Source organism: Magnolia sinica, chromosome 17 (assembly GCF_029962835.1).
Source record: "Magnolia sinica isolate HGM2019 chromosome 17, MsV1, whole genome shotgun sequence".
Classification (NCBI taxonomy): Eukaryota; Viridiplantae; Streptophyta; class Magnoliopsida; order Magnoliales; family Magnoliaceae; genus Magnolia; species Magnolia sinica.
In genome coordinates this window covers 47,927,823-48,072,001 of record NC_080589.1, presented here as the reverse complement: position 1 = coordinate 48,072,001, position 144,179 = coordinate 47,927,823, and the positions used below count along the sequence as shown (strand labels likewise).

The window sequence follows — 144,179 nt, the reverse complement described above, 5'->3', positions numbered from 1 at the left end:
TCTTAATTAGACCAATTCTTACGGCAGGTTTGGGAAGCTAAGGTAACTCCTTTTTATATCATTTATCCAAACAATGATCCATCTAGGGTCGTCAATCCTAGTTAATCACATACGATAGGTAAGTTCAAGAGTTTATACTCTAGGTTGCTACGAGAGGCTCGTCACAGTCAGCGTAGGCCAATTTTGTACTCGAGGTCACACCACCAATGCCCTACCAACTAGCAGTCTATTTTCGAAGGCTCGTTACCAACCCGACTGGGGACCACAGCCAGGCTGCACCGGGGTGGGCCTATTTTATACTCGAGGTAACTACGGAAAAGGCTCGTCATCTTAGCATAGGCTGACAGCTCGAATACAGTGTTCCATACCACCGTATTCAGCACACGAGTTTGGGTTGCTCACTGGCCTGGCTCATGAGTCTTAGCGGATCGTGGTACAATTGTTGAAAAAGGATTTATATTGGTAAGTGGTACCTTAGATACAAACAGAAGCGTCCATACATGGTTAACATATATTACGCCAATCAGGTTGTTTAAAAAGTTCAATTGGTACAAGCGCATGCTAAGGACATCAACATGGAGTGTATAAGCCCTCCACATGGCCCAACCACTATTGACAATCACCGTACGGCTCGGATTCATCGAATGTATCCAATGTGGCGAAACTAGTTTGGCCACTCAATCGGGAACCATTACCGATTGCCTGGACTACATAGTAGTCTCAATCATACTCAATTGCAATGGGTAGTCATATATGTTAAGTATAATAACATTTAACAAACAATTCAAAATAAATCTCATTTGAGCATTTTATCAAACACTTAAACTACATATTACTACATATATGACATAAATTAGTTATAGCATATATTATGGCAAATCCTTTCATAAAGGAGTTGTCATGCATACAACGAACATGTATTATAGGTTATTTAGTCATGGCAAGCACAAATCATAAATTCAATTTTTCAATCATTTCAACAAACACATGGAATGCATTTTGTATTATACATAGACTAAGGTAGGTATGGCATATATTATGGCAAGTCCTGTCGCAAGGGGATTGTCATACATCCAACAAACATGAATTCTAGATTAATAGTCATGGCAAGCTCACATCATGATTTCATATCCATTCAAACATTTCAACAAACATGTGGAATACATAATATATTCAACATAGTTTACACATGTAAAATTCATCGAAAAAGTTGTAACTAAGATCATATCGCACCAATCAAGTCAGACATAAATCATTAGTTGACATTGAAAGCCTTGAAAACCATAACATAAGCATTTACAGTCCACACCTTTCATCAATCAACTAGTATCGAACTCAGTTTGAACACTACGTCCTTGTCTACGGAACAAATGCTACCTAGATCACGAAATAGGTTAGCTATTTCGTCGATTATTCTATTTGGATTCCTAAATCAATAGTAGGGTTAGGATTTCTTACCCAAATCGAAGTCAAAATCGACAGTGTAGCGATGGTGAGGTGGAAATTCGACGTGTGGAGTCATGGGAGTGAATCCCAGCAACGATCTCCCTATCTCTCTCTCTCTCTTCTCCTCACTCTTTTCTCCTCTTTTCTCTCTTCTCTCTCCTAGGGTTAGAGAATTTGTATGGAATGAGAGAGGGGTGGGTTAAGGCCCTTATTTAGGCTCAGAACTGATGTCAATGGCCCCAAGGCCATGGTATACTTAGGTTACAGCCAAAAGGCATCTGTTTTGGGCCAATCAAGCTCACTTGGAGGTCCATTACCTGCATACGGTCCGAAAAAATTTTCCTGACAATGGATCTATGTCAGGTTAAGATTTCGGTCCGATCGGATTTGCGGATCGACCGTGGAGGACTAGTTTCAGTTCAATGGCTATCATCACTCGATCAGGGCCACAAGTACATTGACATGTGTAGGAAAATTTTCCTGATCCAAGGGTATAGTTGGGTTAGAATCTAATGGTCTGAAACCTTAAATTTGGCCTACAAGTGAATGGCCTAATTCACTTAAGTTTGAGTTCATTTTCTAAAGATATTCGCGTTTCTCACACACTTTGCTCCCGGCTCAAGTTGTACGGTTCTGGATACTATTTGGACTCAATTCCCACGATGGTTGTCAAGCCTAGTAAGGTGGTCATAACCATATAGTTTCGCGGTTATCGAACTTTCGACTCACGGTCTAGGTCTGATACGAAGTTTCAACGTGCTCCCGAGAGCAACTGGGTTTTAAGACTGATTCTAGGTTTTTAGGAAATGTTGGGTTAACAATTCTAATGATTTTGAGTTTTGCAGTTCGTATAGAAAGTGATTCGAGCTAACTCGCCGATTAATTTAATTTAGTACTTAATTAATTTTTGCCTAATTTCTAAAGGATTTGGTCCTTAGTGATTTCTACCTGAGGTGGTACTCAAGTCTTTATATGGATTTTTCCGAGACACTACAATTTACCCCCCTTAAAGAAAATTTTCGCCCTCGAAATTGTCTAAGGGTAATAAGTAAAGGTTTTATTATTTCATTTGCTTAGTTCTGTTAGTTTCAAGTTTATATACGTGCTAGGGTAAATAATACTACTTCAGCCTAACTCATATTAGTCTACCCCCATTAAAAGTTTCTACCTTTGAGGTTTGAAAACAAATGTTTAAATCATTATTATCGTGCTAAGTGTTTAATGATAAAGTTTACCTAAGGATGGCATAATCTACTCTTTATGATTGGGCTAATATGGAAAGACATTTGTGGTAGGTTCAAATCCGATACATCGATTGCCCGCCTGACCAGGACAGACAACACATTGTATCACTTCCTAATCCTGATGGATCCTGGTCTTCTGCTCGGTTAAAGCAGTGAGTCCTTTGGTAATCACCCAGGATTGAGAATTGAGTTAAGCCGCGAATGCCTCATAGGGATATGTTTCTAAAATTTTGAAATCTGATCATCCTAAGTATTTAAGGAGTATTAGAATTCATTAGGAGGTTCAAGCCTCATGTTTATAAGGTTGTCCTTCGAGTCTTATTCAACAAGAGTTCTTGTTTAACCTATGTTTAACTTGGTGGATAATAAGTTCTTCTATAGTACTCATAGTCAAAGGCTATACTAGAAGGGTTTTCAATCTCCTAAAATTATATTTGTACGTCACCATTTCGATCATACGGCTAGGGGTTATGGGCAGATTGCACTTCGGTTTCATTAACTTCGAAAGGGGAGAAAGAGTCAAGAGTTCTAAAATATTTCAGAAGTTTGGAATGTTAACAACATAAAGCCGTGGGAAAGGATAGAAGAGGGACATCTCCTCGATGCGATATGAACCTTGAATTTGCAAGGGGATAAGAAACTTATAATATTTTACCGTAGTCCGCCTCTAACATGAGCTGATGGAGTATTAAACTATGAAACTCATTCCTACTCAAGGGTCCTAATTTAATTGTACAAAAACAACTAAAATATATCTATATAATTAAATTTAATCACAGAAGGATTCCTAGTATGATTATAAGTAATTCCCAAAAAGACACCAAATACTAAACTTTAATATGAAAAGATATGACCAATCTATTGGCGACTCAAAGTTGTAGAAATTTTTTCTTTTCTTTTTTTTGTTCAACCCTTCTATTATTTATAACATATTTGTTCACCTCTAGTTACCATATCATTTTTATAATTCTTATAGTAATCCATTGTTAGGCCTATTCTTTCATATGAATTAGTTTAATACTTGAACCCTAATTACTTTCCTATGACGACTTCATTATTAACCTTCTAAGGAAGATCCAGCTCATATTTAGTGACCTAACCTCACGTATAACCTGGATCAATTTCCCTCGATCCTGGGCCAGTGGGCTATTAGTCCACCAAGCTTCCATTGTGCCTATGAGCGGGTAGACGTGTACACCTACTAACCCAACTGAGTTCATAACTTTTCTACCCCCCTTAAAATTATTTCTACTCTTAAGGTTTAAGAATTTGTGTATCGATTTGGATGTCAAAACAAGTTGAAATTCGAGACCTATCCTTGATATGAAATGGGGAGCTATCTCTCAATACATTAGTCTTCTTTTCCATCGATGATGTGTATTATGGCATTGGTACCTTGAATGTGGGTAGTGACTTCAGAGGCTAAAGGTGTCACAGCTACTTTTCCAGATGCTCCAGCCACTAGTACATGTACACGTGCTTGTTGAGGGCGATTTGGTTGCACTGTCATAGGTCGTTGAGGTGGAGTCGCTATAACACGTGGCAGCTAACGGTTGATCTTTTGAGGTGGCGTGAGATCGTTGTCTTTCATCTTAGTAAAACAAAAGGGGTCAATGTATCCCCCTTTGTTGCAATATGTACACCAATGGCCTGTTCGCCTCTGCTGGGTCGGTGGAGCCATGGGCCTGGAAGGCGAGTTTACATGTGGCCTCTTACCTAGGACTAGGCGGTGTTGTAATTTAGGCTGAGGCCTCGGGCCCATTGATATACGTGCCTGAGAAACTCTGTCTCCATCTTGTTCAGTTCATAGAGACATGCTAACTAGCTCAGCATAATTGGGAATGCCAGAGCAACACATCTTATCTTAGTGTGGATATCAGGCCGCAGCCCATCTGAAGAATGGCGCATTTTCATCAATTCATCTGCTAGTATCGAAAGAGCATATCTGGCTAGCTTCATAAATTTGTTCTCGTACTCTAACATGGTCATTCCTCCCTATCGAAGGCAAAGAAACTAACCCTACTTTTCATCACGGTAAGTGAGGGAGAAATACTTCCTGTGAAAGCGAGCCTCAAAAGCTGCCCATGTCCATACATGCCCTACGGGAACTATCCGCAGGATGCTATCCCACCACAAACTGACCTTCATCTTAAACATGTAGCTGACTAGCTCAACCTACTCAGACTCAGTGCAGTGCAGCGGCTTCAGCATCTTAGAGATACAGTCAAGCCAATATTCAGCCTCCTCGGGTCTGTGAGTACCCACAAAAGTGGGAGGTCAGAAGTGCTGAAATCGCTCAAATAAGCCGCTGGCACTCGTGTTTCAAGCAGGGTGCACAGGTGGTGCAGATGGGGCCACGCACATGTTCTGGGCAAGGGTCCCTGCTATGATGGTCCAAATCTGCTACTGCTACTATATAAGGAGCATCATTTGCTCCAACCTATCAGTAGGAAAACTGGCCTAAGGCATGTGAGGCGTCGATGTAGATGCACGGTTCTGCTCTGGAACTGGTGGTGCAAAAGGTGTTGGCCCATTGGTGGGGCCAGTGGCCGGCTGTAAATTCGGCATCGTCTCAAAGTTCGGGCCTAAATTAGGGTCCATATGGCTATCGTTTAGGGGAGATGCCCGGTCAATCGATCCGCCAAGTGCAAGACGTATCACATTCGGAGTGTTTTTTGGAGGCATTCCCTATATACAACATAGGGTGCAACACGTGTAAGAGTTAGCATGACAACACTTAATTTGTCAAGCATTCTATGCATTCCATAACAAAAAAGATTCATGCATTTCATTTAACCAAAATCGTCACCATACATGAAATGTAGTCTTACATGGATCATGACAGAAGAAGCATGTGAGCTAATCTAAACCAAGCTTTAAACATTAAAACACGCCAACAACTCTACCATACTACTAAGCCTATCAAGGCTATAACATAGAAAGCAAGAAAACATAGAAAACCTAAAGACGACTACAACATATGACTAGTCGTCCGACTCTGGTGATGGGGGAGGAGCACCCTTGTCCTGCATACAGCATAGGGGAGCCTTCAAGGTGTAAGACATCTTTTTAAATTTCTTTCTCAAATAAAACTGATTCTCTTCAAGCTTTTGCTTCAACTCGACCCGATTTTCTTCTATCTTAGCCATACGGGCTTCTAAGGCAGCCCGATCACGACGGTGCTCATGTGTAGCAGTAGGAGGTCCCCCATCAGAATCTTAGGCTTCCTCCTCTTCTTCCTTACTTCCTTCTTCCTCACTTCCTTCTTCTATTTCATTTTCTTCCTCTTCTTCATTACTTTCTTCCTCTGCACTTCCTGTCTCATCCTCACTCTCATCGAGTCGGGCCTGACGTTGTCGTGGCCTAATATTCATGTTGTTAAGAGTAGTGTCGTTGATGAAATGGATTGACACAAGCCTTTCTGAGCCAAGTCTATAGCCGAATTCACAAGCAAGCTTGCATATAAGTCGGTCGAATGGGAGTTAAATGTCAGTCCTAGGAGAGCGTGCGGTCTAAACTATCTGTAGTAGTACATACATAGGCAGGCACAGTTTGTCTCCTTGCCCAGCTCGGTATAGGAAGTCTACCATCAGACGTATGCATTCGCTAAGATTGCTCCACCTAGGATACACGTTATGTGTGAAGATGAGGTGGAGCGAGCGGTAGTCAGGAGTCATCCTGGACAGCAGGAGGTAAGCCTGGATTCCAGTGGACCAGTCGGCCACAAAGAAATCATGTGCAGCGATCTTTTTCACATGCACTCCTGAGGTTCTTCTCGCTAGCATGAACCTCTACACGCGGCATCCCCATGATCTGGCTATCCGGTCCACATTAACAATGGCTTCCCACCTTCCCATGGGGATAGAGAACTGTAGAGGCTCCAGCAGTGGCTTCGTATATGGGCGTAGAAGGCTCAGACAGTACTCTCATCCGCACGAGAATTGCCCTCAAATATGAGACCCCAACCGGCGTCCAATAGGAGATCCATCACTAGATAAAGCCCAAATAGTTTCTCGTCCACATGTGCTTCAAAGAGAACCCTACGGCCTTGAAACCTTCCATGTGCCATATCCACCAGTAGAGCCCTTTCGAGAGGAAGCTAGGGATCCAGATCCCGTTTTATCCTTAGCTCCCAATCAGTGCTTGTGCTAGCATCAGCGCCTTTCTGCCTCATTGAGCGGGTAGGGCAGCTAGGCCCGGCTTCATCTGTGGAAGCCCTCTTCTTTCCCATGAGAGAAAGAAGTGTGAAAAGTGAAAAGATGGCCGCCACAAGCTCAAAGAGAGCCATGAGAGTGAAATAAAATGCAAGGATAGGATGGATTGTTGGACCTTGAGATTTTTGAGACACAAAGTAGGGTTTGTGTACTCAAATGGAAGGAAATGAGGGAGATAGGAGATGGGTTTGAGGGATATGATGGAGAATGGGTATGTAGTGAAGAAGAAGAAGATAGTATGAGAATGGAGGGAGGATTTGAGAGGGGAAATCAAAGTTTTGGGGGGGTTTGGAAAGGCTTATACTCGAGGTGGGGTGAAATAAAGCAAAAAGGGAAGAAATAGGGGTCCTCATGTGAAAAACATGGCCCCACATGTGTGTACAAGTGTGTCGGGCCACCTGGCCCGTCGGCCAGCTATGGCTGGACCGCGACGCCTCGTCGTTGGGGTGATGCCATCGCAGTCCGTTGGACCTAGGGCGATGGAATCACCCTAGGGGTGATGGCATCCCTCCCAGGGTGCCGGAAATGTGCGGGCCTCCCCCGGATTCCACTATTTCATGTGGTTTGGGCCCCGATGTTCGTTCGATGTGGTTTCGGGTCCTATCTCGCGTATATTCGCATGTTTTGGGTTATTTAAGTGTGGAATATGTTGAATCGTCACCTAAATTTGTCGATGGATGGTCTGAAAAAGAATTGGGATCATCTCGCATGATCACAGATGCCTACGTGTCCGATTTCAACGGTCAGTTTCACCTGTCGGCGAAACTGGAAATCCTACGACCGTTTCTACATTTTAACGCTCCCTCCTAAGTCAAAGTATATCAATTTACATCATGTGACCATAACCCAGGTCCAGTTTAATCCAAATCATGCTTTGATACCAACTTGTAACGCCCTGAAAATTGAGGGTCGAGCAGAAGCTTAACTTCCGAGTTCCAACGCATCACTTAAACAACAGAGATAATGATGTTTAAATGTTGTCCATATAGAGCATTAAACATGAGTGAGATTATACTAAAATAGCATATCATACTCCAGAGATAATTAAGTTAAGCAAACGAAAGACTGAGATAGGTATATAATGTATAGAGGTGTTTCTCAATCCCCAGAATATGAGTATGATTCCAGGTTGAATATATACATGTATTGTCCTAAAATTTACAAAATACTAAAATGTAAATGTCCAACTAATCCTTATAGTCCCTGTAATCCTGTCGATCAGTACATGGTCTACATAGACCCACCTGATAGTTGAACATAGGAGAACTCCTCGTCTATGAAATCCAAATCAGCAGCGTAGACATCGTCACCACCTGCATCTACAACAAAATCTGGTTGGTGTTTTAAAACATCATCCCAAGTGGGAATGAGTAGCTAATTCAGTGGAACTATAAAGTAAAGGTTAACATGTTATCAATTCAGTCAAGCAGTAATGATAAAGCAGTACAACAATCATGTCCTAAGTACTCTTGTTAATCTAGGGATGATATGCTATAATGATGCATGCCCTCGCCTACACTCCTTCAATGACATCATCTCATGGTCGCGCATACAACACTCCCACAGTGCTCAACTCCATCGCCAAAGGCACATACAATGCGGTGCATGTGCATGTTAGCCAAGTTCTTAATTAGACCTATTCATACAGCAGGTTTGGGAAGCTAAGGTACCTCCCTTTATATCATTTACCCAAACAATGATCCATCTAGGGTCGTCAATCCTAGTTAATCACATACGATAGGCAAGTTCGAGAGTTTACACTCTAGGTCGCTACGAGAGGGTCATCACCGTCAGTGTAGGCATATTTTGTACTCGAGGTCACACCACCAATGCCCTACCAACTGGCAATCTATTTTTGAAGGCTCGTTAGACCACATGCAGGCTGCGCCGAGGTAAGTCGATAGCTTAAATACAGTGTCTCATACCACCGTATTCGGCTCACTAGTTTGGATTGCTCACTGATCACTACGGGGAGGCTTGTCACCCCAGCGTAGGCCGACAGCTCGACCACGGTGTCCCATACCACCATGCCTGGCTCATGAGTCTTAGCGGATTGTGGTACCATGGTTGAAACGGGTTTTACATTGGTAAGTTGTACCTTAGGTTCAACCAGTAGCGTCCATACATGGTAATCACACAAAAGGCCAATTGGGTTATTTGACAAGTTCGATTGGTACGAGCATGATTGCTTGCCTCCAAGTGCAAAGGTTCATAAGTAGTATCCCGTGAATACAGGGTTGATCCCACAGGGAGATGAATTGTGAGAAGAAAAAAAAACCAAATGCAAAACAAACTACGTAATAAAAATTAATTTGATGATTTGATTTTGAGATTTTTGAATGGATGTAATTCAACTGAATAAAATAACACCCAAGCTTTAAAGTTTCATACATAGGTTAATGTTCCAAAATCATGATGACTTGGATAACACAACTAGGATCTGAGCACTATGGTCAGCCTAATCGGAAAATAAAACAGTTTAAATATTTTAATAAATGATATAAAAGATTAGAAAATGATGGATTTGCACCATTGACATATATTCTCAAGCGCCAGTGATTTTAAGTATTCAATATCTATAGGATAATGAATATCAAAGAAATATAACAGGTTGAGAACATCTCCTATCTAGGAAATCTGATTGATCTAGGGTAAGCCTATCCATCAATGTGGATCTCATATGATGGAAACATATGGATCTCACAAGAGGATAAAAAAATAAAACCTAAATAATAGATAACATGCATACACCATTCTTCTCATCATTAAAACAATCAATCATCATAATCTTAAAGAAATATTAAACCCATGTGCTTCCCTTCTAGCTTGGGCTAGAGGGAACTTAGAAAAACATAATTAAATTGCAGAAATAAAAAGCAACAAGAAATAAAGAAAAATTACAAATAGAAAAGATCTAAAAAAATAACTTACAAAGCTTTAATAAAACTAAAAACTCTTTAAAAATCCTAAATTTTGCTTTGGGATGCCTTGAATAATGTTTAGGAATGCCCTAGGAAGCCCTATTTATAAGTAGGGAACTCCAATTTTCGTATAAAGTTGAAAAACCCTAGAAACCGTCTAAAATATACGTATTTTTTCAAAATAGACTTCTCGCTGCATAGTTCGTTTAAAATAGACTTCCTGCTGCGTAGTTTCCCAAAATAAACTTCACAGCTTCAGAATACACTTTTTCAGGACGATTTCAAGATTTTTCACTTCAAATCTTCGATTCTTTTCATTCTTCACTTGGTTTTCTTGGATCTTTAACATGTGAATTCTTCAATCTTGGTCTCCTAAGATCCATCTCTTGCCTTAGTGATTTTTAAGCAATAAATTCTTATTTTTTAGCACCATTTTTCAATCCAAGCTCTTAAATTCACCTTGTAACACATACATGACTAAAATAAAATATTAAGATGATTTATGTTCATAAAATCAAGATATAAATAGGGAAAATTATGCAATATTTGAGTCTCAACACAACCCCAACCAGCATTTTGCTAGTCCCGAGCAAAATAAGTGAAGAAAAATAAAAATTAAAATTAATTTTAATTTTAAAAATAAAATTAAAATGAAAAAAAAATTCTAACTATACCACTTTCGCAGGTAATTTCAATTTCATTTAGCATATGCAACAAGCCTTTAAACCCCTAGGTTTCCCCTAGTGGAGGAGTTATAGTCTCGTGAGGGTTTACAGAAATATTACCCACAAACATTGAAAACATGAAAAACTGTTCAACACTCGAAAATTTATACAATTATGCCTCCATTTATCATATGAATTCCAAAGCAAAACAATACTTACCCTAAGTCTGAAGTTAGCTAGAATCTTAATTTCCTAATCCATTACATCCTTGAGTTCAGAAACCTAATCAAAATTTAAAATAGTTATGATCTAATATACTTAGGTTCTCTGTGACACTAGTCTAACTTTGAGAAATATGCATGTTCCCTATCCTAACTCCTTTCAATCATTCCAAGAATATGAAATCTCTAGTTATCTCATTTTTTTCATGACATTTCTTCTTTTATCATCATATCCTCATTATTATAGACCACCCTTAGATGAAGATTCCTATCAGGTTTGCTTCATAACATAAGATATCGTACTTGTAATGGTAACAGTAATGAATACTTAGGTATCTTTACTCCGGATTACTGACATGATTGTTATGGTCATTGCATTCATGCTGTATAATAAAAGTTTATTTTTTCTTCAATATTCTCTCTTTTAAGCATATATCAATGGTACTAGTTCATTCAACCTTGTTTGAATCAAAATTTGTTATTCTAGTTCACATATCATATTCCTCACTTAGTTAGCTAGGGTGTATTGTGAATTCAGTACATCAAATTACAACTCACTTTAAACTAGTGATTAGATAATTGAACTCAAGTCTATAATTTTCAGTTATCAGAATTCTGACTACTATCAACCTAGACTAAGTATTAACTTTGCCTTTGGAATTCGCATAATATCATGTTCACATTTTTGTATATATTATTTTTAAAATGTTGAAAAAAATTTCCTATAAACCTAAAAAATTAAACTTAAACCTAACTAAAACCTAAAAATAATAAAAATAATAATAAAATAAACTGAAATTTAAAAAAAAAACTTCACATGGATGACTATCCACACCCCCCAACCTAAAATCTACATTGTCCCCAATGTAATGATAATGTAATGCAGAGAACAATAAAAATAAAAGAAATGGTGGATAGTACCTACCATGAAAAACTCACCTGCTATGTGACACTAAAAAAATTGAATATGATACAAATCCTACACAAATGCTCCGTCAGACTAGGAGCATCAATCTGAATATTCTGGCTCATGAAGAGGGAATGACTCCTCTCCCAAATGAAAGTTTTCCACATAAGGCTTCAATCTCTGACCATTAACCTTGTACACATTGCCATTACGTGGATTCTCAATTTCAATAGCCCCATGAGTATAAACATTCTTCACAATGATGGGGCCTGTCCATCTTGATCTTAACTTTTTCAGAAAGAACTGAAGACGGGAATTGTATAATAGGACCTTTTGCTGAGGTTCAAAATTCTTCCTTGGGATATTTTTGTCATGAAAAGCTTTGGTCCTCTCTTTGTAAATTTTAGAATTTTCGTAGGAGTCTCTCTTCAGCTCCTCTAATTCATTCAACTCTAATTTTATTTGTCCACTTGCTTGATCCATATCAAAGTTTAATTTCTTTATTGCCCAGTAGGCTCTATGTTCCAATTCCACGGCAAGTGGCAAGCCTTCCCATACACTAATCTATATGGAGACATTCCAATCGGGGTCTTATAGGAAGTCCAGACTATTCGACGCTTTATGGGCTTATAAGACTACTTGCTTTTTTTAAAGCATATATCAATGGTACTAGTTCATTCAACCTTGTATGAATTGCATGACATTCGCGGCATATGACATTTTGGGTTATTGTGTCCCTGCATTTATATGATTTATGTACGATTGATACTATTTGTGTTACTCATCAGAAATGTATATTGTATTGTAACCTCTACATCTGATATTTGGCTATATATGATTCCTCACTTGCATAGTTGTTCTACATTGCATATTCTGACATTGATTGACTCATGGACTTGTCCGTATTTTCGCTTACTCTATTATCGTATGTTTGTGATCATGTCAATATTCTGTTTACTATGACAATTCATACTCTTGTCAATATTTCTGCTTATTTCTTCATTATACAATTTATGGATTACAAGTACTTTCGATATTGTGTGATTATGACATTGCATCCTCGGCATCTAATATTTAGCTCGCTTTAATTCCTTATTTGCACAGTTGATCTATGTTGTGTACCCTGATATTGTATGATCCATGAATTTATCAGTACTTCCGCTTAATTTGATTACTCTGATATGGAATACTTGGCACTTACCTTGTACACATACTTACACCACCCTCTAAGCTTTCTATAAGCTTATGCACGATAGATGCGTGCAGGTGATGTTAGGTTACAACAGTGTTGAGCTTGGAGCGTGCAGCGGTCTTCTGGAGCTTGATTTTTGATTGATGTATTTTCCTTTCAGCATTGTACTCAAATGATTATATTAGTGGATATGTGATGATGATGTTGCTTTTGTGATTTGGGTAATCTTGTGGTTATGCTCATTACGAGATAAATGTACGTTAAAAAATCCTCCTTGTAGGATCCCAGGATCGGAATCTGGCATATACACGCTAGGAGCCGAGAATGGGGTACTACGGAGGCTGTCAACGTCGGATTCGACGATCGGGAATTTTGTGAGCCCGGTTTCCGAGTTTGGGGCGTGACAGAAGTTAGTATCAGAGCATAATTTGGGAATACCTGAAGATGACATCACGTGTCTGCTGATAATTACCCTACACTCTATAATTGTTGAGAACTGAGAATGATTAGATCCCCAAGTTCGAATAACTTAGAGATTCTCTGATATAGCCCCCTACTGTTAAGATTGTGAGGCTACATAGTATTCTAGTTTCGATCATCCCTGATCCGTTCAAAGATTAGTAGGGTCACCATAGTGTTGATGATCCATCTTGGGAGGGTGAGGTTGAGATTAGGGAGCCCCACCTTCATCCTTTTGTAAATTGATTGAGCCTTGACATATATACTTGATGATGTTTCCTCTTCCCTTGTTTATTCTGTAAATTTTGAGGACGAAATTTTTATTAGGTGTGGAGAGCTGTAAGACCCGTATCCTAGCACGTACCGTTCTGTAGGCTTTCGCGGTCCTCCCGATTGAATTTCAGTGACCCGCAGGTAGCATTTGCGCACGCTCTTGGGTCATATCCTGTAAATCCGAGCCGACTCAAGCCGAGACCTATATCATTGCGACCGCACCATCGTCGCGGTTCCAACGATGCGTCTCGTGCGTCAATGCGACGCTCAGATTATGAGATCCGGCCTATGCATTATCGCGGCCATTGATTGCTTGATCGTGGGACCCACCTATCCCTATTGTTGTACTTTCCTACAAACATAATTACTATGATGTCACCCCTAGGGTGACATCACCCTACCCTACCACCTTATCTTCCCTTTTCCCTATAAGTCAAACTCATTAATTCCCATCACCTTACCATCCCTCTCTCCCATCACTCCCTTACATCATTTCTCTCTTTCACTTCTCTCCATTCCAAGCAACCATGAGAGCCAACGTCCACCTCCATGAGAGAATGCCATGTGTGGCCCACCTTCTTACTTTCCATCTCCACCATCCAAAGTCCATCTCAATCGTCGGAATCGTTTTCTTGGAGCTTTAGATCGTGTTGGCGGAAGAAGTCTAAGAGGATCATGAGGTGGGTGTTCTAGAGTAGATCTTGACCTTTGATGTTTAGGACAAGTGGGACCCATTTCATGTATATGTTGTGATCATATGAGGGGCCCATAGTGGCGGGGTCCCTCCATCATCCGATCTCTCTCTCTCTCTATTTTTTGATGGCCCACCTAGATGATGTAGCTGTTGGGGCATATGTATGTAGACCTCACCTAGATGGACGCATGGAATCTACCGTCCAGTAGTTGATCGTCTAGTAGCTGAGGCTGGTGGACTATGTGAATGGAAAACATAAATATTAGCTTGATCCCAAAACGAGTGGGCCCTTAACGTGGCACCACCCTGACATACGTGTTTCATACCTATGTCGTGGGGCCCACATGATTTATATGTTTAATCCAACCATCCATCCACTAGCCTAATGATTGCTGGATTGATGTCAGCAGATTCTGTGGGACCCACCTGATGTGTGGATTCCATCCACTCCGTCCGTCCATTTGGTTGGAGCCCACCGTGATATATGTATATTATCCTGCTGCAACAGCAGGATGGGACCCACGTCTGAGTGGATTCCATGCGGGGCATGCATCATTGCCTCTTACACGGTTTCACACACACATACACGTATATATATATATATATATATATATATATATATATATATATAATGCTATATATATTATAATATATTTTTTTTTATTAATAAGTTTTCATGGTGAGCCACTCCTACGTGGGACCCACCCAGATGTATTTATCCTATATCCACACCGTCCATATGCATGACGGTGGGACCCTCTGATATATGGGTCTTACCCACACCGTCCAAACGTGGACCCCACTAGATGATGTATATGTGACATCCAAACCATCTATCCTTTTGACAAAAATGAAGCAGATTCAACCCTCTAGTGGGCCACGTACGTGGACCCCACCCGATGTATGGACCATTCATCCAGGCTGTCCGTCAGCGCAATGGACGCTGGGTTTATTCAATATTTTATTTTATTTTAATATAATGTTACAGTGGGCCCTGATGTGCGTGGGACCCACTGATATGGAAGCTGATTGGCTGCTGTAACTCACACCAGCTATATGGCTGACTTTATGACGTCAGCAGGCCCATGTGACCCCACCTGAATGCGTGTGATCTATAGCCACGCTGTCTGTTCATTTGATGGACGTGGGACCCACCCACACGTGCTGCTCGTGTGGGGTGGGGCCCACCTTGATGAACTGTATTTCATCTATACCGTCCAAACATGGTGGACGTGGGAGCCTTCCATGATGTCTGCGTTTCATCCATGCTGCCACCGTGATGTATGTCATTATCCACACCGTTAATCCAGTAGATCTGGACGCTGCACCTGCACCCCCCTGCATATGTATAAAATGTATATATTAATAATATAATATTATATATATATATATATATATGTGTGTGTGTGTGTGTGTGTCTATATGTGGCGGGCCCCATGTGGGACCCACCTGCTGGACGGAATGGCTGGATATCTCACTAGCTACTGTCTTGGTGTCCCAAGTCCCGTGGGACCCACTAACTTACGGATTTAATCCACACCGTCTAGTCATCTGTGAGGACCCCACTGTGATATATGTTTTGATCCCACATCGTCCATCTGGACGTGGGATGGTGGGATACCACCATGATGTATTTATTTCATTCACACCATCCAGATAGTGCTGGATGATGCTGGACATGTTTGGATGGAGCTGATTTACCTAGACAATGTTTGGACAGTGTTGATTATCATTAGAGTGCCATGTGCCCATAGAATGATAGTGTACAGCGACACGCATGCAACCATTGAAATGATTTTGATATGGTCCAAGTCCACTTGAGGTCCCTTGGTGCGGCCCATCTATGAGGCCCATCATGAGGTATATTTTGAGGCCCATTATGATATGTATTAGGCCCATGTGCATGGCCCACCTGTTGTATATTTGAGGCCCTTGTGATGGGGCCCACCTGCTGCGTACTGAAGCCCATGGGCATGGCCCGTTCGATGTATTCGAGGCCCATGAAATGTGGCCAGCTTTGATGAACATGAGGCCCAAGTATGAGGCCCACTTGATATGTATATAGGTCCACGTGAGGAGGCCCACTGTAATGTGTTCGCGACCTGTGGCGAGGCCCGACGTGATGTATATGCAGCCCGTATTTGAGGCCCAGGCGCAGGGCCCACCTGTTGTGTATTCAAGGCCCGATGTGATGTAGGTAATGATGTTTATATGGGACACTCCTTGGGAGCAACGTTGGTTAAATGTCCACATTAATGGGCGATGATGGTTAAATGTCCATATTGTGACCTTCCCTTAGGCCCTTTGGTAAAGCGATTATCGATCGATCTGATTGTCGTGACCGATTTACCGATTCTGATTATCGATCGATCTGATTGTCGTGACTGATTTGCCGATTCTGATTATCGATCGATCTGATTGTCGTGACCGATTTGCCGATTCTGATTATCGATCGATCTGATTGTCGTGACCGATTTACCGATTCTGATTATCGATTGATCCGATTGTCGTGACTGATTTACCGATTCTGATTATCGATCGATCTGATTGTCGTGACCGATTTGCCGATTCTGATTATCGATCGATCCGATTGTCGTGACCGATTTACCGATTCTGATTATCGATCGACCCCGATTGTCGTGACTGATTTGCCGATTCTGATTATCGATCGATCCGATTGTCGTGACCGATTTGCCGATTGATTATCGATCGATCCGATTGTCGTGACCGATTTACCGATTCTGATTATCGATTGATCTGATTGTCGTGACCGATTTGCCAATTCTGATTATCGATCGATCTGATTGTCGTGACCGATTTGCCGATTCTGATTATCGATCGATCTGATTGTCGTGACCGATTTGCCGATTCTGATTATCGATTGATCCGATTGTCGTGACCGATTTACCGATTCTGATTATCGATCGACCCCGATTGTCGTGACCGATTTGCCGATTCTGATTATCGATCGATCCGATTGTCGTGACCGATTTACCGATTCTGATTATCGATCGACCCCGATTGACGTGGCCGATTTACCGATTCCGATCACTAAGGCCAATTATCGACCGATTATGATTTGTTGTGGCCAATTATCGATCGAGGTCGATTATCGATTCTGATTTATCGGGGCTGATTGCTGATTATCGACCGATTCCGATTATTGTGGCCGATTACCGATTATTGATCGAGGCCGATTACCGATTATGATGTGTCGTGACGGATTGCCGACTCCGATTGTCGGGGCCCAATGTGATGTATATGCGACCCAACGTGATGTGTATTCAACCCATGTCTAGGGCCTAATGTGATGTATATGAGGTCTATATGATGAGCCCATTGCGATGCATTTGAGGGTCAGGCGATGGAGCCCATTACGATGTATGTTAGGCCCATGAGTAGGGCCCGCCTGTCGTGTATATGTGGCCCTTGAGTAAGGCCCACTGTGTGGTATATCAGGCCTTTGTGTGAGGCCGTGGGCCCATTATATGTTTGGCTCTATGTGGCCCATTCCTTGGGAACAATGTTGGTTAAATGTCCACATTGTCGAGCTCGATTGTCGATGCCGGTTGTTGATACCGATTATGAGTATGTGACAATTTAGCATCATGATACATGCCCATACGCATCATCTGCATGTTTGTTATGAGATGTGGTTGATCATTGCATATGTCATTGAGCATGTTATTATGAGACTCCCTGATAGGCGGAGGTTATCTCGCATGCGCATGCGGTATGCGCAGGATTGATGCATGACTGGATTGTATGACTCATGCATCTCGCATTATGATTACTGTACGCCCTAGCGACATCAGGGCCGTAGCCTCCACAGGCGTATCGTGGATGGCCAAATGGGACACCGAAAATGTTTGGTTCTAGCATACGGGCGCCATAGATGTCCCTGGGTGAAAATCCCTAAACCTCCGTGGCCAGGAGACGCCCCAACGTCGAGACCGAGTGGATACATGAGCGCCTGAGTGCCGAATACCAGGAGGCCGCGTCTCCCACTGTGTCGTGGTCGGTTGGGAAGGGGTGTGGCCTTACCCGCCCGAGGGTAGGGGGCAATATTAGGCTGAGTTTGACCAGCTCGTGAATGGGTCCGCTATCGACGTGCCGGATAGGTATTGGCAGACTATTGGCCAGGCGGATAGTGAGGTTTCTTACGCTCACTTGGACTGTGCGGCTAGGAGAGCGGCAGTGCCATTTGGAGTGTACTAAACCCCGGTGATGATCCCAGAGATGAACTATACTGATATGTGGATTTAGGGAGCAGGAGTTGCATACTCATTCATGCATTCATTCATTCACTATCCACTCGGGTTGGTGGTGCGCAACTATTTGTTACATGTACCTTCGCAATGGCCAGGATTTCGGTTGGGGCGCGCGACTAACCTGAGATCAGGAGTTTACCACATTGAGTCTGACTATCCAAATTAGGTATGGGACTAGTTTGGATAGAAGTTCCTTGTGATGGATCCCATAGCCTGCGATACTACGCACTATCATCCCGACTTCACACTCCAGCATGGTCATTCCATTCGCACCGCATATTGCATGACATTCGCGGCATATGACATTTTGGGTTATTGTGTCCCTGCATTTATATGGTTTATGTACGATTGATGCTATTTGTGTTACTCATCAGAAATGTATATTGTATTGTAACCTCTACATCTGATATTTGGCTATCTATGATTCCTCACTTGCATAGTTGTTCTACATTGCATATTCTGACATTGATTGACTCATGGACTTGTCCGTATTTTCGCTTACTCTGTTATCGTATGTTTGTGATCATGTCAATATTCTGTTTACTATGACAATTCATACTCTTGTCAATATTTCTGCTTATTTCTTCATTATACAATTTATGGATTACAAGTACTTTCGATATTGTGTGATTATGACATTGCATCCTCGGCATCTAATATTTAGCTCGCTTTAATTCCTTATTTGCACAGTTGATCTGTGTTGTGTACCCTGATATTGTATGATCCATGGATTTATCAGTATTTCCGCTTAATTTGATTACTCTGATATGGAATACTTGGCACTTACCTTGTACACATACTTACACCACCCTCTAAGCTTTCTATAAGCTTATGCACGATAGATGCGTGCAGGTGATGTTAGGTTACAACAGTGTTGAGCTTGGAGCGTGCAGCGGTCTTCTGGAGCTTGATTTTTGATTGATGTATTTTCCTTTCAGCATTGTACTCAAATGATTATATTAGTGGATATGTGATGATGATGTTGCTTTTGTGATTTGGGTAATCTTATGGTTATGCTCATTACGAGATAAATGTACGTTGAAAAATCCTCCTTGTAGGATCCCAGGATCGGAATCTGGCGTATATACGCTGGGAGCCGAGAATGGGGCACTACGGAGGCTGTCAGCATCAGATTCGGCGATCGAGAATTTTTGTGAGCCCAGTTTCTGAGTTTGGGGCGTGGTTTATCCCAAGGCTCCGTTGTGATCCCTTAGAACATTCAACAATTTAATCTCTTAATTCTTTTCTAAAAATAAAGAGATTACCACAAGATAAGATTTATTTTCACCTAAGTATACATACTTAAGATCATTTGGTAGTGGTTTTAAATCAAGCTTTAGAACATTGGTTGGTAATGGCAAAGGTCGCAAGTCCTCGATAGATAGGATTTTCGTGTGCGGTCTCCATTGGTACATACCAATGTCCTGGGTGGTAGTGCTCTCATTATCATCAGAAATTTTAACAAGCACTTTTTCTAAATCATAATTTTTCAAGTCCCCAATTACTTGAATCAATTCCTCAGTCAGACTAGGTTCCAATTCCTCTTCTTCTATCAAGCAATCCATGAAATTCAGCTCATGGATCTCATTATTATCAATGGGCTACTTACATAGATTGAAAATATTTAGCTCTAGAGTTATGTTACCAAAAGAGAAGTTCATCATTCCATTCCTGTAATTTATGATTGCATTTGAAGTTGCTAGGAATGGGCGACTTAAAATGATGGGAACTTGAGCGCTAGCATTTATACATGGTTCAGTGTCTAGTACAATAAAATCCACGGGGAAGTAGAATTTCTCCACTTGGACTAGCACGTCCTCTAAAATTTTCTTTGGTACCTTAATAGAGCAGTCAGCGAGTTAGAGTGTAATTGTAGTTGGTTTAAGCTCGCCTAACCCAATTTGTTTGTAAATCGAATAAGGTACTAACTTGACACTTGTACCCAAATCTAACAAAGCATACTCAATTTGAAAATTTCCAATAATATAAGGAATAGTGGGACTTCCTGGGTCTTTGTATTTGGGTATAACCCTTTGTTGAATGATAGCGCTCACTTTCTCAGTAAGGAAGGCCTTTTTGTGCACATTTAATTTCTTCTTTACAGTGCACAAGTCCTTGAAATATTTGGCATATGATGGAATTTGTCTAATGGCATCAAGCAAAGGAATATTAACAATAACCTTTTAGAGCACATCCAACACCTCTTGATATTTCATGGGGATAGTAAGGAAGGCCTTTTTGTGCACATTTAATTTCCTCTTTACAGTGCACAAGTCCTTGAGATATTTAGCATATGATGGAAATTGTCTAATGGCATCAAGCAGATGAATATTGACAGTAACCTTTTGGAGCACATCCAACACCTCTTGATATTTCATGGGGACAGCTAGATTCCGAAGTCTAGATGGAAATGGAACTGGAGGCTCATATGACTTAGTCTTTTTATCCTTTTGCTGTTGCAGCTCTTGAACCATAGTCGGTTTCATCATTTTCTTGAGATAGCGACTCATCCTCCAGTATCTCTACCGGTTGCATTATCTTGTTATCGACTTCTTTTCCACTTTTCAAGGTAATGATGGCCTTAGCTTGTTCATGATGTGTATATCTCACTTGGATTTGAGTCTCCAATGAAATGTGTGTTTCGAGGGTTTGACACAAGTTGAGAAGGAATGGTGTTTTTTTCCCTAGCATTTAGTTGAGTCTCAATCCTAACCACAACTGTCTTTAATTCCTAATTTAATTGGATTAGAGACTGATTCATTTAAGCTTGAGAGTTCATGAATGTGGTCAATGCATCCTCCACAGATGATCGCTTTGGCGGGAGCACATATGGTGCATTGTTGATGCCCCAAAGAAGTTGTTTTATGGAGGCATTTGAGGTGCATTGAGCGCATTAATTTGTGGTCCATTCCTCCAACGAAGATTAGGATGGTTATGCTAATTTGGATTATACGTGTTTCCCATTGGTTGCATAACTGACCTTTGGTAATTATTTATAGCATTTGCTTGATCATGCTCATGCGTAATATTTTGTACAACTGAGATTATTGGATAATCATTTATGTCATGGTTTGTACCACCACAAATGCTACAAAAATTACCTAAGGAAGTGTTTACTTTAACCATATCAACCTTCTTAATTTCCAAGGCTTCGACTTTTCTAGCCAATGCAGCGAATTTTGCATTAAGGTCGTCTTCCTCTCTTAAGACATACATTCCTGCTTTCTCTCTAGGAATAGATCTAGTTTGGTCTAATTTAGCAAAGACATTCCATGTCTGTGTATTCTCTGCTAACAAATCTAGAAAATCCCAAGCCTCATTATGATCTTTATCAAGAAAGGTTCCACCACACATCATCTCTATAAACTGACGGGTATCCATGGTGAGCCCCTTTCGGAAAGCATCAATCACGTGCCATGGTTCATAACCATGATGTTGACAAGTAATTAGAATGTCTTTGAAGCGCTCCCAAGCTTGAAAAAATAGTTCATTCCCCTTTTGGGAGAATGACATGATTTCTTGTTTTAGTGCATTTGTTTTGTGCTCGGGAAAGAACTTTTTCAAAAACTCTCTACTTAAGGCTTGCCATGAAGTGATGGTATTAGGTCTTAGAGAGTTGAGCCATGCTTTGGCCCGATCCTTTAGAGAAAATGAGAATAACCTAAGCTTAATTACATCCCTATTGCCATTGTTTACTTGTAACGTTGCAATTACTTCCTCAAAGTCCTTGAGGTGCAAGTAGGGGCTTTCAGAGTCTAAGCCATGAAATTTAGGAATTAATTGAATCACACCTGGTTTAAAATTAATGTTCCCTATGTGAGCAGGGAATACTATGCAAGATAGTAAAGTTGATCTTTCAGGGTGTAGATGTTCACGTAAAGTCCGTGGTTGGTTTAACACATTCTTATGAACTTCATTTTCATCCTCAAGAAGAGGATTATGTTGATTTTCTCTATTTTGATTTATAGTTGGATCTAACAGATTTGGATTTGGATTATCAACTGGGTCTATCATGGAATCCAAGTGATGTTGAGTGCCTCTTCTAAGTGAATGATCAAGGCCTGAAACTAGTCCCCCTTCAAAGGAGAGTCGATTATTTTGATCCCTACTCTAACGGGATATAAACCATCCACACCACACAACAAATACCACTAATAGCAAGTATGATACTTAAAATATAAATAAAAACTTAACCAACCTAGGTGGTAGGGCCGACTATAAGGGTTCAATCCACAAAGCAAAATAAATCAACAACCCAGGTGGCAGGGCCAACCATGCGGGTTCAGTCCACAAAGCAAGATAAATCAACAACCCAGGTGGCAGGGCCGACCATGAGGGTTTAGTCCACAAAGCAAATAAATCAACAACCCAGGCAGCAGAGCCAACCATGAGGGTTCAATCCACAAAGCAAAATAAATTAACAACCTAGACGGCAGGGCCAACCATGAGGGGTTCAGTCCATAAAAAAATAAAATAAATAAACAAATAAAAGTAAAACTAATGCAAAAATTAAACTATGTTAATCTGGAAAATAGATTCAGCAGATGATCTTTGTGATCAAACATAAATCAACAACCCAGGTGGCAGAGCCGACTATGAGGGTTCAATCAACAAAAAATAATAATAATAAATAAATAAATAAAAGTAAAACTAATGCAGAAATTAAACTATGCTAATCTGGAAAATAGATTCAGCGGATGATCTTTGTGATCAAACAACAACTGTAGGACAACCATAGCACTTGGGTGATAAAATCCCAAGCAGGGCAACCTTATGTCATAGTTAGTGCTTGAAAGACCCAACTGAATTTATTTTCAAAGAAAAAGAAAAGATAAAAAAAAATCTACAGAAAATCTGGAGGGTTTAGAAGAGAACTTACCTTAGAAGAAAACTTATCTTAGCTATCTTATACAGATCTGATCTATCTCAGTCTCTCCTCGGCAATGGCGCCAAAAACTTGATTGCTTGCCTCCAAGTGCAGTGGTTCGTAAGTAGTATCTTGTGAATACAGGGTCGATCCTACAGTGTAATGACCCGAAAAATTTCGTGCTAAGACCCGAGTACTACCTCACATTCTTAAGAAGTTATTTGTGGGTTAATTAGTGCTAAACTCGATTGCTTGTGAAATTAGCATCAATCACTTTAAATTTGATCTGCAGGACTCAAAACCTGTAGAATCGTTAGCGCTATGTTGCTCTGAAATCTGGGATTCAACGCTAAATCCAGTTGCTCTCGGGAATGTTGGAAGCTTTAGATCGGACCTGGACCACGCATCGAAAGTCCGATAGCGATGATCTTAGACAGTTATGGTCACCTTGTTGGGCTTGACCATCACCTCAGAAATCAAGTCCAGATGATGTCCTGAGTCGATTTGCTTGAGTCTGGAGTGAAGAGGGTGAGAACGGTGAGAAATTAAATATGATTTTATGAAACCTAAGTTGTGTCGCTTGCGCGACGATTTTAAGCAATCTGACCGTTGGATTCTGACCCAATTTCGCCCTTGGATCAGGGAAGGTGGCCCGGCATGTCATAGTGCTTGTGGAGCTGATTGAGTTTCGGTGACCGTTGAATTGAGATTGGTCCGCCACGGCTGATCTGTAGATCCGATCGGTACGAAAACTCAGTCTGACCTAGATCCATGGTCAGTGAGCTTAAGTCCGACCGCACGTGGAAAAAGGACCACCGGAAGTGCTCCGTTGGATCGAGAGAGGCCTGATTTGGTTATAACCTAAGTATACCTTGGCCCTGGGGCTATTTTCATCAATATTAGGCCTATATAAAGACCTTAAAACCCTCACTCTCTATTCCATACGAATTTCCTAAACCCTAGCTAAAAGAGAGAGAGGAATAAAGAGAGAAAGTAAGAGAGAAGTTGGTGAATCATTGGAGATTCTTTCTTGTTTCCCTGCATCCTTAAACTATCACTTCTGAATCATTATTCCGACGATTCTAAGTTCATCCTTGGGTAAGTTAATCTCACCCTAGTCTGTTTTGGAGCTTAAAATAGTCTATGTGTTGTTGTAGCTCATTTTTATTCTTGCCTTAAGTTATCTAGTCATCGTTGACGAAGACATCGTCTGAATTAATTCGGTACGCTTTTTCTGGTTTAAGGTGCGGACTATATTCGTATAGGTTATGGTTTTCAAGGCTTTCAATGTCAGATAATAATTTATTATTGTTGTGGGTGTAATTTCACATGCCAAATGCGATGTTTATATTGCATTCCTGATATATATGAGTTATGTTGAGATTTGTGTATTCTATGTATATTTAGAAAGTATCGTATACGTATATAATACGAACATGTGTTTGCCATGATTAATTATCGTATACTTGTGCTAGTTGTATATGTGTCAACTCCTTAGCAAAAGGAATTGTCCAAATGTGTGTTATCACCAACATATGTTATGTATGTTGGAATATGTAGTCTAAGTGTTTGTAGAAATGTCTGCATGATCTAATGTGTAATATATTATCCTATTTACGGGTGTTGAGAAGAGATTCTCAACTCTCCTATCGGTGTGTATGATTTTCTATATTCAATTTACATTCTTTGTTCTTTAAGTTCAAGCACTACTTATGTTGAAATCCATGTTAAGTTGATATTCTTCAAATGCTCACATACTGTATGATTTGGGTTGTTGTTCCATTACTGTTCTAAAGTGTTAATATGAATATCTGTTGTAATGGAATATGTTTGTGACTATGGAATAGTCCAGGAAATCGGTAATTGGCCTTGAGTTCATGGCTGAGGTTGCTTTCGCCACGAAGGACGTGTTTGATGAACCCGAGTCATATTAAAGTTGTCGGCAGTGGTTTAGCCACACGGAGTGTTTGCGCACTCTATGTCGTTCAACCCAACTTACACTCGTGCTAGTCGAGTTCGTCAAGTAACCCGATTGTCTGATGTATGTTCACCATGTATGGACGTTATTGTTTGAATCTAGGGTACCAAACTTACCGATGAAATCCCGTTAACCATTGTACCTTGATCCGCTAAGACTCATGAGCCGGACATGGTGGTATGGGACACTGTGGTCGAGCTGTCGGCCTACGCTGGGGTGACGAGCCTCCCCATAATGACCAGTGAGCACACCAGACTCGTGAGCGGATTATGGTGGTATGGGACACTATATTCGCTCTGTCGGCCTACATTGATTGGTGACGAGCCCTTTGTAGTAACCTCGAGCATACCGCGATACTGCATTAAGGCAACAAGCCTTAGCGTAGTAACTAAGGTAGATAGGCGGGCATTGATTGGTGACGAGCCCTTTGCAGCGACCTAGAACCATATGATCGTATGAGATTGCCTAGGACTGACGACCCTAGAATGGATCATTGTGTGGAAATTGATATGAGGAAGGTACCTTAGTTTCTCAATCCTGCTATATGAAAAGGACTAATAACAACTTGGTAATCATGTTCATGCACCACATTGCATATGCGTAGAAGTCGTTGGCACTGCGGGAGGTTGTCATGCGTAACGTAAGATGAAGACGCTGAGGGAGTGTAGGCGAGGGCATGCGTCATTTATACATACATCCTTACATTAATAAGAGTACTTTAGACTTGTTTAATTGTATTGCCTTATCATTACTGCTTGATTGATTTGATATCATGTTAACTTTTACTGTATAGTTTCACTGAGTTGATCACTCACTCCCACATTCTGGGACAGTGTTTCAATACCAACCAGACTCTGTCTTAGATACAGATGATGGCGTGACCCCTGAGACAGAGCAGGAGTTCGAGGATGATGAGGACGCATTTTTCATTATGCAGTTCTCAGGCGGGTACATGTGAGTCATGTCCTGATCGACGGGGATTCTGAGTTTTCTTTTGGGAATAGATGAATTTCATTTTAATACTTGTATTTTGAAGATAAACACTTGTAATATGACCCGGCAGAGCATACATACCAAAGGGACTTACACATGTACACATGTATTTCTTTAAGTCTTCCGCTTGCGTTTTTCACTTATCCCTGGATTATGTTTGCAATTTGGCTTAATCTATTTCATATTTTATGCACTCATATAGACAACATACATTCATCATTAATTATGTTGCATAAGTGATGTTTTGAAAATCGGGAGTAGTATCCCATGAATACAGGGTCGATCCCACAGGGAGATGAATTGTGAGAAGAAAAAAATCAAATGCAAAACAAACTAAGTAATAAAAATTAATCTGATGATTTGATTTTGGGATTTTTGAATGGATGTAATTCAACTGAATAAAATAACACCCAAGCTTCAAAGTTCCACACATAGGTTAATGTTCCAAAATCATGATGACTTGGATAACACAACTAGGATCTGAGCACTATGGTCAGCCTAATTGGAAAATAAAACACTTTAAATATTTTAATAAATGATATAAAAGATTAGAAAATAATGGATTTGCACCATTGACATATATTCTCAAGCGCCAGTGATTTTAAGTATTCAATATCTATAGGATAATGAATATCAAAGAAATATAACAGGTTGAGAACATCTCCTATCTAGGAAATCTGATTGATCTAGGGTAAGCCTATCCATCAATGTGGATCTCATATGATGGAAACATATGGATCTCACAAGAGGATAAAAAAATAAAACCTAAATAATAGATAACATGCATACACCATTCTTCTCATCATTAAAACAATTAATCATCATAATCTTAAAGAAATATTAAACCCATGTGCTTCCCTTCTAGCTTGGGCTAGAGGGAACTTAGAAAAACATAATTAAATTGCAGAAATAAAAAGCAACAAGAAATAAAGAAAAAATTGCAAATAGAAAAGATCTAAAAAAAACAACTTACAAAGCTTTAATAAAACTAAAAACTCTTTAAAAACCCTAAATTTTGCTTTGAGATGCCTTAAATAATGTTTAGGAATGCCCTAGGAAGCCCTATTTATAAGTAGGGAACTCCAATTTTCGTATAAAGTTGAAAAACCCTAGAAACCGTCTAAAATATATGTATTTTTCTAAAATAGACTTCTCGCTGCATAGTTCGTTTAAAACAGACTTCCTGCTGCGTAGTTTCCCAAAATAAACTTCACAGCTTCAGAATACACTTTTTCAGGACGATTTCAGGATTCTTCACTTCAAATCTTCGATTCTCTTCATTCCTCACTTGGTTTTCTTGGATCTTTAACATGTGAATTCTTCAATCTTGGTCTCCTAAGATCCATCCCTTGCCTTGGTGATTTTTGAGCATCAAATTCTTACTTTTTAGTACCATTTTTCAATCCAAGCTCTTAAATTCACCTTGCAACACATACATGAGTAAAATAAAATATTAAGATGATTTATGTTCATAAAACCAAGATATAAATGGGAAAAATTATGCAATATTTGAGTCTCAACACACCCCCCAACCAGCATTTTGCTAGTCCCGAGCAAAATAAGCGAAGAAAAATAAAAATACGGCTCGGATTCATCGAACGTATCTAATGTGCCAAAACTAGTTCGACCACTCAATCGAGAACCATTACCGATTGCCTGGACTACATAGTAGTCACAATCATACTCACTTGCAATGGGTAGTCATATATGTTAAGCATAATAACATTTAACAAACAATTCAAAAATAAATCTCATTTTATCATTTTATCAAACACTTAAACTACACATTATTACATACATGACATAAATTAGTTATAGCATATATTATAGCAAATCCTTTCATAAAGGAGTTGTCATGCATACAACGAACATGTATTATAAGTTATTTAGTCATGGAAAGCACAAATCATAAATTCAATTTCATTCAATCATTTTAACAAATACATGGAATGCATTTCGTATTATACATAGACTAAGGTAATTACAGCATATATTATGGCAAGTCCTGTCACAAGGGGATTGTCATACATCCAACAAACATAAATCCTAGATTAATAGTCATGGCAAGCTCACATCATGATTTCATATCCATTCAAACATTTCAACAAACACGTGGAATACATAATATATTCAACATAGTTTACACATGTATAATTCATTAAAAACGTTGTAACTAAGATCATATAGAAGCAATCAAGTCAGACATAAATCATTAGTTGACTTTGAAAGCCTTGAAAACCATAACCTAAGCATTTATAGTCCACACTTTTCGTTGGTAAACTCGTATCGAACTCAGTTTGAACACTACGTCCTTGTCTACGACACAACTGCTACCTGGATCACGAAATAGGTTAGCTATTTCATCGATTACTCTATTTGGATTCCTAAATCAATATTAGGGTTAGGATTTCTTACCCAAATCGAAGTCAGAATCGATGGTGTAGCGATGGTGGGGTGGCGATTCAGCGTGTGGAGTCGTGGGAGTGAATCCCAGCAACGATCTCCCTATCTCTCTCTCTCTTCTCCTCACTCTTTTCTCCTCTTTTCTCTCTTCTCTCTCCTAGGGTTAGAGAATTCGTATGGAATGAGAGAGGGGTGGGTTAAGGCCCTTATATAGGCCCAGAACTGACGTCAATGGCCCCAAGGCCATGGTATACTTGGGTTACAGCCAAAAGGCGTCTGTTTCGGGCCAACGGAGCTCACTTAGAGGTCCATTGCTCGCATACGGTCTGAAGAAAGTTTCCTAATAATGGATCTATGCCAGGTTAAGGTTTCGGTCAGATTGAATTAGTGGATCGATCGTGGAGGACCCGTTTCAGTTCAATGGTCATCATCACTCGATCAGGGCCATAGGTATACTGACATGTGCAGGAAAATTTTCCTGATCTAAAGGTATAGTTGGGTCAGAATCTTACAGTCTGAAACCTTAAATTTGGCCTGCAAGCGAACGGCCTAATTCACTTAAGTTTGAGTTCATTTTCTAAAGATATTCGCGTTTCTCACACACTTCGCTCCCAGCTCAAGTTATGTGGTTCTGGATACTATTTGGACTCAATTCCCACGATGGTTGTCAAGCCCAATAAGGTGGTCATAAGAGTTTAGTTTCGCGGTTATCAGACTTTCGACACGCGATACAGGTCTGATACGAAGTTTCAACGTGCTCTCGAGAGCAACTGGGTTTTGAGACTGATCCTAGGTTTCTAGAAAATGTTGGGTCAACCATTCTAATGGTTTTGGGTCTTGCAGTTCGTATAGAAAGTGATTCGAGCTAACTCACCGATTAATTCAGTTTAGTACTTAATTAATTTTCGCCTAATTTCTAAAGGATTCGGTCCTTAGTGATTTCTGCCTAAGGTGGTACTTGGGCTTTGTACGAATTTTTTCGAGACGCTACAATTATATTCTACATTATGATGATCATTATGTATGATGAACCGCGCACACTTTGTTAAGCATGCATTCATATATATATATATATATATATATATATATATATATATTGGTTACGCATACTGATAGCACTCGTAGTGGTGGAGTACGAGATGTATCAGAACCCTCACATTATTCCTATAAATCTCTTGAATTATTATTAATCTTAAAGGATAAGCATTAGTAGAAGTAAGGCATTGACCATCTCCAACCATATAGATATTACAGGTGAATTACAGGTTGATGATATAACAGATAATCATTTTATGGAAGATTCTTTCGAAAAGAAAAGAAAAAGGATAACACCACAAATTATTTTATTTATTTTCTACTACAAACTTTAATAATGTAATAAGCTTCCATTGAGAGGGCATTAAAGAATTATTTGTACACTTTTTATTCTAATGGAATAATAAATACAGTCTATTTTATTCTCATGAATGGTTACCTTCGTGAATGTAACTGGACGTCCTCAACTGGAGGTGGTGCGGTTGGTGTAGAAGGATCAACCCCGACAACCCGGGCACTTCTTATTTTCAATTGGCAATGTCACACTGATAAATTAAAGATAAGGTCCTACTGGGTGTGCCAAAAACCTTGTTGTTATTGTTTCCTATGTGTGCATGCGTGTCAGAATTGAAATAGCCAAGTAGTTTTTTTTTCATTTTAGTGTCCCACTAGGCATGTCAAACACCTTATTTGTGCTCAATTTTCGCTTCTAGTCACGTGAGAAGTGCGGGCGTGCCATAATTGAATTTGTGGCTCAATTCAAACCAAACAACTATGACCTCAAGCGCCAAGATAGACATATACGTAGTATATGACCGATATTGAATGAGATCGGTCGCTTATTCATCTACTCGCTCAGTATGTAAATAGGATCAAACGATATTCAGAGATTAAGGTCAATCCTCTGATGATGGGTTACACCTTTGCATTCCGTATGAAAAGACTCTTCAATACAGATAAAATAAAAACAAGAAAGGAAACCTTATAGTCGGACACCAATAGAAACTGCACAACACCTTCGTAGATGGAGAACTGAATCTAGCGTATAAGCATAAGCCCAAATTATAGTTAAGATTATCAACTACTTGATTAACACTATGGATTACACTATGGAATGTAAAAAATAGGTAAAAAGTAAAGGATCATACTAAGAAATGTAATCGACTTATAAAAAGGTAGAGCAATTACACTAAGGAATGTAAATGATGGATAATTGAAAGGTATATATTGGGTTTGATTGAGTTGGTATGACACCAAATTTTTTTGTTGAATTCATCTGCTATTTATAGCCTTAACTCAACCATTTGGATGCTTCCTACATTATGATGGTTGTTGTAACCATTTCAGCACTACATGGCCTTTTGAATGCTTCCTATATTCTAACAGTTATTATAACCATTTCAACAGTATATGGCCTTTTAGATGCTTCCCATGTTCTAACAGTTGTTGTAACCACTTCAGCACTAAATGGCCTTCTGGAGACTTCCTTCTAAATTTGATACATGTCCTAGTAACCGCTCCAGGCTTCCTTACTGACTCCACCACATTTCACTTAGTCACTTGATCGACCTCCTGGATGACTATCGGTTGTTTGGTCAACCTCCTGAATAACTATCAACTACTTAGTTTGCCTCCTGGATGACTATCGGCCACTTGATCAAACTCGTGGATGACTATCGGCCGCTTGATTTGCCTCATTGATGATTATCAGCTGCTTTGTCTGCTTTTAAATTCCTCACAACTACTCCCCATCTTATCAACTTCTCCTCTCTCCTTATGCCTCTCTTTAGCAATTTATGAAAAGTAGAAAAGCTTTTTAAAAAAATTAATTGAAATAATTAAGTACTTTTAAGTAAAAAAGCTACTTATAACTAATCATAAACCAAACTTACTTATCTAAAATAAGTTACTTATCTACTGCTATAAGTAGAAAAAGTAACTTATTTGGTGGGATCCAAACTCGCCCTAAGTAACTTTAAATAAATTTTTTTTTTTTTAAGTTACTTAAAATTGATCATAACCAAACTTACTTATCTCAAACAAGTTACTTATCAACTATTGTAGGCTTTTTGTTTTTAAGTAACATATTTCGTGGTATCTAAATGGGCCTATAGTGTATCAAACAATCATAAGTAAAATAAAAGAGATTTTTACCACAAAATTCCTCAAAAAATAAATTTTATCAAATAGTGCCTCTAATTAGAGGTGTACAAGAACGGAGCTAGCGCGGTTACCTCACTCAACTCAACTCGAAAAAGCTCGATTTGACTCGGTTCAACACTGAATTTGAGCCGAGCCGAGCTGATTTTTTGAGCTTGAAAATGAGTTCGAGCTGGAAAATTACGTTACCACCCTTTGTGTTTTTTCCTTTAGGGTAAAGTTGAAAACTAAAAGTTATACGACTACACAGCATGTGTCTCACGTCCAACGCGTCCAACAGAAACACACCAATATTATTAATATATGAATTAAAAATATGACAGATCCAATTGTTAGGTAGGCCAATCCATCAACAAATAGTGCACAATACCATGTGTGGCCCACAAGTCTTGCGTTTCATTATTTTTTAAAGAAAAAAATTAAATATGACAACTTTTGTAATTTCATACTTCAAAAAGAACCACCCTGTCATTTCTAATCTTAGTGGCATTATTCGGTAAAATATAAATTCCTCAAGAAATTTGCCGTAAAAAAGCTCTAATTTGAATAATGAGTGTGAACCCATTCTAAAAACGGTGGTAATTATTCGGCGACATGCATGGCATAGTTGCACGGAAATAGAGTCGGTTCCACCCGCTGACTCAATTGAGTATGGACGCTCACTGTTTTACTTTCATCCATTCATTTGATAGACATCCATTGAATGGTCAGGAATGCTTGATCAGCTAGCAAGAGTTTTTTTATATTAATATATTCTACCCGCAACATGCCACAATTTGGATGGTCTGGATATCTGCATGTGACTGCGACTCGGGTGAACGACAAGTCACTGCCGTTTACAAAACAGTGGTGAACAATCATAGGCCTCTACCCATTTAAATATTTAAATGGATAAAAACTTTAATACACTGCCTCAGTGCGATGAATGATAGGCAGGCACTTGGAAATCACTTATAAATTGCATGCTTTGCATATGAATCGTTCAAATTAAACTGTCCAGATTATGGAGCCAATTTAGTTTTGATGCACTGTGAACAAAAGATTAAGATTATCAGATTATCTAACCATGGAATGGGATCCATTTATTGGACGGTTTAAAACGAAAAATGGTGAATGGCTTTATTTCCACAAATCAGAGGATTGGATTGTCCAAACCAATCTGATATTTACTGCCTTAAAGACAGAGGTTCCACAATATAGTCGTTTAAATTTGAGTTCATATGTGATACGTTTACAAGCCCTGAATGCCTGAATTCATACTCTCACAGATGGACGTGCTCTGTGGCGCAACGTCATTCATGTATGAGTTTTATCCACGCTTTTTCTATCGATTTTAGATCATTATTTTATGGCATGAGCCTAAAAATGAGGCAGATCCAAATATTAAGTAGACTAAACTATACGAAAAAAGGGGTGATTAAACACCCACCGTTAAAAGCTTCCTAGGGACCACTGGAATGTTTATTCGCCATCAACCTATTGATTAGGTCACACTGACTGAAGAGAAAACAAATGTCAAGATCCAAAACTTTTATTAATGGTGGGTGTTTAATTATAATTATTTATTGTGGTGTAGTCTACTTAAGAGTTAAACCTGCTTTATTTTTGGGATTATGCCTAAGATAAGCTCGGAAAAGGATGAAGGGTAAGGATAAAACACATAAAATATGGTGGGACCCGCAGCACCATCTACTAATATGCCCATGCTAGGACCGACTAGGGTGTGGCCATCAAGATGTAGGTGTTTTATCCACTTCGTTCATCCATTTTCAGGGCATGAGATAAAAGCTCCCATTGGGAGGGTAGTAAAGAATTATTTGTACATTTTTTATTTTAATGGAATAATAAATACAGTATATTTTATTCTCATGTATGGTTACCTTCGTAAATGTAACGAGATGTGATTTATTTTTTAAAATAAAAAATAAAAAATAATATGTGATTTATTAAGCTTCCATTGAGAGGGCATTAAAGAATTATTTGTATGCTTTTTATTCTAATGGAATAATAAATACAGTCTATTTTATTCTCATGAATAGTTACCTTCGTGAATGTGAATGGATGGGTTTAAAGAATCCGAGATCCTGATCATAGCTCGGCCCTCAAAAGAAAAGAAGAGAAAAAGATACTGCATCTCGTTCACCAATGAAAACGCTCGAGACATTTTCTACACTCATCGCGATGCATTGGTCATCACTCTCACCATCGCAAACCGCAGGGTGTTCCGCATAATCGTCGACACAGGATCATTTGCAGATGTGCTGTTTACTCAAGCATTCAACAAAATGGGAGTTGAACGATCGGCATTACGTCCGGTTCGTACCCTATTGATTGGATTCTCAGGTGGACAGACGCTCCCCGAAGGAATCATCTTTTTGCCTCTTATTGCCGGCAACCCTCCGCATTAGATGACAGTAATGGTCGACTTTCTGATAGTTGATTAGTCATCAGTTTACAATGCTATACTCGGCCGACCCTCTCTGAATCTCCTCTAAGCCGTTGTATCTACTTACCACCTCTCCATGAAATTTCCGACTAAGTCGGGAGTAGGAGTCGTCAAAGGAGATCAGCAAGACGCAAGACGTTGCTACGGGACAGCCATAAAAGCTCCAGCCGAGGTATCCATGATCGAGTCACTAGATCCTCGGGTCGAAACTCACAAACGAGGACAACCAGTGGAAAACCTTATCTCGGTACCTTTGGTCGAGACAGAATCCAAAATGGTACAAATTGGGTCATCTCTGCAATCACCTTGAAAGACAATCTGATAGCCCTGCTCCGATGATACGCTAATATATTTGCATAGAGTCATGAGGATATGTCAGGGATCGATCCTTCGGTGATAACTCACCGACTCAACATCGATCCGACCTACCGGCCAATCCGACAGAAGTGATGCCCGATCGGCCCTGAAAGGTACGCTATCATTGAAAAAGAGGTCAGCAAGCTCTTCAAGGCCAAATTCATAGAAGAGATATACTACCCAGAATGGGTAGCTAATGTCGTACTTGTGAAGAAAGCCAATGGGAAGTAGCGAGTCTATATTGATTATACCGACCTAAACAAAACTGCTCGAAGGATAGTTTCCCTCTTCCGAGGATTGATTAGCTGGTGGATAGCACGGCAGGACATGAACTCCTTAGCTTTAAGGATGCTTATTTAGGATACAATCAAATTGTAATGCATCAATCTGATAAATTTAAGACCACCTTTGTCACTGACAAAGGTCTTTATTGTTACCGTGTGATGCTGTTTGGTTTGAAAAATGCTGAGGCAACTTATCAAAGATTAGTGAACAAAATATTTACTCAACAAATTGGCCGAACCATGAAAATATACATTGACGACATGCTCGTCAAAAGCATATATGCGGCCGACCATATAGTCGACCTAGAAGAAATGTTTTTGATCTTATGCAAGTTCCAAATGAAGTTGAACCCAAGCAAGTGTGCCTTTGGCGTGAGCTCGAGAAAGTTCCTCGGATTCGTGGTCAGTCAACGAGGGATCGAGGCACATCCTGAGAAGATCAAGCCTTTGCTTGACATGGAGTCTCCGAAAATAATCAAAGACATACAAACGCTGACCGAACGAGTAACAGCACTTAACCGTTTCCTCTCCCGAGCTACCAACAAATGTCTCTCATTCTTTAAACAACTGAAGGGATGGCAAACGGTGGATTGGACGGAAGACTGTGAAACAGCGTTCCAGCAATTGAAGTCTTATCTCGGATCTCCACCTCTCTTATCGAAACCCGAGTCAGGGGAAGCTCTGTTATTATATCTCGCTGTGTCTGACGCAGCGGTTAGCTCAGCTCTAATACGAGAGCACGAAGGAAAGCAAGTGCCGGTCTATTACATCAGCAAAGCACTGTTACCAGCAGAGACAAGATACCCACTCCTGAAAAAAGTGGCCTTAGTCCTGGCAGTCTCCTCGCGATGACTTCAGCCATACTTTCAAGCTCATACCATTGTCGTGATGACCAACCTCCCACTACGGCAGATCCTTCAGAAACCAGAGGCATCCAGTAGGCTTACAAAATGGGCAATCGAACTCAGCAAATTCGACATTCAATACAAGCCGAGAGTAGCAATCAAAGGGTAAGTCATGGCCGACTTCATTGCTGAAGTGACACCACAAGCCGATCCAATGACTGAGCATGCTACCGAGCTTATTGAGGAATTGACGACCGCTTCTCCCGAGTCAGCACCCAACCCAATTACTTGGAAACTGTATGTCGACGGCTCCTCCAACTCTAAGGCAAGTGGGACAGGAGTCGTCCTAAAAACTCCCGATCAAACCTACATGCAGTATGCCTTAAGACTTAGATTTCAAGCCTCGAACAATACAGTAGAATATGAAGCTTTATTGCTCAGCCTTCGACTCGCAGCCAATTTGGGTGTTACTCATCTCAGCGTCTTCAGCGATTCACAATTGGTCGTCAAGCAAGTCACTGGTGTGTATCAAAAACATAAAGAGCAATTGAAAGCATACATGGAGAAAGTCAGAGAGTTAATCAATGGATTTCAATAGTGTGTGGTCACTCAGATCCCTCGGATAAAAAACGCCAAAGCCAATCTACTCGCAAAACTTGCCTCTGCCGAAGAAGACGACATACCCAGGTCCATTCCAATCGAGTACATCTCTAAGTCAAGTATCACTGACCCAGTTAGCTTGACCGTACACATAATTGATTCGAAACCTACTTGGCTTGATTCGATCGTCCAATATCTCGACAATGAAGAGTTGCCCGAAGATCATCCAGAGGCTCGACGATTAAAGATCCAAGCATCCTGCTACACCATTCTTAACGGGATGCTATATAAAAAAGGTTTATATGCTCCGTTATTATGATGCCTAAATACCGATGAAGCTAACTACGTACTACGAGAGATCCACGAAAGGTTCTGTGGAAACCACTCAGGAGGGCGATCACTCGCACACAAGGTCTTACGTCAAGGATACTACTGGCCGACCATCCAGCACGATGCTCGTAAACTCGTCCACAGATGCGACAAAGGCCAATGGTTCGCGGCCATTTCGAGGTAACCCCTGAATGAGCTGACTCCTATGACCGATCATTAGCGCTTTGCACAATGAGGAATTGACATCATTAGACCACTCCCTATGGGAAAAGGCCAAACCAAGTTTGTTGTTGTAGCAGTGGACTACTTCAAAAAGTGGGCCGAGGCAGAGCCATTGGCGAGGATAACTGAACAGAAAATCATGGACTTTATATGGAAAAACATTATTTGTCAATTCGAAATACCCCGGACTATTATCACTGATAATGAGAAGCAGTTTGACAATAGGGGCTATCGAGAGATGTGCAATAATCTCAGGATCAGAAATGTGTACTCATCGCCCCATCATCCTCAAATGAACAGAAAGGTTAAGGTGGTCAATAAGGTCATCAAATATCATCTTCAAACCAAGCATGACTAAGCCAAAGGAGCATGGGCTGAAGAACTCCCGAAGATACTGTGGGCATAACGAACCACGGTTCAAATCGCTATGGGGGAAATTCCTTTCTCCCTTGCTTATGGCTCGGAAGCCGTCACCCTAGTCGAGATCGGGTTGCCTTCAGCCCGAGTCAGTTTATTTAATGAAGAGAATAATGAAGAACTCTTAGCCCTCGGACTCGATCTTGCAGACGAACAAAGGGAAAGAGCTTGGCTGTGAATGGTGGCTCGGCAGCAACAAGTAGCTCGGCTCTACAATGCCCGAGTCAAGGTTAGGCGTTTTTGAGTCAGAGACATGGTCCTCTGAAAAATGTTCCTCAATACCAAGGAAGTTGGCGGGGGCACACTGGGACCCAATTGGGAAAGACCCTACATCGTCTCAAGCACCATCCGACCTGGAACGTATCATTTGGAAGATCTAACCGGGCAATTACTACCTAACCCTTGGAATACCGAGCATCTAAAGATATACTACCCTTAGGTCAATCAATTTAATACATAAGAAGACTTAAAATGACAAGCATATAAACTGAGTCAAAATGAATAAAAGGAAACCAAAGTATATTCATTCATCAGTACGTTTGTTTTATCGAGTTACATCTTGCTTTAACGCTACATTGATAGAGTAAAAGGGTTAAAAGCAAAAGCAAGACTGGCCGAGATGTGCTAGCCTCTTCCTCAGCTGTAGATACTCTCGAGCATGCCCTGGAGCTTGGTCTGCATAAAGTGCTGGTGTGAGTGCCAAAAATTAAGCTCCAAGGTTCATCAGGTGCTAACTCAGGAGGTGGCTCAGACTCATCTACTACCACCACTTGGAGAAACCTCTGGAGCTGCCTCAGACTCGACCTCGATACCAGTTGCAGCACTAGCAAACCCGGCAGCTTCGGCCTCTAAGCCCTCAGAACCAGCGGCATCATCATCGAATCCCGAGAGATTAAGGTCGGAAAAAGATTACTTCTTCAGTTGGATAGAAGCCGTGTACCCACCCTGATACAAGAGATTCCTCTCATCTGAAAACTCTTGGGAATTAAGAAAGGCCTTTATGGCTTGGTCCTTGGCCTCATCTTTGGCTCGCTCAATGGCTACCCCAGCCTCAACCTTGACCCAGGCTAGCTTATCCCGGCAAGAGGCATGAGCTTGCAGGGCTCACCGACTCTCCTCTTGAGCCTCTTTCAGTAGCAAGGGCGCACTCTACTTTGGCATCCTAGGCAGCCTTTTTGGCGAGACCCAAATCGCCCGACAGGAAGCCAACCCGAGTCATAGGACCTTCAAGCTGTGCCTCCAGCTCAGTGACTCGCTTCTCAGCATCAGCAAGATCTAAGCTACCCCTAAGCACGCAAGGGGCAAACTACAAAAAGAAAACTTAAGGTCAGAACTAAGTCGCTGAGACGAGTGCGAAGCTACGTAAGATGGTAAAAATCAAAGACGTTACCTCAACTAGCACCTTCGTCACGTGAGCGAAAACCCGCCTCGAGGGGGAGCTACGGAAGCCAGCATAATCCTTCTCTCCCCCGTGAGAGATGGCCCAAGGAACCATGGCCGACACGTCATGTTGAAGGGACGAAGGCTCCTGTTGAGTCATCTCCCCCCTGAGGTCTCCCCTCTCTGCTCCTCTCTCAGTTCCGAGACCCGCTCTGCAACGGGTCCTAGCTCGGGAGCCACCTGGGGCTCGGCAAGAGTCGTGTCCACCTCTTCCGCCCTCTCTTCTGGGTCAGAGAGTACGACCACGGTCGGGATGACCGGGGCGGGGGCGACCGGGGCGGATGGCCCTTAGCCTTTGGAGTCGTTTACAACTTCTTTGAAGACCGAGCCTCCGACAGAAGTGTCGACCTCGGGGAGCCTTCATCTTGGAAGTTGGTTTTAAAAGAGGCCGAGCTTCAGCCATCTCTATACCAGACAAAGCACAGAGTTAAATAAAATTCAGGAAGAATGCGTCAGAACAATCAGAGGATACCTGTCAGGGTCGAGTCTAAGCTCGAGAGAAGAAGACGCTCTAGCTGAAGAAGTGTCTTTCAAGATCGATCCTCCAGACTTAGCGCCTTCAGATCATTGATCCGAGCTAGAGCACCGGCTTCTAACTTTGGCCTTTTCTTGGGAGTATCTGCAGAACACATTCAGTCAGACTCAGAAATATCATAGCAAGAAAATACAGAGAAAGGACACACCAAGTCACCTGCTTCAGATAACGCTCGAGGAATAGGAGGTTCAAAGAGTCCAGACTCTGCAATCTCCCAGCGACCGCAAGCCCAGAACCATCTCTCTCTCTCTAGTGTTTGTTGGAGGTAGGGGGCCGGTTATCAAAGAACCGCCCTTGATCCGCCAAGCGCATAAGAAGTACCAGCCAGCTGTTGAGGGTTTGGCCATACTTAGTACAGATAGAGGAACTCGTCGATAGTCAGTGGGGGCTGCTCTATCTCAGCCCACAACACCGAACACCCAAACAAGTTCCTCCACCCGTTCGGAACTATCTGCCCGAGAGCGATTCGGAGTCGGGAAAAAAAATCTCAAGCAATGGATTGAAGGGGCAAACACAAGCCACATTGCATAACAACTTGGCGGCCATCCCAGCAGAAGGATAGTCGGGTAACTCACTCGGGAGGGGTAGATAAAGAATAACTGAGTCGAGGACATGATACCCGACTCGAATTTTGTCTAAGTCTGCCTTAGTTAGGATCGAAGGGACCGGACACCTTTGCTCATCTCCAACCTCTCCTCCCTTGGCAGCCTCCCCTTCCTCGTCTGCCGATTCAGCGGCCTGTGCCGATCCTCTAAGAGGAACCGACTCAGTGGTTTCCTCAAACTCCTCATCCTCTTCCTCTAAGTCTTCCCCAGGAGGATTAAGTCTCCTAGGGGCAGTCGTCAGTGACACGCCACCGCCAGAAGGACCTGCCGAAGCAGGACGCTCTCTTGAAGTCCCAAACACTCTTTCAAAGAACTGAAAAGCTTCATTGGCACCAATCGTCATCTCCGTCAACAATGAGGACGATTCCGAGACATTCTAGAGATGTCTTGTTTTGTCCTCATCACTGAAAATTCCCTCCCGAGGACTTGAAGAATGCATTGCCATTAAGATTGAAAAGGAAAGGGAGGGAGAGAAAACTCACCGGAGAGGTGAAAAACACAGAGACGAGGAAGTAAAAAGGAAAAGAAAGATGAAAACAGTGGGAAAAATGGCGACAGCGAAGAAGAGAAATCGGGAGAAGAAGGAGCTAACGCGCGAGAATGGGGAAGAGGCGTCCCGCTTCTCCTTTTATAACCCTGCCACGTGGCAGAGGTATTTAAGGAGGAGTCGAGTCGACGCTTGTTTCGACTCCCCCACCTGACACGTGTCACATGCCGACTGACGCCATTATCGCCCTCGCCATACGTCCAGCGCTGATAAGCAGAAAAAACGCTCTGACAGTTGTTCGCTCGTGCAGCCTCGAGTCACGAATCGACGCTCGTTAAGGACGACCTAAAGAGTATTAAATGCTCCATCATAACCCCTCATATCGTATGTCCCATTGAAAATATGAAAAAGCTATAAAATATAAATTCTATGAATTGTGTTAGGGAAAAATACGACAAGTCCAAAGACCCAGTTATGGAATGGACCAACTCTACTGACACTGCTCGGGGGTCTGGGCCAACAGGTCAGACTGAGACAAGACGAAGCCTAAAGGAGAGACTTAGTTCTGATTGCAGGAAATGAATCCTGACCGAGATTTAAAGAGTCAAGAGCCATAGACAAAATATATAAGACACATAAAGTTTACTCGGATTACGAGCCAGCCACGTCTAAAGGAGACCAATTAAAGTCCGAAGGGTAGAACTCACCTAACCGACCATAAAACCAACTGGTATTAGGTCAATTATAGTATCGGTTATCGGAGTAAGAAGGGGAATCGGTTACAGACCGACTCTGTTTCATCCGACAGAAGGCGAAAAGCCCTATCTTTGCAGCCAGCCGAGACTCATCTTTTACTAAAGTTGGTTAAAGTCGAGCCAAGCTATAGAAAGACAGTGTAAACATAAATACCATCCTGGAAATCTTGTAAAAGGATTCTCGATCCTGAAAACCTTGGGATCGGGAAGTATCCATAAAACAAATTGCAATCAAATCAAATCTCCGAGATTATCAGTAGAGAATCCCTGCACGACAGAACCTCTCATCCCTATAAAAGAAAGACATCTCCAAGATAAAAGGTATGCTGAAAACATCTCAAAAGGTCCTTTTCTCTCGTCCAGTCACTGGCTTAAGCATCAGAGATTCCCCGGCTTGAACCAGGGTCTCCCTTATCTTCTTTACATCTCCCTTGTGCAGGTGCTAGGACATGGGAAGAGGGCGCACTAGGTTTTTTGCATCAACAATTTTAATGTAAAATAACATCACGGTGGGCATGAGATAAAAGATTAGACCCACCCAAAACTAAAGTGGGCCTCACAAGAAAAGGTAGGAATAATAACGCACACCGTTGAATCCTTCCTAGGGCCCCCCGTTATGTTATTTTACATCAAGCCCATTAATAGGGTCAGTCTAAACGGGATGATGGGAAAACGCAAATATCAGTTTGATCCAGAACTTCCATGTCGCCTGATAAAATTTTAAAGGCAGGCGTTCAGTCTCCACCATGTGGTCCGCCCGAGTTTTGGATCTGCCTCATTTTTAACATGATGCTCTAGAATTATCCGGAAAAATGGATTGAAAGAGGATAAAACGCATACATCTCGGCGGGCCCCACGCAGGCCCTGCCTGGACAAGTCCGTTTTGACAGGGGCAGGACACCATCCGCCTCTCTGACACTTTCCCGAAAACAAAATCCCTTCCATCGTCCTTTGCATCTCTCTCTCTCTCTCTCTCTCTCTCTCTCTCTCACAATGGCGTCCGAGTCAGAGTCTCCCTCCAATAACCCGGGCCTCGACATCAGCCCCGACGATGACACCAAAGGATACTACATGCAGCAGACGGTAAGTATGGTATTCCTGCAAGCTATGGTGAAAAATACTCTCGCACACATCCACAGCACATTTGGAACGCCTCTTCAATACAGGCCGTCCAGTTCGTGAACCCCGTTGTGGATGGGCATGCTTTTCAAAGTTGGAGTGATATGATCATCCTATCTATTTCATCTGGTAACTATTGTACTGTAGAGTTCAGTACAACTAGTTGCATTTGGACATGCCAACATTGTATAACATTTGTATGGACTTTCCATCTTGTCCAGCCCACTGTTCAGCGTCCATCTGGCAAACCATCAGATGGGCTCAGCAATTGGATGGGTCAGATTGATGTTTGGACTTGTTTCTTCATAAAAGATCTTGACCGTCCATTTTTGGCTTTATTGATCTGATGGGTATATGATAATTTGATGATTATGTTTTTTTGCACTGTCTTTTGAGGTGCGGGTTGGAACAAATAGATGGTCTAGATTGAGGATGATCTTAACCGTCCAAATGTCAGGTTGTTTATTTATAAGTGTAATCTTTCTAAGGGGGACGGTCAACTTCATCTGATGGAAGTGATTCTAGAAAATTATAAGCAATTCAAGGTTCGCCTGCTGAATGGATACTTCAGATGATAATTGGACCTTTCTTGACATGAATGATCGTGTCCATCCACTTTTCTTTTAAGTAGGGATCGATTATACGGTTGTAGTTTTTCTTTTTTCTTTTCCATCATGTCCTTTCACAGTAGAATGGACCAAATACATGGCTGCAACCTGTTGCTGCTCTGTTTTCGGCAGCAGGAATGCGTGCTTGCCAGAATTGGATTTGCGTTTAATTCAAACTGAAGAGTTATGGCCGAAGCACCGAGATAGTCAAATACATGGTACTGAAAAGTTATGGCCGAAGCACCGAGATAGTCAAATACATAGTTAATGACTGGGATATGATGAGATCAATCACCTATTCAGCCACTAACTCAATGTGTAAATATGATGGGTAACACAACTTTAGGAATCGGTAGTTAATTGTGAGTTCTATAAGCCCGCAATGCTTTTAATAACTTCATATGCCATTCCCGAAAACTTTCCTCTATCATCTTCTTTAAAATGTTTTTGATTACTTTGTTATTGGCTTCGGCCTAGCCATTGACATATGCATAATATGACGTTGAATGCAAGATTTTTATTCTGTATTTGTCCACCATCGCTCACATTTCTTTTGCCGAAAATGTTGCATCTCGATCTATCATTATGGATTCTGGAATTCCAAACCGATGGATGATACTATTTTCAATGAATTCTATGATTTTCCGGTGATCGACTTCTTTCATAGGTTTTGCTTCCACCCATTTAGTGAAATAATCGGTCTCTGCAATGATAAATGAATCCATCAGTGATGAAGGCGGATGAATCTAGCCTATCAAATGATCGCCCAAACTTAGAAACACTAAGGTTTTATGATCGAATGTATTTCATTGGTGAGCACATGTTGAATTGGCCCATTCTTCTGGCAAGCCTCACAACCTTTAACATACCGTATGCAGTCAACCATCATTGTTGACCAAAAATATCTGTAACACCTAAGCGTGAGTCTCATTTTCTTCCCTGCTTGGTGAGCCCCTCAAATCCCTTTATAGAGCTCACCCATTGCCAACAAATCTTCTTTTTTCATACAAGCATCGAAGTAAAACTCCATCGGAACCTTTTTGGTAAAGTTCACTGTCAATCATGACGTAATTTGTTGCAAATCTCCTCACATTCATGTTGGCGTTAGTACGCGGGCTCTGAAGGTAACCCAAGAGAGGAGCCCTCCAATCTTCTTCTAACTATACTTGGCCTATTTCCATAGTACTTCATCTTTCGAAAATAGATGGTAAGAATCTTTTATGGATAGCAATCATCCTTTTGCCCTATCCTCTCGGCACATCAAGCACTGCAGCTAATTGTGTCATTTCATTTTTTTTTTTAATTGTGTCATTTCGTTGGCATCACTATTGTAATCCCTAGTGATATGCATTAACTCCACTTCTCTAAAAGTATCCATCATCTAAGTTGCTAAGACATAGTATGACAACAAGGTTGTACTAGTACACTTGAAGAGTCATGTCGTTTGATTGATCATTAACTGTGAGTCCCCTATTACCATCACAGTTCTTGCACTTAACTCCATCAATAATTCTAGAACGATTATCATAACTTTATACTCAGCCTAATTATTGGTACAGCCAAATTCCAATTGGAACGCAAACTCCTATCTGTTTCCCTTTGATGCAATTAAAATTATGCCAGCTTTTGACGCTTTATACGTCTTTGACCCATCAAAGATCAACTTCCATGGTGTCAATTGTACGCAGTACAAATTCTTAATCTTCGGATAAATCTGTCCCCCTAGATCAGATAGATGGTCGGCCAAGAAATTTGGTATGGCCTGACCTTTTACTGTCTTTTGTGGAGTGTACAAAGATCAAATTCAAATAAAGCCAGTAGTACCATTTGCCAATTCATCCATTCAGAATCAACTAATTCAACATCTTCACTAAGTCGGTTACCACTGTTATATTTACTATTTCGGACAACAAATCATGTCTTAATTTAGTGACTGCAAAGTACTGTGATAGGCATAACTTTTCTATAATTGAGTAATGTTTCTCCACGTCGAGTAATGTTTGGCTTAAATAATAAACTGCATGCTCTTTCCGAGTCTCATCGTCCTAGGCTAAGAGAGCTCTGAGCGACTCAGTTGATGCTGCAATGTAAAGCTTAAGCGATCGACCTTTGACTAGTGGCATCACCGGCGGCTTCATCAAATGTTCCTTGATTTTATCGAAAGCTAGCTGATGTTCTGCCTCCCATTTGAACTTTGACCCTTCTCTTAGATTTATCAATGGCAAAAATATGTTGCTTTTCCCTACACAATTAGATATAAATCTCCGCATGAAATTAACTTGACCTAGGAATCGTTGTAGTTCAGCTTTATTCTTTATCGGGTGAGTGTTAATAATTGCTCGAGCCTTATTCTGATCGATCTGTATTTCTCATTGATGCACCAAGAATTCCATAAAATTTCTGGCTGAAACCCTAAAAGCACATTTTAGGGGGTTTATTTTAAGCTTATGGAGATTCATTTGTTCAAACGATTTACACAATCGAACGACATGGTCTTCTATATTAGCCGATTTGACCTCTACATCATCCACATAGACCTCCATAAACAGGCCGATCATATCATGGATTATGGCATTCATTGCTCTCTGATATGTAACTCCTACATTTTAAAGTAAAAATGGCATCACTACAGTTCCTAATGGACCTGGACGTCTAAATGTTGTCTTTTGCACGTCGTCCGTTGCAAAGTAAATTTGGTTATACTCGAAATGTCCATCCATTAAGGACACAATACCATTCCCGGCAACCTTATCCATTAGCTGATTGACCACCAGCATCGGGTATTAATCTTTTGGCATTGCCAAATTCAAATTTCTGAAATCAATGCAAACTCATAGTTTACTATAACTGGGATAACAATTGAAATCCACTCGGCGTATTTGATAGGTCTAATGAAACCAGCCTTTAAAAGCCGTTCGATTTCTTTCTTTATTTTGTGGGTTACTTTTGTTGTCATTTGCCTGGACGGTTTCTTATGTAGCCGATATCCTTCTTTTATATGCAACATGTGCTCGACTAAACTACGATCAAGCACTGACATATCATGGTAATCCCATGCGAAACAATCAGCAAACTCATTGAGTAGGTTCGTCAACTGCATCTTCTCTTGTGGCTTCAATAGATCTCTAATGAATGTGGGCTTTAAGTCTTGATCGTTCCCTAAGTTGATTTTGGCCAAATGATCTTGAACTTGGGGCTGAGAATCCTCCATCTTATCAGGTGCCTTTTTAAGCTCGACGCTCCCTTCTTCGGCCGAAATATCCATATCGGCCAAGTTCACGAGGCAGCCATCGTCCATCTCTTTCAAGCTTTCTTCGAGCCTCCTTATTTTGGCCATGAGATCAGCTTGGTATTGCTCATTTCTTGGCATACCAATCATGGAATTTATTTGATGGTACAACGTGGGACTGGCTGATAAGGAATGATGTCCCTCGATAGGGTATCACTCGGTCTGATTACTTTTGTAATAGCCTGCACAACACTATCTGGATTCTTTTTTACGAATATTCCAGTTGGTCGGCCAAACTTGTTCCTCTCGGTGAACTAAATTGGTCCTATTTCTTCCCTGTAATAATAAACTTCATTGGCGTTAGAAGTGGCTAGGAAGGGTTTTTTATCGGCCAAGACTAGTTCAACCTTATCTCAATTCCAGAAGATCATGAACTGATGTAGGGAGGATGGGATATTCGCAACGAATAAATCCAGTCTTTGCCCAACAAAGCATTATAACTTGACGAAGTATTGACCATGAAAAATGGTGCCAATATTATTTTGGTCCCAACAGTCAGATCGACCGGCAGGATGCCATGCGATTCGTAACATGACCAATAAAGTTATTGACAGTCACCTCTGATGGAATCAAATCGGCCACTGTCTTCCCCAACTTTGACATCATCCTCAATTGCAGAAGGTTGACGGCAACCCTTTGTCAACTAAGATTCTGATGACTGGGCATCTTTCGAGATGCACAGATATGTGCAATGGCTTGAGATGTTGCATCATGCTGTGAGTGGGTCCCCCTGGAATGTTCCGTTTGGCCCTCGACTCCATTGTGAATCATTTCGGGTCAATTTGTGTAATTTTTGGTGTAACTACGTATTTTTCGATTGTTGAAGGTTGGGATTGGGTAAATCATGGTCTAAACTCATCGATTGACGGTCTAGGGATGATCCGAGGTCACCTCAAGTGATCACGGATGTGTACGAACCCGACGGGTGACAATGTCCGAAATTGGACATTGCCCCTAGTGTTTCTAAGCTATCTTTTCTCAAGGTGTGTTCACACCCCAAGTGCAGGTTGTGATGTAGTAATAAACTCGCAAGACCGAGGTCGAATCCACAGGATCTAAACCTGTACGTTATCTGAAAATAACCAGATCTAGAACTAGGCTAAGATGAAATCTAAACCAATTGTGATTTGAGGAATAATGGTGAAATATTAATCTAAACTTAAAGAATTCAGAGAAAGGGAACTAGGGATTCAGAGGATCCACTTGTAGAGATCAGGGAGATCTTATGCCTGCTTCATGGATATTATACTGAACTTACTCGATATAGTTTTCAAGAGATGAAAGGTATAAGAATTAGGTATGATTCCATCACAAATCCATGCCTAAGAGACAAGGTAAACAATAGAACTTAGACCAATCCATAACCAACTAAAAGATGTATGAGTGTTAGGAAGGATTCCATCATCCAACCATGTCTATGAGACGATGGCGAACAACAGGGTTTCCGAACATCAAAATAAAAGGAAAGGAATTATTCAAGCCATCACAGATCTACTGTAATTTAAATCACAACAAACCATTAATGACTAAAAGAATTTCTTAAATCAAAACAAAGTCAATCAGTTCAGTTCAATCAAACCTGTAGAAGCTCCCATCACGCCACAAGCTTCACCTCTTAGCCCTAGCTAAGGGATTTAGCCTAACATAATCATAGGAAAAAGAAGAAAAATAAAGAAAAAATACATAAAAATTTCAAACACTTCTCTCACCGCCTCTCTCTCTCTATCTGACGTCCCCTATTCAAGCACACCCTCTTCTCTACATTTGGAACTCTTTTTATAGCTTTTAGAGTGGTGGAAATCGGATTTGGGAAGCTATCGCACGCGCAGCGAAAGCCTTTTCGCAGCCAAGTTCGGGGCTTCATAACTCTCGCATTCCTTGCATTATTTCTGTAAAATCAGCGTCTCTTGGAAGTATTTTGGCTGGTCTACACGATGGACGGTTCAGATCTGCCATATGATCAAAGATGGTGGGCCACAACTGCCTGGAAGATCAGATTTCGCGGACGTGCGTAGCCTTTCGCATGTCCAGCGCTGACATGATCGGTGGGCCCCACAGAGGTGTTTTCGAAGAAATCCACCCCGTCCATTAGATTGCCCTCGAAATTTTGGTAAGAAACAGATGGTTTTTCATGTCCATTGACTCAGAATCAGAGAAGAAATCATCCAAACATCAATTTGAACGTTGCAGGGCAGTCCACTTATGGCCTCTGTATCGCGCACGTGTGATTGCATGGGTCCAAAAGTTCAGCATGGGTTTGAAGATTTCATGGTCCTCTACAAGATGGACGGTTCAGATTGGTCGTACGTACACTATGTGAGGCCCACTAGCGTTCGCAAAAACGGACAGCGTTTGTCTATTATACAATGCTAAAACGGCAACTGCCGTGTTGGGAAGAAGACGCGGGTCAGCAGCGCTGACCCGCTTTAGTTGATTCGGTGCGGCTCGCGGCAGTTGTGTACCTTATGTACACACGCTGTATAAATGGAGCCCATTGTGATGTTCTATCAAAATCCAAACCATTCATTCGATTAATCTCCCTATTTAAGGCGTTGAGGCCAGATTTTAGGCAGCTTCAGATATCAGGCGGGCCCAGAATCAACGGTTTATGGGCTGATCTGTCAGTTGGGGTACTTCCATAGTGATCCGAGGGCTGAAATTTGATATGTACGGTTAATTTATGGCCCTCAGGCCATGTATGAAGTTTTGAGCCAATCAGATGGCGAGAACTATGTGATCTTGCATTTTTCACCAATTTCGGGCCTCTTTAACGTGAATGACCTGATTTTCTCGGATCCCTGGTGTGTAATTCCATCGATCTTGGTCCCTTGGAGTCCGTCCCTTGCCTTGGGTGTCATCAGAGCATTAAATCCATGGTTTAAGCACCCTTTTTCAGTTCATGCTTGTAAATACACTCTACATCACAAATACGATTAAATCAGACTATTAAACGGTATCATGCTTGTAAATCCATGCAATAACTGGGTCTGATATGTAATATTTGACCCTCAACACAACCCCCAACCAGCATTTTGCTAGTCCCGAGCAAAATATGCGAAAAGTAAGTTGAGAATTACAGAACAATTTCTATAAACTCGAGTGATTTTTGTAGAATAATCCAGATATGAGAATTTCCAGATTCATGAATGTTGGATATTACTTTCTCCTAGACTCAAGTGCACGGTAAACTTCATAATCAAGTTCAAAGTATTATTCCATTAATTAGAAAAATTCTAATCATTGAGATCTATGAGCATGCAGTGTAATCTCAGCTTATCATCATTAAAATTCACTTCTCTATTTCGGGATATCATTGGTAACCAATAAGAAGATTCATGATAATCAAAACTTGCCTCACAAATCATCTTTTCATTCCTTCAGCTTTTGATTTTTCCATTAAAAGTGACGCCAAGAAGGGGAATCATATCCTCACCTACAGGGAGCAAACCTATGATGAAGACTGTACACCTAAATTTTTCACATATTATTCATAGGGAATTAAATCTACACCTATAGGGAGCAAACCTATGGTGTAGACCATTCGCCCAATCCTTTCAATTTCTCAGGTTGGTTCCTTTCAAGCTTAGTGAGTACCAAGTAAATCCTTCAATATCAAACTGAAACCTTAATGTGAAAGCGAGATGTGACATGTGAGATCATAACTCAATCAATGTTTACAACTTCTAATTTTGGATTAACAATTCAAACTTAACTATGAAATCCAACAGATACTGAATCCAAGCGTCTTAAATTACCAACATCACGTATCTTGAAATTCCAAGTGCCCTAGATGGCTGTCAAAATCCCTTCGAATTTACACAAAAATCGAGAAAAATTAAAAAAATTTCACAATTTTTGCTCAAGACCAAGAAAATTCTGATTAGGAAACCTAATCTCCCACCCCCAACCTAAAATCTACATTATCCTCAATGTAAAAGAAATAAGCATACAATGCACATGGGACAATAAAAATATAAGAGGAGTGATGGAAAGATAGTACCTGGACGAAAGAATCAAAAGGCTTTCCAAAGATATCTACGTAAGATCGGGTCAGCACAAGAGAGAAACCAACAGAAGTAAAATAAAAATAACAAAAATGAAATCCTACCTACACCACTTTCGCAGGTACTCTCGATTGCATTTAGCGTATGCAACAAGCCTTTAAACCCCTAGGTTGCCCCTAGTGGACGAGTTGTAGTCTCGTGAGGGTTTGCAGCAATGTTACCCACAAACATTGAACTAACTAACTAGGAAAATGAAACAGAAAGAAAAGCTGAGTTGGCTCCCAGGAGCGCGAAGTTCACCGTCTATCCTAAAACAGAATAAAGGAAACTATCCTATTCCTATGAAAACAGGAAACCTACCTATACCTCCATCAGACTAGGAGATCAATCCTGGTAAATCAATCGGAGGTATGGACATGTCCTCTCGAATCAAATTTTTCGACAAATGGCTTTAAGCGATGTCCATTTACTTTAAATTCCTTGTTGTGGGGTCTCTTATCTCGACGGCCCCATGAGAGTAAGCGGTGATAACAGTAAAGGTCGGCCCAACGAGATCGAAGCTTACCTGGAAAGAGATGTAACCGAGAATTATATAAAAGGACTTTCTGACCAGGTGTGAATGATTTCCGTAGAATACGTTGGTCATGAAACGCCTTCATTCTATCCTTATAAATTCTCGAGTTCTCGTATGCATCGTTCCGGATTTCTTCGAGTTCATTCAATTGAAGTTTACGTAGTGAGCCAGCGTTGTCCAGATTGAAATTCAAATTTTTGATCGCCCAGTAGGCTCTATGTTCCAACTCCACAAGCAAGTGGCAAGCTTTCCCATAGACAAGTCTAAAGGGAGACATTCCAATAAGGGTTTTAAAAGCAGTACGGTATGCCCATAAGGCATCGGTCAATCGAATTGACCAATCCTTACGGTCAAGGTTAATCGTTTTTTCCAAAATGTGTTTGATCTCCCTATTGAAAATCTCAACTTGCCCGCTTGTCTGTGGGAGGTATGGGGTGCTCACCTTTGAGAGATACCATATTTCTTTATTAAACTCTCAAATGGTCTATTACAAAAGTGTGAGCCCCCATCACTAATGATAGCTCGAGGCGTTCCGAATCGGGAAAGAATGTTCTCTTTTAGGAATTTAATGACCGTGCGATGGTCATTATTCTGACACGGAATCACTTCAACCCACTTAGTGACATAGTCTACAGCGAGCAAAATATATAGGTTTCCAAAAGATTGGGGAAATGGTCCCATGAAATCGATGCCCCAGCAATCAAATGCCTCAATGATAAGAATGGGATTCAAAGGCATCATATTTCGACGGGACAACGCTCCTAATTTTTGACAACGCTCACAAGCTTTGTAAAACTCGTGAGTGTCCCTGAACATAGTGGGCCAATAGAAGCCACACTGCAGAATTTTTACCGTGGTCTTTTTTGCAGAAAAGTGACCACCATAGGCCTGTGAGTGACAGAAGGAGATGACACTCTGATGCTCATCGTCTGGCACACATCTCCTTAAGATTTGGTCTAGACAATATTTAAACAAGTATGGATCATCCCAGAAGAAGTTGCGCACCTTGGTGAAAAATTTCTTCTTATCTTGCGCAGTCCAATGTGTCGGTATGGAACCTGTGGCAAGATAATTAGCGATATCAGCGAACCAAGGCGAATGGGAGACTCTGAACAACTATTCGTCAGGGAACATGTCATTAATCTGTGTTGTCTCAAAGGAATCAGAGGGATTAAGGCGAGAAAGATGGTCAGCCACTACGTTCTCTACTCCCCTTTTATCTTTTATCTCTACGTCAAATTCCTGGAGTAGGAGGATCCATCGTATCAGGCGGGGCTTAGCATCATTCTTAGACAGAAGATACTTAAGCGCTGCATGATCAGTGTAAATAATGATCTTGGATCCAATCAAGTAGGACCTAAATTTGTCCAAGGCAAACACTACGGCTAAGAGTTCCTTTTCTGTAGTCGAGTAGTTCACTTGGGCAGGATTTAGAGTCTTACTTGCGTAATGAATAACATAGGGTTTCTTATTTTTTCTCTGGCTCAGAACTGCCCCAAGAGCATAATCGGGACGCGTCGCACATAAGTTCAAAAGGAATGCTCCGGTCGTGGTTGTATGATGGGTGAACTAGTCAATATGCCCTTAAGTTTAGTGAAAGCTTCTTGGCAGCTCCATCCACTCGTATGGTGCATCCTTTTGAAGTAGATTACATAAAGGACGAGAGATGAGACTAAAGTCCTTTATGAATCTTCTGTAAAACCCGGCGTGTCCTAGGAAGGATCGCACGTCCCTTATGTTCTTGGGTGGAGGTAGGTTAGAGATAAGATCGATCTTTGCCTTATCCACCTCAATTCCTTTGGATGAAATAATGTGTCCAAGGACAATTTCCTTCTGAACCATGAAATGGCACTTCTCCCAATTAAGTACCAAGTTCTTTTCTTGACATCTTTTCAGCACACATTTAAGACTTTCCAAGCACTCGCTGAAAGATGGACCGAAGACAGAGAAATCGTCCATGAAGACCTCTAAATATTGCCCCACCATGTCAGAAAATATGCTCATCATACATCGCTGGAAGGTGGCAGGAGCATTACATAGTCCAAACGGCATCCTTCGGTAAGCAAAGGTGTCGTAGGGACATGTAAACGTAGTCTTTTCTTGATCTTCAGGGGCGATCTCTATCTGGTTGTAGCCCGAATACCCGTCAAGGAAACTGTAATAAGAGTGACTAGTTAGCCTTTTCAATATTTGATCGATGAAGGCTAAAGGGAAGTGGTCTTTCCTAGTGATGACATTCAGTTTCCTGTAGTCAATGCACATTTTCCAACCAGTGGTAACTCTATTTGGCACGAGTTCATTATTGGCATTGGCTACGATGGTGATCCCGGACTTCTTAGGAACCATCTGAGTTGGAGTCACCCATTGACTATCAGATATAGGGTATATGATACCCATATCCAATAGTTTAAGAACCTCGGCCTTAACCACTTCCTTCATGTTTGGATTTAATCTACGTTGTAGTTGCCGAGCGGTCTTCGCATTATCCTCAAGATATATGCGTGAGTACAAATCGAGGGGTCGATTCCCTTGAGGTCTGCGATTGTCCATCCAAGGGCTCTCTTGTGCTCCAGGAGAGTAGATATGAGCATACTCTCTTGTTCTTTCTCAAGGTGGGCAGAAATCACCACCGGATATGTCTCATCTTGACCTAAGTATGCATATTTTAAATCAGAGGGCAAAGGTTTTAGGTCAAGCTTCGGTGGCTTGAGGTTAGACGGTAGAGGCATTTCATCAGTTTGGGATAACTCTTCAAATTGTGGCCTCCACCGGTTAACTTCAAGTACCGGTACCGCATCAAGCATGGCACACGTCTCCCTAATTATGTCATCATCAAACTCGTGGGAGTGGGCCAGGCATGTCTCTAGAGGATCAGAGGATAAGGTAAGGGGTGTCCTGTCATCCACGAAAGTATCGATCATGTTAATATCGTGGATATCGTCATCTTCCTCTATCCGTCTGGCCGTGTTGAAAAAGATATTCATTTCTAATGTCATATTCCCGAGAGACATACTCATGACACCATTCCTGCAATTGATAATTGCGTTTGAAGTGGCAAGGAATGAGCGACCAAGAATGACGGGAATCTGAGTGCTTGTGTTACCAATGGGTTCGGTATCCAAGATGATGAAATCAACTGGGTAGTAAAATCGATCAACATGGACCAACACATCCTCAATTATCCCTCTTGGTATACGAACAGAGCGATCAGCAAGTTGTAGTGTGGTTAAGGTGGGTTTTAATTCACCTAAGCCCAACTGTTTATATACCGAGTAGGGGATAAGATTAACGCTCGCTCCTAAGTCAAGAAGTGCGTGATCAATTCGATGGTCCCCAATTACACATGATATGGTTGGGCTACCGGGGTCTTTGAATTTTTGCGGCACATCTTGCTTTAGGATGGCACTCACTTTCTCAGTCAGGAAGATTTTCTTTTGAATATTTTACCGTCTTTTGGTCGTACATAAGTCTTTCAGGAATTTGGCATATGAAGGTATTTGTTTCACGGCATCAAGTAGTGGAATATTGACCTTCACTTGTTTCAACACCTCTAGAATATCCTGAGAGTTAGAGAGCGATTTTGGTGCAACCAACCGTTGGGGAAATGGAGCAATCGGCTTTCCTTGAGGTTCCGGTTCTAACTCTGGTGGGGCATGGCTAGATCCATCTTCTTTATCCACTTCCGGGTCCTTAGGCTTTTCAGCCCTAACCGGAATGGTTTTGTCAATGATCTTTCCACTCCTAAGAGTGGTGATGGATTTAGCTTGCTCCATCTGATTTGAAGAGCTTGGGTCGCTAACTTCATATTGCGGTTTAGGATTGGGAAGAGGTTGAGCTGGGAAGCTCCCCTTGTTCCCAATCGTATTTTCAGCCTTAAGTCCTTGTATTGCTTTTGTTAGGTCTTGGAAGGCCTGTAGCATACCCTGATTGAAAAGCTCTTGCTTTTGAAAATGTTTCAGAACCGAATCCTCTTGAGGTTTCTCTTGAGTTGGATTTTGATTTAGGTAACCTTGAGGTGTAGCGGTTTGTCCATTCCTCCAACTGAAGTTTGGATGATTTCTCCAGCCAGGATTGTATGTGTTAGAGGTGGGCCCACTGAAAGGTCTTTGGTAATTGCTTACAGCATTGGATTGCTCATTTAATACCTCTTGAAAGGCAGAGATAGTTGGACAGTTTTCAGTAGTATGAATGTTGCAACCACAGATGCTACAAACAATTTCCTTAGCCTTATCCTTCTTAAATTCCATGGCCTCGAGTTTCCTAGTGAGATTAGCTACCTTAGCATTAATATTATCGTCTTCTCTCAGGAGATACATTCCACCCCTTTCCTTGGAATGAGTCGGCCTAGACGTAGTACTAGGTCTAGGGGAGATGTCCCATGTTTGTGTATTCTCAGCAAGTTTATCAAAGTAATCCCACACTTCATCGACTCCTTTATTCATAAACTCCCCATTACACATCGTCTCGACTAATTGGCGCATGGGAGATGTCAGTCCATCATAGAAAAAGTTCGTGATGCGCCACGTTTCAAAACCATGTTGTGGGCATGAACTGACAAGATCCTTGAACCGCTCCCAACATTGGAAGAATGTTTCATCTTCCCTTTGGGCGAAGTTCATGATCGACTTTCTTAGGGTGTTCGTCTTATGGTATGGGAAAAACTTCTTAATAAACTCCTTTATCATGTCATTCCATCTGCCAATTGATCGAGGACGTAGTGAATGTAATCACGTCTTGGCTTTCTCTTTCAAAGAAAAGGGAAAGAGTTTCAACCTGACCATGTCATTAGATACGTTAAGAAAGTATAAGGTAGCTATGATCTCGTCAAATTTTTTTAAATGTAAGTAAGGATTCTCTAACTCAAGCCCATGAAATTTAGGGAGGAGTTGGATCACCCCTGGCTTGATATCCATGTGTCCTGCATTCTCAGGAAAAATCATGCATGAGGGCGTACTCACCCCCGCCGGTTGTAAGTAATCTCGTAAGGTACGAGGCGGGGGTGCTTGATGCACCTCATTCTCATCCTGGAGATCTTCTATCCTAGGTTGGGGTAGAAGAGGTTGATTTCCAGCCATATCCTCAATTAACTCAGGGGATTTCGAGCAGTGTCTAGTCCTACGATGGACAGTTAACCCCTCAACTAATCCTCCTTCAGTCAAGAGACGTCGAGTGTTGTTACAAGCCCACTTGGGCATGAAACACTCGCAGCTCTCAATCAAATTCTAAACCTAATCCTAAGAAGGGAAATAAAAATCTAAACAGAGAAAGAGGGCTGGAAGGAAGTTACCAAATTGGAGTCCCTAAATTGAAACCTACAAAATAGAACAAAACAAGTTAGTTTCTAAGAATAGCAAGCCTATAAAATTCCTAAGAAGAGAAATATAGAAATAAAAAGAAACAAGGAAGAATTCCTAAATTAGAAAGTAGAAATTTAGAAAGAGCATACCGAATTAGAAATTTCTAATAAGCCTACAAAACAGAAAAGTTAGTTTCTAAACAGAAAGTCTTAAAATAGAAAATTTCTAAAAATAAAATAGGAAACAAAATTAGATTCTAAAAGAGTTAGAATTAGAAACTTACTAAAAAAGGAATCCTAATCTAGAAATAGTAAGGAAGAGAGAAATTACCAATTTAGAAACCTATCTCAGAATCCTACAAAATAAGAAAGTTGGGTTAGTTTCTAAAAAAAAGAAAACTATCTAAAAATAGAAAGTTATTTAAATAGAAAATTTCTAAAAATTAAAGAAAACCGGAATTAGAAAATTCTAAAATAAATCCTAAAAAGCAAGAAAAGTCCTAATCTTAAACTAATCCTAAAACCGGTTAACTTCAGGAAACGTAGCCGATCCCGGCAACGGCGCCAAAACTTGTTCACACCTCAAGTGCGGGGTTGTGATGTAGTAATAAACTCGGTAAGACCAAGGTCGAATCCACAGGAACTAACCTGTACGTTATCTGAAAATAACCAGATCTAGAACTAGGCTAAGATGAAATCTAAACCAATTGTGATTTGAGGAATAATGGTGAAATATTAATCTAAACTTAAAGAATTCAGAGAAAGGGAACTAGGGATTCAGAGGATCCACTTGTAGAGATCAGGGAGATCTTATGCCTGCTTCATGGATATTATACTGAACTTACTTGATATAGTTTTCAAGAGATGAAAGGTATAAGAATTAGGTATGATTCCATCACAAATCCATGCCTAAGAGACAAGGTAAACAACAGAACTTAGACCAATCCATAACTAACTAAAAGATGTATGAGTGTTAGGAAGGATTTCATCATCCAACCATGTCTATGAGACGATGGCGAACAACAGGGTTTCCAAACATCAAAATAAAAGGAAAGAAATTATTCAAGCGATCACAGATCTACTGTAATTTAAATCACAACAAACCATTAATGACTAAAAGAATTTCTTAAATCAAAACAAAGTCAATCAGTTCAGTTCAATCAAACCTGTAGAAGCTCCCATCACGCCACAAGCTTCACCTCTTAGCCCTAGCTAAGGGATTTAGCATAACATAATCATAGGAAAAAGAAGAAAAATAAAGAAAAAATACATAAAAATTCTAAACACTTCTCTCGCCGCCTCTCTCTCTCTCTATCTGACGTCCCCTATTCAAGCACACCCTCTTCTCCACATTTGGAACTCCTTTTATAGCTTTTGGAGTGGTGAAAATTGGATTTGGGAAGCTATCGCACGTGCAGCGAAAGCCTTTTCGCAGCCAAGTTTGGGGCTTCATAACTCTTGCATTCCTTTCATTATTTTTGTGAAATCAGCATCTCTTGAAAGTATTTTGGCTGGTCTACATGATGGACGGTTCAGATCTGCCATATGCTCAAAGATGGTTGGCCACAACTGCCTGGAAAATCAGATCTCGCGGAAGTGCGTAGCCTTTCGCACGTCCAGCGCTGATGTGATCGGTGGGCCCCATAAAGGTGTTTTCAAGGAAATCCACCCCGTCCATTAGATTGCCCTCGAAATTTCGATAAGAAACGGATGGTTTTTCATGTTCATTGACTCAGAATCAGAAAAGAAATCATCCAAACATCAATTTGAACATTGCAGGGCAGTCCACTTATGGCCTCTGTATCACGCACGTGTGATTGCATGGGTCCAAAAGTTCAGCATGGGTTTGAAGATTTCATGGTCCTCTACAAGATGGACGGTTTAGATTGGTCGTACGTACACTATGTGGGGCCCACTAGCGTTCGCAAAAATGGACAGCGTTCATCTGTTATACAACGCTAAAACGGCAACTGCCGTGTTGGGAAGAAGACGCGGGTCAGCAGCGCTGACCCGCTTTAGTTGATTCGGTGCGGCTCGCGGCAGTTGTGTACCTAATGTACACACGCTGTATAAACGGAGCCCATTGTGATGTTCTATCAAAATCCAAACCATTCATTCGATTAATCTCCCTATTTAAGGCGTTGAGGCCAGATTTTAGGCAGCTCCAAATATCAGGCGGGCCCAGAATCAACGGTTTATGGGCTGATCTGTCAGTTGGGGTACTTCCATAGTGATCCGAGGGCTGAAATTTGATATGTACGGTTAATTTATGGCCCTCAGGCTATGTATGAAGTTTTGAACCAATTAGATGGCGAGAACTATGTGATCTTGCAATTTTTACCAATTTCGGTCCTCTTTAATGTGAATGGCCTGATTTCCTCGGATCCCTGGTGTGTAATTCCATCGATCTTGGTCCCCTGGAGTCCGTCCCTTGCCTTGGGTGTCATCAGAGCGTTAAATCCATGGTTTAAGCACCCTTTTTCAGTTCATGCTTGTAAATACACTCTGCATCACAAACACAATTAAATCAAAGGCTATTAAACGGTATAGTGTTCCTACATTCATTTCCATACTAAGGTCTTTGATTTACTTAACACTTTTGTCGGTCACAAGGCGGGTTAATGCATTCGCCGGTGAGGCAACTCGCAATACTTTTAGCAGTCGTTACTATTTCATTTACTAGCCATTCATCCACAGGGAAGCATTCGCCACTAAGATAATCTAATAAATTGTTGCAACCATGTTCCTCCTTTGGACTGGCTGATAACATTGGAATCCTGTTCACATAACATAGGAGACCGAACTGCCCACACTATGTTTTCAGCCACTGGTTCTTCAGACACAAGAATTTTCAGAATGGTTGTGATTGGTTTACTTTCGGCCGAGGCAGATCTATGACTTCTTCTGATTCTCTTCTCATCGCATCTCGACATCTCTGCCATCAACGTTTTTGAGTTTGAGTCAATGCCTCTGGTGTTGCCAGAAATTTTGGGTGCATAACCCTCTTCCATACTCCTTCCTAAGTTGTCAGGGGCTTAACCATTATTTGGTTAGGTACTCCAACTTGCTGGCGACGGCTAAGGGTTGTTCATTGTGGCCGATACTAATAAACCCTCTCCATTTGTTTAGGAATCATGCAACTTTCATGCAACCTTGATTTGAGAGTATCTATCCATCCGAGAATAGTCCTTCTAGCACATTGGTCACATAATTATGAACCCCGCTTGTCTTATCAAATGGTGTTCAGCCAAATAGTGCTCAACTGAGGAGACCAACGTTGCCCTTACACTGGCCATTGTGGCATGTCTTCTTGGTTAGTTGGACCTCGATAACCTTCGGACGTGGCTGATTAGGCTTTCTTAGATTCGCTGTGACCATATTAACCTCAACATTAGGTGAGAATGGATTTGTGTCAATCAATATATCTTCTTCGCCTTTTTCTGAAAATTTCAGCAATCCGTAATTGATATTATCTTGGATGGTGTTCCTATATACAACACATTTATTAGTTGAATGAAATCGAGCTCCATGTCACTTACAATATTCGATCTTTTGTAACTCATCGCCCGAAGGTACCTTATGATTCATAGGAACCTTGATAAACTTTTCGGTCAACATAATTTCAAAGATTTCATCGGCTCTTGTGATGTCAAAAGTGTAAATATTTTGAGTTTTTAGTGCAGTGGATGTGGCCGATTCCACTTTGACCAACGCTAAACATACAAGTGGTTTATTAGCTACCACTTTGACAATCGCGACCTCATAATTTGGGTCATGATAATATGTCCCCAATGACGAGTTCTTTTACCTGATCCCCTCATGCTAAAGTTCATCATACCTAGAGACTTTCTTGGTCAAGTCATATAGGTCTATGAACTTTGTCCCGATGAACTTCTTACGAAGTTTATATTCGAGCCCATCTTATGCTAGCTGCACAAATTCGGCTTCGATCATGAAAATCTTACATCGGCTCTTTGTCCTCTTAAACTAAGTGATAAAACTCTCACAAGTTTGTCCTAATAATTGCGAAAAACGTGTGAGATCGAACATAATTATTTCCCTATTCTTACAGAAAAGCTTAGCATGGAATTTATCTTCCATTTCTTGCCAAGTATGCACCAAATCCGGCAATAGGTTTGAATACCATGTAAAGGTTGTCCCCCTTAGCGAATGACCGAATAATTGTAACTTATGATAATTATCATTCGCCAATTCTCCACACTGCATAGTGAATCGGCCGACGTGTTCGATAGTCAACTGACCAGGATCACTTGAAAACAAGGCAAAATTCGGTCAATAATTTCTTGACAATGGATTTTGCTGATCTATCCATTCGGGATATGGTTTGTGATAAACTAGGATGAAATTATGGCTAAATACTTGGCCTACAACCTTCTGGACGATTCGTACGATTTGGTCACGATCCACTCGCTTAGGTTCAACGATTGGTGGTGGTTCGAAACTGAAACGGTTCATTCTCTCTTAGAATAGAGGATTCCTAGGGAACTGATGAGGATTATATCATCTTAGTAATGATTTATTATGATTTTAAATGCAAATTTCTAGCCTCTCACTCTGGTCGTCTAAGTTCTATGGGGGGCGGAATATTTCATATCTTCGGAACTATGAATGGTGGCAGATTCCTCTGTGGAGGTGGTATAGATGGCAGCTGAGTTGCATTACCGATAAAACTTCCCTCGGCATTATACTACATCACTGATGGCTTTTGCTCGGCCATCATAACCATTAATCGATGTATGGCCTCAGCCCCGTTGGCCATGTATCTATTAGTGTTTTCAGTTTGAATACAGAATTGTTCGACTTAGGCTCTTCCATATTCTTATACATGCTGAATACTTAGCTGTACATCTTGAAGAACAATCACTATCTTGTCTGGAGGAACAATCTGAAAGGTTTAAGGCTCCTTCCTGGTCCCTGGTACCAAGCGTTGGGCTATTGTTTAGATTCAACGCTTTAGGAGCTGCTTGAATTGGCACGTCCTTGACCAGAGGTCATGTGGTCAATGCATAGGGATCAATCCCAATAATCCGAGTACTTCTTATATTCATAAGTAGCAATATTATGCTAGTAAATTAGAGAGTGATTCCCATTGGGCATGTCAAAAACTATTGTTACTCTGTTTTCGACTACAGGTATGCGGGCATGCCAGAATTGAATTGCGACTCAATTCAAACTTAACAACTATGACCCTAAGCGCCAAGATAAGCAAACACGTAGTGTATGACCGAAATTTGATAAGATCGGTCGCCTATTCAGTCACTTGTTCTGTGTGTAAACATGATTAGGAAATATTTAGAGGGTATGGTTCATCCTCTGATGATGGGTTACACATTTGCCTTCCGTACGAAAGAACTTTTCAGTACAGATAAAGTGAAATGAGAAAAATGGATTCGTACAATCAGTCATGAAGAACAGCTGCGAAACACATCTTCGAGTGAAGAACTAAATCCAGCGTGTGAACGTAGACTCAAATTACAGCTAAATTATCAACTGCTTGATTAATGCTACAGATTACACTACATAATGTAAATGACAAGCCGAAAGTAAATGAATACACTAAGAAAGGTAATTTACTTTGCAAAAAGTAAAGGATTACACTAGAAAATGTAATTAACTTAGCAATTGGAAGGATAATTGAAAGATAATGTTTGGGTTTGATTGAGTTTGTATGAGACGAGCTTTTCATGTTGAATTCCTTTGCTATTTATAACCTTCATTTGACCATCTAGATGCTTCCCACGTGTCGACGGTTGCCATATCCAGTCAGCTCCACAACCTTTTGCTTCTCTTTCTACCATATGCTCTATAACCGTTCCTTCATGATCCAACCATCTTTACAATGACATGGCATTATTCAATGCATTCCAAATATTTTATCAAGAAATATTCTCCGTACATCTTTGCATATCTTCAAAAACACCATGCGGATCTGTACAAATCACACGTAACCTACTCAGACCAGTTCTCACATGAGGAATGGCGACCATGGGGATGATCTTAACCATTCAACTGTCATGTTTGTTTGTTGTTTTGCAAGCCAGCTACTGAATAGTTAGCATCATCCGTTCAAAATGACTCTTGATGCTATGAGCATCTATAAGCAATCCAAATTGGGGCCAACTGGATGAACGGTTTAGATTGACGATCAAACTAGGTTGGTATAGATGATGACCATTTGTATTGAGATCTATTCATTGGATGGTTAGGATTATTAGATTGTTATGCTTTTGGATGGTGATGAATGCAAGGGTTCTGCGAAACTAGTTCTCTAAAAGGGGTCTTTTTGCAACCTGAATTTGGGACTGGATTTGGATCCCAAATCCAAAAGGCCTCGGTTATGTCTGGCAGCCTCTATTTTGCCTGGATTTGAATCCTTGAAATCCATATGTGAGGCTAGTTTTGCTGCGTTTCTAAAAGCTTGGTTGCAAAGTCCGATGATTTTAAATCCAACCCAATAATTAAAATTTTCATACTAAAGTATGGCCACTTGACTTTTGGAATGGCCTTATTTTTTGGCTCTTCATGCATCCAGTCAAACGCATCTTCTGAATGGAATGGATGGTGAAGATAAAAGGTGGGTCCAACTGGTAATCTGGAAGGTTTTTAATGGTTTGTGTACCAACTGTTCTCTCTGGTGTGGTGTGGCCCACCTGAGTTTTCAATCGGCCCTCTTTTGGCATCCAACGAAAACATGAGAGAGTGCACGTAATAAACGCATTAGACACTGTGGGCTCCAGAAAAGCTTCTGATTCCACGAATCTAAGTTGCTAAACACAGTCTCTAAATTTCATTGGATTGAAACTCCAGGATGCAGAACACTACTGGCCAAATCCAAATATAAGGGATTTGAAATCTTGGATTTGAATCCTTTTATTTAAGAATCAAAATCCAAGCTACCAGCACTGTGCAGTGCCTCAGTGATAGACTATTTACGAGTCATCTGGCAACAGGGTTGAAGGGATTTCAAATTCCTTAGTATATTTGCCATCATTAAGTAGCTGGGGTTTCAAATACAGGTGAGTTGCAAATCTCCTTAAATGGAGTTTCAAATCCAAGATGAAAGCTTGGATTACATCTATGTGCCTTCCAAGAATTGCATGTATACATGTGTGTCAGTTGCATCACTATAATCACTTTAATACGGTGATCTGTGATGTCCAAACACAATCCTCGTAAATCAGTGGTTAAAAATCATTGGTTAGTCACTCAGATGTGATCTTGTGCTTGTATCCCATCTGAGACTTAGAATTTCATCATTTTCGGGCAAAGTATATATTTCAACTCACTTATTACAAGCATTATTTATATCAAACATTACATTTGTTTACTAATTAAAGATATTAAAGTTGATTTAATAATTAAATTTGGACCTGTAAATATACTACGCATATCTACTTTTAAATCAGAAGAGATTCTTGAATACAGGGTGCCAAAGATAAGAGGAGAATTTTAAATCAAGGGGTCTTTAAATCTAGAGGGTTCTAAACCCAGAGGATTCCAAATACGCTCCCAAATAGGCTTGTGGTGCGAGTGCCACACACGTGTGAGTGCATCCCTTTTAAAAGTCCTTTTACGGCCGAAGCTTAAGAGAACATTGGGGATTGAATGCCTACCGTTGAAAACTACTTGGTGGCCACGGAAGTTTTAGATGAACATGGTTTGGCCAGTGATGCTGCCCATAGCCATGTGGCTAGTGGTCTCTATAGACCCACTATGATGTATATGTTTTATCCACACCCTCCATTTATTCTGGCTTGATCTTAAAAATGAGATAGATTTAAATAACAGGTTGACCACACCACAGGAAAACAGTAATGATTGATTGTCTACGGTTAAAAACCTTCTCACCCTCATTATAATGTTTATTTGACATTCATCGCGATGGTAAGAGTTTCAACAAAGAGGTCATGGGTTCGAGTGCCCATTGGGGTGCTTGTGGGAGTACGGATGTATCTTGTAATTGAAAAAAGAAGAAAGAAAAAAAAAGAAAGTTTAACGGTGGAAGTACAATCAATATAGTTTATTGTGATGTGGTCACTTGAGATTTAGATCTACCTTATTTTTGGGTTCATACCGTATAATGACGGGAAATAAACATCATGGGGAGCCCTGGGAAGGTTTCAATGATGGATTGTCATTGTCCCGCTGATTTCTGTGGCGTGGTTCACTTGAGATTTCAATCTGCCTCATTTTTGGGCTCGTGCTCTAAAATGATCTGAAAAAATGGATGGATGGTGTGGATATAACACAGTTTATGATAGGGCTCACGTAACTTTGCAACGTCAACACTCTACCTATCTCAATGCAGTGTTTACACTACCCAATCTAGTCCCCGTGGGGCCGAAAATGAGACTGATCTACAACTCGAGTGCCTCACACCAGCTGAAACAATGGAGTTGGGATATCAACTATACGTTTGTGTGCGGAGTCACCGCAATTTTCCCCACTTGAGATTTCCATTAGGATGCCTTTTTTTCTTCTTCTTTTTTTTCTATTAGGATGCCTTGTGGTATTGGAAGCCGATTGTGTCCTGCCGTAGACAGTCTGGGTCCAGGCAGGGGCTTTATCCACACCGTCCATTCAGTTTATCAGATCATTTTACATGTGAATTTCAAAAAGAGGCAGATCCAAAGCTGAATTGAACCACAAAGTGGGAATTGGACAGCCACCATTAAAACTTCTTGGGAGCCGTAGAAGCTTTGATTAAGCTGATACTTGTGTAATTGTGTTTTCCCTACGTGACCTTATAAACAGGTTGGATGGCAAATAAAAATCACTGAAAACCCTAGGATGGTTTCAATGGTGAGCGTTATTATCACCACTGCTTCCTATGGTGTCGCCCACTTGAGCCTTAGATCTTCCTCATTTTTTAGCTCACACACCAAAATGATCTGAAAAAAATGAATGGACGGCATGGATAAAACTCATACATCATGATGGGCCCCATAGAGCCCCTGCCCTAGACCGAGTCCATCCATGTAAGGGCAGGACGCAATCGCTTCTTATCATATGTATGGTCTTTGGTCAGCACAATGGCAATTACTATGATAGACGGAATATATTTCCCATACACAGCCCCAAAAAGCCTGCGCATTTTATGCATTCCCGAGTGTTGAATAGTAGTAATGGTGGCCATTGCCGTTACAAGGCTGCAATGGCCATTTAAAAAAACAGAAAAAATAAATAAAATAAAATGTATTGCACCGTTATGAGTCATGGTTCTCACCGTTGCTGTTGTGCACCGTTTGAGGCCACTACATAACCGTTTGAAGCCACAAACGAGCTGCATGCTTAAAAAATTCCCTAAAAATATAAGTACCTTTGGACAAGGTATCTAGCACTCTCGTGCCCTCCACATTGGATTTGCCGTACAAAGTGTCGCTTTGTTCTTTGTAATATTTCCTAAATAGTTTTAAGAAACCAATAGGGGGAAGCTTTTGTGAACGTGGTGAGTGTGTGATAAAGTGAAATAGATAATCAGCCACTTCGAGGGGGCTAAATCCTCCAACACATAAGTTCTGGAAAAATACTCTGATCCTTTGCATTAAAAATGAGAATATAAATAAACTCTGACGACCAAACAACATCCGTAATACTTGCTAACTTTAAGCAACTAACAACCCACTACCTCAGCACGTCTCCTACTCATCCCAACAGACTCTGACTACTAACAATATTGCCCAAGACTCGGACTGCTAACAATACTACGCAGACTTATTCAAACATAAAATAAATAGACTAAGCCCACACAAGGCCTTACATAACATAAACCCAATAACCAAATCAGAAGGCCCAGAGGCCCATAACAATCCCTCCCCCATTAGAAGACCTTACCCTCAAGGTCTGGAAATTCTTTGGACAGCTTCTTGTACTCCACAAGCATCTTCAACTCCAAGCCCCTTCCACTGGACCAGCAACTCGCTCACTGCCGTACTGCCCTTCTTGTGCATTCGGCGCTGTAAAATTGCTTCAGGTTCTGCTTTGAAGGCGCCACTGGTGTCGCATAGAGGAAGTGTAGGGCTCAGCACATTTTTATGCCCTAGTTTCTTCTTCAAACAAGACACATGGAACATGGGATGCACGAGAGAATCAGGAGGAAGATCCAAACGATAAGCTACACTGCCAATCTGCTCCAAAATCTTGAAGGGTCCGAAAAATCTGGCCGAAAGTTTCAAATATCGGCGTTGAACAACTGATTGCTGTTTATATGGCTGAAGGCGCAGGTAAACCATATCACCCACTTCAAAACTTCGCTCAGTTCACTTAAGGTCTGCAAATTTTTTCATCCTCTCCTGGGCAATGTGCAGATTTTCCCACAAGCGTCGCAATACTAAATCCCGAGATCGAAGGGCTTCTTCAACTGACTGTACTGAAGCTGTTCCTAGGGTATGTGCCAACAAGGCCGGCGGTGAGTACCCGTAAACCACTTCAAACGGAGTAAGCTTTGTTGAGGCATGCATATTCGTATTATACCACCATTCCGCCATAGGCAACCACGTAGACCACTCCCGCGGTTTGTCACCTGAAAAACACCTCAAATAATGTTCCACACTTTTATTCACTACCTCCGTTTGACCATCCGTCTGAGGATGGTAGGCAGAGCTAAATTTAAGCGTCGTTCCCTGTAACTTAAATAATTCTCGCCAAAACTGACTGGTAAAGATAGGGTCTCTGTCACTTACAATCGAATTAGGCATCCCATGCAGTTTGAAAATATTCGCAGTAAATAACTGAGCTATTTTGAGAGCTGTATAAGGGCGAGATACCGGAATAAAATGGGCATATTTACTCAAACGATCCACAACCACGAAAATCACACTAAACCCATGGGAAAGGGGCAACCCTTCAATGAAATCTAGGGAGATATCAGACCATACCTTCTCAGGAATAGGCAAAGGCTGAAGTAAACCTGCTGGATGTAGAGTATCAACTTTATTCCTTTGACAAACTTCACACTCCTTAATAAAATTGCGGACATCACGCTTCATACCCGTCCAGTAGAAATTTGCTCGAGCACAATGTAAAGTTTTGTGCAGACTGGAGTGCCCAGCTTGAGAGCTGCCATGAACCAAATGTAGTAATTGATTCTTAAGATTTTCTGATGTGCCAATAAATAACCTGTCCTTGTAAAACAGTAGCCCATCTTTCTTTTTATATTTTGTCTCGTCTAACAACTGGTTGTCATAGTCAGCCAACAACTTTTGCAACATAGCATCATCTAAGTAGGATGCCCGTAGATCAGTGAGCCAACCTCCCGCTGGAAAAGATAGTGCAGCCAACTGTGGTTCCTCCTCCCACTTCCTGGATAAGGCATCTGCCACCAAATTGTCTTTCCCCTTCCTGTGTTCAACTAAAAAAATCAAATCTCAGCAATTTAGTGAGCCATTTTTGCTGCATAGGTGTACCGAGTTTTTGCTCCAGTAAATACTTAAGACTTTGATGATCAGTTTGTATGCGAAAAGTCTGGCCCAGCAAATAGGAACGCCACTTCTTAACAGCCATAACCAAAGCCATCAGCTCCTTCTCGTAAGTAGATAGGTGGAGAGCCTTGCCATGGAGAGCTTGACTCATAAAAGCAATGGGTCTGTCATTCTGCATTAACACAGCACCTACACCACAACCAGAAGCATCACATTGAATAGTGAAAGAGTTAGTAAAATCAGGAAGAATCAAAACGGGGGGTTTGGCCACAGTTTCTTTAAGGGCAATGAAGGCTTCCTTTGCTGGCTGGGTCCATTCAAACAAATTTTTTTTAAGTAAAGAGGTCAAAGGAGCAGCAATAGAACCATACCCCTTAATGAATTTCCTATAATAGCTCATAAAACCAAGGAAACCCCGTAAGGATTTAATGGTTGTAGGAAATGGCCAAGATAGCATGGATTCAATTTTTTTAGGGTCTGCCTGAACACCATCTTTGGAAATAATATGGCCAAGGTATTCAATTTCAGGATTCCCAAATGAACACTTGGATTTTTTGGCAAAAAGCCGGTGATGTTGCAGAATCTCTAAAACAACCTGTAAATGCTCAAGATGATCATTGAAACTCTTGCTATAAATAAGAATATCATCAAAAAAGACTAATATGAATTTACGCAAGTAAGGTTTAAAAATGTGGTTCATGAGAGATTGGAAGGTTACGGGGGCATTTGTGAGACCAAAGGGCATTACTAAAAATTCGTAATGACCTTCATGAGTTCGGAAGGCGGTTTTTTGAATATCTTCGGGGTGCACCCTAATTTGATGGTAACCGGATCGCAGATCCAATTTACTAAAAATAGTCGCACCATGAAGTTCATCTAGAAGTTCATCCACAATAGGAATTGGGAATTTAGCTTTGACCGTTTCCTTATTGAGAGCTCGATAATCCACGCAAAGACGCCAACTGCCGTCTTGTTTACGCACGAGGATCACCGGTGAAGAAAAAGGGCTTTGACTAGGTCGAATAATTCCAGATTTGAGCATGTCATTGACTAGTTTTTCAATTTCAGATTTTTGAAAATATGGGTAACGATAAGGACCAACGCAAACTGGTTTAACATTTGGTTGAAGAGTAATATGGTGGTCATGGTCACGCTTAGGAGGTAGGGTAAGAGGTTCCAGAAATACCTGCTAAAATTGATCCAACAAGGGAAGAATGAGGGGGTTAGTATCCAAGCAAGAAGTAGTATGATCATGAGATTCAAGAAGCTGTAAAACCAAACCCTTCCTGTCCTGTTTCAAAGCCCGACCAAACTCATCTCCCTCCATTAGAGATACCTCGGTAGTTGTGATGCTCTGCAAAACATTCTTATGCCCAAACAAAGTAAATTCCATTCGTAATTTGTCAAAATCCTATAAGATAGGTCCTAATGTACTCAACCATTGGACACCTAATACAATATCACAACCCCCCAGCGTTAAGAGATAAAAATCAGTGTGATAAGTGTTACCCTGCATAACAAATGGAATATTTGAGCACCTGCCTTCACTTAATAAAATGTCACCATTAGCCACCTTAACTTGAAGTCCGTCTGTTAGTTCTAAATGTAACTGAGCTCGTTGTTGAATGGATGAATCCATGAAGCAGTGAGTACTGCCCATATCCAACAAAATCACCACTAGACAGCCACGGACTTTGCCCAAAATGCGCATGGTTTTAGAGCTAGGAGATCCAGATAATGCATGAATGGAAATACCTGGTATGGGCACAGCAGTGTCGGTGTCAGGGGTTCCAGAATTAGAGATATCATTCTCATTAAGAAGTTCCGTGCTGGGCTGAAACTACTCATCATCGCTAGGCTCAGTGCATTCCATAATAAAGAGGCGAGCAGATTTGCACTTATGACCTGACCCCCATTTTTCATCACAGTTATAACAAAGTCCTCGCTCTCGTCTTTCCTTCATCTGTATTGGTGTTAATCGCTGAACTGGAAGAATAGCCTTTTTCTCCTGGTGTGAAGGTAAAGTAACAATAGGCCGAGTAGGAGCAGAACCAAAACGGTTATTTCGGCGAAAAGCAGCAACGTTTTCCTCCTGCATCTTAGCCATACCGAAAGCCATTGTAAGATTCGAGGGATTAAGCATACGTACCATAAACCGGATATCCTCACGTAACCGACTTAAGAAGCAACTGAGCTTGTAAGGCTCAGCTAATCCTTTGAGTTGGTTAGATAGGATTTTAAATTCTGTTTTATAGGCCTCCACAGTTGTAGTCTGCCGCAACCGAGTTATGGCCTCCATAGGATCATCGAACATAGTAGGGCCAAACCGTGTGAGGAGAGTTGTAGTGAATCCTTCCCAGCTAGTAATCCCTCTAGATGCCTCCAAATCCTGAAACCAAATAAGTGCCTTCCCCTCCATATGGAAAGAGGCCAAAAGGACCCTATGGTGAGGATTGGTCTGATGGTATGTAAAAAATTGTTGTGCTCGATAGATCCAGCCATGAGGATTATCTCCATTAAACTTTGGAAATTCTAGACGAATCGCCTTAGTTTGAATGCCTCCGTGCTCTTCAAACAGTGGGTTCCCATGTGAAGTTGAAGCTGAGTTTGAATCTTCTTTGGACTTCCACTATGCATGGACCAACGTCTCCATATTAGCCACAACAAGTTGGAGTTGTTGGGCTAAACCATCAACTGCTTGCTGCAAAAGTTGTTGATTCTCGTTTTGAGTCTCCTGGGTGGTACGCAATGATGCCACTGAGTCAGCCAGTTGGGAAAAACGTGTGTTATGGCCCTTTCCGTCAGCCATATGGACCGCGGCTCTGATACCACTTGTAAGGTGTGTGATAAAGTGAAATAGATAATCAGCCACTTCGAGGGGGCTAAATCCTCCAACACATAAGTTCTGAAAAAATACTCTGATCCTTTGCATTAAAAATGAGAATATAAATAGACTCTGACGACCAAACAACACCCGTAATACTTGCTAACTTTAAGCAACTAACAACCCACTACCTCAGCACGTCTCCTACTCATCCCAACAGACTCTGACTACTAACAATATTGCCCAAGACTCGGACTGCTAACAATACTACGCAGACTTATTCAAACATAAAATAAATATACTAAGCCCACACAAGGCCTTACATAACATAAACCCAATAACCAAATCAGAAGGCCCAGAAGCTTTTGTGAACGTGGTGAAACAATTCAACACACATATGCTCCATCCTAGATAATGAATCAACGGCTATCAAATGGATGCTTGAAAACAAACAACATTATGATGTAGAACGTGTCAGATATGTTCCTAGCATGGTTGGGCCAAAAGATAGTGGACCATAAATTAACTATAACTTTTGATTCGGATATCATTATAGGGTGCACAACCTATCAATCTTTACTGAAACAGGCCATCCGAGGTAAACCGACCCACAAAGGAGGTCCCATTTGTCCGTTTCGTTAGAAAACGAGTGCTTTCAGCACAAAAACGAATTTTTAGAAAAAAATATTATTTTTAATAATTCCGAATTTTTTAATATTTTTTTATTTTTAGAGTTTTAGATTTTCTTCTTTTTTAAAAATAACTTGTAATTATGTTAGGACTCTTCTAGCAAAGTTTATTTGAAATTTTTATTTTTAGAAATTAAGCTTTGGAAGAGTTTTAGTAGAATTAGAATTTTTATTAAAGTTAGAAATTTACTATTTTTGATAATTACGAATTTTAGTTTTTTTTTTCTATATTAATGATGTAACAAGCACATACAGACTAGTCAATTATCAATCAATTTCGAATTATATAGAATTTATTTTCTATTTTCTTATTCTTTTCCTCGTGGATTTGAGGAGTCGAGATGATTTCCATGGAACAATCATCCCCCTGAGGAAGACCATGCTCGACCTCACGTCCTCCCCTGCGTCACATTCCATGCACATTCATTAGCTATTAGTATTCAAAATGTTACCATCAACACTTTAGAGCCTAAAGGGATCATGGGTTATCTGTGGGCTGATGACTTTTCTCAACTTATAGAAATATAGAGAAATAACAAAACAAGATTTTTGTAGCTAACCCCATTTAGTTGGGAAACTCTTCAACAATCATAAAAGTACAGAGTTTAATTTCATGTGTGAAGATATTTTTAGCAAATTATGAGAAATATATATATATATATATATATATATATAGGTGGATGCCATTGTAGGAGGTAACTTTAATGTGTACATTGGTAATATGTGTGCTTTTTTATCACAAGAGGATGATGAGAGGTATTTTGCAATTCAATTACGAGGAGACTGCAATTTTATGGATTGAAAATTGAGTTTGGTTGTGCAGATGTTTCGAATTAAAGATCCCAAAGCTAGCCTTGATTTCTACTCTCGTGTACTCGGCATGACGTAAGTTACTCTATAATTTTATTCTTGAATTTCTCGAAGAAATGCACAATTTTGCATGGCTACATGTTTTATAATGTTCAGTGTCTCTTTCAAGGGTTGTTTAGCAACTTGGAGAAGTATAGGGCAGGAAACAAAATCTATTTCTTAAGATCTTGACTGTGTTTATGACATAGTGGGTGCATGGAGAAGAGGAAGAAGATCACCGCCTTCTCCTAGTTGATAATCCATGAATCCACAAGAAGAGAAAATCTCTAAAAATGAGAAATAAAAATTGATATTATATCGAATGAAAGTGTTGTTTACAATGAAGTTTCCAAAAACAATTAAGGAAAAAATGTAAAAGTTGTCTTATCCTACTCAAAATCATAAAACTCTTGAACCTAAAAATAGCAAAACAGTAACTTACTAAAAATGGTAGGTTTTAACTTCAGACTCAAAATTGACCATTGAAATGATTGACTTTTGCGAAGCCATTGGAGGCCGATGAACCTTGGTGATTGGTGAGGATGGAGAGCTCGTCAATAGCTTTCCAAAGACATTATACACACAAATCCGAGAACCGGTCACAAATAGGGGTGTCAATGGGCTGGGCTTGGTCCTGCAAAGTTAGAATTTTGAATAGGATCGGCCCGATGGCCCAAGCCAAAACAGTTCAAAATCTAGGCCAACACCAACCTCAAGCCCAGCCTGTTGACAGTCCTAGTCACAAAGTTATGGTTATTAGAAGCTATAAAGTGCATTTAGGCCATTTTTTTCCCAATCAGGACCCTTACAGCCCAAATCCGTGCAATCCTAGCGCTCCATTGAGTTATCAATGACTCGTCCTACATCAGTTTGGTGAATCAAAAGGAGCGGATTCCTTGAAAATGCACAATTTTGTATTCTTTTATTCAAGGATCATTTGGATGCTTGTAAAATCACCGAGTTATATACATTTTATAGGAATGTGTTTGGAAGGAGAAAATGGTGTGAACTGTTTACAACCTGAAGAGAGTTTACACCAAAATCTGCTCAAATGTTTACATCCAAAAAGTTGTGTTTCAATTTACATGTTAAAGGGATTCATTGCCAAGAGTCATATTTTGAATTTTTAAAGGGACTCACTCTTGTCCATGAATTCTTTTCCAATATCCAGACAATATCTAGATTCCATATTATTCACTTCCAATTTTCCGAGCATGACCAATAAAAGACAATTCTCAGGTAATTTCTGAAACAAATTCATTAGTAATTTTAAATTCTAGGTCAAACGACTGCTTATTGACTTCTTGCACTTGAATGTCATTTACGACGTTTAGATACAATAGCCTAAAGTCCGCATGAAGATACAGTTGATATTCATCAGAGTCATTACTTGATAAGGTTTGAAGTCCTATATTTCATATTTTGATACTAAAAAATCTATTAATAGGTACAAATACAATTCCACCAGTTTCCAACAAAAATATGAATTTATATCAAATTGGAACTAATAAATTTTTATTTTTTTTTTTTTTTTGGGAAAGCAAGCGAGCAAGACTCTCTTATTACTAACCGAAGGCAAGAGCCTAGAAGTATACAAGGGAAAGGGGCAAGCCCCAAAAGAAAAAGAAAAAGAGAAAGGAGCTTACACCCCAAACTCCGAGGGGAAAACGAAAAAAACACAAAAAAGGGTAAACAATAGGAAGTAAAAAAAGAAGAAGAAGAAGAAGAAAGGAAGGGAAAAGAGAATAAAAGAGTTCCACATCGCGGCCCGGCTCTATAATAAGGAAGCAACCTCAATCCCCGAAATGAGGCGATAGGGAGAGATCAGAGTAACCGCATCCAGCTTCAATATCATCCTCCTGAGGCGGGGCTGAGTAACACTGGCAGTGCTACTGGAATCAATAAAATAGGTGTGACTACAACACGCATAGAGCTGCATCTCCCAAGAAGAAGAGGGGTCCAAAGGACTAGAGACGCTTTCACCATTACGAACTTGAATGCTGGTACTCGTAAGAATGGCAAATGAAACCTTAGGAACACCTTGAAATAGGATTTGAAGACATTTATCTGCCAGCCCTCGCATGCCATTGACAGCGATGATTCCCCAAACTTGGTTATTCCTTTTCAGGAAAAAACTACGGCACAAAGTGACAAAAATCCACTACGAAAGCATAAATTACAAAGAGCAAAGACTTACCTGATTCAAACAAGCTTAAATCTCACCCTTGCTAGACCCTTTGCAACCCTAGAACCCCTTTTAGAAACCCTTTTGAATACTTTAGAAAGCCTTAGAATGTTTTAGAATGGCCTTAAGAACTCTTATTTATATATTAGGAAACCCGACTTTCGCACCGACTTGGAATAGTCCGGAAACTGCCTCAAATTTACGCAATCCGTGTGCTGTTTGCGTAATCTTCGACAAGTCGAATCAGATCTTTGACGAGTCGAGGAGCCACATCTGGCAGTGCCACTTGACCAGTCAAGTGTCTACTCGACTCAAAGTCCAGCGATGAATATTATTTTTTGGTCCGTGGTGCTCGACCGATCGAGGCCCTTGCTTGACCAGTCGAGGGTCCGCTTGACCATTCGAGGAGCCTGCTCGACCAGTCGAGGTTACGTAGATTCATTTTTCGGATTTGATGCGGACTGCGAAAATTTGAGGCGGTTTTGCAAGGGTGCGAAAGAGAAGTTGCCTAAACTATAAATAGGGGTTCCTAGAGCTTTTCTAGTGTATTCTAATGTGTGGGCAAAGGATTTTCTCTATACATCTAAAGCAAAAAGGTTAGTATATTGCTTGTAATCTTCATTTTCTTCATAGTGGAAGTTTTGCACCGTGGTTTTTACCCTTGTTGGGGTTTTTCCACGTATATCTTGTCTTGTGGTTTATTTGGAATGCTTTGATTCTTCTTCTAGATTATATTTCTTTCTGTTTATCGTTTCTGGGTGAGACCGGAGATTGGATCTCGGTTCACTGTGTTGTTGGCGTGCTGCGCAACAACTGGTATCAGAGTTATTGGTTTAGTTCAACTGAGAGCGATGACGAAAGAAGGGAAGACTAGAATTGAGAAGTTTGATGGTTCAAACTTTGCCTTCTGGAAGATGCAGATGGAGGATTATCTGTATCAGAAGGACCTCTATATTCCTTTAGGAGGAAAAGAGAAGAAACCAGAAAAGATGACAGATGATGAATGGTTTTTATTGGATCAGAAGGCTTTAGGAACGATCCGACTCTCTTTGTCTAAGAGCGTCGCCTTCAATATATCCAAGGTGAAAAACACAAAAGAATTAATGGAAGCCCTAGCTACGATGTATGAAAACCCTCAGCGTCCAACAAGGTTCATCTCATGAAACAGCTATTCAACATGAAGATGTCAGATGGTGGGAGCGTGGCTAAACATCTAAACGAGTTCAATACAGTCACGAGCCAGTTGAAATCTGTTGGCATTATTTTTTAGGACAAGGTCAGGGTGTTATTGATCTTGTCCAATTTGCCAGACAGTTAGGATGGCTTGGTAATTTCCGTGAGTAATTCTTCAGGGTCGACAAAACTAAAATTCAATGATGTCATCGGTCTAATTCTCAACAAAGAATCTAGAAGAAAGACATCAGGAGTTTCAAGGGACTCAGGTAATACTTTAAACGTTGAAGGAAGAGGAAGATTGCTAAACAAAAGTGACAATAAACACGGACATTCTAAGTCGAGGAAGAAGTCCAAGGGACCGAAAGACAAAGATGGGTGTTGGCATTACGGTAAGAAGGGGCACATGAAACGTGATTGCAGGGTGCTTAAGAAACAAGAAGGAAGCTCTCAAGGTGGGAAGGATTCAGTGAATCTATCTGAGGAGAGTGACACAGAGGTGTTGATCTTGTCTCTTGATGCGAGGAATGAGTCTTGGGTCATAGACTCGGGTGCTTCGTTTCATGCCACTTCATGTAAGGAAGTTCTGCGTGATTATATGTCAGGTGACTTCGGGAGAGTCTACCTGGGTGATGATGAGCCGTGCAGTATTGTTGGAAAGGGAGACGTTCATATAAATCAGAAAGATGGAACGGTTTTGAAATTGAAGGATGTCAGACATGTACCGAGTTTGAAACGGAACTTGATCTCAGTGAGACAGTTAGCCAATACCGGATATGTGACGACCTTCACCAGTGATTCTTGGAAGATCACAAAAGGTGCCTTGGTGATATCTCGAGGCAAAAAGGAAGGTACTTTGTACGTGACTTCAGGATCGTATAGTTCACTCGCAGTCGCATCAACTGGAGTGAATGGGCAGTTATGGCATCAGAGGTTGGGACATATGAGTGAGAAGGGGATGAAAGTGCTATTGTCAAAAGGGAAGCTACCAGGGCTAAAGTCTATTGACTTGGAATTCTGCGAGGACTGCATATATGGTGAGCAAAAGAGGGTAACTTTCAAGAAAACAGGACGCGCTCCAAAGACGCATCCGTTAGAACTTCTACATACTGATGTATGGGAACCGGCACAGGTATTGTCTCTTGGTGACTTACGTTATTTTGTTTCTTTTATTGATGATGCTAGTGAAAAACTGTGGGTCAATTTCTTAAAACATAAATCTTATGTATTTGATGTATTTAAAAAGTGAAAAGTAATGGTAGAAAATGAGATAGGTAAAATAGTAAAATGTCTTGAGGGTGCATACTGGGGGAGAGTATCGTGATAAGAGGTTTGAGGAGTATTGTGCAGCAAATGGAATCAAACATTAGAAAATGATTCCAGAGACACCATAGCAGAACGGTGTGGCTGAGTGCATTAACAGGACCATTCTTGAGCGCGCCAGGAGCATGAGGCTATATGCAGGATTGCATAGTACGTTTTGGGCAGATGCTGTGAATACTGCCGCATATCTCATCAATAGAAGTCCCTCAGCACCATTGGATGGTGGGCTACCAGAAGAAACATGGACTAGGAAAGAAGTAAACCTTGCACATCTCAAAGTATTCAGTTGCACTTCATATGTTCACATTGATGCAGAGCACAGAAACAAGCTGGATGCGAAGTCCAGGAAGTGCACGTTTATAGGCTACGGGCATGATTTTGGCTACCGTTTTTGGGATACAGAAAACAGAAAAAGCATCAGAAGTAAAGACGTAGTCTTTAATGAAAAAGTGATACATAAGGACAATGTGCAGCAACAAAATAAGGCCAATGAGAAAGAATTCGTAGAGATGAAAGAGTTACCGAACACGGGTGTTACAGTGCCACAGGATGATCATGCACAGGAGCATTATGAGGCAGAGCCGCATACACCGGTTGTGAGGAGGTCTACTCAGGAGAGGAGACCCACGGTCCGATACTCACCTTCCTTACATTATCTACTGTTGATAGATAATGGTGAACCAGAGTGTTTTGAAGAGGCATTATAGTCGGATACACGGGTTAAGTGGGAGCAAGCCATGGATGATGAGATGGACTCTCTTGAGTCTAATCGTACATGGGAGCTAGTCACTCTACCTAAGGGTAAGAAAGCTCTTCATAACAAGTGGGTTTATAGACTGAAGGAGGAGCACGATGGTTCGAAATGATACAAGGCTAGATTGGTTGTGAAAGGGTTTCAACAAAAGGCAAGTATCGATTTCACTGAAATATTTTCACTGGTCTTGAGTATAGTGGCTACAGAGGACTTACATCTAGAGCAGCTAGATGTTAAGACAGCCTTTCTTCATGGGGACCTTGAAGAAGAGATATATATGCATCAGCCGACAGGATACGTGGCACCAGGAAAGGAGAATAAGGTGTGTAGACTGAAGAAGAGTCTATATGGCCTAAAGCAAGCCCGAGACAGTGGTATAAGAAGTTCGACAGTTTCATGTCGGGAAACGATTATACGAGATGTTATGCAGACCACTGTTGTTATTTAAAGAAGTTTGATATGTCGTACATCATCCTTCTTCTGTACATTGATGATATGCTTGTGGCTGGATCAAGTATGAAGGACATCTCAGATCTCAAAAGACAACTGTCTAGAGAATTTGCCATGAAGGATTTAGGAGCTGCAAAACAAATCCTAAGCATGAGGATAAAGCGTGACAGGGAAAACAAGAAACTAGTTTTGTCACAGGCAGAGTACATAGCCAAGGTACTTGATCGATTCAATATGGGAGGTGCTAAGCCGGTTAGCACTCCATTAGCCAATCACTTCAAGCTTTCTAAGGAGCAAGGTGCGAAGACGCAGGAGGAACGGGACTACATGGCTAAAGTCTCATACGCGTCAGCTATTGGGAGTCTCATGTATGCTATGGTGAGCACGAGGCCAGACATTGCTCAAGCAGTGGGAGTTGTTAGCAGGTTCATGAACAATCCTGGGAAAGAACATTAGGAAGCTATGAAGTGGATCCTCAGATACTTGGTAGGTACTATGGATGTAGGGCTGTATTATGGAGGATCGGAAATCAAGCTACAAGGCTACGTAGATTTAGATTTGGCAGGAGATATTGACAGCAGAAGAAGTACTACAGGTTATTTCTTTACTCTGGGTAGTATGCAGTCAGTTGAGTCTCTCAGTTACAGAAGATAGTATCTATCAGTACAATGGAAGTAAAATATGTTACAGCTACAGAAGCATGCAAGGAGATAGTATGGATGCAAGGTTTCATGGAAGAGTTGGGTAAGAAGCAAGTAGATTGCAAGCTGTACAGTGATAGTCAAAGTGCAATACACTTGGCTAAGAATTCAGCCTTTCATTCAAGGACTAAGCATATTAACATCAGATATCACTTCATACATTTGTTACTAGAAGATGGATCGATTGCTCTGGAGAAGATTAATATAAGTGAGAATCCTACAGATATACTGACCATGGTGGTCACATGGGAGAAGCTGAAGCTCTGTTCAGTTTTGATTGGTCTTTAGGCTTGAAGATGGGGAGGCGATGCACTCCGGATGAAGAAGATGAAGGTTTATGGTGATGTGTCTCCAAGTGGAAAATTGTTGAGATGTGAAGTCACATCTGGACAGGGCCGCTCGACTGGTCGAGTGGCCCACTTAAGCAGTCGAGGACGGGCTCGGCTCAAAGTCTACCAAGCAAAATTGATTTTTTGTCTGAGATGTTCGACCGGTTGACGCCCCTGCTTGACCAGTTGAGCTCGACCAATCGAGGAGCCTGCTCGACTAGTCGAGGTTACGCAGATTCGTTTGCGGATTGCAGAAATTTAAGGCGGTTTCGCAAGGGTGCGAAAGGGAAGTTGCCTAAACTATAAATAGTGGTCCCTAGGGCTATTCTAGAATTATGAGAGTTATTCAAATGTGTGGGCAAAGGGTTTTCTCTATACATATAAAGGGAAAAGGTTAGTATATTGCTTGTAATTTCGTTTTCTTTATAGTGGAAGTTTGTACCCGTGATTTTTTACTCTTGTTTGGGATTTTTCCACGTATATCTTGTCTTATGATTTGTTTGGTATGCTTTGATTCTACTTTTAGATTATATTTCTTTCTGTTTATCGTTTGTGGGTGAGACCGGAGATTGGATCTCGGTTCATTAGCGTTGTTGGCGTGTTGTGCAACACTTGGGCTGGTCAAGGGTGCCCTTCGACTAGCTGCATCTCCCAAGAAGAAGAGGGGTCCAAAGGACTAGAGACGCTTTCACCATTACGAACTTGAATGCTGGTACTCGTAAGATTGGCAAATGAAACCTTAGGAATACCTTGAAATAGGATTTGAAGACATTTATCTGCCAGCCCTCGCATGCCATTGACAGCGATGATTCCCCAAACTTGGTTATTGGTGGGGGATAAGCAAAGAAGACCCACTTTAGAATCCATAATTTCTGCTCAGGCCAGAGTCCAAGTCGGCATGCAGAACGGACTAGGAAGTGGGAAGGTCTTAGGCCGCGGAGAGAGCACTAGTAGTCATAGAAGCTATAGGTGGACCAAATAAGAAGATGATCCTGGCTCTTGAGTTAGTTATTACATTCCTAAAGATTGCTTCCTTTTGGGTTGTTTTTGCATTGAAGACACAATTATTCCTTTCTCTCCAGACATGCCATGCGAGGGCAGGGAATGTGAGCCCGCTGAGACATTTAGATATTTCGTCGGTAGAGTTATCGACTATATGATTGACCAACTGTAAAATAGTTGGATGAAAAGCAAAAGGGATGAGGAGCTTAGCGTGAAGGCTTCTCCATATCCAACGAGTAAAGCTACAAGAAAAGAAAAAAATGGTTAATCCCAACATAGAAATATTGGAAAATCTCATATAATATAAAATAAAAGTTTTAAAAAATAAAAATAAAAATAAAAAAGTCTCAAACATCCTTGATCATAAGCCATATAATTGTCACTTCAAATGAGAACCATGATTCCAACAATGGTGATTAGTATTGACATCGATCAAGTGGATGAACTCTAAAGGAAAATTATTATTGATGGTCCAAGAACAAAGACATTGATAGAAAGAACTACCATTTATTTGCTAAATAGACAAATCAGCCAAAAAAGCCATAACTATTTTTATTAATAAAACACTAGAAAAAACCCACTTACGTTTGCATAAACCTATACGCATTACAAAGTAGTCCATTCACAGGCCAAAGCACATGCCAATCTGGAGAGCATCAAAGCAATTCATTAGGTGGAAACCACTGTCTAGGTGCCTTGGCTAAAAAAATTCGGACCACCCACTCAATAAGGGGGCCACATTGTACAAAATAAATGAACAATACAAAAACTTATTTAGCTGTCATTTTTGCTTTCTGACATACTGACCCACCTAATGAGGGGACTGTTCTGGCTTCCAACCCAAGGCATTGTACACTGGGCAAGCCTGAAGAATGGCTCGATTGTTGCAAACATGAATCATATTGGTATGTGTTGGCATTCAAATGAGTCACGTTGTACACATGTTGATTATCGAAGAACACCTTGATAATCATACTTAGTGTCCCAAATTTTGTGCGTCAACATCTCAAGCTAGGTAAGTGATCATATATCTCATGTATGTCTATTGCAAATAATGAGCTGTATTAGCTCTTCCTATATCATGAAGTATTGCATTTTTTTATTATCAATCACAGCTTTTTATACTTAAATAACATTGTTTAGCGAAGTGAAATAAAGGAAACTAAGAACTCTTATTGTGACTAAACCTAACAATTCAACTTGGTAATGTATACACATTGTTTTGTATTTTCTCTTTTGAATGTGGACTGGTCATGCATGTCTTCCTAACCATGAAGTTACATGCCAACAATTAAAAGGTTAGAGTTGACCAAATGAAGAGGAATTTTTTTTTTTTTTTTTGGCATGGCTCATCCGTGATGAAGGTCATCAGATTGATTGCTTGGATAATCCAACCATGGACCCCGCATGCAGAGATAAGGTACGAACAGGGAAGTTCCTTGTTCAGAACAAACAGGGAACTCAGCCTCACTTCTAGTCCACTGACTGAAACATAGAACTTTGTAAAATAGCATAAAGACTGCTAACAAGGATAGAAAAGTTAGAACTTATGAACAGAATAAAGAGATAAATATCACATAATTTGAAGAAAATTCAAGATTGCTACTACTATAATACAATGGGTTCTAATAATTCACATTCTTGTGAAGAAAATTCACACTCTTTAGAGTTCAAAGCTTGGTTGAGCTTAGCTTTTTTTCATTAAGAAGGAAAAGAAAAGGCAGTAAGGACCTGCTTGAGATACAGTCTTTCATCACTCAAATGGAATACTGCTATAGGCTTGATATTATCTAGGTAAAAAAAACTCTTTAAATGGTTTTTGCATGCCTTGTCAATGCATGTGTCATCTAGTGGCATGTTATAGAATCCCAATCGCCCATTTGATCATCAGTTTTGATCATTGAACTATGGGCCCCATTAGCAAACAATACATTTGGTGATGATCAAAAGTCTATTGCTCTTCTTTTCTGGTGATGATCACCCGTATTGCATTGTGCCACCATGTACACATTACCATTTTCATTGTCTTTAGCCTTATCCCAATTAATTGGGGCCGGCTACATGGTTCCAAAATTCCAATCTATTGAAACACACCAATAATCATCATCCTCTAAGCCTTATCCCAATCAATTAGGGTTGGCTACATGAATCATGTTCCGCCATTCCACTTGTTTTGGATTCATGATGAAGGTTATGACATAAATTTGACAATAGCTGCCAATTTGATGCAACAGTCCTCTATCTGGGCTGTGGACCAGCAATGAGAGCACAAAACATGAGAGAGAGAGAGAGAGAGACTCGGGCGGAAACATTAGTGAAATGTTTGAATGGGACTACAGATGATGATGGTGATGTTGTTGGTGTGTTTCATTTAAATAATAATAATTTTATTGATTGTTGGCTACTTAAATACTTTTTTCCAATTACATCAGGCTACTTAAGAGGTTGGACGTACCGCAGTACAAGTTCAGTGTGTACTTAATGGGATATGGGGAAATAGTTCCTTCAATAGTTCTTACATTTAAGTAAACAAATAAAGATTAACATTTTCATTTTTTATGATTGTTATCATATGTTGAGTATAAGGTCAGTGATTTCCATGTAGAATCCTGCATTGGCTCCAAATGATCCAGTACAACGATTGGTCTGGACCTTGAGACAGAAGGCCATAGTTGAGCTTAAACAGTAAGGAGCATCTCTCTCTCTCTCTCTCTCTCTCTCTCTCTCTCTCTCTCTCTCTCTCTCTCTCTCTCTCTCTCTCTCCTTCAAATAAATGTCTGCTTGCATGTGATTAAAGTAGACTATTTCTTACTCAGCCCTTAATTCTCTTCCTGACATTGCTGTGATAACGACTTTTGCTCGAATGCATTTCCAGTACTTGGGGCACAGAAAATGATCCTGACTTCAAAGGCTACCACAATGGGAATTCAGAGCCTTTTGGCTTCGGTATGCATCTCCAAAAGATCAATTAGAAAATCCTCTGAAGTTTCACAAACCCTGCAAATGGGGCCCATTCGGGTTAGGTTAAATGTTTTCTTCATTGCACATGTGGCATCATAGCATGTATGCAAGCTTGGCTATTCCTCAGCTTGGCCCAAAAACTAGGCAAGTCCTCTCATCAAGTGGGCAACACATGCATAAGAAAAACATGGACATACCTGATTTTTGGGCCAGTGTGTGTTTAAGGTGGAACGCTACTGATGAATTGTCTGGTTCTCAGGCACGTGTGCCATGTCCATACATGTACCCCCAAAAAAACACCCCCAATCAAATGTGAAAGGCTGCAGTTCACATACCCAAAATTTCACTATTTCAAATAAATATGCAGCAAAGTTGCAAGGAGTTGCAAAAAAATCTTTGATACTTCGAGCAGAGTGTGATTGATGATATGACACTAGTAAATTACTTAGAAATTGCTTAAGTGGCATACAAGTAATTCAAATAGAACTGTCCGAAATTATCAGTCTCAGTTTTGATGTATCAGAACAAAACATTATGCTTATTTGATTAACTGAATACCAGATTGGTGGGCATTTATTGGACAGTTAAATATGAAAAATATCCAGTGGTCCTAAATTGAAGGTTATGATTGCTTGACCAATGTGATTTTGGGACTGTGAGTTAGCAACAGTGGGTTTAATTTGAGCTAAAGTAGTCCACATCTACAATGTCTGAGTGCCTGCATATCAAGCATCATACTTTGCCAGAGTATCAAATAACTCCCCTAGAATTATTTAGGACAGCCCATTCTATTATTGGGGTCTATTTATATGCAAGGTACTCAAAATTATTTGCTCATTTATTTTGATTTTTAGGACATATAGGGATTGCGGTCGATGACTCACACAAGGCGTGTGAGCGATTTGAACATTTAGGAGTGGAGTTTGTGGGAAAGCCTGATGAAGGTAACTCTTTTCATATTCAAGAAATACAAGTGTTGAACAAGATTATAATAAAACAGAGGTTTCCTAACCTCAAAAGAACCCTCTCCACATGCACCTTTACATGCAGCCATGTGCCATCCTGGTGCATGGGTGGAATATGAGCCTTTCGTAAGGTGGCAGCCACAGTGAAAATGGAAAAAATTAAGCGGCACATTCAACAGGTGGGCAGGTCTTGTCTGAAACAATGGATGATTTAAAGGGGGAAAAAAAACCTACCCATTAATCCAGATTCTACATACAAAGGTTGACACTAGAAATAGCAATTAAATGGATTTTCCACTTAAGGTTTTAGTTTTTCTACTAAGGGAATTACTGGATAAAATCTGGGGTGTATGGGTGCCATCTAGAAATGAGTTTTAATGTGTTTTCTCTGGATAGTTGCTGACATGTACGGCTGTTAGAAGTGAACCAATGGTGAATGTTCAAGTAAAGATTGTGGCTCAAGTAGATATCAAAGAGGCCTGAAATTTCATTGGAAGCCATTCTCGTGATGGAGAGTCACGCAAACGTCTCTAATTTTGATTAACCATGTGTTAAAGGTATACAATCACTTAACAATGGGCTGGGATCATTTTGATTTAATGGAAAAGGAAATAAGCAGCATCCAAAGAAGTGACAGTGCTCTTGAAAAATGTGCCGAGGTATCAGCAGACACTGGAGCTGTAGATAGCAATGATTCAGGTCTAATTAAACTGCTCATGGACCTGGCCGAGTACCACTCTCCTCTCCTCTTAAAATTCACCGAGTCCAGTGCTTCTCCAGGGCCTTGGCTTCTATGGAGGCATTTACTATTCAGAGCATGAATGTCTTGGAGGAACCTTTCTGTAAATGAAAGAGCTCATGAGTGACATTTCTTTTTGACCCCTTTGATCTAATTTTCCATTTTTCTTTGACCCCTTTAACCGAATTTTATCAAATAATAATTAGACCAAAACCTGAATTTTCCATTTTTCTTTGACCCCTTGGACCGAATGTGATCAAACAATAATTAGACCAAAACCTCGCATCTTCTTACAAGTACACCATTTAATTCCTAGTTTGAATCCTGCTAAAGGATAGGAATCTATATATAACTGTACATGTGGTAAATGTTGTGAGTTTTCTATGTTTAGAATGACAAGAACATATTAAAGAGGTGGGAGATCTATTAATATTTGTGACAGATACATATATTTATCCATGTAGCTATCTATAGTATGTATTGTTGTAAATGGATATATGTTAGAATATAAATTATAGTATGTACATTTATACAGTTGAATTTTCCAAAAATTAGCAATCATGATTTGGATTTACCAAAATTACTTCCGTTCTTTTTCCTTTTTGTTAATTGGACAACCTCAACCAACTTCAACTACAAATAATGCATGTGCGCATCTACAATGCTTTAATCGTCAACAATTTTATTAGTTATTTCTAGGAAAATATGTGGTTGAGTTGATTAGTGTTGTCACACTAATTGTAGGAAAATCAAGTGGACTGGCATTCATAAAGGATCCTGATGGTTATTGGGTCGAAATTATTGATGTTAGAAGAGTGGCAGAAACAACCGCGGGTAAACATTTTTCTACTCGACTATTCTTACTTAACAAATGTTGAGTGGTGTCTCTTATGTGTCGTATGCAAATATCAACATATTTAAATGCGTTGCAAGCACATGCTACATCTACATGACTTTGATATTCTATGAAGATGAATATAAGAGATCACCAATACTAGTGTAGTAATATATATCAAAGATCCTTTTTTTTTACTTCCTACTTTCCATATCATTTGATACCATCATTTTTAGGCTAAATGCAACTATTAAAAATACAAACATGAAAACAGGCCATGAGAAACTTTGGGTTTCTCTTTGCCCACAAAAGATCACATACATGCTTGTAATGCACCCATCAATTTTCTCTTCCTTTTGCAAATATGATCTATCAATTTATCATGCGCTTCTTTGAGTGATGCAAACCAATACCCTCACATTATTTCAACTATTTAAAATTTGGTTATTTTGCTTTGAAAATGGACAATCATCACAACCTGTGTAATCAAAGAGTTGAAATATTCAATCTGATAAGTTTTTTGGGCATCCCCCATCCAAGGGGAGGCCTCTAACATAAACATTTTGGGTCATTAACATAACCCCAATTCCAATGGCTAAAGTCATAAATATCACATTGCAATAGGTCGGGGTGTTTTGGAGCAAAGCTCATTTTCAATCTAATTAGAGCGAGGTGGATTAAGTGCAGAGATGATTCTAGAGTGATATGTTATCACCACATGCTTATGAAACTTGAGAGAATTTTATGAAGCAGCTATCCGACCAGCTATGTGATATGGGATGGGGCTTTAGGCAGTTAGAAGGCAACATAAGGAGATATTGAGTATCGTAGAGATGGGAATGTTGAGATGAATATTTGGAAAGACTAGGAAGGAGAAAATTAAGAATAAGGCCATTCAAAGCAACCTAGTAGTAGTTCCAATAAAAGAGAAAATGATTAAAAGCAAATTGACATAGTTTGGTGATGTGCAGCAAAGATCAAAGAATCCAATGAAGACCTAAATAGAGTTGGATAGAGATGGTGAGAAGGAATCTGAAGATTGTTCACTAACCAGGGTAAGAGCCTTAGAAGTTATTGCTGAAACAAGATTCTTGAAGCCAACCTCAAATAGCTCAGACAAAACAATGCAAATGATGATGACGATGACCATGATTTTGTAGGGAAATAACTATAAAGATAGGACAGGCATCTTAATGTAAATTTTGGTCAAGAATCCATCCATGTTGAATCAAAACAGTTGGATCCTTGCACACATCCATGCCATGCAGCCTGTGTATTCTGTCATTTCTCATAAGAAAGTACAAAAAGAAAAAGTGAAAAAGATGAGCAGTTCTGGTGTACTTGACCAATAAACTCATGTTTTGATTGTGTACAAGCAGGTCTAATGTTTCTAATCCAGACTCTGTTGGGCCACAGTTTGGATGGACCATGCTCATCCATAGCACAATCCTCTGCGCCAATCTTGAGTCTTTTTTTCAATTGAATGTGAATCGGTTCTGTTTTCCTCTTCTTAACCATCTAACCGCAGGCAACAAATTGAAAACTCTCTGACTGAGGATATTTTTAAGGCATGGTCTATTAGTTGTTATTCCAAATTGATTAACAGCCTGGATAACTTAAACATGGGCCCACTTGTACAGAATGAAAACTCGAGTATATTGTTCATATCCACGGAACAAGGATCATGTAATTATCTGGAATAAGTTATCACTCTAAATTTCAGTGTACCTGATGTAAAAACAACCTCCTGGATCATGACTGGATGTTTATTAGGTGTTGGATCATGACTGGACAAGCAATTCGGTATGGACCGATTCCCTACGTTCCATACACCTCACAACCATCCGATCTCAACTCTCTGAAATTCAGTATGGTTCACATCTGGTTGATCATTCCTCTTTGAACTTGTGCTGTGTTTTAATACACGGAATCCATAGAGATATGGAAGTTATTTCCACATACAAGACAGTTGGGTTGTTTGCATATATAGATTCCATGTAATAATCATTTCACTTATCCATGGTCAGAATTCCACTTGCTATTGAAACAGGCACTGTATTTTGGAATCTATTTTATACAGTGATCATGGAAATTATCATTGACGAATCGTTATGTTATCCACAGAATCCACAAATCCAAACAGGCCGTTAGTTTAAACCACTCAAACATTTCTCTTAAAAAAAATATTACTAAAAACTTGTTTATTGGTTTTGTGCAGTGCATTTGATTTGAGCTAAGAAGAATGTTTTTTCTCAAGTGTTGATTTGAAGATTATATGGTTTTCTTCATTTGTATTAGTAAAGAAACGGATTGTGGTGTTGATAAGACTCTTTATTACGTTTATTTGGTCAGTGTGACTTTGCTACTTCATGAATGTTTTTATGGACTTTCACATTTTGAAGCAGAGACATTGGTTCCTTGGAAGAGTGTGAGAATCCACATGCGTGGGAGCAACCACTTTTGATGCCACAGCCAATGTTTTCTATATCATTATCACTTGTAATTTATTATGCACGCTTGAGATACAGATACATATCAGTATCGTATGGAATATATTGGTTGTATCGCATAATGCATTGTTGTTGTTGGGAAACATTGGAAAACATTGGAAATTGCTTGAATTTTTCAATGAACCTTAAAAGACTTAGAAATTAAAACATCATAAAAAACAAGTGCACATAAGTTTTCTTCATATGGGGTCCTAATCTATGCACTATCTAACTAAACTCATGTAAGTATATTCAAAGTCTATTCATATAATTTATAAATATATGAAGGCATGTATGGAAATGTAAACAATACATTCAAAAGTAAAAGAAGAAGTATAAAACTAGAAATATACTTGTGAATAATGTGTGTGATTGTGCCTCAAACCTGTTAGACAGACTGAAATATACCCATTATCTCCATCTCGATGGGGCTAGGCATAGTATTGTTGCTCCACAAACCAACATTACTATGCCTAGGTCATAGTAGAATGATACCAATGAAGATATTTTGTAACATAGTGTTTGTACTCATCCTCTTCGATTAGAGAAAATTTGAATTTTAAAAAAAAAATTCCAGATTTTTTGTAAATCGACCCATCTTCTCCCAAATCCAAAAATTGGAATGGATGTGATGATGACTTAATCAAACACTTCTCAATACTCTGAAATGGGCTCCAATTGACCACCGATCATAGGGGAATTTCGAAAAAATAATAATATTTTTTTCAAAAAATTCCTAAATTACTAAGAATCACTAGATCGGGTTATATATATATATATATATATATATATATATATATATATATATATATATATATATATATATATATATATATATATATATATATTACAATTTATCAATTTTTTTACAATTTTGTTTAATTTTTAAAATATCTAAATCCATGGTAACTATTTGACACCAATTTGACATGATTTATATTTAAAAAATGGATCATTTTTTAAAAAATGCCCATCTGATCGAATAGGTGGAATATATCAGTATTACCTATGCGTTTTAGATCGCATAACTAGGATACAAGATATATTGTGGGATATATTGGCTGATATTGTTGATATTGAAAACATTGGCCACAACCCAAAAATCAGATTGACTAAATGATGCTAACTACTATTTAGTGGATATTTCATTCAATTTTAACTGTTGGCTACTTTTTAGTTTAACCATCCATCTAATGGTCACCAATTGGACAATTAGTATTGAATCTTCTTTGTATTTTCTAGATTATGACCCATCTCAATCGAGCCCACTATTCTTATCATTTGAAGTGTGCTACATGAATGCCAAATAGGGGTATTTTGTCATTCAGTTACTAACGAAAAAAGGTAAGAGGCATGAATAGAAGGAGATACTATTGAATGAACTAATGAAAAAAGGGAAGAAGCAATGAATAGAAAGGAAATACTATTGAATGTCCTCTCCTTCCTCTTCCTCTTCATCATTGCATCTCATTCTCATCTTTCTTTCTTGAATCATATTTTCCCCTTCAAATTTCTCTGCAGGGTCATTTCAGTACTTAAGTTTTTAAATTGTAGGTAATTTTCACAAAGTGACTTTCAAGTGAATGTTACTTACACGCAACATGTTTAGATGTAAGTTGTAAGTCATTTACACACAAGTATTTTTTATTTTACTTTTTGTACTTGGGCAACATGTAAGTTACTTATAGGTAAGATGTTGTGTATGCACACTAAAGAAAGCTTGGAGTAAGGAATCATTCTAAAATCTTATAATCACGTAAGAAAGCTTGGAATATAATATGATCTTTGAGCTGATTCTAAAGGTAAACTAATCATCAGGTGGGTCAAAAGTGAACCCACATATTCAAGTTGTAAGGCTATTTAATATAAGCAATAAAAAAGTTAAAAATATTAATGATGAATCCAAACATAAATTTTAATTACCACAACCACTACCAAAAAATAAAGTATATTAATAGAAATGTTTATTTGGGAATCATATTTTCCAACCACATATATCTTTGGCTAGGGTTCACTCTATTAAGAAACATCTCAGAAAAATATGGTTGTTCTGCAAGGTATGCAAAGGCCCTATATATCATTTCCTCATAGATATGTCATATTCTCCAATTCCTCCCATAATTTTCCCACTATTTCGGTTTTGAAAAGGACATATCTCTATTAAAATGCAAAGGCAATCTAATTTCTGCATGACACTCGTTGTGAGAATAACATTCTTCTTTTTTATGGGCCATAGAGCTAAGGTTCCGAAATTCAGTTGACCACTTCCCTCAAAATATTGAGGTTGAGGCTACATCCCGTTTGAATATGAATCGTCCATGTGTGTAAATGGTGCATATGATTCGCAAGGGAATGGAAATAATGGGATGTCATCCATTACTCGTTCACAATACAATTATATAGGATACAACATGTAAAAACTATCTTGACTTGTGTATTTATTGGATAAGCTAGGAATATCTTTAATATAAAAAATTGTGCCTTTAATGCTCCAAAACACCTTTTATGGCATTTTACAATGACAAAGATTAAAGAACTCTATCATTTTAGGCTCACAAACCTGACTAAATTCCTTTCGGTGATACCAAACTCTACGAAATGGTGCTAAAAAATTGAACATATTTGAAAAACCATCATTAACTAAGTAGCATTTGCCTATACGAAACATAGGCTAAATGTCCTTAAATTTTAATTTGCATATTAACCAATTAATACTTATCTATAGGTTGACTTGAGTTAATACCGTTTGGAACAATTAATTTATCTTTACACGTGAGAGAATCTGCTAGTGTCCATGTATCTTATGCTAATTCTTTACACCCTGTTAGTCTGTAATAAAAATTTAAATTGAAAGAACAACTTGCCAGCACATTCTGAGAAATAAATTACTTTTAATTATGCCACTTTTCTTACTCATTTAAAATTACTATTACTAGAATGTGTGTGTCGTCTATGACTCCAACACGACCCAAAAAGATGGAACTATAGCTTATAGGTTTCCATTGTTTTATTTTTTTTATTTTTTAGAAAGGGAACCAAATAAAAATTGCATACTCACTAACCTCAAAATATAGGAGAAACCTCGTACTATCATTATTTTGGGAGGTACCCTATTTCTAAGTGGTTTCAAAAGTTTGCATTGTGACCCAACAATTGCAGTATATACCCTATTCAAGTGATGACTAATTGTATTTCAGAAGTGGTTGAAATGATGTTACATAATATTGTTGTTGATGTGATGGCTAATTGTACAAAAGAAAATTACTAATTTTTTTTTCTAAATACACGCCAAATGTTCTTCATAGGTTACTTTTTTCTTGTATCATATTATGCAAATGAAAGAAAGCATCTTTGTATACGAATGTAATCATATCATTTTGACCCTGAGACATTAATAATCACATTGGTAGCCTAAGCACCTATCCAATTTTGTTGGTGCCATTGTGGTTCTTTTAGCATATGATTTTCCTTAAGCAATCATTAGTGCACCGGTCGTGATTGCTACAACTAAGACATTAAAGTCCATATCATAATCAAAGTCCAACATGTTAACCTAACATTAGACAACCAATAATTTGATTATTTAACAATCATATTGATAGATGATTAAAACATTGTTGAAGCCAATGTTTCAAAGCAGAAAATTACATACTGCTCAATATATGGGGTTTAGCCAACCTTTTTCCATCACTAGCAAATCAATCTATGTTTCAAACAGCACAGAGAAGAGAAAAAGAGAAATATCCTATGCTCAACCAAATGTACAGGTGGCCCATCTGTTTCTATGATTGACACCATTCATCTAACGGTCCTCATCTTAAATTAGTCATGAACGAACCCAAGGGTCGACAACCCCAAGTGCAGGGCTGCGATGCAGTAATAACTTGGTGAAACTGAGGTCGATTTCTCAAGGAATGGGAAACACAACTAGAACTAGTCTAAATGTAAACAATTGTCTAGGTTTTTAATCCAGCTAATGGGTTAAAGATAAAAATAATAAAAATAAAATACTAAGGATCCATAAATTCACTTATATCAATCATAATATCTAATTCACAGATTCAACTCTTATAACTCAATTGGAATCGAAGTCCTATCCTATCCAATCAAAAAATAATTCAATTAAACCAATCATCAACTCCAATTAAACGCGTCAGTCCACAGTTCACTGTTAGCCACTGTTAAGACTCAAATATTGCATAATTTTCGCCATTTATATCTTGGTTTTATGAACATAAATCATCTTAATATTCTATTTTACTCATGTATGTGTTGCAAGGTGAATTTAAAAGCTTGGATTGAAAAAGGTGTTAAAAAGTAAGAATTTGATGCTCAAATTCACCAAGGCAATGGATGGATCTTAGGAGATCAAGATTGAAGAATTCACATGCCAAAGATCCAAGAAAACCAAGCGAGGAATGAAGAGAATCGAAGATTTGAAGTGAAGAATCCTGAAATCGTCCTAAAAAAGTGTATTTTGAAGCTGTGAAGTTTATTTTGGAAAACTGCGCAGCAGGAAGTCTGTTTTAAACGAACTATGCAGCGAGAAGTCTATTTTGGGAAAATATGTATATTTGAGGCGTTTTCTAGGGTTTTCAACTTTGTACGAAGTTTGGAGTTCCCTACTTATAAATAGGGCCTCCTAGGGCATTCTAAAGCATCATTAGAAGCATTCAAGAGCAATATTTAGGGTTTTTTTAAAGAGTTTTTAGTTTTATTAAAGCTTTATAAGTTGTTTCTTTCCTTTTAGATCTTTTTTATTTGCAATTTTTCTTCTTTCTTTCTTGTTGCTTTTTATTTCTGCAATTTAATTATGTTTTTCTAAGTTCCCTCTAGCCCAAGCTAGAAGGGAAGCACATGGGTTTAATATTTCTTTAAATTATGATGATTGATTGTTTTAATGATGAGAATAATGGTGTATGCATATTATCTATTATTTAGGTTTTGTTTTTATCCTCTTGTAAGATCCATATGTTTCCATCATATGAGATTTACATTGATGGATAGGCTTACCCTAGATTAATCAGATTTCCTAGATAGGAGATGTTCTCAACCTGTTATATTTCTTTGATATTCATTATCCTATAGATATTGAATACTTAAAATCACTAGCGCTTGAGAATATATGTCAATGGTGCAAATCTATTATTTTCTAATCTTTTATATCATTTATTAAAATATTTAAAGTGTTTTATTTTCCGATTAGGCTGACCATAGTGCTCAGATCCTAGTTGTGTTATCCAAGTCATCATGATTTTGGAACATTAATCTATGTGTGGAACTTTGAAGCTTGGGTGTTTTTTTTATTCAATTGAATTACATCCATTCAAAAATCCAAAAATCAAATCATCAGTTTAGTTTTTATTACTTAGTTTGTTTTGCATTTGATTTTTTCCTTCTCGCAATTCATCTCCCTGTGGGATCGACCCTGTATTCACAGGATATTACTTATGAACCTCTGCACTTGGAGGCAAGCAGTCAAGTTTTTGGCGCCGTTGCCGGGGAGAGACTGAGATAGATCAGATCTGTGCAAGATAGCCAAGGTAAGTTTTCTTCTAAACCCTCCAGATTTTCCATAGATTTTTTTTATTTTTTTTCTTATTTTCTTTTTCTTTGAAAATAAATTCAGTTGGGACTTTCAAGCACTAACTATGACATAAGGTTGCCCTGCTTGGGATTTTATCACCCAAGTGCTATGGTTGTCCTATAGTTGCTGTTTGATCACAAAGATCATCCGCTGAATCTATTTTCCATATTAGCATAGTTTAATTTCTGCATTAGTTTTACTTTTATTTATTTATTTATTTATTTATTTTGCTTTGTGGACTGAACCCTCATGGTCGGCTCTGCCGCCTGGGTTGTTGATTTAAGTTTTTATTTTTATTTTAAGTATCATACTTGCGATTTGAATTAGTGGTATTTGTTGTGTGGTGTGGATGGTTTATGTCCCGTTGGAGTAGGGATCAAAACAATCGACTCTCCTCTGAAGGGGGACTAGTTCCAGGCCTTGATCATTCACTTAGAAGAGGCACTCAATATCACTTGGATTCCATGGCAGACCCAATTGATAATCCAAATCCAAATCTGCCAAATCCAACTATAAATCAAAATAATCCTCCTCTTGAGGATGAAAATGAAGTTCATAGGAATGTGTTAAACCAACCACGGACTTTACGTGAACATTTACACCCTGAGAGATCAACTTTACCATCTTGTATAGTGTTCCCTGCTCACACAGGGAACATTGATTTTAAACCAGGTGTGATTCAATTAATTCTTAAATTTCATGGCTTAGATTCTGAAAGCCCCTACTTGCACCTCAAGGACTTTGAGGAAGTAATTGCAACGTTACAAGTAAACAATGGCAATAGGGATGTACTTAAGCTTAGGTTATTCTCATTTTCTCTAAAGGATCGGGCCAAAGCATGGCTCAACTCTCTAAGACCTAATACCATCACTTCATGGCAAGCCTTAAGTAGAGAGTTTTTGAAAAAGTTATTTCCCGAGCACAAAACAAATGCACTAAAACAAGAAATCATGTCATTCTCCCAAAAAGGGAATGAACTATTTTTTCAAGCTTGGGAGCGCTTCAAAGACATTCTAATTACTTGTCCACATCATGGTTATGAACCATGGCACGTGATTGATGTTTTTCGTAAGGGGCTCACCATGGATACCCGTCAGTTCATAGAGATGATGTGTGGTGGAACCTTCCTTGATAAAGATCATAATGAGGCTTGGGATTTTCTAGATATGTTAGCAGAGAATACTCAGACATGGGATGTTTCTGCTAAATCAGACCAAACTAGACCCATTCCTAGAGAGAAAGCGGGAATGTATGTCCTAAGAGAGGAAGACGACCTTAATGCAAAATTCGCTGCATTGGCTAGAAAGGTCGAAGCTTTGGAAATTAGGAAGATTGATATGGTTAAAGCAAACACTTCCTTAGGTAATTTTTGTAGCATTTGTGGTGGTACAGACCATGACACAAAGGATTGTCCAATAATCTCAGTTGTACAAAATATCACGCATGAGCATGATCAAGCAAATGCTATAAATAATTACCAAAGGTCAGTTATGCAACCATTGGGAAACACGTACAATCCAAATTGGCGTAACCATCCTAATCTTAGTTGGAGGAATGGACCACAAATTAATGTGCCCAATGCACCTCAAATGCCTCCACAAAATAACTTCTTTGGGGCACCTAACAATGCACCATATGTGCCCCACTAAAGCGATCATCTGTGGAGGATGCATTGACCACATTCATAAACTCTCAAGCTCAAATGAATCAGTCTCTAATCCAATCAAATCAGGAATTAAAGACAGCTGTGGCTAGGATTGAGACTCAACTAAATGCTAGGGAAAAAGGCACCCTTCCTTCTCAACCTGTGCCAAACCCTCGAAACACACATTTCATTGGAGACTCAAATCCAAGTGAGCTACATCATGAACAAGCTAAGGCCATCATTACCTTGAGAAGTGGAAAAGAGATCGATAACAAGATAATGCAACCGGTAGAAATACCGGAAGATGAGCCACTGTCTCAAGAAAATGATGAACCGGCTATGGTTCAAGAGCCGCAACAGCAAAAGGATAAAGAGACTAAGTCATATGAGCCTCCAGTTCCGTTCCCATCTAGACTTCGGAATCCAACTGTCCCCATGAAATATCAAGAGGTGTTGGATGTGCTCCAAAAGGTTACTGTCAATATTCCTCTACTTGATGCCATTAGACAAATTCCATCATATGCTAAATATCTCAAGGATTTGTGCACTGTAAAAAGAAAATTAAATGTGCACAAAAAGGCCTTCCTTACTGAGAAAGTGAGTGCTATAATTCAACAAAGGGTTGTACCCAAATACAAAGACCCGGGAAGTCCCACTATTCCTTGTATTATTGGGAATTTTCAAATTGAACATGCTTTGTTAGATTTGGGTGCAAGTGTCAACTTAGTACCTTATTCGGTTTACAAACAAATGGGGTTAGGCGAGCTTAAACCAACCACGATTACACTCCAACTCGCTGACCGCTCTATTAAGGTACCAAGGGGAATTTTAGAGGACGTGCTAGTCCAAGTGGAGAAATTCTACTTCCCCGTGGATTTTATTGTACTAGACACTGAACCATGTGTAAATGCTAGCGCTCAAGTTCCCATCATTTTAGGCCGCCCATTCCTAGCAACTTCAAATGCAATCATAAATTGCAGGAATGGAATGATGAACTTGTCTTTTGGTAACATGACTCTAGAGCTAAATATTTTCAATCTATGTAAGCAGCCCATTGATAATAATGAGATCCATGAGTTGAATTTCATGGACTGCTTGATAGAAGAAGAGGAATTAGAACCTAGTCTGACTGATGAATTGATTCAAGTCATTGGAGACTTGAAAAATTCTGATTTAGAAAAAGTGCTTGCTGAAATTTCTGATGATAATGAGAGCACTACCACTCAGGACATTGGTATGTGCCAATGGAGACCGCGCACTCAAATCCTATCTATCGAGGACTTGCAACCTCTACCATCACCAACCAATGTTCCAAAGCTTGATTTAAAACCACTACCAAATGAGCTTAAGTATGTATACTTAGGTGAAAATAAAACTTATCCTGTGGTGATCTCTTCATTTTTAGAGAAGGATCAAGAGATTAAATTGTTGAAAGTTCTAAGGGACCACAAAGGAGCCTTGGGCTGGACCATTTCTGACATCAAGGGTATAAGCCCTTCCATTTGCACCCATCGGATCCACCTCGATGATGACGCCAAACCAATTAGACAACCTCAAAGGCGTCTCAATCCAAACATGATGGAAGTTGTAAAAAATGAGGTGATCAAATTATTGGATGTGGGAATCATCTACCCAATATCCGATAGTGTTTGGGTGAGTCCAACTCAAGTAGTCCCAAAGAAATCTGGAATAACTATTGTGCAGAATTCTAATAATGAACTCATACCAACACGTGTCACCACTGGTTGGCGTGTTTGCATTGACTATAGAAAATTGAACCAAGTCACAAAGAAGGACCATTTCCCTCTACCATTCATTGATCAAGTTTTAGAGAGGGTAGCAGGTCACTCCTTTTATAGTTTTCTTGATGGATATTCTGGATATAACCAAATAGAGATAGCCCTTGAAGACCAAGAGAAAACCACGTTCACTTGTCCATTTGGCACGTTTGCTTTCAAACGGATGCCATTTGGATTGTGTAACGCCCCAGCAACTTTCCAACGGTGTATGTTAAGTATTTTTTCAAATATGGTTGGGAAGTTTCTTGAGGTTTTCATGGACGACTTCTCTGTATTTGGGAGTAGTTTTGAGGAATGCCTCAACAATTTATCTCTTGTCTTGTCTAGGTGTGAAGAGAAACACCTTGTCTTAAATTGGGAGAAATGTCATTTCATGGTTCAAAAGGGAATTGTTTTGGGCCATGTTATCTCCAAAAATGGAATCGAGGTAGATCGCTCAAAACTTGACATTATAGCTAATCTACCTATCCCCCGAACTGTTAGAGATATTAGATCACTTATAGGGCATGCTGGTTTTTATAGAAGATTCATTAAGGACTTTAGTGCCATTACTAGACCCTTGACTAATCTTCTTCAAAAGGATGTTCCATTTAAGTGGACAGATGAGTGTGCAAGTGCCTTTAATAAAATTAAATCATCCCTTACCACTGCACCTATCATGCGTCCACCAGATTGGACACTTCCTTTTGAACTAATGTGTGATGCAAGTGATTATGCCATAGGGGCTGTTTTGGGCCAAAGGAAAGATAAACGGCCCTACGTTATTCACTATGCGAGTAGAACTCTAAACTCGGCCCAAGTGAACTACTCAACAACTGAAAAAGAGTTACTTGCAGTAGTTTTTGCTTTGGATAAGTTTAGGTCCTACTTACTGGGATCCAAAGTGGTCATTTTCACGGACCACTCGGCTTTGAAATATTTGTTATCTAAGAAGGATGCAAAGCCGAGACTTTTGAGATGGATCCTCCTACTCCAAGAATTTGAATTAGAGATAAAAGATAAGAAAGGAGTAGAAAACGTAGTGGCCGATCACCTTTCTAGATTGGTGTTAGATGATTCCACTGAGGAGATACATATCCAGGACACTTTTCCTGATGAACAATTATTTGCGATCTCCAAATTACCTTGGTATGCGGATATAGTGAACTATCTTGTAACGGAAAAAATGCCATATCATTGGAAGTCACAAGATAGGAAGCGTTTTGAAACCGAGGTTAGGAACTTCTTCTGGGATGACCCGTATTTATATAAATATGGGACTGATCAAATTTTTAGACGTTGTGTCCCAGAGGATGAAGTTCGAAGTGTTATTTCTTTTTGTCACATGGAAGCATGTGGTGGCCATTTTTCTGCTAAGAAAACTACTGCAAAAATCCTGCAGTGTGGTTTTTACTGGCCCACCATGTTTAAAGACACCCATGCTTTCTGTGTTGCTTGTGATAGATGTCAAAGGTTGGGAAGAGTGTCCCGGCGCAACATGATGCCTTTATCCCCAATTTTACCATTGGAGATTTTTGATTGTTGGGGTATTGATTTTATGGGTCCATTTCCATCTTCTTTTGGATTTCTTTATATATTGGTTGGTGTGGACTATGTTTCAAAGTGAATTGAGGCAGTTCCAAGTAGGACCAATGACAACAAAGTGGTCATACGATTCCTCAAGGAAAATATTTTTGCTAGATTTGGAACTCCAAAGGCCATCATTAGTGATGGCGGGTCTCACTTTTGCAATAGAACATTTGAGGCTTTGATGAAGAAATATGGCATCAAGCATAAAGTGAGCACCCCATACCACCCACAAACGAGTGGGCAAGCTGAGATTTCTAATCAGGAAATCAAACACATTTTAGAGAAAACTATAAGGCCAGATAGGAAGGATTGGTCCCTCAGACTATCCGACGCTTTATGGGCTTATAGGACTGCTTATAAGACCCCGATTGGAATGTCTCCATACAGATTGGTGTATGGGAAGGCTTGCCACTTGCCTGTGGAATTGGAACATAGAGCCTACTGGGCAATAAAGAAATTAAACTTTGATATGGATCAAGCAAGTGGACAAAGGAAATTAGAGTTAAATGAATTAGAGGAGTTGAGGAGAGACTCCTATGAAAATTCTAAAATCTACAAAGAGAGGACCAAAGCTTTTCATGACAAAAATATCATGAGGAAGAATTTTGAACCTCAGCAAAAGGTTCTATTATACAATTCCCGTCTCCAGTTCTTTTTGAGAAAGTTAAGATCAAGATGGATAGGCCCCTTCATTATGAAGAATGTTTATACTCATGGGGCTGTTGAAATTGAGAATCCACGTAATGGCAATGTGTACAAGGTTAATGGTCAGAGATTGAAGCCTTATGTGGAAAACTTTCATTTGGGAGAGGAGTCCGTCCCTCTTCATGAGCCAGAATATTCAGAATGATGCTCCTGGTCTGACGGAGCATTTGTGTAGGATTTGTATCATATTCAATTTTTTTAGTGTCACATAGCAGGTGAGTTTTTCATGGCAGGTACTATCCACCCTTTCTTTTATTTTTATTGTTCTCTACATTACATTATCATTACATTGGGGACAATGTAGATTTTAGGTTGGGGGCGTAGATAGTCATTCATGTGAGGTTTTGTTTTTTCTTTTTTGGAGTTTCAGTTTATTTTATTATTATTTTTATTATTATTAGGTTTCAGTTATGATTAAGTTTATTTTTTTAGGTTTATGGGAAATTTCTTTTTTTTAACATTTTCAAAATAATATATACAAGAATGTGAACATGATATTTTGCGAATTCCAAAGGCAAATTTAATACTTAGTCTAAGTCAATAGTAGTCAGAAATCTGACAACTGAAAATTATAAACTTGAGTTCAATTATCTAATCACTAGTTTAAAGTGAGTTGTAATTTGATGTACTGAATTCACAATACACCCTAGCTAACTAAGTGAGGAATATGATATGTGAACTAAAATAACAACTTTTGATTCAAACAAGGTTGAATGAATTAGTACCATTGATATATGTTTAAAAGAGAGAATATTGAAAGAAAAAAAAAAGAGTGATGAAAAAAAGAAATTTTTATTATAGAGCATGAATGCAATGACCATAACAATCGTGTCAGTAATCCGGAGTAAGAATACCTAAGTATCCATTACTGTTACCATTACAAGTACGATACCTTAGGTTATGAAGCAAACCCGATGGGAATCTTCATATAAGGGTGGTCTATAATAATGAGGATATGATGATAAAAGAAGAAATGTCATAAAAAAATGAGATAACTAGAGATTTCATATTCTTGGGATGATTGAAAGGAGTTAGGATAGGGAACATGCATATTTCTCAAAGTTAGACTAGTGTCACGAAGCACCTAAGGATATTGGGTTATAACTATTCTAAATTTTGATTAGGTCTCTGAACTCAAGGATGTAATGGATTAAAAAATTAAGATTCTAGCTAACTTCATATCTAGGGTAAGTATTGTTTTGTTTTGGAATTCATATGATTAATGGAGGCATAATTGTATAAATTTTATAGTGTTGAAATATTTTTCTTATTTTCAATGTTTGTGGGTAACATTTCTGGAAACCCTCACGAGACTATAACTCGTCCACTAGGGGAAACCTAGGGGTTTAAAGGCTTGTTGCATATGCTAAATGCAATCGAGATTACTTGCGAAAGTGGTGTAGTTAGAATTTTGTTTTCATTTTAATTTTGTTTCTAGAATTATTTTTTTCTTATTTTTATTTTTCTTCGCTTATTTTGCTCGGGACTAGCAAAATGCTGGTTGGGGTGTGTGTTAAGACTCAAATATTGCATAATTTTTGCCATTTATATCTTGATTTTATGAACATAAATCATCTTAATATTCTATTTTACTCATGTATGTGTTGCAAGGTGAATTTAAAAGCTTGGATTGAAAAAGGTGTTAAAAAGTAAGAATTTGATGCTCAAATTCACCAAGGCAATGGATGGATCTTAGGAGATCAAGATTGAAGAATTCACATGCTAAAGATCCAAGAAAACCAAGCGAGGAATGAAGAGAATCGAAGATTTGAAGTGAAGAATCCTGAAATCGTCCTAAAAAAGTGTATTTTGAAGCTGTGAAGTTTATTTTGGAAAACTGCGCAGCAGGAAGTCTGTTTTAAACGAACTATGCAGCGAGAAGTCTATTTTGGGAAAATACGTATATTTGAGGCGTTTTCTAGGGTTTTCAACTTTGTACGAAGTTTGGAGTTCCCTACTTATAAATAGGGCCTCCTAGGGCATTCTAAAGCATCATTAGAAGCATTCAAGAGCAATATTTAGGGTTTTTTTAAAGAGTTTTTAGTTTTATTAAAGCTTTATAAGTTGTTTCTTTCCTTTTAGATCTTTTTTATTTGCAATTTTTCTTCTTTCTTTCTTGTTGCTTTTTATTTCTGCAATTTAATTATGTTTTTCTAAGTTCCCTCTAGCCCAAGCTAGAAGGGAAGCACATGGGTTTAATATTTCTTTAAATTATGATGATTGATTGTTTTAATGATGAGAATAATGGTGTATGCATATTATCTATTATTTAGGTTTTATTTTTATCCTCTTGTAAGATCCATATGTTTCCATCATATGAGATTTACATTGATGGATAGGCTTACCCTAGATTAATCAGATTTCCTAGATAGGAGATGTTCTCAACTTGTTATATTTCTTTGATATTCATTATCTTATAGATATTGAATACTTAAAATCACTGGCGCTTGAGAATATATGTCAATGGTGCAAATCTATTATTTTCTAATCTTTTATATCATTTATTAAAATATTTAAAGTGTTTTATTTTCCGATTAGGCTGACCATAGTGCTCAGATCCTAGTTGTGTTATCCAAGTCATCATGATTTTGGAACATTAATCTATGTGTGGAACTTTGAAGCTTGGGTGTTTTTTTTATTCAATTGAATTACATCCATTCAAAAATCCAAAAATCAAATCATCAGTTTAGTTTTTATTACTTAGTTTGTTTTGCATTTGATTTTTTCCTTCTCGCAATTCATCTCCCTGTGGGATCGACCCTGTATTCACAGGATATTACTTATGAACCTCTGCACTTGGAGGCAAGCAATCAGCGTCATACAACAACCATGGGAATTAAGAGCATCCAATGTACCCGGAAGCAATGATAGATGAATTAGTTATATAAATTGATTCATTCTCTAATCGGGCTAAGCATTTATTAAATCAAATCATTCATTGTAACCGTAGTTCACAACAAATTCAGAAATAATAAACAAATCAAAGACTTTAAAGTAAAATCTCAAATCAATTCAATATAATATCATTATTCAAATCCATTATTTGTTAGATCAATTAAACTAAATAATGAAATCAACTACAAGCCGCATCCCTTAGCCTTAACAAATAGATTAGCCTAACATGGCTAACATCCTAGAAAAAAATAAAAGAAAAACCTAAAAGACAAACTAGAACTGAGGGGTTGAAGAAGAATAACGGCTCCATGAAAGCTCCACCACCCCTTGATCTCTCTCCCAAGTGTTAATTCGTACTTAGAATAGCCTAAATCACCCCCTTAAATAGGAAAACTCCACATCAAATTTTCATCCACTTCAAATTTTTACACTTTTGTTACGCTTCGATCGTACCAATGATGGCCTCCAGCCGCACCAACTAGATCTTTCGGTTATAGCCGAACTTCCTCAAATTATGTCTGAAGTCTCTGTCTCCTTGTCACGCCCCAAACTCGAAAAATCGGGCTCATAAAATTTTCGATCGCCGAATCCGATGCCAACAGCCTCCGTAGTACCCCATTCTCGTCTTCCAATGTCCATACGCCAGATTTCGATCCTGGGATCCTGCAAGGAGGATTTTTTTTTGTACATTTGTTTCATAACAAACATAACCACAAGTTTACCCAAATCACAAAGACAACATCATCATCACATATCCACTAATATAAACATTTGAATACAGTGTTGAAAGGGAAATACATATATCGAAATCAAAGCTCCAGGTATCTGCTGCACGCTCCAAGCTCAACATTGTTATAACCTAACGCCACCTGCACGCATCCATCGTGCATATGCTTATAAAAAGCTTACAGGGTAGCGTAAGTGTGTGTACATAAGGTAAGTGCCAAGTATTCAATACAGTACTCTAATCATACAATATTGAAAATACTGGCAAGATCATGAATCATATGATAACAGAGTAAGCGAAAATACTGACAAGTCCATGAGTCATACAATATCAGAGTACACAATACATATCAGATATGCAAATGAGGAGTTATAGAGAGCCAAATATCATATACCGAGGGTACAATGCAAAATGTAAATCCTGCTAAGTTCGTCTAGGCCATATAAGTACAGAAAACATAACAACCCAAAATGCCATATGCCTGTGGATGTAATATGCGATGAAATGACCAAGCTGGAGTGTGAGGTCGGGATGATAGTACATAGTATTGTAGGCTACGGGGTCCATCACAAGGGACTTATATCCAAACCAGTCTCATACCTAAATTTGGATAGTTAGACTCAATGTGGTAAACTCCTGATCTCAAGTTAGTTGCGCGCCCAACTGAAATCATGGCCATGCGAAGGTACACATAACAAATATTTATGCACCACCAGCCCGAGTGGATAGTGAATGAATGAATGAATGAGTATGCAATTCCTATTCAATAAGTCCACATATCAGTACGGTTCCTCTCTGGGGAATCACCGGGGTCTATTACACTCTACGCCAGCTTGTTGCCCCATCAAGCACACAATACAACTAGGTAAGTGGAAGAAACCTCACTACCCACCTACCAATATCGGCTCAGCTCGTCGATAGCAGACTCATTAAGAGCTGGTCAGACTCAGCCTAGCTATGCCTACTCCCTCATGCGGGTAAAGCCACACCCCCTCCCAACCGACCATGACACAGTGGGAGATGTGGCCTCTTGGTATACGGCCCTCATACGCTCATATATATCCACTCGGTCTTGACGTTGGGGCATCCTCAGTACCATGAGGGTTTAGAGATTTTCACTCGGGGCCATCTATTGCGGCTGATGCTAAGTAATGATTTTCGGTGTCTATCGGCCATCCACAACATGGATGGAGGCTGACAACCGATATCACTAGGGCATACCATAATCACAATCACACAATGCAAAATGCACAAGTCATGTAGTATAATCATGCATCAATCCTGCGTATACCGTGCCCTCATGTGGGATAACTCCACCTATCAGGGAGTCTCATAAACCATCTATACTATGGCATATGCAATGATTAATCACATCTCATAATAAACATGCAGATGATGCGTATGGGCATGTATCATAATGCTATGTTGTTATATACTTATAATCGGTATCAATAATCAGCATCGACAATCGGCCTCGACAATGTAGACATTTAACCAACATTGCCCCCAAGGAATGGCCCATATAAAGCCTAACATATAATGGACTTATGGCCTCACACAAGGGCCTAATATACAACATCATGGGCCTCACTCAAGAGCTTAATACACATTACGATGGGCCTCTAACATGGGCTTAATATACATCACAACGGGCTCCATCGCCTGGCCCTCAAATGCATCACAATGGGCCTCATCACATAGGCCTCGTATACATCACATTGGGCCTTAAACACGGCTGAATACACGACACAATGGGCCTCAAATATAGGCCACATATACATCACATTAAGCCTCAAACACGAACCGAATGCACATCACAATGGGCCTCAAATACGGGCCACGTATACATCACATTAGGCCTTGTCAATCAGAATCAGCCTCGATAATCGGAATCGGCCTCGATAATCGGCCTCGATAATCAGAATCGATAATTGATCTTGACGCAAGGTGGGGTCTATAGATGGACAACCGATGATGGTCCAAGCAATATCAATCGGGCCCATTCGTTTGGGTTAACCCATGAGAGAATGATGAGGATGGGTCTAACCAGGCATAAGGGAAGGTCACAATGTGGACATTTAACCATCACTGCCCATCAATGTGGATATTCAACCAACATTGCTCCCAAGGAGTGGCCCACGTAGGGCCGAACATACAGTGGGCCCACGGCCTCACATAGGGACCTAATACACATCACTATAAGCCTCACTCATGGGCCGCATATACATCACAATGGGCCTTACCAAATGGGCCAAAAATACTTCACAATGGGCCTTACCAAATGGGCCAGAAATACATCACAATGGGCCTCATCACGTGGGTCGAAAATACATCACAGCAGTTCTCAACGCATGGCTGGGAAATATATCACAACGGGCCGCTCATACGGGCCTAATATACATCACCATGGGCCATGACCCATGAGCCCCAAATACATCACAATGGGCCACAAACCATGGGCCTCAATATACATCAAAATGGGCCTATCGAAATATCATCTGGACCACACCACAAATAGTAGTGGAGATAAGGATTTTCACCACTTAAAAATTCCAGGGCCCTCCATAACATTTATTCTCCATCCAATCTGATCATAAGGTCATAAAGACCTAGATTAAGAGAGAACAAATATCATGTTGATCCAGAACTTCGGTGCTTCCAAAAAGGATTTCAAATGGTGGACGTTCACTTAACACTATTTTCTGTAGTGTGGTCCACCTGATCATCAGATCTGCTTCATTTTTAATCTCAAGCCTTAAGATAGCTCACCAATTGGATGGACGGTGTGGGTACAGAATGTATACATCGAGGTGGGCCCCACACCCACACGTGCAACACGTGTGAGGTGGGTCCCACGTCCCACCAAATGGACAAACGGCTGGGATATACAACACATATACTAAGGTGGGCCCCACCGTCCAATAGCTACTGACGGTGCTAATCGTACCCATACATTAAGGCAACCCCACACAGCACGTCCTATGAATGGACGGTGGAGGAAGGTGGGTCCCACCATCCTTTATTGGGCAGTGGAGATTCAACACATATATCTTGGGTGGGGCCCACGTCCCATGCATGGGCAGTGTGGACAAAACACTACATCAGGGCCCACGTGGTGTACTCCACCTAAGATTTGAATCTACTTCATTTCCAGGCCAGGCCTGGATGGGCGATGAGGATATGGCACATGCATCATGATGAGGAGGCCATGTGGTGTATGGCCCACTAGCTTGAAGGTCAACCTGACCTTGCTGCCTACATCCAGATGATCAGCAGTCTGGACATGCTGCTGATCTGCATGGTTGCAAATGGATGGTTGAAAGAAGATATGCGACTGGTGGGTCCCACGGATGAATGGGGTGGATGAAAGACATATATCACAGTGGGCCACAAAATTTGGTGATGTCACTCGAGGCCCCACCTAACATAGCTAATCCAGTGGGTCCCACATGACATGTGGCCCACAGCTTGGGACCAAGCTGATATTTGTGATTTCCCTGCATCCAGATTCAGGCAGTGGGCTAGCCCAATGGCTGGACGGTCTGAATCAGCCGTGCATGCATCTAATAGGTGGGCCACATCAAAAAAAATCAAAAAGAGAGAGGGAGAGAGAGAGCGAGAGAGAAGTCAGACGGTGGAGGGACCCTGCCACTATGGGTCCCTCAATACAATGCATACATCAAGATGGGTCCCACACAAATGGGCCCTCAAATCAACGGCTGAAAATTCATAAGATCACCCGCCGATCGACCTCCTTCTTGGCTCATACAGCTTCTTTTGCTCCTTGGCTTCCTTTTGATGGTTGAAGATGAAAATTGAGTGGTTAGTATGAGAGGGATAGGAAGTGGGCCACACATAGCCTTCTCTCTCCCTTGGGAGGCCATGGACGTTGCTCTCCCTTAGGGTTGCTTGGGAGTAATGAGAGAGAGATGAGAGAGAGTGAGTGATGTAAGAGAAGTGATGGGAGAGAGGGATGGTGAGTGATGGATGGGTGTACTTGATTATAAGAGAGAGAGTTGACTTAAGGGAGAATTGGTTGTACTTGGGGATGGGTGTTGTACTTGACATTTGATTGATAGATTGATGTGATGTGTCGTAGAGATTCCCTCGGTATTTGTAATGCGCGGCATTTTTCCTCGAACTAAATGCGGGTCCACATCTCCTGGCCTGAGTATCGCCTCGGCACGTAATACGCGGTGACGGCACAATCGCACTGATACAAGTCTCGGGTCGACCCAACTCAGGAACACAGGATACGACTCAGGGTCACGCACAATTGTCGATTACAGGTCGCGGGTCACCAGAATTCAACTGGGAGGACCGCGGAAGCCTACAGAATGGTACGGGATAGGATACGGGTCTCACATCCCTCAGGTCGGACCAAACTCTCTTCAGTGGCACCAAACCTAACTTCAGTCACACATATCAGTCAAGTCGAATTAACTCTGAAAATCATTATTTCTTGTTGGACTATTTTGGGCACTTTCAGTCGAACTGAACCACTCATAAGTGAGACTAAATAGTCTGTTATTTTTGTTATTAGATTATAACTTTTCAGACTTTTCGCCATCCTTGGTACTTGGTTTTCTTGAATCTTTGGCACTTAAATTATTCAATATTATCTTTCAAATCTCCAATCATTCATTTCCTTTGAGCTTGATCTCTTTTTGAGCTTTAAATCATCTATTAAAGCATGTATTTAACTTTGGATTCACAATCATCTTGCATGTAGAAAACATATATAATTAAATTGATTAATCACTTAAATGCATTCAAAACTAATGCAATTGAGAGATAAATATGCAATATTTAGGCTTGATCACACCCCCAATCAGCATTTTGCTAGTCCTAAGCAAAACATATGAAAGATATTTTGAAACCAAGTGAATGTATTCCTATAAACTCAAGTAATTAATATGAAAAACAACTTCCACCTAAACTCTAGCACTTGGTAAATATCCTAATCAAATTCAAAGTGTTAATCCTATGATTAGACAAATTCTAAACATTAAGTTTTTTGGGTGCATAGTAAAATTTTGACTTTTCACAACCAAAGGTTCAACCTTCTACTTACATGTTAACATTGATAATTAAAAGTGTACTTAAGATAACCAAAGCCTAAACCAAAACTTGCCTTATAGTTCAACACTCTACTCTTCTAGCTTTTGATTTTTCCATCGACGACTATCGCGCTATTATCAAGCTTTTCTGTCTATTCAAACATTCTCGTTCTTTTTTTTTTCGTGGACTTCAATAGGTAGCCCTTTTCAACGACAACTTTTTTTTTGTTGGGCATTACTCTTCTTTTTTTTTTACAATTCTTTTTATTGATCATGATAGACAAATTCCCCATGCTTGGTTCCTATCATTCTCAATAATCATCAAGTTAACACTACAATATCCAACCAAAATTTTAAAGATGTAAGGTAAATGTGACATGTGAATTACATGACTCAATCAATGTTTAAAACTTTCCAACTAAGAATTAATAACTTCGAACTCAACTTTAAAATCTATCGAATAACTAGAGTCTTGGCTTAAAAATCCTCAAAATTAAGTATATTATAATTCTAATCTCTAGATTATCTTTAAAATCTCTTAAATTTATGAAAAATTTCTTCAAAAAATTGGAAAAGTTTTAATCCAAAATTAAAAAAATTCAGTACGGGTGAAAAATTTCCAAAAGAAAACCTACTCCCAACCTAAATTCTATATTTTCTTCAATGTATAAACATATGCAATAAGATCAATATGAGAGCAACGAAAATAAAGAGAATTATATGAAAAGTACCTGCAATGTGACAACATATGAGTGTTAGTGTGAACTTCCTATCAGTTGGTGTTTCAGCAACTAAACTAGTAAAACAAACTAATCCTAAGAAAGTAATTAAATTACTCTAATCAATCCTGAATAAACAAGATCATCCCAAAACATGGATTCTTCCTCTAACAAGTATTTAGGCAAATTTCTTAATAAAATTTTCAATAAGATCATCCATAAACCTACTTTATAGTAAGTTTGGACATCTTGGAACATGTATGTTTAGAGAAATCTGCAAACCTCATTAAAAATTTTCTTTTTGTTATTGTGAGGTATCAAAAGAGTATAAGAATCACTTATGGTAGAATTTTTTTTTTGTGTTAATGGACCATGGTGAGTAAAGTTATCTTTAGCCAGCAGAGTTTTAAATAAATTCAAACTCGCAAGTATACGAATCAGGTGTAGATATGGTACGTATTACGAGATCATTCCTACGAGGACTGGTTGTCACAATTCAAATTTTTACGATTCTTCTTAACTAATCCAACAAATAGTTTAGCGAACTAATAACAAAAATCTATGGAAAATAACTGAGAACAAGGAGGAAAATTCAATCAAGGAGAACACTAGAACTTTTGAATCTACCCCTAATTATCCTAGCCCTTGTTTTACCTGTTGATTCACCCTGATTCAAATTGATATAAATTTAATAAATAAAGCACACTCTATGTCCTTGGTTGGGCACACAGAATGTATAATCCCTTAAAGTATATGGATCACATCTTTCCATCCATGGTCAGGCATGAAGAGATGTAATTCCTATTTCTTTCTATATAGGAAACTTGTTCATGGTCAGACATAAGTACCTAGAATAAGATTCCAAGCAATATCCACATCTAGACTTTGGTTAAGCTCATAGAATGGAGTAGCACGCAGTTTTCATGTAAGCACACTAGAGATAGAAACAAATCAATCAATTTAGATGAAATCAACAATAAACAAGAGTCATTCAAATTAGGGGCTTAATCTCAGCCCTAGCTAATTAATTAGTAACTCATAAAATCAACTAAAAAGAGAGAAAAAGAAGATTGATAAATGAAAAACATCACTCTCTCTTCTTTCTTCCTCCCTCTCTCTCTTCTCTTTCTCCTCTTTCTTCTTTCTCCTCTCCTTGACTCTGGATCTGCTCCCCTTTTCTGCCCTTCAAAAACTCCTTTTATAGTTGCCAAGGGCGGTGGAGAGCTGTCACAACAGCTGCACATGCTTAACGAAAGCCTTTTTGCAGCAAACTTGGGTGCCTTCAAACTTGCCACTTTCCTCCCTCAACACAACCCCCAACCTGCATTTTACTAGTCCCAAGCAAAGTATGTGAAAATAATTTCAAAAATACAAGACAATTCTTGTAAACCCAAGTGACTTATGAAAAAATAGTCGGGATGCGAGAATTCTAAGATTCATGACTGGTGAGCAGTATTTTCTCCTGGAATCAAGCTCACGGTAAACTTCACAATCAAGTTCAAAATATTAATCCATTAATTAGAATAATTCTAAACATCGAGTTTCATGAATGTATAGTGTAATCTCGACTTACAATCATTAAGAAATCCAATTGTCAATTTCATGATATCATTGGTAATTAACAATGAAATTCATGACAACCAAAACTGAAACCAACACTTGCCTCACAAATTAACTTTTCATTCTACCAGCCTTTGCTTTTCTTTATGAATAGTAACTCTAGGGAGGGGAATCAAATCCTCACCTATAGGGAGCAAACTTATGGTAAAGATTGTACACCTAACCCTTTTCTCATGTCAACCATGGGGAATCGAATCTACATCTATAGGGAGCAAACCTATGGTGAAGATTATGCGACTTACCCTTTTAATTCTTCTTACTGAACATGATTTTTTTATTTTATTTTATTTTATTTTCAGGCTAGTTCCTTTCATGCTTAGTGATTGCCAAGTTAATCATTCAATGTGTAAGCGAGATGTGTCTTATAAAATCATGACTCAATCAATGTTTACAACTTCTAATCATGGATTAATAACTCGAACTTAACTATGAAATCTAACAGACAACTGAATCTAAGAATCATAAATTACCAACATCACGTTTCTTTTAATTCTAAATCCAAGATGATTGTCAAAATCACCTCAAATTCACAAGAAATTCCAGAAAAATTTTAAAAAAATTTCACAATTTTTTGCTCAAGACCAAGAAAATACTGATTAAGTAACCTAATCTCCCACCCCCAACCTAAAATCTACATTGTCATCAATGTAAAAGAAATAAGCATACAATGCACATGGGATAACGAAAGTAAAAGAGGAGTGATGGAAAGATAATACCTGAACGAGAGAATCAAGAGGTTTTCCCAAAAATATTAACGTAAAAGCGAGTCAGCACAAGAGAGAAATCAACAAAAGTAAAATGACAAAAATACAATCACAAAAAGAAGATCCTACCTATACCACTTTCACAGGTGCTCTCGATTGCATTTAGCGTATGCAACAAGCCTTTAAACCCTTAGGTTGCCCCTAGTGGACGAGTTGTAGTCTCGTGAGGGTTTGCAACAATGTTACCCACAAAAATTGAACTAACTAACTAGGAAAATGTAATGGAATGAAAAGCTGGGTTGCCTCCCAGGAGCGCTAAGTTTAACGTCTTCAGCCAGACAAGTAATGAAGGCACTCATGGACCATGAATTAATCAATCTTGATAACCTGGGTCCTCTAAATGAATTTCCTCAACTTCTTGATTAACCAAATCTTCTAAATATGGTTTCAGCCGTTGACCATTTACTTTGAAAATATTCCCATCCTTTGGATTTTGAATCTCAACCGCTCCATGAGGAAATACTTTTATTACCTGATAAGGACCATACCATCGCGAACGTAGTTTTCCAGGAAAGAGGCGTAACCTGGAATTATACAACAATACTTTCTGGTCCGGTTCAAATGTCCTGCGGAGAATTGATTTGTCATGAAAAAATTTTGTCCGTTCTTTATAAATTTTGGCATTCTCATATGCCTCATTTCAAATTTCTTCTAACTCATTGAGTTGAAGTTTACGGTGCGATCCAGCCTTGTTTAAATCAAAATTAAAGGTTTTGATGGCCCAATAAGCATGATGTTCTAATTCCACAGGCAAGTGACATGCTTTCCCAAAGACAAGCCTATAGGGGGACATTCCAATCGGGGTTTTGAAAGCCGTACGATACGCCCAAAGAGCATCATTCAAACGTTGCGACCAATCCTTACGATCAGGGCGAACCGTTTTTTCAAAAATTTATTTTATCTCCCGATTCGAAACCTCTACTTGACCACTTGTTTGTGGATGGTATGGCATTGCAACTTTATTGGTGATGGAATACTTCTTCATTAAAGATTCAAACGGTTTATTGCAAAAATGAGTTCCCCCATCACTTATAATTGCTCGAGGAGTACCAAAACGAGAAAAGATATTTTCTTTCAAGAAGTGAACCACAACTTTGTTATCATTCGTTTTACATGGCACTGCTTCAATCCACTTAGAGACATAGTCGACGCCTACAAGGATATACATATAACCAAATGACGAGGGAAATGGATCCATGAAGTCAATACTCCAAACATTAAATATCTCAACAATGAGAATATTAATAAGTGGCATCATGTTCCTGTGGGAAATATTACCCGTATGTTAGCATCTATCACATGTAGAACAAAAGGCATGGGTGTCTCGAAAAAGTGTAGGCCAATAAAATCCACTTTGTAAAACTTTTGCAGCTGTTTTCTTTGAACCAAAATGACCACCACATGCATGGTCATGACAAAAGGAGATTATACTATGAAACTCACTCTCAGGCACACATCTCCTAATAACCTGGTCAGGACAAACTTTGAATAGTATGGGCCATCCCAAAAGAAATGTTTAACTTCAGCAAGAAATTTGGATTTATCCTGCTTAGTACAATGAGAAGGAAGTTGACTTGTAACAAGATAATTTACAATATCCGCATACCAAGGTAATTAGAAAATAGCTAAAAGTTGTTCATCAGGGAAAGACTCGTTCATTGGCAAAGGATCTACTGTGGACTCCAAGACAAGTCTAGATAAATGGTCAGCTACCACATTTTCGGAACCCTTTTTATCCCGAATTTCAATGTCGAATTCTTGTAGCAAGAGGATCCAACGAATCAATCGAGGTTTAACATCTTTTTTAGAAAGAACATATTTCAATGCTGCATGATCTGAGAACACTATAACCTTTGATCCTATGAGATACGACCTGAATTTGTCTAGAGCAAATACCACTGCCAACAATTCTTTTTCAGTGGTAGAGTAGTTAAGTTAAGCATCATTTAAGGTCCTACTAGCATAATAAATGACATGAGGCATTTTGTTCAATCTTTGTCCTAGGACGGCTCCAACAGCATAATCCGAAGCATCATATATAAGTTCAAAGGGTAAACTCCAATTAGGTGGTTGGATGATTGGAGCAGAAGTTAATAAATGCTACAACTTATCAAATGCTTTCCGACAATCATCATTAAGGACAAATGCAACATCTTTAGCTAATAAATTGCATATGGGTCGAGAAATTTTGCTAAAATCCTTAATGAATCTCCTGTAGAATCCCGCATGCCCTAAGAATGATCTAATCTCCTTCACCGTTCTAGGTGAAGGAAGACTAGAAATTAAATCAATCTTGGCTTTATCAACTTCTATGCCATTACTTGAAATAAAATGACCGAGTCAATCCCTTTTTGAACCATAAAATGACACTTTTTCCAATTCAATACCAGGTTCGTTTTTTTACATCTTTCCAAGACAAGAGATAGATGGTATAAACATTCATCAAAGGAAAAGCCAAAAATAGAAAAATCATCCATGAAAATCTCAAGGAAACGCTCAACCATGTCGGAAAAAATACTCATCATGCATCGTTGAAAAGTAGCAGGTGCATTACACAACCCAAATGGCATACGCCGATCGGCATATGTACCAAAAGGACATGTAAATGTGGTTTTCTCTTGATCCTCTGGAGCAATGGGAATCTGATTATACTCGGAATAACCATCTAGGAAACAATAATAGCTGTGCCCTGCCAATCTCTCAAGCATCTGATCTATGAAAAGAAGAGGAAAGTGATCATTCCTTGTGACCAGGTTCAGTTTACGGTAATCAATATAAACTCGCCAACTCGTAGTCATGCGAGTTGGCACTAATTCATTTTTGTCATTTTTGTTCACCATAATCCTAGACTTTGTGGGAACAACTTGAACTGGGCTTACCCAAGTGCTATCCGAAATGGGGTAAATGATACCAACATCTAACAATTTAAGCACCTCCGCTCGAATGACCTCTTTCATGTTAGGGTTAAGTCTCCTTTGCATTTCACGTGACGTTTTTGCATTTTCTTCAAGATGAATACAATGCATACACACAGTGGGGCTTATTCCCTTTATGTTAGCTATTGTCAACCCAATAGCTGCTTTATGTTCTCTAAGAACATTAAGCAACTTACCCTCCTGTTCCTTATCAAGGTTAGAAGTTATGATGATAGGCTGGGTTTCAGAAGGGCCTAAAAATGCATACTTGAGAGTTTCAGGCAATTGTTTAAGGTCAAGTTCGGGTGGTTTCTCAATAGACGGGACCAATTTAGACTTAGATGGTGGAAGAAGTTCCACTCTAGCTTTCCATTTTGTAGTATCCATTTCAGGATTAGAGTCAAGTAATGCATTGACTTCTTGGATGGAACTTTCTATGTCAAAATCTATGCCAAAATGTGCTAAACAAGTTTCAAGAGCATCTTCGGAAGATTTAAGGAAAGAGTCATGCACTAGACTCTCAATCATGTTCACTTCAAATATATCATTTGAGTCTGACGGTTGTTGTCCAGCATTGAAAACATTAAGTTTAATCTTCATGTTACCAAAAGACAACTTCATAACTCCATTCCTGCAATTTATGATAGCATTGGATGTGGCTAAGAATGGACGTCCTAGAATAATCGGGATTTGACTAGTAGGATTCTGAATAGGCTGAGTATCTAGAACGATGAAATCCACTGGAAAATAAAACTTATCAACCTGGATTAGCACATCCTTAATAACACCACGGGGCACCTTGACAGATCTATCAGCTAGTTGTAGTGTTATTTTAGTTAGTTTCAGCTCACCAAGTCCTAGCTGCTCATATACAGAATATGATAACAAATTAACACTGGCCCCTAAATCAAGCAATGCCTTCTCAACCTTATGATCTCCTATGACGCAAGAAATGGTAGGAGCTCTTGGATCCCTAAATTTAGGAGGGGTGTTGTTTTGAATCATGGAGCTAAGTTGCTCTGCAAGTAAGACCTTCTTATGAACATTCAGCTTACGCTTTTGAGTGTATAAATCTTTAAGAAACTTAGCGTAAGCAAGGACTTGCTTGATAGCACCAAGCAATGGAATGTTAATTTGCACTTGCTTAAACATGTCCAATATCTCATTAAAGTTGTTTCCTTTCTTAACTGGTGCCAGACGTTGAGGAAAAGGTGCTTTAGGCATATAGGATGGCACATGAGTGGTACCTGGAGAGTCAGAGTGCTTTTGGGCTTTCGATGCATTAGTATGTCTCTCTGCTTCATTTTAATCTTCCAATTTGGAATTTGATTCTTCCCTAGGCATCTCTACTTTATTCTCGATCTGTTTACCGGACCTAAAGGTAATAATTGATTTGGCTTGCTCATGATATTGTTCTTGGTTTGAATTAGAGCCAATCTCATACTGTCCTTTTGGATTTGCCACATGTTGGATAGGAAACTTGCCTTTCTCTCTCTCACTTAATGTGGCAGCAAGTTAACCCAACTGTACTTCCAGGTTGGCAATAGATTGTGCATTTGCATGTAAGCTTTGATGGTTAGCTTGTAAAGTTTGTTGGGTGTCTTTTTGAAATTGAAGAGAACTCTGCATAAACAGATTGAGTGTATCTTTAAGAGATGGTTTCCTTGATTGTGTATGAAGTTGTTGATATTACAGAAACTGTTGAAGCTGTTGACTACCAACTTGTGGGTAAGGTTGTATAAGAGGATTTCCAGATGGTCCTCCTTGTTGTGGTCCTTTTGCCCAAGAAAAATTTGGATGTCTAGCCCACCCTGGGTTGTAAGTGTCTGAGTAAGGAACATTCCCACGTCTTCGAAAGGTATTCATAGCATGCACTTGTTCAGAGAGAAATTCTGAAAATGCTGCACTAGATGGACAAGATTGCGTAGGATGGGTGGGACTGGAACATATGGCACATGACTCGATTTAAGTTGTTTGTGGAGGTCCATTATTCAACATCAAAGCATTAACTTTCTTTGTCAGGCTATCAATCTTGGCATAAAGATCTAACGTGACTCCTATCTCATATATACCACCTTTCTTCTGTGGTTGAGGACTTCTTTCACCTCTATTTGAATAGTCCCATTGCTAGGAGTTTTCACACAAGGTTTCAAAGAAATTCTACACTTTGACATCACTTTTAGTCATGAATGACCCTCCACTGGTTGCATCAACCATGCGACGGTTTTGGGGTATCAAACCGTCATAGAAGTATTGAACCTGTTGCCACTTCTTAAAACCATGGTGTGGACACTTAAGAAGCAAGTCCTTCCATCTGTCCCAACATTCATGAAAGTGCTCACCCTCTTTTTGTGTGAAATTAGTAATTTCTCTACGGAGAGCATTAGTTTTGTGAACAGGGAAGAACTTGTTTAAGAACTTCTTAGATAGTTGGTCCCAAGTAGTGATAGACCCAACTCCTAGAGAATTCAACCATGCTTTCGCCTTATCCTTTAAAGAAAGAAGAAAAAGACGCAAACGGATTGAATCATCTGAAAAGTTTTGGAACCTAAAGGTAGAGCAAATGTCTAGGAATTCTTTCACATGATGATATGGATCCTCCTTATCTAAACCATAGAAGGAGGGCAACAATTGTATGACCCCAGGTTTAAGTTCAAAGTGTGCTGCCGTGGTGGCTGGCAACACTATGCAAGAAGGCGCATTAAATTAGACAGGAGCTGAATAATCTCTAAGAGCTTTAATTCCATTCTCGTCCGCCATTTCAAATAGAATGTTTCTAAATCTTCTACGAAATGTTCTTTCTATTTCAAGATCAAAAGGTGTTAGTTCAATGTTCAGAGATCTACGTCCTAGCATAAATTGAATTACTACAATGTAAGAAAGAAAACTAAACTAAGATGCAACCTAAGAGAAATAAAACTAAAAATTATGAATTCCTAAAAACAAGATTAAACTATGTAACCAAGAATTGGAAGAAAGAACCTGGGAAAGGAGATGGCTAATGTTTGAAGATTTGGGACCTCCTCCTTTTGAAGACAATTTTATTTTGCAGCTTCCTTCCTTAATTCTTGTAAACAAAAATAAAAATAAAAATAAATTAAGTTTCCTAAAATGATGTGAGAAAAATCCTAGGGCTACAAATTATGATAAGAGAGAATCCTAAATCGAATTGGACCGAAACAGTCCCCGGCAACGGCGCCAAAAACTTGGTGTTTTATTTAAACCAACCTGATTTAAATGATTTTAAACTTGCAAGTATACAAATCAGGTGTAGATATGGTACATATTATGAGATCGTTCTCACGAGGACCGGTTGTCACAATTCAAATTTTTATGATTCTTCTTAATTAATCCAACAAATAGTTTAGCGAATTAATAACAAAAATCTATGGAAAATAATTGAGAGCAAGGAGGAAAATTCAATCAAGGAGAACATTAGGACTTTTGAATCCACCCCTAATTATCATAACCCTTGTTTTACCTATTGATTCACCCTAATTCAGATTGATATAAATTTAATAAATAAAGCACACTCTATGTCCTTGGTCGGGCACATAGAATGTATAATCCCTTAAAGCATAAGGATCACATCTTTCCATCCATGGTCAGGCATGAAGAGATGTAATTCCTATTTCTTTCTCTATAGGAAACCTGTTCATGGTTAGACACAAGCACCTAGAATAAGATTCCAAGCAATATCCACATCTAGACTTTGGTTAAGCTCATAAAATGGAGTAGCATGGAGTTTTCATGTAAGCACACTAGAGATAGAAACAAATCAATCAATTCAGATGAAATCAACAATAAACAAGAGTCATTCAAATTAGGGGCTTCATCTCAGCCCTAGCTAAGTAATTAGCAACTCATAAAATCAACTAGAAAGAGAGAAAAACAAGATTGATAAACGAAAAACATCATTCTCTCTTCTTTCTTCCTCTCTCTCTTTCTCTTCTCTTTTTTCTCTTTCTTCTTTCTCCTCTCCTTGGCTCTGGATCTACCCTCCTTGCTTTCTCCACGTCCTCCTCCTTTTATAGCTGCCAGGGGCGGTGGAACTTTCGCATAATAAAAATCGGATTCGTGTATAACTAGAGTATAAGAATCACTTATGGTAGAATTTTTTTTTTGTGTTAATGGACCATGGTGAGTAAAGTTATCTTTAGCCAGCAGAGTTTTAAATAAATTCAAAGTTTTTGACTTCTGTTCAAATTTCAATGCCTCTACCTTTGATGATAAATATTTAGAATTGGTAGAAAGGGGATTTTCATAACAATGTTCTTCCCGGTCAGTGTCAACCACTGGGGTACAATCCTGCAAGGCATTCACTATGTCTCTGATCAAAAGATTGTCTGAATATGCAAAGTGTGCCAAGCATACTTTTAGAGGTTCGAAACTTTCAGAAAAGAGGGACTCATTCTCCACAATAGAATCAAACATGTCAAGTTGCTGGATTTTATCAATATGACCATGTTTGAAAATTTTCTACATCTCTTGATCATTAACTAGAGCTTTAGATGAGATTCACCTTTGGGAAAACTAGAACATAGGCTCATAAACACATTCTGATTCTTTATTAAGTTGAACATTACTAATATCATCATCATCCTCAGACTTCATAGATTCCTCAAGTTCTTTAACTTTCATTGGCCTTTGATAATTGTCCATGGCATTGGATTGCTCATGTAATAACTCTTGGAATGTAGGAATTGTAGGACATTCCCGCATCAAGTGTATGTTACTTACACAAATACCACAAACAATTTCAAGGGTCTCCTTGGGTTTGATCATCTCCACCTTCTTCGATTACATGGCCTTGACTTTTCTTATGAGGTTAGATACCCTAGCATTGACATCATTTTCTTCCCTTAAGACGTACATTCCTCCCTTTTCATTGGACCAAGTCGACGTGAGATGAGTCGACTTCGCTAGTATCCTAGAATTGCGCATTTTGAGCTAACATATCAAAGTAATCTCACGCATCATCGGGATCTGTATTCGTGAACTCCCCATTACACATCATCTCTACGAATTGACGCATGGGTGAAGTTGTTCCATCATAGAAAAAGCTTATGACCTGCTAAATTTCATAACCATGATGTGGGCAGGTACTTAAAAGTTCCTTAAACCTTTTCCAACATTGGAAGAATATTTCTTCCTCTTTTTATGAAAAGTTCATGATCAACCTTCTAAGGGTGTTAGTCTTTTAAACTAGGAAGAACATTTTAAGGAACTCTCAGGTCATCTCAACCCATGTTCCAATCGATCTCGGCCTTAAGGAGTGAAGCCATGACTTGGCCTTCTCCTTCAATGAAAAAGGAAACAATTTTAGTCTTAAGGTATCATTTGATACATTGTTGAAGTGTAGGGTGACTACAATCTCATCAAACTCGTTGAGATGTAGGTATAGACTTTCAGAATCTAGTCTATGGAAGTTTGGAAGTAGTTGGATCACTCTCAGTTTAAAGTCCACGTTTCCTACATTATGTGGAAAAATCATGCAAGAAGGGGTGGTCATCCTAGCTAGTTGTAGATAATCACATAAGGTTCTAGTTGGAGGACCATTATGCACATCATTCTCATCTTGTTGTTCTTCAGCATGTGATGGTGTTGATTCTTATCCATGTTCTCGACAATTCAGAGGATCTTAGGTATTGTCTAACATGGCGATGGATAGATAATCCTCCAACTAATCATCCTTCACTTAGAAGACGCAAAGTGTTATCACGGACCCACTTAGGCATGAACTTGCATGGAATGTGATACCACGACTACATGTGGAAGCTTGGCAAAGCTAAGGAATGATGACTATGTCCTAGAGAGAGGGTGATTATGATCAAATAAAAATTATGCCTTTTAAATACAATTTCCTACTTAAACTAATATGCAATTTAAATTAAGCAAGGAAATTAACTCTAAGACTTTCAAGCCATTAGACGGTCCAATCACATATACTACAATAGATGTGGCAATTAAGTAACTAGTCCAATAAATATAATAGTATACATGTGCGTGGGATGTCCTAACTATTAACACCTAGCATTCATCTAATCATGCATACATATAATTAACATTCACCACATAAGAATAATTAAACAAGTACTCAAATAACAACCCCAAACACAAGCACGTATAGTAGTTCGGTTTCCCTACTCCACTCCTGGCAAACGCACTCAACCCATGAGTGTACCGAATTTTCACTATTGGAGCTTTTAAATCAGGTTCACCTCTAACCTTTACAGCCCTTCATAAGGACCCTAGCGTAAACTCCCTCCAGATGCTCCCGTAAGAGACTTTAGTTGATTTTCTATCAATTAACCAACAACCTCAATCTTAATCCAAATATCTACATTTACTCCCACCGGACGCTCCCTTGGAGACTAACATATATGCACCCGTGTGTGGTGGCCTACACAAAGACTTTGATTTGGGCCTTACATAAGAGTCAAGCCCTTACACAAGAACCCAGTCGAGTTTGGCAATTCAAACTCTTACGCTCAATCCTATACAAAGAAGGAGTGTATATGGACTCTTACACATAACAACTTACTTATCGAATTGAGCCCCATTTACAGCGCCTTCTTGGGTTGCTTGATTAATGCTCTCCCATACTTCATTCAACTCCCCTTTGCTCCCTCAATGATGATGTTGATGCTTTGCCAAAGCTTCAACTCCAAGATCAAACACCTTGCATGTGATGCTCTAATGCAGTGACTAAGGTGATGGAAGGTTGGTTAGAATCTCCTATAGCTAATGAGAAGTTGTAAAGCCTAAGAGATTCTACTTGATGGGTTTTCTAGAGGATTTAAACAACAGTATGCCTATAAAGGTTGAGTCTAATTTCTATAAACTCGTGAAGTTCAAGCACATCTTCAAGGTGGAGGTTGAAATCCTTATTAGAGTGTTAATATCAAGGACGATGACTTAGAACTCATTGGATTAGAGGTTTGGGATGAGATTTATGATCATGGTATCACATGAGCTTTTGTTGCACCAAAAACCCCTCCAAATCACCCAAAGACTAGATTTTTATATAAAGGAATTGAGTTCCAACAGTCATAAAATGGGCAGATCAACCTGTCGACTCGAGGCTTCGACCTGTCGACCCGAGGCTTCTATCAGTCAAAATATTCAGTGGCACAAGGTATTTCTTATTGTCCAGTTTTTACCACTTTCGACTTATTGACTCTTATTTTTGACCAGTAGAACTTGACCTTCGATCTGTCGACCTGAGGCTTCGACCTGTCGAAAATTTAATAATACACGATTTTTCTTGTTGTCTAGTTTTTGTCACTTTTGATTTGTCAACCCTTATTTTCTATGGGTCGAACTTGACCTTTGACCTATCGAAATGGTCCATCCATGGGTCAAAAATTTTAGGATCATTTGTTTTCTTTCTGTCATGATTTTGTCCATTTCGACCTCTCAAACCAGTCTTAGGATGATCAAATTTAGACTCTTATGGCTAAGGGAAGATCAACAAAGCTTGCCTATAAGGTTAAGGATCATTTAGAGGTTCAAAAGTTATTATTTTGGGTCAAGGGTTAGGGTCACCAAGGCACCTAACATACTGATTCTTTACTCCTTAATATTCATGTCCTCTTGTGTCTTCGATTTTTAGCTTCTAAGGGCTCAACCGACTACATGACACATGGACTTACGCGATTGACAAACAAGGTGCACAATTCAGTGCACTAACATGAACCACTCAAAACCTAAATTTAAACCTACTTCTACTTCTACAGAATTTAAAAAATAGAAATAATTTAAAACAAGAAGGTTGGAAGGATAATACCTGTTTGACGATTCTAAGTTAGATTATGGGAAAGAAAATAAAAGCAATGTTAGTACCTAGATTTTTGGGAAAACCGCAACTTTAAAATGTAGAAAAATAATCCTAGTCCTAAACAAATTCTAACCTTAAAGTATTTTACAAAAACACAGCTGAAGTCCCCAACAACGGTACTAAAAACTTGATCTATCCAAAAGGATGACAACCCCAAGTGTAGGGTTGCGGTATAGTTTTAACTCGGTGAAACCGAGGTTGAATCCTTAAGAACTTGTAGTTATGCATTTCTTAAAACACTTTAGAACTAGAATAAAACCTAGGATTAACTATGAACTTTACATTAGAAGAAGTAATGATGCAAATTCCAGTAATTTAGAGAAAATCAATAAAATAAAACCCTAGAGCATCAAGGATCCACTTCTAGCCATTGTGAATGTCTAATTCACTTGATTCAATTAGATAACTCAACTAGAATCGCAGTCCTATCCTATCTAGCTGGATACTAGAGCAGTTAATTCATAATTCACAAACCAAAATAGATCTAAACTTCAATTGATTCATTTCCCTCATGAAGCATTGAGTTACTGATTACAGGGAATTCAAAGTATATATTGTGCCCGTAGTCTATGATAGATCAATGAATTTTACAGATCAATTCCTTGCGAAAGAGATAAGTGAACAATCTTAACCTTCTTAAGCATCCAAAGTGCTCGGAGTCGACAATGGATCAAAGTAAACTAAAACCAAAACTTTATTCAAACCAATATCAATGAATTGTTCAACATTCAAACTAAATAACTGGAATCAAAGTAAACTAGAATATAAAAAATAACTACGAACTTCACCTCTTAGCCCTATCTAGTAGATTTAGTTAACTGTTGAGTGTCAAATATTACATATTTACTGTTCTTATAACCAAAATATTAGAGAAGAAGAATGGCTCCGTAGAAGTTTCACAACTCCTTGCTCTATCTCCCAAACCCTAATTCGTATCTAGACTGACCTAAATCATCACCTTAAATAAGAAAATCCCGCACCAACTTTGCACCGACTTCATATTTTCATACTTTTGTTATACTTTGGTCGCACCGACTACAGCCTTCAATTGCACCGAACATCATTTCAATCATACCTAATGTCTATCGGTTGCGACCGAATTTTCTTAAAATTCTTTTGTAGTCTTTGTCTCCCTCAGGTTGCACCAAACACTCCTTTGGTGGGACCGAAGTTCGGTCGCACTGAATGATCGAGCCAAATTAAGTTTGAAAGTCATTGTTTCTTGCTGAAATATTTTGTGTACTTTTGGTTAGACCAAACCAACTTTAGGTGGGACCGAACAGTCTGTTATTTATATTATTGAACTATGTGATTTTTCAGACTTTTCTCCATCTTTAATACTTGGTTTTCTTAGATCTTTAGCACTTGAATTCTTCAATATTGTCCTCCATATATCCAATCATTTACTTAGTCATTCTTCGAGCTTTAAATCTTTGCTTTAATCGTCATTTTCATCTTAGCTCTCTAAATTACCTTGTATAGAAAAATATACGTAATTAGATCAATTTAATATACCCATGCTTATAAAGCCAAGGCACAATTTAGGGGGAAATATGTAATATTTCACACTCAACAATACTAAGTTATCCGAATCCTTGTGGCCTTATAAGAATTCGCCTCAAACTAATACAGGGGTAAATCTATTCACACTTTCTTATGGGCATGATGCAGTATTACCTTTAGAGGTTAATGTGTCATCCCAAAGAGTCACATGTAAAGCTAGCTTAACCCCAACCGAGTTTATGGAAGTCATGTTGGTCGAATTAGAGGAGTTAAACAAGATGCGATTGAAAGCTTTGGATTCTATTATAGCCAACAAGGCTAAGATTTCTCAAGCATGTAATAAAGAGTGAAAGAAAAAGCTTTCAGATAAGGAGATGTGGTTTGGAAGGTGGAGTTACTGTTGAGGGTTTAAGGACACTGCTTTTCGTAAATGGTCGCCCACCTGGGATGGACCATTTACTATCGTCCAAGTTCTGTGATGTGGATCTTATATCCTTTGTGATATGCAGGGAATGGTTGTGAAAGCTTCGATTAATGAATTTTTTTAAGGCATATCATCCCAATATGTGATAAATAGTGTAAGGCTGGGTCAAGTAAGAGTGTCTACAATAATAAGTCCTTACTGCTAAAAATAGATTAACATCTAGCATGGTTGAAAAAAAAGCATGGAAAGGAAAAAAAGATTTTATTAATGAGGAAAGAAACATAAGAGGTCATCTGGCCAATTACATTAAAAAAGAAGAAAACAACAAAAAGAGAGGAAAAAGAGAGAGAAACATAGCCCTAGCCGAGCTAGCACTTCAGGCGTGCATTGCCTTGATTTCTTCAAATTCTCTATACGCACATGCTTTGGTCTCTTCCGCCTAGCGATTTCTGTCCTTACAGGACTTCCCTTCGATCACCAACCAAGAAAGTGCATGACTTCATCCATGCGATGGCCGAGGATGATGGCATTGGTCTCTGCCTCCCTCTTACAGTCGGTGCTCTCATATGACCGAGATTGGAAAATACCAATCTGGGAGTCAACGAAAGCCAAAAGCTCATGTGAGTTGGTGCAATCTCTCCTACTGTAAAGACACTCTATTTCCTTGATGTCATCCTCCAGATCCTTGCACTAACTCTGGAGAACTCGGAGCACCATCTTGTTGAACTGATGTTGCTGAGTCTAACGAAGGACGTCATTACAGGCCTCGTATTTCTCAAGGAGGGTGTAGGATTCATCTTGGATGGAGGCTTTCTAATTCAATAAGCAAAAGACATAATACATTTCAAATTTGGCCTCAAAGAAAAAGTGTTCCCGAGGCGGTGTAGTGTCCTTAGGATCTCCAAGATTTCTCCTAAAGGTGCATCCGTCGAAGCAGCTTCTGAGAAGCTCCAGATGAAGAAGTCTATGTCTAACAGAAGAGAAGACTAACCATAGAATGTAAGGTTTTCAGAGAGGATCTCTTTCAGAAAGGGCTTAGCTTGAGAAAGAGGAGAAGAAATTATGGCAGAAGACATGTTGATTGGAAGATTATCAAAAGTGAGCCGACATCTTGAGAGGATCGGTCGGCTTATTCTATGATCATGGGGACAACATTTAATGGATGCATGCGCTCCTTCTCCTCAGGAGATAGGGCTAAAGATTGCAGTAGGCGGACACCCTTGTGTCCAAGCGTCATGATGGATTTGACCTTGGGTTCCGAGTCGATGGCAAATGTGGTTGCATCTTGGTACTCCCCGAGTCATTGAATCTCCTTGGGTATGTGCAGCTCGGATGGGATGTGGATGATAGTCCAGTCAATGAAGGGAAACTTCTACCCCTTCTCTAGGCCCTCACCGATCAATTCGATCAAGGTTGGCCCATGTAGTTGGTCCTCTAGGGGGAGTTTGGCTTATCATTGGGATAGACGATCATCCCTACACTGATGTGTCTGATTGGTGGGCAGGTGAAACTATTGTTTTTCTCCCCTTAACCTTGTTCTCTTGTTAGACCTTGTTGCCCTAGCCTCAAATTTGAAGTAGGTCAGTATCCTAATCCAGTCTTACCTGAACTTTCTCGAACATCAACGACTATGGTCGAGTCTTGGTATTCAAGTTGATAATAGAAAATTTGGTGCTTAATAGGAGAAAATTAAGTCATAGTTTGATTCGATAAGATACACAAATGGAACACAGTTTATAGTCTTGGGCTCAAAACTGTTGTTTGGTGTGTCCTTTTCGGATCGTTGTTTATCCATGACCGAGGATTGGAAGGCTCGGGGTTGAGGACCATGAAAGACAGAAGCTGATGGTTTGAAGTGACTTACCGGGCTCTTTCCTTGGAGGATCATGGGCTTGTTGAATGTCGAAGGACCCAAGGAGGGAGCCAAGCTCTAAGCCTAGAAGAAAGATGGTTTATCGGCATGGTGTTCTGACTCAGTTGAAATATGTTGTGGGCAATTTGGATCAGGTGTCCTTTCTAGGAGAACAAGCAGTTGACTGGACCATGTTAAACTGTGGTTGGGAGAGGTGGTGAATGTTGGTTGGTGGATCTTTTCTTGGAGGATCAATGACTGATCGGCCCATGTTTGATTGGTACTAGAAGATGGGGAACATGGTGGCTCTTGGGCCTTTCCTTAAAGTATCAGAACTGGAGAGGGCGCCAAGTAGGATGGTGCCCCCTGCATGATGAGCCATGTGAACTTCAGACAAAAAGTCATTATTATGGATGAATTGGGTTGTATGGGGATGAGCCAATTCTCAAACAAGATTGATGGTAGGGATGCCCGTGTGTTGGGGCTCACTTGGTGTTATGACAAGGGATTCTGGAGTATGTTGTTAGCAGTCGCGTCCAAGGTTGCGACCGAAATTTTTCTTTAGTCGATTAAATTTTGGATCGCATGTTTTAATATGAAACAGCGATCCATCGTATGCCATTGGATTGATGGAATGCACGATACTTGTTTTCATTATAGTTTGGCGATAATGGGTTCAGTAGGGCCCTAGGCTACAATGAGGTAAAGAGTTGCCTTTGAACTAGCATTGCTAGTATGCTACTATAAGATTGATTCAATGGAGCGAACTGCCTAGGTTTCTAAAATGTACCCATTCAACAATTCTGATTAGAGTATTATAGATTCCATCTTTGTGGTTGTTGTTGCTGTTGGAGTTGTCCCTGTTGAGTGGTGAATGGTGCGGCTTGGGCAAATGTGATGAGATTGTTATCTTTTGTTGGATAGTGGACAGGGATATCGTCATCATCGCTCTCATATTCAATAGGCTCTTATTCAGTAGGCTCATATTCGATGGGCTCTTTATACACATGATCCCACTTTTTCAAGGTAGCCTAATGTGGCCAAAGCAGATTGTCCGAGCCCTTATTTTGGTTTCAACTTGTTCCCCAGCGTGGATTAGTTGGATGAAGTTGACATACGAATACAAGACAATGTATCCAGATATACTCAGGTTTGCCAAGTGGACAATCATGGAGATCCACTCTTCCTCTTCGATAGGTGTTTTCATTTTGGCGGCCTTAGCCCGCCACCGTCCAACATAAGCTGACAAAGACGAATTATTCATTTGTCTTAAAAGCAGCAAGATCTACCCTTCCAGATGCTACGTTTAGATTATAGGCAAAGCAATCATAGAATGCTTGGGACAGGTCTTCCCAAGTCCTAACTTTATGGTAATCAATTGATATGTACCAGCTAAGCGTATCACCTCTCAGGGACTTTTGGAATAATCGGATCAAGATTCCATAATCCCCCACCATGGCATTGAGTTGTTGCCGCAAAATGCTTTCATGTGGTCTATGGGGCATTCCGCACTATCATTTCATTCAAATTTCAACACCTTAAAGTTTTAAAGCACTCTAGCGCCCAAGAAAGGGCAAAGATCCCTAGATTTGGTGGAGGAGAGATCCATCCCATGTCGTTTCTGGAGTTCGCTTTTCATGACCCTGAGTTGCTCCTCAAATATTCTTGAAGCCGATCAATTCCAAAGAGGCCTGAGTGGAAAAGGTTTGCCCTCTGTGGTGTGTGTATCGCGACTTGGTTGTTGTACCCGTTAAGAGAAGTGTATTGAATTGAAACTGGGAGGGGAGATTGTAAATGAAAAGAAATCCCACCAGCGGGATGATGATGAATACTAGAATATACATGTTGTGGTTAACTGTAATGATGATAGCTCCTTTTAGGGGAGAATGTTGAAATTAATTGGTTGTATACAAAGCTGGGCTTTGAATCGACAGACTGATTAGAGCGATTGACCGTTGTGCTAGCATGCTTTGGCTTGACGGGGTGGTTCTGCTTTGAAGGAAGCGAGTCATGAGGTTTTCTAGCCCATTCATGTTGAGGACTAAGTTGGCTATTGAATGAGCAGTGATGGGTTGCCTGGGAGACTCTAGGAGAGATCCTAGATTGTCTTCCTGGACTGACATGGTTTTCATTGTGAATGTTCGGGTAAAACTCTGGTGAATGTGTGTTGGGTGGCGGACTTGTAAGTAATTTTTTTATATAATTACAAGAGAAAGTAAAGTGTGGTATGTACATGAAAAAAAGAGTATGCACTGGAATGAATGATGCTAGTGAAAAAGTAAGGGGGACCAATTCATACAAGAATACAAGATATAGGCAAGAAAGTAAATAGACCAATTGTAATATACTAACAATTTCGAGTGGTATTTTTTTCTGATTATTTAATCATAACAAATCATCAAGTGGGTCATTTTAACAATTTATACCAAGATATGTGCCAATCCGTCTGTTGGATCACCAATCCAAATCACGAATCATCGATTCAAACCATCTGAATTGAATAATAACTAATTTGTTTTCAAATCTACCGTTAAAATTATCATCTGACAGATGTATCATCAAAATCTTGAGAATTTCCCTTATGACCACTTGATCTTTCTATAGACCACCGTTTAATATGTTCTTTGACACAATATCAACAACGTCATATAAAAATCTTGACTTGAACAAGGATAAAAAGCTGAGATCTAAGGCCAAGAATTCTTGAACCGTCAATTTTAGGATATTTTGTGGACCCTAGTAGAGTATACTAGCTTCTTATTTCATGACTCTAGTAGATTTTTAAGACCATGATTTTAAATTATTTTAACATATATAAAATTATAAAAATTATCCATATGTACTATAACATACATTTGAGCATGACCCATATATAGTATTATATACTCATTATTATTATTTTTAAAATTATTTTTCCCATGATCTTTATAATAAAGACTTCATTTTGATATAATGATTGAATATAAAAAGTTTTGGTTTGGCCCACATGATCGTGATATGTACATACTCGATCAATGCACCCTACTTCACATGAACACATATGTACAATCTTTGGTGCACCGCCACCTCTACGAACACTTGTGATTCCTTACAATTAAACATGATTTTTTTGATCAATGAGTCATTTTTATAAGAGGGCATAAGGTATAAACAATCTAATCATGTGCTTGATAAAGAATATTGTACTTGTGGGATCCACATCTCCAAGGCATGTATGCATATATTGTTTGCACCCTCATCTACCCTAAAACCTTCCTCATTACTTCACACCCTTAAGATAAGAGTTACATGTAATTAACATGTATTTATCACGTGTTTACATGTACATGTGTATTAATGTAAGGGGGCTTTGGCTCCTCTATATAAGGCATGCCAAATCACTCATAAGTACTCATACTTTAAACGTAGAAAGAGTGAGACGTACACAATCCAAGCCACACATGTTAAAGAATCATTAATCTCCACCATACATCAATTAAGTAACATCTATATTGTATTTTTCAAGGCCCACATGTTTTGATTTTTGAATGAGCCATTTGGACGTTCCAATCAGTGAAATCTGGATCACTGATTTGAGGTCCAACATATGCATATGCGCACCAAAATGGGGATGTTCAAATCTACTCATTTATTGGATATTCTATTAAGTCCAAATTTGATCAATTCTATAACATGCAAGGACCACTAAATCTGATGGAATTGAAGATGTTAAATGGCCTTGGAACCTGACTAAAACTGGACCATTAGAACGGACTATAAAGCTGCCCAAATTGGGATCATTTGATCATCTAATAATTGTCAAAATTAGGATCGTTAAATAACCTCAAAAGTGGGGCAGGTTTAGACTATTAAAGTACCCATGAAATCTGTCCGCTTTTGGACTTTTAGTTGGCCAAGAATTGAGTTAAATGTAGACTGTTAACTCAACCTCAAACCTATTTATTTTTGAAATATAATCAGGCTTCGAAGTTATCCATTGTTGGGACATTTGGAAGGCTACAATTTGTTCATCATGGACAACTATGTAATCCTACAAATATGGACATCAAGTGAACATTATTTATTTATTTATTATTAGTTTATATCTAATCCTTTTTTTTAAAACTATTGTATGACTCACTTTAAGTTAAAGATTTGGCCTTCGAACCACCTTAAAAGTTGTTCACCTTTTAAAAAAACCTTAATAAGGCATTGCATCTAGCTCAAATCTAGACCAATGGATGGTCCAGAATTTAGCCCCAAACTTAAACGTTTAATGGCCCCAAAATCTTGGTAGATTTGACTCAAATCAAAGGCTTCAGAAAAACCTGTCTTAAATTTTGACCCTTGATAACACTCAAATTGAGACCATATGATATTTAAAACTTGGTCTAAATTTGGACTTGTGGATGATCCATGCAGTGCTCAATCTGAACCTTGTGATCTTAGATCTATATTATAGAAATTAAATAAGAGATCAAAATTATGATTAAGTACGTTAAATCAATGATCAGGTCTAAACCAACAATTGATCAAGGGTCTAATCACCAAATTAAGTAACGAGACTTAAGGAAAATAAGATCCACCCAACCCAGATTTAGATCGGATTATCTGATCAATTATCAATAAAGGTCGTTGGACCAAAATTGTGAAAATTTAAGAAAATTAATGGTCAAAACAGATGGATCTTAACATCCAATCTTTTTAAACGATCGATCTTAACTCAAAGATAAATTATACCTTTGATGTATTGTTAGGATTGAAGAAAAATATAAATATTGATATAAGTGGGTAATCTACAGCTTAAATTTAAATATTAAGGACTATATTAGACAATCGATGGATAAATCTTGGACTATTTATTGTTTTTGCAAGTGTTCTAAGAAAAAATGGACACTAAGTAATATATAAATTAACTTCATGCTTGTATTCTAAATATGACTAAAAAAATGGAACTTTCTTGGGATCATAGACCCGAGTGTAGTTATCAGATCCATGAATAAATGATTAAAATGTCAAAATGATCGAATAAAGATGAACATTATGGGTAAGTAGTCAATATCACAAATATATTTTCCTGAATATCTGTTTAAGTATGCATCTGCCTTGTATTTAATGTGTCATTCTGAGAACATCACACAACTCGGTAATCAAGTTATTCCTTAAATTCTCGGGCGGAGTTATCAATAGAACCCGAGTTGGTACCAATAGGGCCTCCTCATTAGACTACTGTCAAGGCTGGGGAATGAGTTTAGCTATTTTTAGAGCGGGTTACTCATTGCCAGACTATACGGTTACACACGATACATGAGATACCTCAAGCCAACATTCGCACATGACGTGAGTAAACTCCTACACATGTTTGCTCATATGGATCATGGTCGGATGGGTGTTGGCAAGTCGGACGCTATGCGTAGCTATGGCCTTAGTTGTTCACTAAAGAAATTATTTTTGTGGTAATATGACATACTAAGATTTTTGTATATGCATTTGTATCATGCCTATATTATGAATCATGCATACAACTACTTGCTGGGGTGTTATCTCATTCTATTAATTAAAAACTATCCAGGACAAAGGAATGAACTAGAGTCTCTGCATCTGGAGTGATGACTTTCAGAGGCGCGCTCTTGGACATTTGCTGTGATAATAAATATTTTTTTATTTTATATTTATTACTTTTGAATAATGATGTATGAATTTGTGCTGCATATCAGCTAGTGGATAATTGATACTGTTGACTGGATGCATTGTGATGAATTAAATTTACTATTTGCGATAATTATTATGGTTATATGCATATTATTATCCCATCCCCATCGAGTCACACCCTCGACTCGGCGATTAAGTCAAAAGAACTCAGGTTTCCAGAGTCGGGGTGTGACACCAATATTCACTAGAGAGTTGGAAAATAAATTGACCAGAATGTTAGAATACTAATAAAGACCAGAAGTTAAAAGAATCTCCTAAAAGGGTACAACCTGACATTTTAAGTCGTGCTTTGCCTAATGGAGGCTCAGATCCAAAGTTTATTTAGATCCATCGAAACCCATGACCTTCATACCTAAACCTTGCAGACAGATTGAGAAACGAAGGTTAATGATTTTTATGTACTTGGTTGATGCGGGCAGTAGTGTGTGAAGGTCCAGATTTGAAGTCTATCTAGATTTGGTGAAACCCATAACTAAGACCTCCATACTCGAACCTTACAGAGGAGTTGAGAATAGAAGCTAGTAATTATACTTTTATCGTTCATAATATCTCATGCAACTTACTCACGTCCATATATTGATCGGAGTCGCCACTTGCCACAATGAAGGTTCTAGAATCCATGGTCAACTAGAATTTGTGGAATCACTTAGAGATCGGGAAAACTGAAGAATTTCCAATTTGAGTGACTCTTAGATAGGTATGCACCATGGATTTCGAGTAAGGGTCTTGGTTACTGAAAAAGAAGAGGTTAGGCACCATTTTTCTACCCATGTGAAAACATTTACTTTACCGGGTAGTACGCTTTCAAAGAGAATTCAAGGAACTTCCCGTAAAATATTAAGATTTTTATGTCTAAACTACATGAGATAAACTAAAAATGGAATGAAAATGGTAGAAAATTGGTTTTTCGATAAAAGTACGAAAAAGACAAGGAATATAGAGTTTTTGGTTATTCCTTTAAGTCACGTTTTCTGATACAGGAGATCATCAACAGAGACAACTACAGAGCATACTTTACATGGTGTTAGAGCAGAGCCTGCTACCTCAGGTGTTCAAAATAAGGGAGTTGAAATGTACAAATTGGAAAAGAATAGATAAAAAATACGGCATTGACTTTGAAATTAAAATATGATAAAAATGATCGAGGAAAGAAAAGACTAAGAGAATAGAGAGTTAAGAGTCTCTAGCTCTAATTGGCTCTCTCTCTCTCTCTCTCTCTAGTGCTCTCTTTGGCCGGACGGTCTCTGGCCAAATGCTCTTCTAGACTCTCTCTCTCTCTCACTTCCCAGACACTGCCTCCCCCACCTCTCTTTTATAGATATTTGGAGAGGGTTGGTTTAGATACAAAGTTAAGTTCGTGTGAGCTGTGTCATCACATGGGTCGTGGATGAGATGAGTCATGGATGGGATGGGTCATGGATGGGTGATGGCATGTGTAATGGCATGCGTGAGCCCGACCACATTTTAGGAAGTGAGTGGAGGGTCGAAACCCGCAAATCCGCCCATAAATCAAATTTTTGGGCAAAGACAGCATTGGCGCCACCGTCATTGTGCAAAGATGGTGCTAGCACCGTCGTCTTCGGGCCAAATTCGGCGCTTCAGAAAAGCCGACACTCAACATGGTGAATGGCCCAAATGTCTTAAAATATGCATGGTTCATTCATGGTGAGATTCACCAAAATAACCACATGGATTGCTCTTGTAATAGAGTTATTGTTATCTTTAAAAGTGACCTAAGCTATCCTTAGAAAAGCTATTATTTAAAAGTTTTACCAAACATACTTATTTTTAATAAAAGCTTCTTTTATACCATACAAGTTTATTTAAAACAAGTATTAGAGTAGCTCTTGTTGAATTAAAGTAAACATGCTCATGCCACCCAAAGGCAAAATGCAGCATCATTGTATCCCCAATCATCGAGCTTGGCGGATCCCTAGCAGTAGGTCCCAATGTTACGCATTTGTTATATATCCACACGGAACATCCGATTTCTACATCTCACCTTTAAGGCAATATCCAAAAAATCAGACGGATAAAAATTTCTTTTGAACCCCACCACATGTAAGAGAGGCGATTGAATGCCACCATTAAAATTTTCCTAAGCTCAGTGTAATGCCTATTTTCTATCCAACCTATTAATAAGGTCACACAAGCACCAAGGAAACACAAATATCAGCTTAATCCAAAACTACGATGTCCTTAAAGCGTGATTCGCCCCCTTATCAAGCCAGAGTTACAGGCGAATTGCTTCCAGGATAAGACAAGCCTTATCTGGATCCAGCGTGCAACAATCACGATAGGTCCACTATGGGACAATTTAACGCAGTAGATTTATTTTGGCAGACTTAGACGATGGAGATGATAACAGTATTCTAAAATGAAGTTATGGACTGTATCTGATTTGATAGGAGAGATGGTGTGTTGAGATGATGAAATCGAACTGTAATGGTCCAGTTTATATAGGCCTCAAGTTTAGACCCGTTGCTGTGTGGTATTCAATGGTCCAGAACGTTTGAAAAACGTTTCTGGCCGTTGTCCATTAATCCCAGACGTTTCTGGTCATTAGATCTGTAGATCTGACCGTTGGATCATCTTGGCCTGTCCATTTTCGGACCGTTGTGGCTTTTAAGGTAGCTATCCATTTATAGAAACGGCTGGATATTTCGGATCTAAGATCCGACCGTTCTCAGTCACCTATAAAACCCAGGCTCATTTCTAACTTTTCAAATTCACACCGCCTTAAGGCTTTGACTAGACCCATCACACCGTGATCGCATCGCCTCGCGCCGGTTCGCGTAAGGTCGCGAGGGAGCGACTACTCTACGACACAATGCGCACCTACAAAGTGCAGAGTGCACCATCTAGCGCCACTACAGCCACACTGCCTCACTGCTTTAGACCTCGCCCACGCCCGTGCCCGAGCCCAAGCGCGAGGGCACGCGCGCGTGCGTGCGTGCGTGTCAACCCGTGTTTCATCTCCTCCAAAAAGCTCCAAGTAAGAATACCCTTCTCAATATCTCATATAAACCACAAAACTATTCTTTGCATTTCTGATGTGGGACAAAGCACACACACCACACTTTTTAATTCAAAAAATTCAAAAAGTATTTTGGCGGGAAAATCTCGAAATTTTGAAAAAATTTTGAATTTTCATTTTTATTATTTTTAAACCACTGATTTTCAACAATCCCCCACTGGTTTTTTAAATAATGAAAACTCTGTCAGAATAATAATAGTTATTAAGCATAAAGAAAGATATCTTGCGATTTGAATCTTTCCTTAGTGTAAGTATTTTAAAGTTATTTCGAAATTTCTAGTTGCCGCAGCATTGAACTAGTTATTTCTATATGACACAACCGAAAATACTACACACATAATAGCTCTTGCGTTATGTATTCCTTTATAATCTCGCTTAGAACTTTTAATGGTCATGTGCTTATCTTATTTTATGAACGATCCCGAGATAACTCTAAGTCTCATGAGAAACGGCACCACTTCTACGTTCACATAGGTGAAATCCTTCCAGTGTTTCCGTTTAAAACACTTGTCCTGTTTGACTGGATTTCATTAAGAGTTCAATACTCATCCCTCTTTATAACGGCCAGCACTATCATCTTGGATGAGGTTATCAATTTATTTAGTGCTGAAACTTTTCACTTATCAATGAATTGTTGTTACCCATTAAACCCAATATTTAGAGATTTTCTAATTTAGGGTTGGGTTTCTTTCACTGGTGAAACTTTAAGTAAAGAGTTTCAACCCCATCCCTCTAGATGTTGTCCTTACTACCTCTCTCGTTAGAGGTTTAGTAAAAGGATCAGCCAAGTTATTACTTGACTTTACATATGAGATCGCAATGATTCCATCTTGAATCAATTGTCTTACATAGTCATGTCGCAAACTTATGTGCCTAGACTTCTCATTATAGGTACTACTATAGGCTCTTACTAAAGTACCTTCATTATTACAATGAAGTGAAACAGCCGGTATAGGCTTCGCATAAAATGAGATTTCTAAAAGAAGATCCCTTAACCACTCAGCCTCTTTGCCTGTAGCAGCTAAAGCTATGAACTCAGATTCCATAGTTGAGTGCGTTATGCAAGTTTGTTTCTTGGATCCCCAAGATACAGCTGCACCTCCTAGGGTGAATATCCACCCTGTAGTGGACTTGTTGTCCCCTGCACTCGATATCCAACTTGCATCGGTATATCCTTCCAACACTGCTGAAAATTCTGAGTAAAATAGCCCTAGTTCTTTAGTTTCTTTAAGATAACCTAGAACTCTACTAATTGTTTTCCAGTGTTCAACACTTGGATTACTCGTAAACCTACTTAGTTTACTCACAGCGTATGCTATATCCGGTCTTGTGCATTGCATTGCATACATAAGACTACCTATAGCACTAGCATACTCTAGTTGTGCAACTGCTCTTCCACTGTTTTCTTTTAACTTGATACTTGGATCAAACGGGGTCTTTGCCTCTTTAATTTTCAAGTGATTAAACTTGTTTATTATTTTCTCAATATAATGAGACTGGCATAATGCAAAACCCCCACTATGTTTTTTAACTTTGATACCTAATATGGTATCCACTTGTCCAAGATCTTTCATTTTGAAAACTGAAGAGAGAAACTTTTTGGTTTCAGTTACACCTTCCATTTTATTACTGATTATTAACATATCATCTACATACAAGCATATGATTACAATATAATCATTACATACTTTTGAATATATGCATTTATCAGCAATATTGTGTTCAAAACCATAAGACAGAACTTTAGAATCAAATTTATCATGCCACTGTTTTGGTGCTTGCTTTAATCCATACAAAGACTTAACAAGTCTACATACTTTTCTTTCATTTCCTGGTAGAACAAACCCTTCTGGTTGCTCCATGTAAACCTCCTCATCGAGATCACTATTCAGGAATGCTGTCTTCACGTCCATTTGATGGATATGAAGATGATGTATGGATGCAAGAGCGAATAAGATCCTAATCGATGTTATTCGAGCTACTGGTGAATAAGTGTCAAAATAATCAATTCTATCGAAAACCCTTAGCAACTAATCTTACCTTAAAGGTTTGAATTGTACCATCTGTGTGATATTTTTTCTTAAATACCCACTTACAACCTATTGGTTTAGAACCTGGAGGTAGATCTACCAATTCCCATGTTTGGTTAGATATTATAGAATCCATTTCATCATTAATGGCTTCTTTCCAAAAAGCGGAGTCTCTTGAAGACATAGCTTCACTAAAGGTTTTAGGTTCATCTTCTATAGTCAAAACCATAGGTATTTTCCTAATCACCTTCTCTCTATCACCCTCAACTAGATGAAAAGAGAGTCGTTGAGAGTCTATTTGATCAGGATCAAGACTCTTTTCTACTCTTGCTCTTTGACTCCTACGAGGTTCACTAGGAGTTTTCTCTTCTATTTGTGTTTCTTTTATATTTTCATTAGGAGATTGAATCTCAGCATTCTTTTTCTCCGTGAATACAGAATTCTCAAAGAACTCTACATCTCTAGACTCTATGATTACATTGGAGTCTAAGTCTAGAAGTCTATAGGCCTTACTATGTTGTGCATATCCTACAAGGATGCACTTGATAGCTCTTGGTCCTAATTTAGTTCTTTTAGGTTCTGGAGTTCTGCAATATGCAAGACACCCCCACACTCTAAGATACCTTATGTGTGGTTTTCTTCCTTTCCATATTTCGTATGGAGAGGTCTTAGTTTTCTTAGATGGAATTCGGTTTAAAACATGACATGCAGCCAACAGTGCTTCTCCCCATAGGTTTAATGGCAACTGTGCTTGTATTAGCATTAAGTTGACCATTTCTACTAACGTCCTATTTTTTTTCTCTGCTACATCATTTTGTTGTGGTGTATAAGGTGCTGTGCACTGATGTATTATGTCGTGTTCTTCACAATAGTTAGAAAATTCATTAGAGAAATATTCTCCTCCTCGATCACTACGAAGGATTTTAATATTTTTATCTAATTGATTTTCTACTTCAACTTTATAGATCTTGAATGCATTAAATGCTTCATCTTTTGATTTTAACAGATATATATATATATATATATATACATATCTCGAACAATCATCTATAAATGTTATAAAATACCTTTTACCTCCACGGGTGACAACGCCATTTAGTTTACATATGTCAGTATGCACTAGGTCTAATATTTGAGATGATCTCTTAACGCTAGGGAATGGTTTCTTGATTATTTTAGACCGTATGCATACTTCACATTTATCTTTGTCACTATCATTGTATGATATTAGGCCGTTCTTAGCCATGAGTTTTATGGTACTGTAGCCAATATGGGCTAGTCTACCATGCCATAGCGTTACAGACTCAATCATGTAAGCAGAAGAATTCTTTTCATTTAAAGAGAGTTTGATCATCCCATTACAAGCGTATCCCTTACCCACAAAGTTTCCATTCTTAGACAAGATCAGCTTGCCTGATTCAAACACAACCCTAATCCCAGGCTTGCTTAAGAGATCCCCTGAGACAAGATTCCTTCTTATGTCTGGGACATGCAGTACGTTGGTCAGGATTACCTTCTTTCCAGAGGTAAAGAGTAATTCCACGGTTCCTTTGCCTACAACTTTCGATCGTCCTTCATTTCCCATTTGAACCTCTTGACCATTGGTCTCATCTTCATAGGTTTTGAAAGCAGATCGATCATTGCATACATGGACTGTGGCACCTGTATCATACCACCAACCAGGGATTTTCTCTTGAACTAGGTTCACTTCTGTGACCATGGCTACGATTTCATCGTCTACTGCATTAGCCTCTTTCTTAGGCTTTTTTCGGTCCCTACAGACTCGGGCGAAATGTCCGGTCTTGCCGCAGACATAGCAAGCTCCCTTAGGTTTGCCGTTTTTCTTATTTTAAGTTTTCTTGAATTTCCCTTGATCTTTTTAGGTTTAAGGGAATCATCTTTTTTATTGGTTTTATTTTGGGATGTCCTTTCTACTGCGTTCACCTTGGATGATGATACACCATTAGCGTCATCCTTTTTGTCTTGGTTGCAAGATTCTTCTTCAATACGAAGATGTTTCTGGATTTGTTCTAGGGTGAACTCTTTGGATTTATGCAGTAGTTTCTTCCTGTAGTCTTTCCAGCTCAGAGGTAACTTTGAGATTATAGCTCCGACTTGAAAGGATTCAGAAAGATCGATTTTTATGGCTTTTATTTTATTTGCAATAAGTTGCAGTTCTTGGATTTGGGCAAGCAGCGGTAGATTGTCTACCATCGTGAAGTCGAAATACCTGGCAATTAGAAATTTCTGTGTACCTTCCTCTTCAGCCTTGTATTTGTATTCCAGTGCGCTCCAAATTTCTTTCGCTGATGTGGTCCCCGTGTACAAATCGTACAATCGATCAGAGAGAGCATTGAGGATGTGGCCACGACACAGCAGTTCATCTTCTTGTCGCTTGATCCTAGCAGCGATCTGTTCTGGAGTGTCAGTGTCCTTTGCTTCAGGCAGAGGCTGGAGAGTCGGGTCCAGGATGTAGAAGATCTTCAGAGCGGTCAGCAGGAATTTCAGCTTGTCCTGCCATCTAGTGAAATTTGAACCATCGAATCGGTCTAATTGGATCAGATCCTGGTTCATCAGTTTGATTGATGCAACACTTTCGGTGTCCATAATCACGCTTTAAGATTGTTAGAAAAGTTTCTTTTGGATACATTGAAAAAAAATAGAAAAAATAAAGATTATCATTAGGCTGAATCACGTATAAAATACGTTGTCCTTAAAGCGTGATTCGCCCCCTTATCAACTGCTGATGGGTTACAGGCGAATTGCTTCCAAGATAAGACAAGCCTTATCTGGATCCAGCATGCAGCAATGACAATAGGTCCACTATGGACAATTTTAACGTAGTAGATTTATTCTAGCAGACTTAGACGATAGAGATGATAACAGTATTCTAGTTTGAAGCTATGGACTATATCTGATTTAATGAGAGAGATGGTGTATTGAGATGATGAAATCGGACTGGAATGGTCCAGTTTATATAGGCCTCAGGTTTAGACCCGTTGTTATGTGGTATTCAATGGTCCAAAATGTTTGAAAAATGTTTCTGGCTGTTGTCCATTAATCCCAGATGTTTCTGGTCATTAGATCTGTAAATCTGACCATTGGATTATCTTGGCCTGTCCATTTTCGGACCGTTGTGACTTTTAAGGTAGCTATCCATTTATAGAAACGACTGGACGTTTAGGATTTAAGATCTAACCATTCTCAGTCACTTATAAAACCCAGGCTCATTTCTAACTTTTCAGATCCATACCGCCTTAAGGCTCTGACCAGACCCATCGCACCGCAATTGCACCAAGGTCACACCGTCTCGCAGAAGTGCAAAGTGCGCCATCTAGCGCCACTACAGCCACACTGCCTCACTGCCCTCACCTGTGCCCATGCCCGAGCCCAAGCCCGAGCGCGAGCACGCGCGCACGTGCGTGCATGTGTTCTAGTGCTTCGTACTAGAACACACAACCCATGTTTCATCTCCTCCACAAATCTCCAAGTAAGAATACCCTTCTCAACATCTCATATAAACCACAAAACTATTCTTTGCATTTTCGATGTGGGACAAAGCACACACATCGCACTTTTTAATTCAAAAAATTCAAAAAGTATTTTGGCGGGAAAATCCTGAAATTTGAAAAATTTGAATTTTTATTTTTATTATTTTTAAACCATTGATTTTCTATCCAACCTATTAATAAGGTCACACAAGCACCAAGGAAACACAAATATCAGCTTAATCCAAAACTTCCGTGGCAGGCATGAAGTTTTTAATGGTTAATTACCACTTTTCTTATAATATGAACCAACTGAGATTTATATCTGCTTCATTTTTTGAACCATGCCCTACGCGAAAGGGACGGACGATGTAGGACGCCATCACGGTCGGCCCCACAGTCACGGATCCACTGGACGGGGATTAGCTACTGACAGCGTCAGTGCAAATATCACTACTGAAGTGACGTCACCAAGTTCCCAGTGTGTTGTATGTGCTGTATCCACACCGCACATCCATTCGGAGAGATCATTTTAGGAGAGGAATCAAAGAATGAGGTAGATCAAAAGCTCAAGTAAGTCCCTCCACAGAAAACAGTGGGGATTGAACACCTACCATTGAAAACTCACCGGGGCTACGTAAGTTTTCAATCAAGCTGATGTTTATGTTTTCCCTTAGTCCATGTCTGTGTTAAGCGTATGAATAGGTTAGATCTTTAAAAAAACATCATGGTAGGCCTTAAGAAAGTTTCAACGGTTGTCCCCACTGTTTTCTATGGTGGGTTCCACGAGCTTTGGATCTGACTCATTATTTGGCTCCTGCCCTAAAATGATCTCTCCAAATGGATATACGGTGTGGATACAACACATATACAGTAGTGGCCCCACAGTACTTGGTGACGTCACTTCAGTGGGGAAATTGGCTACTGACGCTACGCAGCTAATCCGCTCCCGGATCCACTGCATCCCTCACGTGCTAGGTGCAAGTGGATCCAGGCCGTCCACTAGTTTGTTCATTCCCCCGGATAATCCTGTGAAGAAAATTGGCACGAAACTGACAATCCTATCCATCAATTCATTCTATTATCTTCGTGTGGTATGGTTCTCACATCTGGCATAATATTCACCACCAACGGTCCGGATCGGTCTATGGGTTTCCGGGGGTATTGCCACGTGCGGTGAAGTCGAAACCCCTTGTCGGCTTTTGAAGAGAAATGAATGAATACAACGGCTGTACATGAACTTTCGAATACATCAACATCTTCACTCCAACTTTTTTACACATAAATTATCACATACGTGAAAAAAGTGGGCCACACTATCCTAATCATGTTTGATAAAAATAAGAATAATCCAATTAAAATTGGAGCAGCATTCATACACTAACTCATAGCATCGGCTGTTCACTGACCTTGATGTTCTATCTCTCTCAATAAGTATATCATCTCAAAATTTAAAACAAAAACAATAGCCATCATATTGTGACCCGCCTTTTTCACGGCTCAGATATTTATAAACTTAGCATGTCAAAGGTAAATTGGTGGATGTATATGAAAATTTCTATACAGCCGCTGTATGTGAAAGTTTCCATAAAGCCGCTGTATAAAACATTCAATCCAAGGCCGTACCGGCTTTTTCTGTCTCTGTTTCTCTTCCCTCTCTTTCTTTCAATGGCGGAAACCTCATCAACATCTCTCTATTTCTTTTTCTCTTCTTCTTTCCCACCGACACCTACAATCACTCGCTCCAAATTACCATTTTGCCCTCCATCTTCCACATTTATTCCTCCTCGCCTCTCCTCCTCTTCCTGTTCTTCGTCTTCTTCCCGTCTTCTCGTCCGATCCTCTGCCAAAGATTCGGATGGTGGAGATTTCACCAGCAACAATCCCTTCTCTTTCTATCCTTGGGACTCCTTCAATCCCCAAGGAGACGGCAGCGACGGTGCGTTGATTCGTTCGCATATCTGTTCTTGCTTCAATTTTATTTCTTTCGTCATTCTTCTGATTTAGGGTTTGTTGGTAGCGTGTTTGGATGCACCGTGCACGATCCAATTGAATTGCGATTAGTAGTCTGATATGAAGAGGAATAGCGTGATTCTGTTTCCTTCCCATAGCGTTCATATTGCAGGAATCCAAGGATCCAAATTGCAATCGTGTTGTTTCAGGTTGCGATTTGGGGATTAATCTCTTGGCACGTCTGGGTGTTAGCAGGAGATGAATTACAATAACTCAGTGAAATAGGGAAGGAATGGCCAATCCAGTCTGCGTTCATAGCAATTGACTGGGCCTAAGTCACCAATGTGATTGTTCCAAGTCCAACTTGAAATGCATGTGAGTTTCTTTATTGCAATCCAATTCAATTGAGCATCCAAACACACCCGGAATGTTTACAATTCAATTCAGTTCGTGAATCTAAAAGCAGGCATTTATATTTTTTCCAGCAGTATTTCTTTTTATTGATGCATAGTAATCAGAATCGCATAGGAATTGCAATTCTCTTGTCAGAATTCTTTAGGTGGGGCATTTATTCCCCCAAGCGACCTTTCTAATTGGAAAGAAAATGCAAAGTGATATAGGATCCATTTCGGATGCACTTTGAATTATTAGCTCTATAGTTCCACTGAATAAACCGTTCCACTTTACTTTTGGGGCACCTCAGAAACAGGTAACTGTGTGGCGCACGTTGCTGCTTTCTAGAAGCCACATCTCAAGCAAGCTTGATTGACATTTGGGCAACTACATTCCCCATCTCAGTAAAAGATTATGTGTATCGCTGGTCAGTGGCAGACAATGTGTATTTCAACATTGAAGTCTCGTGTTCGAGCCCAGTTTAACTATAGAAAAAAAAAAACCCTTTGTTGGATGGATTCATGAGGGTAGAAGATTGTAAGCACGGATGTGTATTGCAACACGAACACTGTGTAACAATGATGCAGGCCAATGAAAAAGCACTATGTGCGTGTTAGATATGGGACCCATAATGAAAATGGCAAAATCATCATTTTGTGCAAGGAAATCTTTACTTATCACTATGGATCCCATATCTGAAAAATGACACTTTTTAATTGGGCCACGTCATTGTTACCTAAAAGCAATTTGTGTTTGTTGTAAAATATCAGCATCAAGAGGTTTGTTGGCTTGGCCCAGAATTGATATGATACGGGTGTGTTTGGCACATATCGGCTTGTTGATCAAAAACTTCTTTTACAAAAAAATTCCAGAGAAAGGGGGAAATGGGAAACCAAAGAATTTTTTTTCTTTTATGTTTTGGATACGTATCAAAAGTGTATTGTACCATTCTTTGGTAGGAATGCTTTCTGTTTGGCTGACCTATTGGAAGCATGGATGCTAAGTCTTTGACATCTACATCCTTAAGTGGTTCTTATGAATTGATTTGTCACATGATATATCAACCATCATCTTTATTAGTTCACATATTAAATATAGAGTATTGACTGTAGAGACTAGAGACTCATTACTGCCAAACAGGCAAGTACTACCATGGTTCATAACATCATCTAGCACTTCGCATTTTCATGCAAGAAAAAGGTTTGCAAATGCATGTACACATAGCTTCACAAAATATAATTATTTAACTAAAAAGTATTCATTAGTCATTACCTCATCAATACGCATGGATACTTGAGGGGGCTAACCTGCAGAAAGTTGGTTTCTTAATCTTTGAACCTTAAATTTGGTTTTAAAGCATTCAGGAGTTGGACATTCTTAATTTGATAATAGGCTTATATCTAGTTGGAGATGACTTTTTTAAGCCTTTGTTTATGCTTTCAATGAAGAAAAGAGGTGAAATTGAAACAATAATAATAAAAAGGGGCTTTATATCCATATTTGCTGATATGGACATAGATTTTTTAATATGGCTGTTTCACCTTCATATCACATGTCAACATGGGCACGGCCAATATGCGTAAGTTACAGCCATGTCATATATGATACGAAAGCAATGGAATTTACGGAGTTTGGACAATACCTGCATGGTTAAAGAAATTCACAAAGTGGATATCATCATACATGATGCTAAGCTAGAGAATAATGGACAGCAACCTCATTCTTCGTATTTCATGAGAAGGTGTGACTAGTGGACCTTGAAGTCGGAGGTCAGCAATGGTCTGTTGTTGTGAAGGGAGGAGGAAAATAATGCAGTGGGATCAGGGGGTGTGGACCTTGCATTTATGGTTAAAAAAAATATTCAGTCCTATAAAGTGGATGTGATGATGGAACATGAAACTATGGTGGAGGGGCTTGGAGGGATAAGTAGATCTTTATAGGGCATAAGGCATTAGCAGTTGACCTGGAAATTGGGAGGTCGTAAGGGGATTGAATGTCCTTTGGGGCTTTGATGTATTGAAGAGATTGGTCGAAAATAAAGGAGAAGATAGAATAGGATTGTCTTATTTAATCTCGGTCAATCTTAGGTTGGTTATTA

At 39.3% G+C, this 144,179-nt stretch overlaps 2 protein-coding genes and 4 non-coding genes across 13 annotated transcripts in view; 5 read left to right on the top strand and 1 right to left on the bottom strand.

Annotated features, from left to right (window-relative positions):
* Positions 1-21,931: 21,931 nt before the first annotated feature.
* Positions 21,932-22,038, top strand: LOC131232147 (small nucleolar RNA R71). Its single transcript, XR_009164757.1, has one exon. It is a non-coding gene; the product is annotated as a small nucleolar RNA R71 (small nucleolar RNA).
* A 20,176-nt stretch (positions 22,039-42,214) lies between these two features.
* Positions 42,215-87,948, top strand: LOC131231154 (lactoylglutathione lyase-like). 7 transcript variants are annotated; one of them, XM_058227255.1, is made up of 9 exons: positions 42,229-42,349; positions 71,934-71,995; positions 82,309-82,369; positions 82,482-82,561; positions 82,752-82,822; positions 83,692-83,781; positions 85,286-85,375; positions 86,348-86,431; positions 87,595-87,800. In XM_058227255.1, exons 1-8 carry the CDS (start codon positions 42,260-42,262, stop codon positions 86,389-86,391), a joined length of 588 nt encoding a protein of 195 aa, XP_058083238.1. In that variant the 5' UTR covers positions 42,229-42,259; the 3' UTR covers positions 86,392-86,431; positions 87,595-87,800. The 7 variants fall into 7 exon arrangements, with proteins under 7 accessions (XP_058083243.1, XP_058083238.1, XP_058083237.1 ...); XM_058227260.1 differs by lacking the exon at positions 86,348-86,431 and having other exon boundaries at positions 42,215-42,349; positions 87,779-87,948; XM_058227254.1 differs by lacking the exon at positions 86,348-86,431 and having other exon boundaries at positions 87,782-87,948.
* LOC131232114 (small nucleolar RNA R71) lies at positions 55,391-55,497 on the top strand. Its single transcript, XR_009164717.1, has one exon. It is a non-coding gene; the product is annotated as a small nucleolar RNA R71 (small nucleolar RNA).
* A 6,436-nt stretch (positions 87,949-94,384) lies between the features above and the next one.
* LOC131232083 (small nucleolar RNA R71) lies at positions 94,385-94,491 on the bottom strand. Its single transcript, XR_009164687.1, has one exon. It is a non-coding gene; the product is annotated as a small nucleolar RNA R71 (small nucleolar RNA).
* A 21,654-nt stretch (positions 94,492-116,145) lies between these two features.
* LOC131232020 (small nucleolar RNA R71) lies at positions 116,146-116,252 on the top strand. Its single transcript, XR_009164628.1, has one exon. It is a non-coding gene; the product is annotated as a small nucleolar RNA R71 (small nucleolar RNA).
* A 25,105-nt stretch (positions 116,253-141,357) lies between these two features.
* LOC131231671 (uncharacterized) overlaps positions 141,358-144,179 on the top strand; it is a 30,692-nt gene continuing 27,870 nt past the window's right edge. The window contains exon 1 of one of the 2 annotated variants that reach the window (XM_058227954.1): positions 141,358-141,674. In XM_058227954.1, coding sequence (XP_058083937.1) covers positions 141,404-141,674 — 271 coding nt within the window. In that variant the 5' untranslated portion in view covers positions 141,358-141,403. The remainder of the gene's footprint in view (positions 141,675-144,179) is intronic. The other variant, XM_058227955.1, reaches the window with a different exon arrangement.

Excerpts from the sequence above, each read along its gene's own strand:
- LOC131231154 (XM_058227260.1), top strand. The coding sequence starts at position 42,260 with ATGGCGTCCGAGTCAGAGTCTCCCTCCAATAACCCGGGCCTCGACATC. Across the intron at positions 42,350-71,933 it reads GATACTACATGCAGCAGACG|ATGTTTCGAATTAAAGATCC; the intron begins GTAAGTATGGTA and ends TTGGTTGTGCAG. Across the intron at positions 82,370-82,481 it reads TGTACTTAATGGGATATGGG|AATCCTGCATTGGCTCCAAA; the intron begins GAAATAGTTCCT and ends ATTTCCATGTAG.